Source organism: Mauremys mutica, chromosome 1 (assembly GCF_020497125.1).
Source record: "Mauremys mutica isolate MM-2020 ecotype Southern chromosome 1, ASM2049712v1, whole genome shotgun sequence".
NCBI classification, from domain to species: Eukaryota; Metazoa; Chordata; order Testudines; family Geoemydidae; genus Mauremys; species Mauremys mutica.
In genome coordinates this window covers 29,485,410-29,601,034 of record NC_059072.1, presented here as the reverse complement: position 1 = coordinate 29,601,034, position 115,625 = coordinate 29,485,410, and the positions used below count along the sequence as shown (strand labels likewise).

The 115,625-nt window shown below is 43.7% G+C and overlaps 3 protein-coding genes across 12 annotated transcripts; all 3 read right to left on the bottom strand.

The window, feature by feature from the left end:
- Positions 1 to 4,051: 4,051 nt before the first annotated feature.
- On the bottom strand, positions 4,052 to 18,423 carry CBLL1 (Cbl proto-oncogene like 1). Of its 9 annotated transcripts, XM_044990490.1 has the most exons (7): positions 17,714 to 17,728; positions 12,081 to 13,217; positions 11,730 to 11,897; positions 11,228 to 11,328; positions 10,854 to 10,937; positions 8,715 to 8,788; positions 4,054 to 7,332 (listed from the first exon to the last, which is right to left on the bottom strand). In XM_044990490.1, exons 3-7 carry the CDS (start codon positions 11,767 to 11,769, stop codon positions 6,291 to 6,293), a joined length of 1,341 nt encoding a protein of 446 aa, XP_044846425.1. In that variant the 5' UTR covers positions 11,770 to 11,897; positions 12,081 to 13,217; positions 17,714 to 17,728; the 3' UTR covers positions 4,054 to 6,290. The 9 variants fall into 9 exon arrangements, with proteins under 9 accessions (XP_044846398.1, XP_044846385.1, XP_044846393.1 ...); XM_044990463.1 differs by lacking the exon at positions 12,081 to 13,217 and having other exon boundaries at positions 4,052 to 7,332; positions 17,714 to 17,954; XM_044990458.1 differs by lacking the exons at positions 12,081 to 13,217; positions 17,714 to 17,728 and adding an exon at positions 18,276 to 18,423 and having other exon boundaries at positions 4,053 to 7,332; positions 11,228 to 11,325.
- Positions 18,424 to 26,630: 8,207 nt separating this feature from the next.
- Positions 26,631 to 59,932, bottom strand: LOC123377385 (pendrin-like). The gene is made up of 21 exons (XM_045030238.1): positions 59,891 to 59,932; positions 59,041 to 59,203; positions 55,610 to 55,749; positions 53,106 to 53,216; positions 52,465 to 52,649; positions 51,122 to 51,286; positions 47,711 to 47,863; positions 47,527 to 47,609; positions 46,823 to 46,970; positions 44,181 to 44,294; positions 43,455 to 43,532; positions 43,128 to 43,223; positions 41,386 to 41,492; positions 40,136 to 40,205; positions 39,680 to 39,772; positions 39,468 to 39,563; positions 33,369 to 33,599; positions 31,714 to 31,768; positions 31,226 to 31,371; positions 29,803 to 29,886; positions 26,631 to 28,666 (listed from the first exon to the last, which is right to left on the bottom strand). Exons 2-21 carry the CDS (start codon positions 59,193 to 59,195, stop codon positions 28,643 to 28,645), a joined length of 2,334 nt encoding a protein of 777 aa, XP_044886173.1. The 5' UTR covers positions 59,196 to 59,203; positions 59,891 to 59,932; the 3' UTR covers positions 26,631 to 28,642.
- A 3,025-nt stretch (positions 59,933 to 62,957) lies between these two features.
- On the bottom strand, positions 62,958 to 115,045 carry LOC123377407 (B-cell receptor-associated protein 29-like). Of its 2 annotated transcripts, none has more exons than XM_045030298.1 (8): positions 114,924 to 115,045; positions 114,137 to 114,244; positions 98,874 to 98,974; positions 96,005 to 96,155; positions 88,349 to 88,484; positions 80,494 to 80,605; positions 70,003 to 70,103; positions 62,958 to 64,004 (listed from the first exon to the last, which is right to left on the bottom strand). In XM_045030298.1, exons 2-8 carry the CDS (start codon positions 114,226 to 114,228, stop codon positions 63,966 to 63,968), a joined length of 732 nt encoding a protein of 243 aa, XP_044886233.1. In that variant the 5' UTR covers positions 114,229 to 114,244; positions 114,924 to 115,045; the 3' UTR covers positions 62,958 to 63,965. The 2 variants fall into 2 exon arrangements, with proteins under 2 accessions (XP_044886233.1, XP_044886224.1); XM_045030289.1 differs by having other exon boundaries at positions 114,872 to 115,023.
- Positions 115,046 to 115,625: the final 580 nt, after the last annotated feature.

Below are 115,625 nucleotides of genomic sequence, written 5' to 3'. Positions count from 1 at the left end.
AGAACAGAACTGCACTTTAAATTGAAAAAATTAATTATGCAACATGTTGCTGATGATGATTATTTTGAGTTATTACACTAGTGCTTAGAGGCCTCCACCAAGATCAGGCCTGCTTTGCAGTTGCCACTGTACACACACATAGTAACAGATCCTTGCCCAAAGAGTTTGCAATCTAAGGCTCTGATTCAGAAAAGCATCCCTATTCAGGAAAACACTTAAGCACAAATAACTTTAAGAATATGCTTAAGTGCTTTTCTGAATTTCAGCCTAAACAGACCAAGGAATTATTATCCCCATTTAACAGATAGAGAGCTGAGTCATGGAGAGATTAAGCGACTTGCCCAAGGTCACTCTAGAAGATCACAATGGTCCCTTCTGGCTTTGTAATCAATAGTATAACTAAAGGTCACACAATAAGTTAGTGGCAGAGCCAGGAATTGAGCCCAGATCTTTAGAGTCTCACTCCAGCCATTAACCACAAGACCACTCAACCCTTAAAGCCATCTTGACTGATCTTACATCCCAAAGAGTGACATGCAGTAATGTGGTGTGAAAGTGACATGCCAAAGAATATTTTTAGATTGTAGTCTTCTGGTGAAGGACTGCCTGATACTGAGATTGACAGAGTGAGACAGGTACCCAGAAGTCACCTACTACAGGGCAGGCCCAACAAGGAAAATAACAGCACACCACTGGCCATCATGTACAGCCTCCAGTTAAAACCTCTCCAGCACATCATCAACGATCTACAACCAATCCCTATAACAAATGCCGTTGCCTACTCTGTCCCCATATCTACTCTAGCGACACCATCAGATGACCCAACCACATCAGCCACACCATCAGGGACTCATTCACCTGCACATTTACTAATGTGATATATGCCATCATGTACCAACAATGCCCCTCTGCCATGTACATTGGCCAAACCGGACAGTCTCTCTGCAAAAGAATAAATGGACAAGTCAGACATCAGGAATGGTAACATACAAAAGCCAGTAGGAGAACACTTCAATCTCCCTGGACAGTCTATAACAAACTTAAAAGTAGCCACCCTTCAACAAAAAAATTGGTCTGTTTTTGAAAAGAGAAACTGCAGAACTCAAATTCATTTGCAAATTTAACACCATTAATTTGGGCTTGAATAGGGACTACAAAAGCAACTTTCCTTCTCTTGGTATTGACACCTCCTCCTCAATTATTGGGAGTGGACCACATCCAACCTGATTGAATTGGCCCTGTCAACACTGGTTCTCCACTTGTAAGGTAGCTCCCTTCTCTTCATGTGTCAGTATAATAATGCCTGCATCTGTAATTTTTACTCCATAATCTGAAAAATTGGGGTTTTTACCCTCGAAAGCTTATACCCAAATAAATTTGTTAGTCTTTAAGGTGCCACCTGACTCCTCGTTGTTTTTGCTGATACTGAGAGTATGAAAGTGCTTAGCAAAACTGGGCTCCAATCCATGTTGATGCTATTAGCATAAAACCAAACAAATAAAACTACATTCAAAATGGAATTAATACCCATGAGTTTTGGGGAGGTAGTAAGAGACAATTCACAATTTCCAAAGCTGTGTTTTTGGTGACTAGCTTATTATTTTAAGAATAAAATTGGAGCACTAAGCCCCAAGATTTTCATTTATTGTTCCCATAATAATCAAAGCTAATGCATTATTTCAACCCCAATTTTGCTATAAACAAAATAGCCTAAAAGCACAAAATGTATATAATTTACCTGCAAAATCAGTTGTCAGTGTAACATTACTAGACAGATGATTAATATCAACTGAGCAAGAATTGTTTTAACCCCTAGAATAACTAAATCTGCCAAAATGGAAACGCAATTCATATAACTCTTTAATTTCCTAATCTGACAGAGAGCAAATAAAAATGAACACAAGTCTTGCACAGTACATTGTACATGGTATTACATTGTCAGGAAAAATGCATTTAGAAACTTGGAAGTTCAAATCATATTTCCCATGCATTAGATACTCATTTGAAATTATACTCTATTGCTCTTCTTCTGATGGGACATTGTACCTATTCTGCCACCAAGATGTGTCCAAACTGAAAAAGACAGCTAAACAACTTACTTGAGAATTAGCACAAAACCAGACACAATCCATGAATTTAGAATTTACCCATGGATATAAGTAAATATAGAAAGTTAACTGGATACAAATGTTGCTGAATTTGCGCTTTGGAAGGACCGGATGTATGCACCAGAGAACAGAAACACAGTTTCCCATATTGCTACATTTGTAAATAATCAAGTAATGCAAAACAATCACTAGTACTTCCTCTTCAGCATTTGTCAGAATGAACTCGTCACCCCTAAAAGCAATATAATGAAAGATGCAGAAATACTGTGTATTGGATTGGTCTCTGCCATAGTTCAAAAAATTTCCTGAGTCAGTTATAACAGTGGCAATCTTTTTTTTTTTTAAAAGAAAACAAACTTTATAACATACATGCACAGAGTGAGCTTTAGAGCATACACCCCAACTAAGAGAGAACTCACTCATACATTCAGCCTGACTCTGTGCTATTGCCACCAATTCTTCAGGCAAATAGAACACACAATTATAAGAAGGGGTTAAGATTTTCAAAGCTGACTAAAGGAAGTGGGTCCATATTCCTCAGACAGTTTTCAAAATATCATCCCAAGCCTTTTACCAATTAAAAGGATTTATCTGAGCCATTTAACAGTTTGGAAGTCTCAGTCTAAATGATTGACACACTAGCACTTCTATTTGTCTACATGTAATTATAGAATCTCAGAATGGCTAATAAATGTATAATATAGTCAAAGAGTTTTGTTGAAAACATGAAAGCTATTTTTGAATGGCAGCAACATATTGTGAATGAATGGAGCACATACGATCTTATGGGCCATTTGTTATTCAGAATCAATCTAAACCATTAATCACCTCGATAATGGTATCTTTACAAGGAAACAGTACTTATTTTATTCAAGCCAAGAATCTCAAGAATTCACAGGGTAAGAAGCACTTGTCACTATGACTTTGACTGTGAAGTGTACCATGTACACAAGTTTTTATTGACAACTGGCACTTCTGAGTTTAGTATTGGAAGCAACAGTTTTTCTGAAAAGTTCCTTTGAGTAACCCTGGGCTCCCACCACTGCAATTAAATTGCAAATCTGTTTCTTCTGGAAACATGTAAAAATGATGGTCTCAATTCTTCTCTGTTATATTGGTGTACTCATGATTTACAGGGGCGTAAATACATGAGCAGATTTTCACCAAGCACTCACTTGAGGAACACACAAGGGGTGTTGTGTAAGAATGATTTCTGCTTACGTAAGGGCCATTTTACTGAAAAATGCAACCTCCAGCATAAAGACCTAGATTCCACTTCCATTAGTCAATGGAAAGACTCCTTGATGTAACCCTAAGCTCTGAAATGCCAATTTTCTTGACTTTTAAAAGGAAGTACATTTCATATTTTATTCAAGTGATGTGCTTGTGAGCTGCCCTTAAATATTCACTAAAACAGCCTGACCACTGCAATAGCAAACAAGAGGATTTTACCAGTGATTTAAAGGAAAATCCGTCAGTATGGTACGAATCCATGGTCTTAAGGTTAAAGCGTCTGTGACCCAAATCTTCTAATCTACTTCAACGAGCACTGAAAAGGGCCCCAAAATAAATGCAATCTAGACCATTCCTAAAACTAGGCCCATAATGGAAATATCAGCAAATTTTTCATATCACAAAGAATGCAGATGGCTGCTGAACATTTGTGAAGCCACTAAATTACGAGTTTGCCACAATTTCAATAGACAGCACATTACCTATGTTTAGTCTGTCAAAGAGAAGCAAGTTCTGAGTAAAACTGGGCTCTCTACTGAATACAAACCTTTTTTAATAGTAACGTACTCATTAGATTTGTTATCCTTATGCATCTAGAATTATAAACATGTCAGTCTATATATAATGAAGCCTGCACTTAGAACCACATAAGCCAATAAAAATATTAAATAGTTGTCTAGTATAGGCTGGTCTTTAATAAGAGGCCAAATAAAATTCCTTAAGAAACCTTAGAAAGACGAGTGCTCCCCTAAGACAGGGGAATTACCGTTGGATAGGTTCCTCTGTGTATATAATAAAATCTGCTTGAAGATATTAGCTTGTGAGTGATTTGATAGTGAACAAAATATTCTGTAACACAAAAGGGGGTACCTTTAAATTACCTTACATATTTATTAACCACGAAACAAAACACCCCTTATTGAGTCATTCTTCCCTCTCTCCCCTCACACTCAAATGGTAAAGTTTCAACTAACCCTATATTATAATAACTTGCATCTTTCTTCCTAGGATGTCAAAGCATTTAACAATGGTGGGTATTGTTCCTATTTTGCAGATAGGGAAACTGAGGCAAAGAAGCCTGATTTTTTTGAAGTTAGTCACATTACAACTGCATAGGCAACTGGACAATTAGACACATAATAGCTATTTGTGCAAAATAAGTATTTGATTTTCACACACATTTATGGAGTTTGCATGCACCTAAACTCAAAAATCAGGTCCTAAGTGATTTGCCCAACATCACCCAGCAAATCAATGGCAGATTCAGGAACAGAACACAAACCTAACGGAACACAAACCTCGCCCTGACTGTCAGACACTCATTTTATATGCAAAATTATAAAGTTTGGAATGTTCTGCCATCAGATGCTCTGACAGGCGCAATGCTAACAACTCATATTAGGTGAGAGGCAAAAACAGAACTTACGGAAGTAAATAAAATAAGCCTTTGAGAAAATTCCAGTAAACAGATGGTTTCCTACATTGTTTTAGAGGCACAACGTGAGACTAGATACCTAGTCAAAAATAGATTGTTACCTCTAAACTCCCTTAATTTTTAAAAGTTTTTTTTTAAAATGTTTATTTTTCAACACTAATGTGGCTGCAATGTAAAAAGTAAGCACTCTGCTTGGACAATGAGAGCAGTGTAAACAGTTTCATTCTCTGGCTCTCCTGCACTAACACAACTAGTGTTAAATAGGATATTTATTTCTTACGCCTGTTTCCAAAGGATTAAAAATAAAAAAAAAGTTTTACAAAACCTAAATTTTGGGCCTAAAGGGACCTGACAGTGTGTCAAATCTATTTAAGACCATGGTTAAAACATATTATTAAATCCTGTAAACCATTAGGCACTTCATCAAATCTGGCAATAAAATTTGACATGATTTATACATATGTATTTTTAATCTGCATAAGAGATGTTAGATCCCTAACTCCAGGTTATCAAAGTGGAATACTTTCCTACTCTACATTACCCTTTATATAGAAAAAGAAAAAAACAAGTGCCAAAAAATCAGATTCCTTCATATCATGTGGTGAGTCAGTAAATGGCACCTTTTATGTGAAACCATCCATTGAGTAAATGCACAAGACATGAATTCAGCACCAGTAGGGAGTGTATGAGATCTCAAGTTAACCAGAATTTTCCACAAGAAGGGAGCTAAGATTTTAAAATGTTAAGACAACACGGCTTCATGTCATCACCAAAACTGTGTCTTTCATGTACCATTCACTCTGTGCTCCCAAAGTTGCCTCAAAATTTAAAAATTTGTATGAAATACAAGATTCTGCACTTCAGATTTACAGCCCCTTAAACTTGGATCATCAGACTTTACTACAAACAATGTTACTGCAAAAGGTAAACTTGAATGTCTCTTACACCGCACATTTTATTATGATGCCAGATGGGAAAGTATTAGTGTCAAAACATGAAATGTTTTTTCAGTAATTGTGTCTGTGCTCAAATTCACATAAAAACCCAGCATTTTTACAACCATATTTAAATTTAATTATTGTACACAGGTTAACAAAAAAGTATCACAAGTAAAACTAAACATTGGACTTAACAAAAACAATAGAGTGGTACAACGGGTGTTCAATTTTTCAGGAAATAATATTACAAATGACCATCTCTGAGAGTTTAACCTCACTAGGGACACAAAGTCTGTTAAAAATGTAGCTGTTATCTACTGAGCCACTTATCTTAGCACTACAGTATATCTGAAGTCGGAGTCCTAAGGTCAAGGTATTAAAAAAAAAAAGTCAAGAGTCAAGTCCCCAGAGTGTGTTAGTCACAACCATTGTATTTCTTTGAAGGGGGGGGGGGGGGAGAAGAGGAGAAAGAGAGGGGGGAAAAAAAAAAAGAGACCCCCAAAACAGATTCATTAAAAGGCTGCTGTATATAGTTTATCCTTCCCATAGCATACTCAGTTCAAATTACTGTTAATATCATTGGTAGTATGGTCTATATCTGGTTTGATCTGGGTGATGTGGTCCAGGAAGTGGGGCTTGAGAAGGTGGGCCTTGCATTCTTGGGGGTGGAGGAGGCCCTCTTGGAGCTGGCCACATCCCTGGACTCATTCCCCCAGGCTGTGTAAAAGGAGGGCTGAGAGTTCCTTGATCTTCACTGAACTGCGGCAAAGAGTTAGGATTATAGTGATGGGGAGGAGGTGCATTTACATTTACTGGTGGGCCACCATGTTGAGGAGGGGGAGGTCCTGGAGGAGGGTGATTCATATATGGTGGCATTTGGGCAATTATGTGTCCAGGGGGAGGGGTTATTGGTGGTGGAGCAGAGGTCATCGGTGGTGGTGGAGCTTGGCTATAAACCATATGAGGAGTACCTGCTCCCTGGGGAGGATGTTGCATTGGATGGCTTATTGGTGGTGGTGGTGGCGGGGGTGGTGCATAATGTTGCTGTGGAGGCATAATATGATGAGGATGGGATACCACTGGTTGACCCTGATATTCAGGATGATGATGAGCAGGTGCTGGGGCTGGTGGAGGTGGTTCTCGAGCACCTGAATTTGAATCATCCTGAATAGGGACAGTTATTAAATTGCTGTGTTTTCTTGTGGAAATACGAAACGTATCCTGACTGACCGAGCGTGGTGGTGGTGGAGCCATTGACATCTCTGCTGGAGGTGCACGAATGTCCTCGTGCGGTTGGTTGTAATGCTCGTGTTGCACATGCTGTAAAGGAGGTGGTGGCATCATGAGGTGCTGCTTTGGTGGAATATGGCTCATATGATGCTTATCAGGTGGCATTATGAAACGCTCAGGAATTTCAGCAGGAGGCGGGGCAATAGGAGGATGAACAGGTTCAAGTGGAGGACGGGTAACAGGTTTTCCAGCTCTCATATGACGATGGTTGATGTGAGCCTGTAAGTCTCTCTGAGACAAATATGTTCTCTTGCACCCTTGAACAATGCTACACATGAAGAGAGACCCTCGCACACATTGCTCAATTCGCTGCACAGGATCATTACAGCTAAATTAGAAAAAAAGATTGGTTTATTATCATCACCAACAGCTCTGAATCTAGAAATATTTACACTAAACGATCATTCCACAATTCTACACATTAGAAATGGCATTTCTTAGTGCCAACGCAACATGAAAGGCTTGTATTTCCTTAATTCAAATTAAATTACAATATTTCAAAATTAGACATTCTCCTATAGAAGCACAGTTACAAAGTACATCAACATTTCCCGAGGAGAAGTTTAGAAATTACATCCCATAATCTGTATCATAATCGAAGATGTGTCAAACAGCACAAAAGAGAAGGGGTTCTTGAGATTAGGAACATAATTAGGGTACACAATTAGTAAGTGGAGTCTTAATTACTAGTGAACTGTCATTTGCTTTATTGCAGGTAATAAGGGGAAGATTGAACACATATGTCAACTACTTATTTAAAATATCTTCTATTTACCATTTAAATTAGAGCTGTCAATTAATCAGTTAATTTACACAATTAACAAAAAAAATTGCAATTAATTGCAGTTTTAACTGCACTGTTAAACAATAGAATACCAATTGAAAGTTATCAAATATTTTTCTACATTTTCAAATATATTGATTTCAATTAAAACAGTATACAAAATTGACAGTGCTCACTTTATATTATTTTTATTGCCATTTTTACAGTGCTAATATTTGTAAACAAAAGAAATGGTATTTTTCAATTCACCTTATACAAGTGCTGTAGTGCAACTTACAAATGTTGATTTTTTTTTTTTTGTTACATAACTGCACTCAAAACCAAAACAATGTAAAACTTTAGAGCCTACAAGAAGTAGGACTGAGTGGACTTGTAGTTTTACATTTTTTTTTTAAATGCAGGGTTTTTTGTATATAATTCTACATTTGTAAGTTCAACTTTCATGATAAAGAGACTGCACTACAGTACTTGTATTAGGTGAATGAAAAATACAATTTCTTTTGTTTCTTTTTTACAGTGCTAATATTTGTAATAAAAAATAATATAAAATTAGCATTGTACACTTTGTATTCTGTGTTGTAATTGAAATCAGTATTTTGTGTTTTCTACATTTTCAAATATTTAAATAAATGGTATTCTATTTTTTTTTAATTGTAAGATTAATGACGACTATTATTTTTTTTAACTGCTTGACAGCCCTAATTTAAACATCAACAGTTAAATTGAATCTCTCAGTATCTGGATGACAATGTAGTGTCAAACTACAACCCCTCTAGTGCAGCAAAAGCATTCTCTGCTTCTTCCTATTGAGCTGTTTTTCCACCAACAAAAATTATGTACATTAACTAAGACATATGTGAGAATAAGCAGTTTAAATTATTCCAGTATATTCTCCCTTTTTAATAAACAATCACTAGTGAACTTACCCTGGGCACATCTTGTCACCCTTCTTCTCATGTAATATAGCACAGTCATAGCAGAAAACATGCTTGCAAGGTATCTAGAGACATACAAACAATCGCTTCATTAAACCATTATGTGTAAACCAGTATGTCATTTATAGAATGTATTTTTATGTATTTTTAAATAAGTTTTGATACATTCCTCCCTCATGAACATGCTTTCTCATTCTGTATCTTCCTGAAAATAAAATTTGTACATTTAAGTTGTCTGTGAAATGCATGCTGGGAAATGGACAAGATACAGCTACATGTAACAAAATATGCAGTACCTTTGATGGGACGCTTTCAAAAATAGCTTGAAAAAGTTTTGCCTGTATGTTTTGCATTTTAGTTTTTAATGGTAAATTCCATTAAAAACTAAAATGCAAAACATACAGGCAAAACTTTAAATAAAAGAATGCACATGCACCACAAGCTCTTCCTATAGCAGCGAGGCAAGGCCCTTTATGGAAACTACAGCCATATATTTCAGCTGTCCCTGCTACTGGGACTTAGTAACACCAGTACTTCATGCTTTAGCAACTGGCATTCTAGGCTTCCCCTCGCTAATCAGTCCTTTTAGCAGGACTCAGTGCACTGCTTCTGCCAATCTCCCATGTAACTGTGCACACATTAACTTGGATGGAGCTTGCACTTCTCCAAATCAAGTTGAAAATTTCCATCCTGGCAGTTGGAATAGTTCAAGTTCTGTGACAGGTCAGCGAAGGCACAACTGAACAGGACACAGTGGCTTTAACAGCTAGTGCCCAAGGTCCATGTCTCGCTAACTGGTACAGTTCTCCAAATAGACTGGTATTCACCCATGTTTTAAAATAAAGAAGAGACTACACAGCAGAGTTTGATTCACAAGGCAGCCTGTAAAGTTCTTAACTGGCAGATCTGAGCCTTGGCATTAAAACTGTGACTTCATCTGGACTACAACTATAAATGACTCAAGGAATCAAGTTACCACATTGTTCTTCCCAAGCTAGTAAAAACATGGTTCAAAGATGTAGCGTAGGTGTGTTTTTAATTGTTCCCACAGTCAAATTAAAATCTGGACAATCCAATTACATTACAGAGACATAGTTAGGGCTAGTCTGCACAACTTTTAAATGGTCAAAGGCCAAAGTGGTGTAACAATTCCTCCTGACTTGGTCATAACCATAGTATTGGCAAGACCTAATGAATCAAACTACATTCCTGAAATGCTTTTCAACACGCCACAGATGCTACAAGAAGCAGGTGAGTAAGAGGAAAGATTACAACTTAATGCAACACAAATGATTCACTGTCTATAAAATTTAAAAAATAAAATTTAAAAAATGCACCCATGAGCATCTTAATAATAAAGGTTGGTTGTCCTGTATTAGAACGATAAAGGTTAGTGACTCAAAATGCAATGCTAATTTTTAAAAAATTAAGCCACTAAGTCAGATCCCTCAGCATCTATTAACCTGTAGCCAATATTTTAAATTTTATTCTTTGCATTCTGTTATTTCACTGTTTTAAAGGGGCATAGAAATTATTAATGTCTAGTATTTACTAACTCAGTTAAAGTCTTCAAGTAAGATACAATGCTTAGCTTAAAAAAAGAAGTTGCTTTAAAGCTAAATGGGCCTATTCTGCTTCCACTGAAGTCAATAGGTATTTTTAAATTGACTACAATGGCAGCAGGATCAAGCACCATGTCAGCCACTTTTCCAAAGCTATTCTATCCCTTAATTAAGCAAGGAGACATCAGCAGAAGATATCTGCAACAAGAACAGTTGGGAGTTCTTGTACAAATTGAGGCCTTGGTTTTATACTGAGATGCACTGGGATATACCCTTTTGCTCATGCAGAGCCCCCTTGAAGTCAATGAGCTCTGCATGGGACAGATATACATCGGTGTGCATCTCAATGCAGGATCAGGGCCTAACTTTATAATAATTCTACTTTGTGGGAAGCTGACACTCCTATTTAAAAAAAAAAAAGTTAAGTAGCTGTCATGCATGATGTTACACTTTCACCAGCTAACTACCCATGTGCAAATGGGAGCACTGAGAACTTGTCCAAAAACAGGTATAGACTTCATGTTAGTTCACAGTAGGGTAGCTCTTCCATCAGTACAGCTCTACTCACCATACGCCCATACAATTTGATAGGCAATCCACACTTGTCACAGAAATGGACTGGGGTATCATCCTTTTCTCCGAGCAAGTTTATCTGTCAAAATAGCATTCATTAGGGCTCTCTATTTCATTAGGTTATTACCAATATGCTTGAAAGTTCACAAATATTTAATAAGGAAAAGAGAACTACATACAATCTGAGAAACACAGCACAGAATATATTTTCAGGAAGTCAAAAAGCAGTGGTAGTGCTTATTTTTTATTGGATTTCTCTAAAGATAAGTAGGGTGCTCTGCGCTCTAAGAATAGTAAGAATTAGCTGACACCCTATGATTTCAAATGTAATGTATAGTATCATCAGAACTATTGCATTCATGAGTGTACCTTAAAGTCCCAAAATATGTGTCCAGGGAATCTTCTTGGATTCCCAAACATGTCAGCTCCTTTGCACTCATACCGCTCCTCTTCATTATAATCAAATTCTTCTGGGAGAAATGGGAGGGGAGAAAGAAAAAACAAAACACACTTCTAGTACATATCATAATTTTTCTAATTGACCCAAGTTGCTATTAAAAACACATGTAATTCTACATTACAATCATCAAGAAATGCTACAGCATTTCCAATGTCTGCAGCCTGGCTTAAATCCATTCGGCAAGGAAACGTAACAGAAATAGTGCTATGCTCTGAAGACAGAGACCATTTATTTTTTTATACTGCAGCAGCACCTAGAGGCCTCTATCAGGTATTCTTCTAAGTTTGGACAGCATCTAACATGCTAGTTCTACAATACTGAATAACCCCCCACTCCCGAGCACTACTGCAGTATAAATAATAATAAATAACCCTTTCCTTCTATGGCATTAAACTATTTAAATTAGTTTACCTTCATCACCAGCCTGTGCCTTTGAAGGCATCCTGTTCATAATTCTTGGAGCACGTGGTGCAGGTTTGGTTTTGTTGGGCTGTTTGGAGATGAGCTTTATAGGGATTCGTCTGCGAACATCAAGACCACCCAATGATCCAGAACTATTAGTGCCTTGCAAATCATTGTCTATACAAGAGAAAAATATGTTTACTGTCATTTTCCACTTATTTTATACATTAGTTTCTGAAAGGGTTAGATATTAGCAGAGACATTTTAAGGAAAACACTGATTTTATTAAAGCTAGTTTCAGACTTCATTTACTCTACCAGAATTTACTTGTTTGAAAAAAAATCTTAATCTACTGCTCACATGGTGCCTTCAAACTGTCAGGTCATGCCAACAGTATTGGTCATAAATGCAATTATGCAGTAATATGACATTTATAATGAAGTCAATTTAGGAGTGAATCAGTCTCTCTCTCTCAAACTGTAACTTCTTTGTGGCAGAGACTGTCTTTTTATTGTGTGTTTGTACAGCATCTTGCACAGTAGTACCCTAATTCACAATTAGGGCTCCTTGGAATAACCACTGTACAACTAATGAACAACAAGGATCTTCCCTCAGGAATGGTTTGGTATATGCTGTTTGCAAGGGAAATCAAAAGACAAACATTCTGTTTATGATCTTGGGCAAGATAATAGAACAGCTGAGATGGGGCTCGATTAATAAAGAATTAAAGAAGGGTACTATTATTAACGCAAATCAACCACCATTTACAGAAAACAGACCTTATCAAACTAACTTGGTATCTTTTATTTATGAGATTACAAATTTGGTTAATAAAGGTAATGGTGTTGATGCAATATACTTAGACTTCTGTAAAGCGTTTCACTTGGTATCGCATGATATTTTGATTAAAATCTAGACCAATATAAAATTAACATGGTACATATTAAATGGATTAAAACTGATAGGCCTCAAAATGTAACTGTAAATGGGGAACTCGCCATTGAGCACGTGTGTTTCTAGTAGGGTCCCACAGAGACTGGCTCTTGGCCCTATAATATTTAACATTTTTATCAATGACCTGAAAGAAAATAAAATCATCACTGATAAAGTTTGCAGATGACACAAAAATTGGGGGAACGGTAAATAATAAAGAGGGTAGGTCACTGATTCAGAGCAATGTGGATCGCTTGGTAAGGTGGGCACAAGCAAGCAATATGTGTTTTAATACGGCTAAAGGTAAATGTATACACCTAGGAACAAAAAAAATGTAGGTCATACTTACAGAATGGGGAACTCTATCCTGGGAAGTAGTGACTGAAAAAGATTTGGAGGTTATAGTGGATAATCAGCTGAATGTGAACTCCCAATGTGATGCTGTGGCCAAAAGAACTAATGTGATCCTGGGATGCATAAACAGGGGAAATCTTGAGTAGGAGGCTGTTTTACCTCACTGTACTTGGTGCTGGTTAAACTGCTCCTGGAATACTGTGTCCATTTCTGGTGCCCACAATTCAAGAAGGATGTTGATAAATTGGAGAGGGTTTCAGGGAAGAGGCATGAGAACGATTACAGGATTAGAAAAAATGCCTTATAGTGACAGACACAAAGAGCTCATCTATTTAGTATAACAAAGAGAGAGTTAAGGGGTGACAATTACAGTATCTACATAGAAAAAATATTTAATAAGGGGCTCTTCATTCTAGCAGGAATGGTATAATACGATCCAATAGGTAGAAGATGAAGCTAGACCAGTGGTCACCGACTGGTCAATCCTAGAAGATCTCTGGTGGTGCAGCGGGGCTGCTGCTAAGACAGGCTCCGTGCCTGCCCCGGCCCCACACCACTCCCAGAAGTGGCCAGTGTGGTTCTGGGGGGAAGGGTCACCCTCCACACGCTGCTCCTGCCTGCAAGCACCGCTCCTGCAGCTCCCATTAGCCAGGAACAGGGACCTGTAGCTAATGGGTGCTGCAGGGGCAGTGCTTGCAGAGAGGGGCAGCGCATTGAGCCATGTGGCATCCCCCTCTCCCAGGGACTGCAGGGGCACGTTGGCCCCTTCCGGGAGCAGCGTGGGGCCGAGGCATGCACGGAGCCTGTCTTAGCATGACTAGCTACCTGGTGAGAGGCTGCACCTCAACCCCCAGCCCTGAGCCACCACCCTGAACTCCTTCCTGCACCCCGAACCCAAGCCCTGAGCACCCTCCCAGAGCCAGCACCCTTTACCCCCTCCTCCACCCCAACACTCTTCCCCAGCTCGGAGCCCACTCCTGCACCCAAACTCACTCTCAGAGCCCACACGCCGCACTCCTTCCTACACCCCAACCTCCTGCCCCAGGCTCAGCCCAGAGCCCCCACCCACACTGCAAACTCCTCAGCCCCAGCTTAGAGCCTGCATCCCCTCCCAAACCCCTACCCCAGCCTGGTGACAGTGAGTGAGGGTGGGGGAGAGAGTGAGTGTGGCAGGGCCTTGGGGGAAGGGGCCAGCAGATCCTAGGTTGCCCTTAAATTCAAAAAAAGTGATCTTGGGCATAAAAAGGTTGGAGACCACCGAGCTAGACAAATCCAGACTGGAAATAAGGTATACATTTTTTGAGTGAGGGTAATTAACCATGGGAATAATTCACTACAGTCATGGTGTATTCTCCATCAGACAATTTCTAAATGAAGATGGGATGTTTTACTAAAAGATATGATCTGAGAATTATTTGGGGGAAGTTCTATGGCCTGTGTTATAAATGAGGTCAGACTTGAGGACCAGAGTGATCCTTTTTGGCCTTGGAATCTATAACATCTTATTTAACACATCACTGGAACAGCAGTGACCAAATATAGCAAACAGAACTACCAAGGCTTTACCAGCACATCTGATAACATATATATGTAAAATTAAAAATTAAAGGCTAATCCTCCTACACACATAGGAACGACCATACTGGGTCAGACCAAAGGCCGATCTAGCCCAGTATCTTGTCTTCCGATAGTGGCCAATGCCAGGTTCCCCAGAGGGAATGAACAGAACACGTAATCATCCAGTTTTCCATCCCCTGTTGCCCATTCCCATCTTCTGGCAAACAGAGGCTAGGGACACCATCCCTACCCATCCTGGCTAATAGCCACTAATAGACCTATCCTCCATGAACTTATCTAGTTCTTTTTTGAACCCTGTTATACTCTTGGCCTTCACACACACACAGCTCTTAAGAGCTGTTTTAAACCTTAAATCTCTGGTTCAAGGGAGGCAAGAAACACCTTGACACATGCCAATTCCCAAAACAATGGGCAACGACAATGTGTAGGCAATAAACAGGGTCCTCATTACATGAAAATATTATGCATCTGTATTGCTGTAGCACCTACAAACCCTAGTGATGGATCTGAACCCCACTGTGCTAGGTGCTGTACAAACACAGAAAGACAGTCCCTGCCCCCCAGCAGTTATACTTAAGTATTCTACTTAGATTGTAAAGACAAGAGAAAAATATGGAGGAGTACAAAGTAGTAACGAGAGACACAGAGGCAGTTTGGACTAGTGCATCACATAGGCAATATAATCAAGCTTGTGGATGTTCCTCATATTAGGAAATCGTGAATCCTTTTATAACAAAGCATATGATGCTGCTCATATGCATTCCTGGGCAGCCAACTTAAAGGAGCACTGCAATTTCAGTGCAGAGGTCAACAGGGGGAGCAATTCTGAGTTGCATGCTGAGGCACTGCAAAAAAGCTGATAGTCCCTATCTGCAGAAAACTGATGTGTCTGCACACATGGAATATAGAGATTAGATATACATTTTAGGCCATCCAGTCCATCTCATTGCTAGTGCAGATACATAGAAGAAAAAGTTGCATTCTGGTATTTCAAGATCAAAACCTTCTGAGAAAAGTAACAAAGATGATTATGGGGCTTAATTTGGCATTGAGTAATTGAATGAGGTATTATTTTTCGAGAGAAGAATAAAAGAATCAAGTATGTATCAGTATGGCTAAACAGGAGAAAAAGTAAGAACTGTTTAGAATGGTAGAGAATGTATTTATAATCAAGAGTAATGGGATGATACTGCAAGTTAAGTCCCCTCCATCTGAAAACCTAGCTAGTGTATGAAATACAGTATTCCAGATAAAAAGAGCATATGTACCTCCTCTCTGTACTTGCACGTGCTTTTACACGGGAAACTCTTCTGGGCAAAATAACTCTTCTGATTATTTACTGGGCAATTTACCCCAGATGCACTAACTGTGCTAACTACACAGATAATATTGCAAAGAAAAAAAGAACTGTAGATCAAATATTAGAAAAACTTCCTAACAGGGAGATTACTGGGGCTGTAACCTTTTCCCAAACACTTGGAGGATTTAAAACTAGTCCGGATAAAACACTGAAAAAGTTACAGAAAGGAAAAAACCTATAGTGACTTCCAGGAAGTAGACCAGGGGTCGGCAACCTTTCAGCAGTGGTGTGCCGAGTCTTCATTTATTCACTCTAATTTAAGGTTTTGCGTGCCAGTAATACATTTTAACGTTTTTAGGTCTCTTTCTATACATCTATAATATATAACTAAACTATTGTTATATGTAAAGTAAATAAGGTTTTTAAAATGTTTAAGAAGCTTCATTTAAAATTAAATTAAAATGCAGAGCCCCCTGGACTGGTGGCCAGGACCCAGGCAGTGTGAGTGCCATTGAAAATCAGCTCACGTGCCACCTTTGGCATACATGCCATAGGTTGCCTACCCCTGAAGTAGACTGACAGATCTAATATGTCTTTTCTAGCTGTTAAATTCTATGGGCCACGTTTGTCTGGTGTAATTCCACTGACTTCTGAAGTAAGTGGAGTCACACCACAAATTAACACATCTCTATGAATCTCTGAGTCTCTTGTCACAGTTCTGACCCAAATAAAAACTACCAGAGCCCATTCAAATTCATGTAAGAGGAATCTTATGCTTATGAGTTTTTATAAATTTCAATTTTCAGTTGTGTTCCAACACATTTTAATTAACTGTCAGTTAGCAAACAACTGTAGCTTCTTATTTAGTCACTTGTTTCTGTACATGATGAATAAGGCTGCAAATCTTTCAGGGAGATCACAGATTCCGTGACTTTCCAGGACTTCCGCACCAGCAGCGGCTGACCCGCACCAGCCTCTACTGCAGCAGCCCTAGGCAATTGATCCCAGGTGCTGCGCAAAAGCAGCAGTCACGGAGGGGTGGCAGTGGAGCCACGGGCTATCCTGTGGCCTGTAGGGGCAGGGCCATAGGCCATCCCATAACAGCGGGCTGCCTGGCCCCCCACTTTTACTCAGGAGCGGCAGCGGGGCCCCAGGTCACCTGCCCTCTTTAGGAGCATCAGCAGGGCTCTGGGTTGCCACCCACCCCCAGATGCACCGCCCCTCCACTCCAGCAGGTTAGAGTCAATTAGCGGTATTTTTAGTAAAAGTTACTGACAGGTCACTTGCCATGACTTTTTGGTTATTGCCTGTGACCTGTCCATGACTTTTACTAAAAATACCCGTGATTAAATCTTAGCCTTAGTGATGAACTCTAGGCTACATTCAAAGTAATCTCCAAACCCAAGCTATATATACACAGCAGTTACAAAAGGTGTGCATCCAAGGAGGATTTGCAGCAACCAGGTAAAGAACAGTGTTCAATTCAGGTATTTCTATGCCAGAAACTTTGAGAACATCAACATAGCATGCTGCAAGCAGAATAAGAAAATAAAGTTTTAACCAATGCCACTATGATAAATCTCAAATTTTAGAAAAATCTTGATATTTTACTACTCAGGCAAAACCTTGATTTTTAAATGCTCCTCTCAGGCCCACACATCCAGGAAAATGCATGGAATATGCCGCCAAAGAAGCAGCATAGTACACTAAATATTTGAACCTGCAACCTTTATATTAGTCTGCAATCCCTACTGACTTGCCTGCTTCTTAGACCAATGGATGAGAACCATTTACAAGAAGTGCAGGGCGTTATACATACAGTACATACTCATAGCATGGCAGATACAGCCAGGTGTTTCCCATCCTCTGCTAACGACACACCAAGAGCCAGAGGCCCTTGCTAAGTTAGTACAAGGTGGACCGATCCTTCAGCCCGGAATGAAGGACCTCGGCCACTGCTCTGGCAGTGACGTCTGGGCGAGTTCTGCTGCGGGACCCCCCGCCCCCACCCCAGCGCATGGCTACGCGGGCGGCGGAGGGGGCCGCACAAACCACACGGCACCTAGTCTCAGCCTACGGCTGCTCCCACGTCACTGCCCCCCCGGGCGGACAGTCACAGCGGCCTTGGGATCGGCGCCTGCTCCGCGGCGGGGCCCGGTGAGACTAGGGCCCGCTGTCGGGGTGGGGGTTGGGGGGCGCGAGGGCTGCGAGGCCCGGCCGAGTCCCCTCCACCCCACACTGCGGGCCGGCGGCGCTGGGGTCCAGGCCGCGCCCCGGGCCCTCTCCCCATGGGGGTCGCCCCGTGGCCGGCTCCCCCGGCCGCACCGCGCAGGGCCCCGGGGCGGGCCCGCCCGGGTGTAAATGCGGCTCCCTCCCTCTCCCCTCCTCACCATTGTGGTCCATGATTCGGCGCGGGGCACTGTGGGAGCGGAAGCCACCGCGCCGGAAGGGCGGGGCCGGAAGCACCCGGACAACGGAAGCGGAAGCTGAGCTGTCAAGGGGGGAGGGGTCTGGTTAGAGGAGAACCCAACTGAGCCGCGCGTGCCCGGGCAAAACGAATAGATCCCGTGCAAGCTACAGCTCCCAGTGTGCACTGCGGCCGGCCCGGGGACTGTAGTTACCAGCATGCTTTGCGGGCGCCACCGGCCCATGTTGGGAGATTTACTCTGCATTGAAGGCCTGTCTTGGCCCGTGGCATGCCGGGAGTTGGAGTCCCACCGTGAATTGCTCTCCGCTGCGGCCGGCGGTGCAGGAGGCGCTCCGGCGGGGCCGCGCGCGGGGCGGGGCCGCGCTGCTGTGGGAGCCCGCGGCGCGTCCCAGAAGGGCCCCGCCCGGCCGGGTGCGAGCCCTTCGGGCTCCCTCCAGTGGCTCTTTCGGGCTTTTGTCCGCAGCTGCGTGATCTAGACGCGGACTCTGGGCTCTGAGTGAGTGAGGAGAGTCTCCCCGTATCGCGCGGCTCCGGCAGCTGGTGCATGATGGAAAACACCCCAGGTTGCAGGCCTGGCAGGCAGTGAGTGAGCAACATGCCCCCAAGGCTCACAGGCAGCGCTTCCCCAGGCTCCAACTCTGCGGTCTGAACCAAGCCCAGCCGGAGGGGTCCTGTAGCCCTTCTCTGACCTCACGGGGGTTTGTCAGGATCTTTCTGGTGCGCACACACACAACGGTATTGCCTTTGCAGGAGTCACCTAAGGGAATGCAGCAAAGAGTCCTGTGGCACCTTATAGACTAACAGACGTTTTACAGCATGAGCTTTCGTGGGTGAATACCCACTTCTTCAGACGTTTTACAGCATGAGCTTTCGTGGGTGAATACCCACTTCTTCAGATGCTTGCATCTGAAGAAGTGGGTATTCACCCACGAAAGCTCATGCTGTAAGAACATAAGAACATAAGAAAGGCCATACCGGGTCAGACCAAAGGTCCATCTAGCCCAGTATCTGTCTACCGACAGTGGCCAATGCCAGGTGCCCCAGAGAGAGTGAACCTAACAGGCAATGATCAAGTGATCTCTCTCCTGCCATCCATCTCCATCCTCTGACGAACAGAGGCTAGGGACACCATTCCTTACCCATCCTGGCTAATAGCCATTTATGGACTTAGCCACCATGAATTTATCCAGTCCCCTTTTAAACATTGTTATAGTCCTAGCCTTCACAACCTCCTCAGGTAAGGAGTTCCACAAGTTGACTGTGCGCTGCGTGAAGAAGAACTTCCTTTTATTTGTTTTAAACCTGCTGCCTATTAATTTCATTTGGTGACCCCTAGTTCTTATATTATGTGAATAAGTAAATAACTTTTCCTTATCCACTTTCTCAACATCACTCATGATTTTATATACCTCTATCATGTCCCCCCTTAGTCTTCTCTTTTCCAAACTGAAGAGTCCTAGCCTCTTTAATCTTTCCTCATATGGGACCTTCTCTAAACCCCTAATCATTTTAGTTGCTCTTTTCTGAACCTTTTCTAGTGCTAGAATATCTTTTTTGAGGTGAGGAGACCACATCTGTACACAGTATTCGAGATGTGGGCGTACCATGGATTTATATAAGGGCAATAATATATTCTCAGTCTTATTCTCTATCCCCTTTTTAATGATTCCTAACATCCTGTTTGCTTTTTTGACCGCCTCTGCACACTGCGTGGACATCTTCAGAGAACTATCCACGATAACTCCAAGATCTTTTTCCTGACTCGTTGTAGCTAAATTAGCCCCCATCATGTTGTATGTATAGTTGGGGTTATTTTTTCCAATGTGCATTACTTTACATTTATCCACATTAAATTTCATTTGCCATTTTGTTGCCCAATCACTTAGTTTTGTGAGATCTTTTTGAAGTTCTTCACAATCTGCTTTGGTCTTAACTATCTTGAGCAGTTTAGTATCATCTGCAAACTTTGCCACCTCACTGTTTACCCCTTTCTCCAGATCATTTATGAATAAATTGAATAGGATTGGTCCTAGGACTGACCCTTGGGGAACACCACTAGTTACCCCTCTCCATTCTGAGAATTTACCATTAATTCCTACCCTTTGTTCCCTGTCCTTTAACCAGTTCTCAATCCATGAAAGGACCTTTCCTTTTATCCCATGACAGCTTAATTTACGTAAGAGCCTTTGGTGAGGGACCTTGTCAAAGGCTTTCTGGAAATCTAAGTACACTATGTCCACCGGATCCCCCTTGTCCACATGTTTGTTGACCCCTTCAAAGAACTCTAATAGATTAGTAAGACACGATTTCCCTTTACAGAAACCATGTTGACTATTGCTCAAGAGTTTATGTTTTTCTATGTGTCTGACAATTTTATTCTTTACTATTGTTTCAACTAATTTGCCCGGTACCGACGTTAGACTTACCGGTCTGTAATTGCCGGGATCACCCCTAGAGCCCTTTTTAAATATTGGCGTTACATTAGCTAACTTCCAGTCATTGGGTACCGAAGCCGATTTAAAGGACAGGTTACAAACCTTAGTTAATAGTTCCGCAACTTCACATTTGAGTTCTTTCAGAACTCTTGGGTGAATGCCATCTGGTCCCGGTGACTTGTTAATGTTGAGTTTATCAATTAATTCCAAAACCTCCTCTACTGATACTTCAATCTGTGACAGTTCCTCAGATTTGTCACCTACAAAACGTCTGTTAGTCTATGTTAGTAAAACGTCTGTTAGTCTATAAGGTGCCACAGGACTCTTTGCTGCTTCTATAGAACCAGACTAACACGGCTACCCCTCTGATACTTGACCTAAGGGAATGTCACCAGCTACCTTAGGTATGTACAAAAAGAACAGGAGTACGTGTGGCACCTTAGACACTAACAAATTTATTTCAGCATAAGCTTTCGTGGGCTACAGCTCACTTCTTCGGATGCATAGAATGGAACACACAGACAGAAGATATTTATACATACAGAGAATATGAAAAGGTGGAAGTAGCCATGCCAACTGTAAGAGGCTAATCAATTGAGATGAGCTATCATCAGCAGAGAAAAAAAGGAGAACTTTACATGGACGGTTTGTTTACCTGCAGTTTCCGCAGGTTGGGCCAATCGCAACTCCCACTGGCTGCGGTTCGCTGTTCCAGGCCAATGGGGTCTGCGGGAAGCGGCACAGATCGGCAGAACCTGCAGATGCTGCAGGTAAACAAACTGTCCCAGCCTGCCAGCGGATTTCCCTGATGGGCCACGGGCCAAAGGTTGCTGATCCCTGCTCTAGAAACTCTTGCATCCGAAGAAGTGGGTATTCACCCACGAAAACTCATGCTGCAAAACGTCTGTTAGTCTATAAGGTGCCACAGGATTCTTTGCTGCTTCTAGAAACTCTTGTAATTTTTCTCTGACCCTAACTTATATTTGCAATGTCTGATTTTGAATTTCTATACAGTAGGATACAGTCATTTGTCCAGGCTTTAGCCTTATGGGTAGTAGGCAGGATGTGGAGCTTTCAAAAGGCCTCTGCAGACATAACAGGAGCAATGAGTTCTTACAAGTGCAGGGGAGGACAAAGAAGGGAGCACTTATTTCTCTCTCAAGCGCCATGGGAACCATGGGCGGCAGGTGAACTGTGGGCTCAGGGAGGCTAGCCCCTGGCCCGGTCCTTCTGCCTGAGAGCCTGCCCCCCGTTCCTCTGCCAGAGCCCCGAGGATCCCCTCCCCCCACAGCTGCCCAAGCACTCCCAGCTCCAGGCGGGTGGCACAGCACCCAGCACTGGTTGGACAAGCAGTGCAAGCACTGGCTTCAGCCGCCTGGAGTCCCACATTGAAGGCCAGCCCCCCACTAGCCCCAGCCACGGGGAAAGAGCCACAGGGCCTGGCAGGAAGCAAGCAGGAGGAGGTCTGGGGGTCGGTGGGGCCATGCTGTTTGGGGAGGCTCAGCCTTCCCTGGCCTTTGATACCCACTGCCGATGATGGGACTCTTGCCTGCAGCCAGGCCTTGGAGGAGTTTCAGTGTGTGGAGACATTTCCTGCACAAGATTGTTGAGAAATCACCTTAGGGTCTACGGATGGTGCTAAAGAGAGTGGCCACAACTGCAGAGCCACGAATCCACAGCAGCTGTTCTGCAGCTTTTAGGGGGCTCGTGGCTGATGCTGTTTCCAGTCATCTGCTCATGAGCGGCCTGTGTCTATCTAGGGGGCAACTAACAGTAGGGGAAACTGTTAGCTTCTCATATCAGTGTCTTGTAAATTCAACTAAGGTCAAAATAGTAACAATTCCCACTAAATTCAATTCAGTGGGAGTCTTTCCAGTGACTGTTGCCCAATCCGATCGCCATTGAAGACCCTGCAATGAGGGAAGCTGGTATGAAAGTGATAACATTTCTGAGAACACTAAAAAGGTAAAATATGGGGGAAAATAAGAACCCTATTTCCACATTGTGCATTTACTTCTTCCAGACAACATATGACAAGAAGTAACAAAAGAGCAATACTGAGAAAAATAAATGCAACACTAAGGGGTGTTTTTCAGTATGCACAATGTTTATTCCTGAGGTCACTGACAACATTCCTGTAAAATACAGTACCTTTTCTAGATGGTAAAAAGATTAATAAAATATCTCTCTCTTTCAAGGTAAACCTTTGACATACAGAGATCTAACAGTATTAATAGTCACAAAATGCTTAGAAAAATACCATTCCTGTATTATGCTTGAAAAACAAGTATATCCAGCGGTGCTTCTGAGGGGTTTATGCATGAGTGCAAAGTTCTGCAGTGTTTTAGCTCTATTGTAAAGTACATTACTTTAGTATCCTTCATATAAAAATAAGTACGTCTCCCTTGCATCCCACCCCACCCCCATTGAACAGAGATATTTGAAATTTTCTTCATGATGTCTATTGTTGTTGTTCTTAGAGCTTGGATGGGTGTATTAAATTAAGAATGTAATGGAAACCCATGAGAACAGTCTTATCTGAACAACTGTAAATATACTCAAAAAGAACATGAGTACTTGTGGCACCTTAGAGACTAACAAATTTATTTCAGCATGAGCTTTCATGAGCTACAGCTCACTTCTTTGGATGCACAGAATGGAACACACAGACAGGAGATATTTATACATACAGAGAACATGAAAAGGTGGAAGTATGCATACCAACAGGAAGAGTCTAATCAATTGAGATGAGCTATCATCAGCAGGAGAAAAAAAACTTTTGAAGTGATAATTAAGATGACCCATAGAAGGTGTGAGGAGAACTTAACATAGGGAAATAGATTCAATTAGTGTAATGACCCAACCATTCCCAGTCTCTGTTTAAGCCTGAGTTAATTTTATCTAATTTGCATATTAATTCGAGTTCAGCAGTCTCTCTTTGGAGTCTGTTTTTGAAGGTTTTTTTGTTGCAAAATTGCCACCTTCAAGTCTGTCACTGAGTGGTTAGAGAGGTTGAAGTGTTCTCCCACTAGTTTTTGAATGTTATGATTCCTGATGTCAGATTTGTGTCCATTTATTCTTTTGCGTAGAGACTGTCCGGTTTGGCCAATGTACATGACAGAGGGGCATTTGCAACAAAAAAAACTTCAAAAACAGACTCCAAAGAGAGACTGCTGAACTCGAATTAATATGCAAATTAGATACAATTAACTCAGGCTTAAACAAAGACTGGGAATGGTTGGGTCATAACATAGGGAAATAGATTCAATTAGTGTAAAGTTCTCCTCACACCTTCTATGGGTCATCTTAATTATCACTTCAAAAGTTTTTTTTCCTCCTGCTGATGATAGCTCATCTCAATTGATTAGACTCTTCCTGTTGGTATGCATACTTCCACCTTTTCATGTTCTCTGTATGTATAAATATCTCCTGTCTGTGTGTTCCATTCTATGCATCTAAAGAAGTGAGCTGTAGCTCATGAAAGCTCATGCTGAAATAAATTTGTTAGTCTCTAAGGTGCCACAAGTACTCCTGTTCTTTTTGCGGATACAGACTAACACGGCTGCCACTCTGAAACCTGTAAATATACTGTACCAGTAAACTCAAAACACATACAAACATGACTCAGATAAGTGTATATGCAGCCCATGAGTGTGAATAATTGTCCTATACCCCCATTCTGCATTAATTCATCCTGGATAAAAAAAAAATATATATTTAAAAGGAAAACGTATTTTTAAATATCCTTGTATTTTATTATTACTCTTCTTAAATGCTCAGGCAGCAAAAGTGCAAGACAGAGCCAAACCAAAATACCGGATCCAAAGCCATTTACATTTGAGGAAAGTTTGGATCAGGATTCAAACTTCAGAGTGACGGCCCATCTCTAGCAAGACAAAAATGTTCTGCCAGTACTACTCTATTATTTCGTGATATTCCTTACTACATGTTCCTCAGAAAAATAAAAGCCCAAATGGTTTCTAACAATTTAAGTTAATCAAAATATTCAATATTTTGTAAGTGTTTACAGTTTCTTTTATATAAAAGGTATATAAAATGGACAACAGTTGATGAGAAGTAATGTTTCTGAGGGAAATTGGCCTGATCCTTCATTGTTGCACACACACGACTTCCACTGACATCAGTGGCAGTTTATTTGAAACTCAATTCTGCCACCATTTTCAGATCAACATACATAAGAATAGCAGAGGCAAGCTCTTAGCAAGTTTGTGAATGTGGAGATCAGTCCTGCAAGGTGCAGAGCACTCTAGCCTGACCCAATGAAGCACTAAGCACTTGAATAGTCCCTGTCATACCCATAAAGGGAAGGGTAACAACCCTCCTGTATACAATATTATAAAATCCCTCCCGGCCAGAGGCACCAAAATTCTTTTACCTGGAAAGGGTTAAGAAGCTCGTAACCTGGCTGACACCTGCCCCAAAGGACCAATAAGGAGACAAGATACTTTCAAATCTTGGAGGAGGAGTGGGGTTGGAAGGCTTTTGTTTGTGCTCTTTGTTTGTGTGGTGTTCGCTCTTGGGACTTGTAGAAGGGCTCGGCCAAGGCTCGTCCCTCTGCGGCGCGGTGGGGGATTCCACCACCTCACGATAGTTCACTATGGGCCCCTGCCCTGGGTCAGGGCTGGCCAGTAAACAGTCAGGAGCTCGGGCCCTTAGGCAGGGCCTGAGCCAATAGTTCAGGATGAGCCCAGGCCCTGAGTCAGGGCAGGGCAGCAAACACACAGGAGCTCAGGCCCTTAGGCAGGGGCTGAGCCAATAGTTCAGGATGAGCCCAGGCCCTGAGTCAGGGCAGGGCAGCAAACACACAGTCAGGAGCTCAGGCTTCTGAGCATCTGGTGTGAGGGGGAGACGGCCACCTGTGAGGGGGGACGCAGGAGATGCGCTGCTGTGTCAGTGGGGATCCTGACCGCAACACACTGACATGGGTTCTGGCTGGGCTGCAGGCAGACCAGGGTCAAGTGCCCCCGGACTCCCCCTCGTAGGGTACCTGGGTTAGGGCAGTGTTCTCTGTGGTTTCCAGCACCATCAGTTCCTCTGGGTAGTGGGCAAGGGGTTGGCTCAGCTGCTCCTCAGGGTAGGTGGCCAGGGGTAGGCTGGGCTGCTCCTCAGGGTAGGTGGCCAGGGGTAGGCTGGGCTGGCCTGGCCAGTCCTCGTGTTGGCCACAGCCTGCCAGTGTGTCCCAACCCGCAGGCATTTGGCCTCTCCTGCAGCTGGCTTTCAAATGAGCTCTGCAGTTGCTCTTTTCTACTTCCTGTCCTGTGCCCTACCCTCTGGGGGGCGGGTGCAGGACACGCTGGCTGCACCCAAGTTGGAGCTAGGGAGGCTCATCCCTCCGCGGGGCGGTGGAGGATCCCACCACCTTGGTACAGGACTAAGAGGGACCAGACATCAATCCATGTTCTCCAAATCTTTCTGAACAAGTCTCTCATAATTCAAACTTGTAAGTAACAGCCAGACAAGGCATATTAGGTTATCTTTGTTTTCTCAACTTGTGAATTTTACCTTTGCTAGAGGGGAGGTATCCCTGTTTTGTTGTAATTTTGAAACTAAGGTTAGAGGGGGTTCCTCTGGGCTCTTTGAATCTGATTACCCTGTAAAGTTATTTTCCATCCTGATTTTACAGAGATGATTTTTCCATTTTCTTTGTAATAAAATCCTTCTTTTAAGAACCAGACTGATTTTTCCATTGTCCAAAGACCCAGGGGTTTGGGTCTTTGATCACTTTGTAACCAATTGGTTAGGATCTTATTTTCAAGCCTCCCCAGGAAAGGGGGTGTAAGGGTTTGGGGGGATATTTTGGGGGAAGAGGAACTCCAAGTGCTCCTTTCCCTGTTTGTTGTTAAATCACTTGGTGTTGGCAGCATACCAGGTTTTAACCTAAGCTGATAAAAATAAGTTTAGGGGGCTTTCATGCGGGTCCCCACATCTGTACCCTAGAGTTCAGAATGGGGAAGGACCCCTGACAGTCCCATTGATTCTACTCATGCTTAAATTTAAGTATGTGCTTGTGTTTTGCTGGATTGGATGAGAATGCTCAACACCTTGCAGGATTGAGCCCTTTGTGCTTTTGAAAGTAGTAGCCTATTTGACTGTCCTCAAAACCCCTTGTTTATCCATAGGCTAAGTACAGCATCACACTGTTATGCCAGTGTTTCAGCTCTGCCAGAAAAAGGACCATCTCTGGGTAAAGGCCCAATCCAGCTCTCGGTGAAGTTACTGGGGGGTTTATCAGCTGACTTTAATGGAGGTTCAGCAAGGTTCTCAGAGAGATAATCTGTGCTACTTAGTGCTTGGCTTCCCAGCTGAGACTGCCAATTAATGCCAGTTGTGATGGTGGTAATTTTCTGTGTGCAATGTGTGAGTGGTTGGTCCCAGTGGAAATTTTGTGTGATGCTTTAATTACAAATTTTATTTCACTGTAATTTTAATATGTGAAGATATCAAAATGATCACAAAGTTTAGACCATAAATGTGATGTAATCTAGAAACTTATGTATTGTAAGGACTACGTATGGTTTTTATGGCATGTTTTTTCAACATTATATATTGGTAGATGCCACAAGGAATTTCAGTTTTAAAAACGAATTTATTTACAATTTAATTTAATATTTAATGTAACAATTTGCGTAATTTTTCATCTAAACATATAATCATTACATGGGAACAATCATTTCTTACAGAGCCAATATAAAGCCTTAAAAACAGAAGTTAAAAGTGTTTTCTTGTAATCCTAAATTTTGTGTAAATTATTGCACTAGGGGATTGTAAACTTTTAAAAGTCCACATTTTTTAGAAGAATAGAAGCAGTTTGTAGAGTATTACAAGAATGAAACAGTTTATGCAGATAATTCTTCATTAAACCAATGATACTGTTATATCCCATTTCAAAAACCAAACTAGATATTAAGTCAGATCTTTACTCCAGGTTTATAGCAGCCTGTTCCACAAATTCCATTAATTTCAATGGGACTATTTGTAGAGTAAGGTACTGTGCAATCTAGATATGTTTAATTTCAGTAATGATTATTAACCAGGAGTGCATGAGTTACTAACAATAGCACTAATGAACCAAGACTCTTAAGTAATAGCCCTCTTATTGAGCCTTATACATATATATGGTTAACATTTTATAGCAATATAGTAAAGTTTTGAGTGAATAAATTTTACCTGTACTCCATTTCTGTTACATAAGGGATTTTTTATATTGAGACTGTAATACTGCAACAAACGCAGGAATTATTTTGAAGGACTAATAGATAAATTTTAAAGACGTGTGTTGTTGAATGCAGCAGTGTTAACGTCTTGCGAAACTAATTACATGGGATTGCAGATCCTTTTGCAGGTCAGGGCCTAGGGCTGCTACTGCCTATTGCTTCCCTTTTGTGAGGAATTTATTATTTGTATTACAGTAGCACCTTGAGGCCTCCCATCACGGTTGGAGCTCCATTGTGCTAGGCACAATACAAATACATAAGAGACAGTTCCAAGAAGAGCTTACAATCTCCTCAATCCCTGGGGCTGAGTTACCATGAAGAAGCTATTTTTTCCTATATGCATTGATATACCTGTGGGTTATATACACAGCCCGACAAACCCTAAAACTAGTTGCAATTTCTGTAATGGTTCTGATGATCTGCCTCCCATATCTTGCCAACACTGATTCTGTGAACACATTTTTCTGATCAGACTTGACTGTTTCAAGGATTACATGTCAATAGACAAAATTTGGAGATTTACAGAGATCTGCAGAGTTCAGACAAAGAAATTAGTGTTTTCTTTAAGTGCAAAGACAAGTCCCAGTGCAGAAAATGCTTATATAGTATTGGTGCCTGAATATTGCCATGGAGTCCAAGATATCTGTAATAGTTTTCCTTCATGAAGCAAGTCTGCGCATGGCCTAATGAAATAAGTTTTAAAAGATGGGGGATGGTGAGAGGGAAATGGGTGATTAGTTCTGTGTACACACCATATTAAAAAAAAAAACTTTTGCACATATATTACTATACAACCAAGAGGTTCAGTGCTGGCTGACTGAGTCCAGGGCTGGCTCCAGGCACCAGTTAAGGAAGCAGGTGCTTGGGACGGCCAATAGAAAAGGGCGGCACTCTGTTTCTGATTGGGGCAGCACGTCTAGGTCTTCGGCGGCGGGTCCCTTAGTCCTTCTCCTCCTCTTTGAGCTGCCGCTGAAGTACCGCCGAAGAGGAAGAGAGAGAGTGAAGGACCCGCCACCAAATTGCCGCAGAAGACTGAAGCAGGCCGATTCAGCTGCCGCCGAAGTGCTGCCAATCGGCTTTTATTTTTTATTTTTTTTCCCCCCTGCCGCTTGGGGCAGCAAAAAAGCTGGAGCCAGCCCTGACTGAGTCTGCCAGGAAATAATTTTTAAAAAGGCTGTAACCTGAAGCCATCTCTCTGGTTGGCAGCTTCATCTCAGTAGTCAATCAGGGAGATGACCTACACCCAGTAAACACTGGTTGTCAAGTAGCAGGTTGAACCCTCACAAAACAGTCAATCTGGAGTCAGGCTGTTTCTTCTTCAGTCCCTGAGTAATTTCCCCATTTCAGTAACTTTAAAATGTTAGGGGTAAATTATGGCTTTTAGAACTGGCTGGAGCCTGATGGATGGGGAGAGCAGTTTCAGGTGAAAGCATTAAGCCTTTGTAGGGTAGAAGCCGGCATAAAACCTTGTGGGTGCTGGAGGTGGAGAAGCATGAATACATGTGGCACCTGCTTCACCTTAAAAAAGGATTCATTGTGAATTCCCTCACTAGCATTGACTGCTAGGTGAATAGGGAGGGCTGACTCTGGGCATCCCACAACCCATTCTTTGGGTGTGTCACAGTCAATATTTTCCCTGGATCAGCCAGTCAGCTGCCAGAGTCTGTAGAGCCCACAAGGCTATGGTGTTTTGTTTTTATTTATTTTATTTTCTCTTGGTTGGCCCCATATATCAGCACCACTCATACTGCTACAGTTAAGATAAATATGCATACATCATGGACACATGTTTTATTTAATTAAAAGGATAGCTCCATACCTCCTCCTGAACATCAAGTTCATCATCAAGCTTGCCTGTTTCTGAGAAATCTATTGGTTCCTTAGATTCCTGCATCAGTGAAATCTTAACAGAAAAGGTTAAGAAGTATTGTGAACAAAATGAATGTTGCAACCGTACCAATAAAGTTATGTTGCCATGAAAAGCCTTGGTGTTACTGCCTCTGCTTATAAAAACCTGCTGCTTACTCGTAATTAACAAAATTATTCCTTTAGCTGTTGGGGTAGATACTTGTGCTTTTGATGCTGAAGGCCATGGTTATAATCCTGGTGATGACTCAGTGTCTGTGTATATGCAGCCATAGGTTAGTTAAAATGGTATGCAACCTTTTTTAAATACATAAATACTGCAGAGTAACTCCTCCAGAGTCTGATATGACAAGCAAAAATGACCAAAAATTTATGGCCCCATACTGCTGTATTTGTGAGGACAGTCACAAAATTTGAAGGCCCCTGGTGGAGTGTATGGCCTTAATCAAGGCTGCATATTTAAGATGGGTATATGCAGAGCCAGTGGTCGGCATAAGCAGACTAAACAATTGCTTGGGGCGCTGAGCAGTTCAAAGGGGTCCCCCCTATTATTAGTGTGTTGTAGGGGGCCCAAAAATATTCCTGTTTAGAGCCCCCAGTGGGCTAGCACTGGCACTGGATGGAGGCAGAGTTAGAACTTTAGGGCCTCTTTGTAATGTATGGAGGATTTGAATCAATCTGTTCAGTGTTCTAAAGTTTCTCAGGAATTGCAGGGAGCACTGGTTCACTACATGTTTGTGTTGTTGCAGAGGCGATGTGGGGGGTGGGGCATGGGCATGTGGGGTCAGATACCCCTCTGCCCCCGGATTTGTTGCTTGGTTGGACTGAGCATGTTCACATGGACTGAGCATGCTCAGTAATGATGCTGAAGCCAGTTGCCCTCGCTCTGCATGCACACACACACCGGTAGGCATGGGTATCTCTGGCTGTGCCTAGCACAATGGGACCTCAACCTGCACTACTGCAATTAGGGTGACCAGACAGCAAATGTGAAAAATCGGGACAGGAGGTGGGGGGTAATAGGAGCCTATATATGAAAAAGACCCCAAAATCAGGACTGTCCCTATAAAATCGGGACATCTGGTCACCCTAACTGCAATATAAATGATACATAGTAATTAGTTGTTCCAGAGTAGCAACCGTTCTTTTTATAGTAATTAATAATCCTCTAAACAGTTAGAAAAGATCTGCAGGCCATCTAAATATACAACACAAGCTGTCTGGTTTATAAGCACCTTGTATGAAAATCTTTTGCTTTTTTTAAAACAACTCTTCATGTAGTTCCTAAAGCTTTTTCCCTTTACCACAAACTGTGAAAACTATTTACAGCTAGTGTATGATGCAGTGCAGAAAAATAAATGATATATGGGCCTCACCTTTTCAAAAATAGGATCCTGGATGTCTCTGTGCATCATTTCATGCTGTATGTAAAGCACAGCATCATGGACAGTCAGGAAGAACATGTCTTTTCTGATGTTATCGTCAAAGAAGCCACATTGTTCCAGCTTTGTTATAATGTTGTCTGAACAAAAAACAAAGTTATAAAAGAGTGATAAATTTGAACATAATTAAAAAAATAAGGGTCAAAATAGAGATTAACAATTATCAACAATAAAATGTATAGACCTATAATTCTATCAGAGTGAGTTCTCTCTAAGTTAAATTCAATTCTCCCCAAGATTTCTTTGTACCCTGCAGAAACAGTCAGACACAGTTTAACTATTTATTTGTTTAAAAGAGCAGTTCAGTTCACTTTTAACTATATTTACTGAAAAAGTACTTCCACAGACACAATCCACAGATCCTTTATTACTTTTATTCTATCTTTCATGCTGTGCATTAGCTATAATACATATATGTTTACCTTGATGTGATGCGATGTATACAGTCACATCAATTCTCTCGAACTCTTTAACTATCTGGAAAAAAAGGGGTAGTTTGCAAAAAACATTTTCTTATACACACACATTTAAGAAACACTATTTGTATTCACAAAGATTAGTTACATTTTTCATTTTCCTTTGAGTATTTGCACCACAATCCCGAATCATGTGTTCTTTTATTCATAAGAATATAGGAATTGCCAGACCCAAAGTCCATCTACTCCAGTATGCTGTTTCTGTCAGTGGCCAGACTTTGATTATTAAAGGCAAAGCTGACAGTGCCATCTATGATTATGGTTGCATGACACTATGGACATGCTCTGAGAATGAACTGGGGTTGTGCAGTACAGAAGGTTGTCTGTGGAAGTGGTTCTCAACCAGAGGTCTGGAGCCCCCTAGGGTGTCATGAGCAGGCTTCAGGGAGGCCACCAAACAGGGTCGCATTAGAATTGCTGGGGCCCAGAGTGGAAAGCAGAAGCCCCACTGCATGGATCTGAAGCCTGGAGCCCTGAGTCCTGTCATCTGGGGTTGAAGTTGAAACCTGAGCAATGTAGCTTTGTGGGGGGGGCCCCCTTTGGTGTGGGCCCCAGGCAATTGCCCTGTTTGCTACCCCCTAATGCCAGCCCTGGCTTTTATATGCAGAAAAAACAGTTGTGGCACACATGGAGTTTTTATAGCATATTAAGGGGGGGCCTCGGAAAGAAAAAGGTGGAGAACCTATGGTCTGTGGGACCCCTGCCTCATTTGTTGAAGAAGTTGGAAGATGCATAGTGAGTAAGGCAGAGGATTACAGGAACAGAAAAGAATATTTTGCAGGTAGTTACTAACTGTTTGTTCCTCATTTTCTGGATGTCCAACTTAATAACCTGGAATCTGAATTGCAGAAGTGCTGACCACTCAGGAACTGCAGTTGAAGTCAATGCTTTGAACATACCAAGTGCTATATAATGCTAAATTTTCTGAAAAATCAGGTCTTTTGTGTCACATATTGGGCACCCACAATTAGTGGATACTTTTCATTTTAATCTCTCTGTGCCTCAGCTCCCCATCTGTAAAATGGGGATAATACCCCTCACCTTGCAGGGGTGTTGTTAACATACATTGATTAATATTAGTGTAGTCAGATACTATAGTGCTGAGTGCTAAAGAAAAGTCCATGAGGAAGTTAATAGTTTTCTCCTCATGGCAGGGTCTGATGTGTGTGTGGTAAATAAGGCATGGGGCCACACATTGAGCAATGAGAATAAAACAAAATATTGAATAGCTTCTCTTTAAGTGAGCGCTGGCCATCCTGTGCACTGACTGAAGCAGGGGTCCCATGGAAAAAATATACGATCATGTAAATTAAAGATAGTAGCAATGCATAGGCACAAGGAGGCCAAATTAAGGTTGCACAGGCATCCTAATTCTGGCATTTTCTAATGCTTAAGTGCTTGTCTTTACAACCTTAATAATGTTTTTATTATAGTTTTTTTTATCTAATTTATAAATAGACCAAAATCTACCTGTTACAGAAATATGAAAGATGTGTCACAAAGCAACATACACTGAGAAACTCAAAATGAATTTCAGCTAAACTGTCCCTAACTAACATACCAATGACTAATATTGCACAGAAAAAAAAAAAAAGACTTACCAGTCTCATTGTCCTCACGGCTACAACATCCAAGAATGATACACCTCCAAAGTCAAAAATTAAACTGTGGATAGGCACTCTGGGGACATTCACTTTGACTGAGAGTTCTGAATTCCAGTCCACTTGGATCTCTACTTCTTTGGTTGGAATTTTAAGATCTTCAGGATCATCGAGATCTTCATCAGACTCAAAAGCTTCATTGGTAGTCCCAGAATCACTGATGATGCCATTCTAATCAGAACAGATAATATAAGAAATACATCATTTAATCAGGGACAAAGATTTTGGAATTTTTCCATATTAGCTTATTTAAGTAATAATGGCGGAAGCATTTTTATCCTCATTTCTTCACATATGACTGATCCTGCACTAAATGACTTAAATGGAAACAATATTGAGCCAATAATTAGCACTTCTCCCTGCATTCAGTGTATTTTCTTTCCTGTTTTTTTTTGTTGTTCATTAAGGGAGGAGAGCCATATGGGAAAACCATTGTCCAGAAAACAACTAACAAGCTTCCACTTGAGAACCTCACCCTATAGAATCTTTAGGGTTGATGTTTTTATTTTTGAATTATATGTATTACATTTGTTGCAATAACAAATCAAGGGTCAAGAGTTGTTGTCACTTAACTGAATATTTCATCATATAAATTTGAAAGAAAACAAAAATCTAGCATCCTGCAGTATAATATCTGGCAAAAAAAGACACTTATTCCCAACCTTCAACTGTGGGGACTTCAGTAGGACATCTACATTCCACATTTGGACACTCATATAAGCACTTAGTATAAATGGCCATTTTACAACTAGCACGATAAATGGTGCCCCATTTAAGCAGCTGTGGAATGCCCTGTTGGCAGGAAAACCTATGAAATTCTTCTGCATATAGGAGGCAAGATATAAGGAGCCTGTGTAAGGGATTTGAACTCTCTGTGCACCAGAATGTAGCTCTGAAGGGACTGCCAGTCTATAACTTCGTAAAACAGATGTAGGGATGAGGAGGAGTAAAGCAAGGACCAGGTAATCCACTGCATCCAGATCCACTGGACTTTCTCTCCCCTCCCCAACATACTGTGGGCACAGCTGCCAATGGTCACTCCAACCTCAACCCCAAGGCTACAGTAGCAGCCATGGAGGAGTTCTACTGCTGCCTGCATGCTGGAGGGAAAGGATTTCTTTTCCCCAGGCCCTGAAAATGCTCTAGGGTAGAGTTCACTAGATGGGTCAAGTTCTGAAGATGAGGTTCAAACTGACACCTCATATTTGCAATTTGATTATCCTCTTCAGGTGCCCATGTTTGAACATATTGCCCTTTATCAGGAGAATTGTCCAGTTAGTTAAACATGTTATCAGCAGTTAATGGCTCCCCTCCCTAACGAGTACTGACCAGATGCATTTTGACTCTGAAGCAGCCACAATGTTCTATAAAGCTTCCATGTTGCAGTGGTTTATGATGGAGCATTGATCTTTACTGCACCTTGATATACCTCAAAGCATTTAGATTCAGCACTGGATGGTTACAGCTCTCTGTGGGCCAAGATGACTTCCTCTCCTTAGTGATCGTAGGTGTACGGCCACTTACCAGACTTGACACTATATGTACATTGCCCTTTCTGTGTAATCCTGGGTGTCTCACAGTCACATCCCAGTGCCAGGGACTTCCCCTTCCCAGCATATCACCAAAAAGAGAGGTGAGTGATCAATACAGTCATATCACCGTGAATGATATGAGAGTGCACTGTGCTACACAACTGTGCACCTTGGGCTTCTCAGTGATCACCTGAGGCTGGTGAATGGATACATAGTCACAGGCCCTTTCCTACATCCACCTATATTTCACCCAAACATAGAGATTTCCAACTCTGTGGCATGTGGTGCCTGGTACACGGCTCAGATAGTTTTTCTGAATGTGGAAGTGTCTGGGCAACATCGGCTGGAAAAAGAATCTCCACTCTCCATTTCAGTACGTGTCACAAAATAAACAATTACATCAAAACAAAGGGTCTTGCTTCCTGCCACTTGCATTATAATAACATAAGCATGGCCATGCTGGATCAGACCAACAGTTCATCCAGCCCAGTATCCTGTCTTCCAACAGTGGCCAATGCCAGGTGCTTCAGAGGGAATGAACAGAACAGGCAATCATCAAGCGATCCATCCCCTCTCGTCCACACCCAGCTTCTGACAAACAGAGGCTAGGGACACTTCAGAGCAAGGTTTTGCATCCCTGCCCATGTGGGCTAATAACCATTGATGGACCTATCCTCCATGAACGTATCTAGTTCTTTTTTTAATCCTGCTATAAGTCTTGGCCTTCACAAACATCCTCTGGCAAAGAGTTCCATGGGTTGACTGTGCGTTGTGTGAAGAAATACTTCTTTTTCTTTCTTTTAAACCTGCTGCCTATTAATTTCATTTCCTGACCGCTAGTTCTCGTGTTATAAGAAGGAGTAAATAACACTTCCTTATCTACTTTCTCCATACCAGTCATGATTTCTGTCCTCTATCATATCCTCCCTTAGTTGTCTCTTTTCGAGGGTGAAAAGTCCCACTCTTAGTCATCTCCTCTCGTATGTAAGTTGTTCCATACCCCTAATCAGTTTTGTTGCTCTTTTCCATACCTTTTCTAATTCCAATATACCATTTTTGAGATGGGGCAACCAGATCTACATATAGTATTCAAGATGTGGGCATACCATGGATTTATATAGAGGCAATATGATATTTTCTGTTTTATCATCTATTCGTTTCCTATTGATTCCCACCATTCTGCAGAATTATTTTGTTTTGGACTGCTATTACGGCCAGAAGGGAGGGAGAGCTGCCTCCCTTTGACTCACAGCCAGAGGGCTGCACCCCATGCTCCGAATCAGCAATACAGCAATGCCTACAGCCAGAGAAGGATGTCTGGACAAGAGAGGTGCCCACCCTTACCCCAAGGGTGCATCTTAGAAGTACAATCTATGACATGGTGGAGAATGTGGGCATTCGCTTCCTAAATCTGACACAAGGGTAAATTGGGGAAGATTGAAAGCCCATGCATGTTAGCTTTTATGACTGCCACTGCACATTGAGTCAATGTTTTCATAAAACTATCCACAATGACTCCAAGATCTGTTTCTTGAGTGGTAACAGCTAATTTAGACCCCATCGTTCGATATGTATAGTTGGGATTATGTTTTCCAATGTGCATTACTTTGCATTTATCAACATTGAATTTCATCTGCCATTTTGTTGCCCAGTCACCCAGTTTTGTGAGATCCCTTTGTAACTCTTTACAGTCCACTTTGGACTTAACTATCTTGAGTACCGTATTTATCGGCGTATAACACGCACAGGCGTATAACACGCACCTTCATTTTAAGGGGGAAATTTCAGGAAAAAAACTTAAATTTCAAATAAAGGACTTTGAAGCAAAATAAGGGTAGCTCAGAACTTGTTTTATTAATATTATTACTACTTATAAGGTAAATAAGGTTCGCGGGGAGGGGGGCTCGGGCCGGGCCGCTCGGGAGGGGGACGGGGGCTCGGGCCGGGTCGGGCCACGCCGCTCGGGAGGGGGGCAGGGGCTAGGGCCGCTCGGGGGGGGGGACGGGGACGGGGTCTCGGGCCGCGCGGGTGGGGGTCGGGGACTAAGGCCGCTCGGGGGCTCGGGCCGGGCCGCGCCGCTCGGGAGGGGGGCAGGGGCTAGGGCCGCTCGGGGGGGGGGGACGGGGACGGGGTCTCGGGCCGCTCGGGCGGGGGGCGGGGGCTCGGGCCGGGTCGGGCCACGCCGCTCGGGGGGGGGGGGGGGGACGGGGACGGGGTCTCGGGCCGCTCGGGAGGGGGGCGGGGGCTCGGGCCGGGGCGGGCCGCGCCGCTCGGGAGTGGGGGGGGGGACGGGGGTCTCGGGCCGCTCGGGAGGGGGGCGGGGGCTCGGGCCGGGTCGGGCCACGCCGCTCGGGAGGGGGGGGGGGGGGACGGGGTCTCGGGCCGCTCGGGAGGGGGGCGGGGGCTCGGGCCGGGCCGCGCCGCTCGGGAGGGGGGGGGGGACGGGATCTCGGGCCGCTCGGGAGGGGGGCGGGGGCTCGGGCCGGGCCGCGCCGCTCGGGAGGGGGGCAGGGGCTAGGGCCGCTCGGGGGGGGGGGACGGGACGGGGACGGGGTCTCTGGCCGCTCGGGAGGGGGGCGGGGGCTCGGGCCGGGTCGGGCCACGCCGCTCGGGAGGGGGGCAGGGGCTAGGGCGCCGCTCCGCGCCGCTGGGGGGGGGGGGGGGCTTTTCTTTTCTGCCGGGGGAAGTGCTGAAAGAAAGGAACTGGACCCACCAGAAAGGAAGTGCTGTGGGTCCAGTACCATTACCATATCTTTGGCTCAGTGGCATGGTGAACTAGTGAGAAGGGAAAGAACAATGCTTCATGCCACAGATGCAAAGTAAAACCTGATTCTTCCCGCCTTTGCCTGTGGGCCCAGTTACTCCTTGGTGACTTGTCCTGGACCTGGACTTCCTCTTAACCCATCCAGTTACAGATCCCAGAACCAAGTAATTGGTTGCACTGGTCACCTCTGCTGGGCCAGTTGAGCTCCTGCTGTAAACCATCAAAAGGATTCTCAATTGCTTGCTGCTAACTCGAGAGGAACTGCCATTTAATGGATATCATTACAGGAATACCGTATATATCGGCGTATAACACGCACACATCATTTGCCCCCTATTTTCAGGGGAAAAAAGTGCGTGTTATACGCCGATAAATACGGTAGTTTTGTATCATCTGCAAATTTTATCACCTCACTGTTTACCCCTTTTTCCAGATCATTTATGAATTTGTTGAATAGGACTCGTCCCAGTATAGACCCCTGGGGGATACTACTTATCTCTTGCCATTCTGAAAACTGACCATTTATTCCTACCCTTTATTTCCTATCGTTTAACCAGTTATTGATCCATGAGAGGATCTTCCCTCTTATCCCAGGACAGCTTACCTTGCTTAAGAGCCTTTCATAAGGGACCTTTTCAAAGGTTTTCTGAAAATCTAAGTACACTATATCCACTGGATACCCTTTGTCCACATGATTGTTGACCTCCTCAAAGAATTCTAATAGATTGGCGAGGCATGATTTCCCTTTACAAAAACCATGTTGACTCTTCCCCAACAAATTCTGTTCATTTGACAATTTTGTTCTTTACTATAGTTTCAACCAGTTTACCTTGTACTGAAGTCAGGCTAACCAGCCTGTAATTGCCAGGATCACCTCTGAAGCCCTTTTTAAAAATTAATGTCACATTAGCTATCCTCCAGTCATTTGGTACAGAAGCTGATTTAAATGATAGGTTACAAACTACAATTAGTAATTTTGCAATTTCACATTTGAGTTCCTTCAGCACTTTTGGGTGAATACCATCTGGTCCTGGTGACTTATTACTGTTTAGTTTATCAATTTGTTCTAAAACCTCCTCTAATGACACCTCAATCTGGGACAGTTCCTCAGATTTGTCACCTAAAAAGAATGGCTCGGGTTTGGGAATCTCCCTCACATCCTCAGCTATGAAGACTGATGCAAAGAATTCATTTAGTTTCTCCACAATGGCCTTATCTTCCTTCAGTGCTCCTTTTGCATCTCGATCATCCAGTGGCCCCACTGGTTGTTTAGCAGGCTTCTTTCTTCTGATGTACTTAAAAAAAATTGCTGTAACTTTTTGAGTCTTTTTTTGACCTTCCTAATTATATTTTTACGCTACAGAGAGTCCATTAAGAAATATACCCATCTAGCCTCCTTGAACATCTAACACAGCCTAGTCTGCTGTCTTTTGGGTGAATGCTGCCACCTTTTGGGAACACAGCTAAACATGCTCTTTGCTACACCACATAGATTACCACTAAGTGTAGTTGCCTCCAGTGGCCTGATGCATGGTTTTCACCCCTAGCTTCCCAAGTCCCATGTAGGGTCCATACTTCCTATAACAATGATCTGTCAAAACTCTCTCTTCTTTATTTAAAAAATAAAATACATGGAAGCTTACATCATATCAATGTGAACCAAAACAAAGCCAGCTTGCCTCATATAGAGCTATTAGCCATGACAGTACCCTTTAACAAAGAGCAGAAAAAAATGAACTTTACCTTATTTGCTTTTAATTTTCCCTTCTTGATCAGTTTCTGTATCATCCTCAGTGCTCTGAGCCTCTTGTTATGCACACGAATTGCATCAAATCCCACCTATAGAAACCAGGACCAAGTTATCAAAATGATTTTTGTTTTATCTAGGCAAACAGCTGTAGAAATTCCAAAGCCAATTAAATAGCAAACCTTCAAAATCATCACAGACTACTTACGGTGGATTTCAGGCTGCTTTTCAATCCATCTATATTAGCATAAAAAATAGGACTGGAAAATCTGAGAATCTTCACTCCTTCTGGTTCAACAACCTGTTGTCAAAATAATTTCAAGGTCAAGCATGGATATTACATTTACCTAATTAGCAGCAGCACACAGATTTAGCCTAATAGAGCATCAGTTTGATTACTTGCCAAGAATCCAAGCTGGCACCTAATTTATATTAAAAGGAGCTGATTGCTAGCTACCTTCACTTTTAATATAAAGGTTTAGCTCCCAGAAACTATTGCTCCCAGCATGCAATGTGGTCTGACCACTTGGCTCCAGATGGACATTTTTACACTGAGATCCATTATCTTCAGGAGCTGTGCTCCATAGAGCTGCAAGGTAGAACTCCATACCTCACTTTAGCTTGCAGGCTGCCATTAGGAAAATAACCAGTCAGAAACACTTACAGTTTTGTAGTCCTTGATATTCTTGTAGAGGTCTGTGCCAGGAACGTTCCCAAGACCACCCCACGAGGGACTAACAGAAACAAAAAGAAAACATGGTGTAAAGTTAACATTCAGTTGAGGAACGTATAACATGGGATGACTTGTTACATGTAACCTTGTACAGAATAGTGAGAATCAGCAAACGGAATAGCCCCAGCAGGAGGCTGCGCAGGGGATTCCCTTGGATATAGCAGGCCCTTGCTTGGATGTGATGCACTTTGGTCTATGGCGGCTCAAGCATACTGACTGCACCACTTTTAAGCACTTCCTGACAGCAAAGCTATGGACTGGCTTTGATGTCAGCTTTGCTTTCTGGATTCCAGGAGGAAGGAAAGGTGTTATCTTCTATATTCAGCAAGAAAGAGTTATGAGGTGGCTGAGCAGTAGAGCAACATCCTGTGAAGTCACCCATCACCTTCATTCAGTCTCACTTATTCTTCCACATGTTTGCTCTCATCCATGCTAGGCAGTGCGGGGAACACCAGAGCCATAGTCAACAGCTAAAATGTGAACCTTGGAATGGAATCTTAAAGCAGCAATAAAGTGTGGGTGGGGTGAAGGTGGAGGAATGGTCACACAGCACACATATAGGGTGACCAGATGTCCCGATTTTATACGGATAGTCCTGATTTTTGGGTCTTTTTCTTACATAGGCTCCTATTACCCCCCACCCCCTGTCCCGATTTTTCACATTTGCTGTCTGGTCACCCTACAACATATGACTGCACATGTCTTCTACTCTACAGGAACCTTATAATGACATCCAGAATAAGTAGCTGCTGAGAATGTTACTTGCCAAAATGTTATCTGTCTCAACATGTGTCTTCCCCCTCCCCCCGGTGGTTCTGTTCTATACTGAGTGAAAAGTAATTGATAAAGTATGGCTACTCGAATATCTTCTTATACTTTATTTTGAATGCTTCCATCCCTTTTAAGATCTCTCATGGGTACCTAAATGACAGGTGGCCAGGTAAAAAATAGAGTAGATCAATCACAAAAATAATGCATGCATCCTTTACATCAATGTGACTACAACACAGTACATTCTGGCTTTGGAATCTATGAACACTCTTTCAGAAACAGAAGGGTAGATTTTCTTTCACTTCAAAATCATGGTCAGTATGACTGATTTTCAGACATAAATTCTCTCCTTTTCCCTAAATTCCCTTACCTATAGCACTGACTGGTTTTTCTGTTTCTGTGTTACTTACAACTGAACTCTCACCACAACTGTCAGTAATCCGAACACAAGGCCAGCAAGTAATCCCAAATCAAGTCCCAGAATGATGGATGCCACACATGTGAAAATCCAGATCATCTAGAGAGGAAAGAACAAACACAGTGTCTCTGAATTAAAAAAGAAAATAGCTTCTGCTCACAGCAGAAAATCACTACACCAAATAATAATAGCAACAAAAGAATTTAAGCTTTAACATGGTCAAAATACCCAAACTATGTGCTGACTTCTATATTAAACTCTTCCTTTATTTCCAAGCCAGTTTTGCCCATCTTTGTTTTGTTTATTATTCATATTTGTTTTTTAGGCAATAAATTATCAAGCTATTCTAAGGTAACGAAGTCTAGCAGGGACTCAGTTATCCCTTGTACAGTTAAAGAGGATACAATTTTTCATTGTCTTTACTTCTCTCAAGCAGCAGCTACTTTTGTTATTTTCACTCCAGGAATTTGAAGCAATGTATTTCCCCAAGAACCTTATTTATTGTAGGATGACAGTCTGCCCTCAGATATGTAGTGGCAAAGGAAGGCTTCCACTTATTTCTGGGAGAAGGATCTGTACCACAAATGGGTAGTATTTCAAATAAACCGGGTGGGGAAGGTGGGGGGACACACATTTTGAAGTCTGTGCTGCCTACTTGGGCTAATTCCTGAACTCCTTACTGAGTCATAGCTCAGAAACTCCCATTGGGCCCAACCCTGTGAGGTGCTGAGCACCATCTGCTCCCATTGAAGTCAATGAGACTTTTGCCCAAGAAAAGGACTGAGTAAAAATTGAGTAAGGACTTTGGGATTTGGGTGGGAAGCCTGAGGGCCTTCAATCCATAAAGCACCAAAGAAAAATAAGGAACTTGGGAGAAGCATAGGCATTCATGAGAAAATATTTGCATATCAGGGATTATGTGGAGATGATACTTTCCATGCAATACTTGATTCCCAGAAGCATGCTACACAGAAACTCCAATAAGAGATATGAGGGTGCCTTGGGATGAGATTAGAGGGGTCTGAGGGCACAGTCTAGATGTAATTGTGCATACATCCCTTGACACAGCAAGGGCCCCTATGCACACATTCCGGCACAGATTATTACTGCTCCAAGTAAGAAAAAAACATTTATTTGGTGAGGACTGTGATGATATTGGTCCAGGCATGGTCCACACTAATGTTGTTGTTGCAGGCTATATGGGAACATTTGGGGACTGGTTATGCATTGGTTCAGAATTTGAATATAAGGGGCCAGATTCTCTTATTCAGCCAAACTGTGCTCAGCAAAAGACCAGAATGGGGAGGTAAAAGTGACTTCAGGCTGTCTTTACATTAATCTGCAGCTCAGCTGATTGAACTAGAAGGCAACTCTAAACTTTGCTGGTTGTTAACAGCAAGGGATGGCACCTGATCAAGCCCCCTTTCCTCTAGACACACCCCTTCCGATGGGAGACTAGGAATGAATGTGATATAGAAGCTGCCACAGGTGCCTCCTACACAGGGGGAGATTTTCACTAGCTGGATCTGCTGGCTTTAGGGGAGTTTTGTGTTGGCAGACTAACACAAAACTGCATTAATGGACCAGATAATCTGTCTTAAAGTCTTTTGGTGTTAACAATACAAAATTATGTTTCTGTTAACAAAGTGTGGAAGTTATGAGTAAATTGGGTGGGGTTAAAACACAAAAAGAGAAATAGAACCAAAACATTTAGGAAAAAAGTAAATGACTTACAGCATCCGCCTTATTCTGCCTCCACAAACGAGGAACATCAAACACCTGCATGAACATCCCTTTCAAGTTGGCAATGACAACAGCTGCCAATACAGACTGCCAAGAGAGATTGTGAAAACTGGGTTATTCAGAAGAGAGAACACACTGTATGTTTTTGGGCCAGTTTTCTGGTTATTAAGTAAATTAAAATTGTACACTATGAGGCAGATAGTCTTCTGGTATAAATCAGCACAGTTCCAAATGGAGCTGCTACTCCAATTTACATCAGCTGAGCATATGGCCTAAATGGTGAAGGGGTAAGAGTGCTAGACAGGAGAAGCATCATACCTTCTGTACGGGCTCTAGCAGTTTCCCCAGACCCACAATGGCAATCAGTACAATCCCTGCTGAGATTATGCTGGCAACCTGCAAAGACAATAGTAGCGTTGATATGAAACAAGTATTTTTAGACTCTCTGCTATGTTTTCAAACTCACTACGAATAATGCATATGTTGGTATATTTTATATTTCTTTGTAAACAAGGAGACCTTGTTTACAAAGACTTAAACATTTATTATCTTTAAGTATACACAGCCAAATCCAGGAACAATTCAACTATATAAGGTGATTAAGTCTCATCAGTCCATGTAAATCATCACAAATTAGTACCTTGGGAAAGGGTGACTTTGTGTAAGGGAAGAGGAGAAATCCACACCAGCTCCATATTCTACCTGCTACTTATCCTCTGAATGGCCCTACTATTAAATAAATAGTGTACAGTTGTTATTATGTAACGTATAACCCACACTAGGAAAGTCTTTGTGTCCCTCTAGTGGCTGGTCCACATAAGAAGTTTGTGAGCGTCACAGGCTCCATTTGCATTATGCTGGCCTTTAGCTTTAGCAGTGGTGTTTCATGCATTTACCACTACATGACCTAGGTTCAAATCCCACTGTGAGCCCAACCAGCATCATACATACAAACATATTGGAGTTAACCGTCTGTGAAGTCTTTGCCCTATGCAATATTAAACTGAAATATCTTTAAAATTAATAGTAAAATAAACCCATTACCTGGGTTTTCCCACCAGTGCTTTCCTGGACAGCAGTACGTGACAGAGCAGTGGTAGCAACAAAACAAGAGAAAGTTCCTGCAAACACATTGCTGATCCCATAGGCAATAAATTCCTAGAAGAAGATTAGATGATGATGTAAATGTAGATTTTTTAAGATGTCATTTACATGCATAGGTGCTGAAACTAGGGGTGCTGGGGCAGCAGCACCGCCCGGTTTGAAAAGGTTTCCATCTTATACAGTAACTCCTCACTTAACATTGTAGTTATGTTCCTGAAAAATGTGACTTTAAGTGAAACTATGCTAAGCAGATCCAATTTCCCCATAAGATTTAATGTAAATGAGCGGGGTTTGGTTCCAGGGAAATTTTTTCACCAGACAAAATACTATATATATATATATATATATATATATATATATATATATATACATACACACACACACACACAGAGTATAAATTTTAAACAAACAATTTAATACTGGTACACAGCGATGATGATTGTGAAGCTTGGTTGAGGTGGTGGAGTCAGAGGGTGGGATATTTCCCAGGGAATGCATTAGTGCTAAATGATGAACTAGCATTTGGCTGAGCCCTCAAGGGTTAACTGGTTGTTAATGTAGCCTCACTCTACAAGGCAGCAGGCATGGAGAGAGGGGAGAGAGCATAGCAGACACAGACACACACCGTGTGTCTGAGAGCGAGAGATGCACATTTCCCCTTTAAGTAGCTGACCCCAGTCTTAAGTATCGGCAATTGCTAGCCTGCTGGGCAGCTGCAGCACAGGGAACTTAGGGGAGCGAGGAGCTGACAGGGGGGCTGCCGGTCCACTCTGATTACAAGCCCCCACCAGCTAGCTCCAACGGGCTGCTCTTCCTGCAAGCAGTGGACAAAGCAGGCGGCTGCCAAATGACTTAGAAAGGAGCATTATACAACTTTAAATGAGCATGTTCCCTAATTGATCAGCAAGGTAACAAGGAAACAATGTTAACCGGGAGTACTTTAAGTGAGGAGTTACTGTACAGGCTTTAGAGTTTGGTTCAATGGTTCTAAGCACCCCGACTATAAAAACTGTTCCAGCCCCCTGATTGCACAGCAAAGATAACATTTCCTTATGGGAGCCTGTAAAGTGAGAAGTACAGTAGGCTTACACAAAATACTGGATTCATTACAACAGCTGCTGTTAAGTATTTCAGAGCTGATCTGCACACAGTTTTTTTTACTGATTTAACTACATCATCTTAGAAACCAATATAGTTAAATTGGTGAAATCCCCCAGTGTGGACACAGTTGTACCAGAATAAAGATGCCTGTGTTGGTATAGCTTAATTCCATAAATTTACCAAAATAAGCTATCTAAATATAAGCATTTTTATACCAGTAAAACAGCATCATACTGGGGGGGTTCAATATATCAGTTTCTAAACCAATATAGTTACATTAGTACAAAAACTGTTTAGATGAGCCCTTAGTTTATGTAAAAGGTTTTACTACCAGGGTAGGATCTTGAAGCCAGATCCTTAAACAGAACAGACTTAGATGATCCACACAGATTTCAACACAACTTTGCTCTATTTTTCACTCATCTAGTTTAAGTAGACTAGTAATCAAGCTTTCTTTCTAGGACTTTTTGTTGTTGAATGTTTGCTAGGCATAGTATTAGTACTAGAAGGAACATAATTTTGTTTGATTACCAATCATTCAGCTACTGTAATCACTACATAATATCTTCTGGAACAGGGCAGTGCAGGTAGAATGTTGAAAACAGTACATGCAGCTGTACTACCCACTTAGCCTTATTAAACTGCAAGTGAAGACATGTTAGGCAACCTTAATTTAAAGTGTTTCCCAATGTTAACACTGTGTATTATAGTTTGATGATACACAATGGCCAACATAGAGGAGTTTAGAATTGGCTATAGTTAAAGCAATACAACCCCAACGCCTCAGTATGGATGCAGTGATAGTGGTATAAAGGTTCCAACACTGGCACAGCTTACACCCATACATTTACAGGAGTAAGCTGTACAGACATACACACATTAATATCAGTATAACTGTGTCTACACTAAGGGGATGTGCCAATTTAATAATATAGGCATAAAATCATACTCCCAATTGAAAGAGTTAAACTGGTACAAAAACTAACTGTAGGTCAGGCCTAACTTATGCTGACTGGAGTGGTCTTCCAGGTACTGGTTCACCAGCCCAGCATTGCCCCTCCCTACCACCAGCCACCTCAGAACACTCTCTATGCAGAGAAGTGGAAGCAGGCCACATAAAGTCAATTATTCCAGGTTTACATCACCACAGAATTCCCCTACATAATGGTTATACCCCATTGCCTCTTGAGAGCATCTTTCAGTGCCTTGATGTCACTGGAACAACACAGGAGATTAACTAGGACTGAGGCTCTGGTTCAGTATCCTGGGTAGCTCACACCAGTCTCATCTCTATGTATCACTGACTGTATCACAGGACCATATCTTATCTGCTTTTTCAAATAGTTTAATTAATTTCACATATGAGTGTTTCACTTGTGTCTGATAAATCTGTATAATTTCTTTTCCAGTTTGAACATATAAGCATCCTTCATGCCCAAATTACATTTAATTTGTTTTTAAATTAATTGGGTTTCATATACCTGATTTCCATCAATAGGATAGTCATGTTTCGTTGCATAGATTTTTGCCACAGACACAGCGATAGCATAAGCAACCACAGCAATGGAAAATGCGGCTGCTATCATTTCTGAAAACATACTGACAGCTGGAGGCTCAGGAGGCAAAAACCTAATATTTAAGAAAATATATTTACATTATCAATTTTAATCATATTCTGTGTTTACTAGATTTGTCAAGAAGCTTCAAGGCAGCAGGACATACATACTACTGATAACGTGAACAATAATATTTCAAATTAACAAAAAGATGGGAACACTTGCAGACCATACAACAAGATTACCTTGTTCAATATGGCCAAATCCTGGTCCTATTGACAGGGCCGGCCTTAGGGAAAATGGCATGCTGGATGAACTTATATTTTGGTGCCATTTTCCCTTAGGCATGGGGGTTGGTCAGATGGTGGGGCAGCTCCGCATACAGTGACCTCTCCCCCATGACAGAGGAGCTAGGGGGGCAGGAAGCAGGGGACAGAGGTGCAGAGCTTCCTGCAGCTGCGGGAGGTTCCCAGAGATGGGCCTGACCTGGCTCAGAGAGGCCTGTGCAGAGGAAGAGGAAGTCTCGTCCCTCCACAGCCTGGCCGGGACTAGCAACAAGTATTCTTTTACTAGTCTCATTAATAGCCATTTAAAATATTAGCTGTGTCTCAGAAAATAAGTGCACTCACCCTCTAGGAATGGTTTTAACAATGTCTGCATTGTACTTTTTTTCCAGGTCAGCAGCATATGAGATCCCTGTGGCTACTATTATCTGGAAACAAATAAAACAATGGTTTTAATACTGAAACATTGCTCTGATTTTCCTGCAATCAGCCCAGTCTGCTGTGTTTCTTATTAGGGTACTTTGCTTACCACAATTACTTCTATAGGAATAGGAACAGGGATCTTGTGTTTGAATCGATTGTTTATTTCTTTAACTACCATACAAATAAAAATGGTGAGTAGCCCAGCAATGAGATCTGCAATGTTGGTGGTACCAATTCTTTGAAATATTTCAATGAGGGTCTGAAAAAAAAATAAAAGAAAATTCAAAATACTTGAAGCCACTTACATAGAATGATAAAATAGCCCATACAGAGAAGCAGACACAAAATCTCAGAGAAGGACAGGGACTACCTGTCCCATATGCTCATTTTTACTGGCCTGAGGAATTTGATTATGAATGTGAGTTTCTTTTGTGCACTATCAAACTCTCTGTGAATCAGAGGGTTGATCTCATGGTGAATTTAACTGAAGGAGCACAACTATGAGAATGACTGATCTCTTATTTATCAGATGCTTTTTAACTTCTGTATAATTAATACTACGTAACAAGGGTTAAATCCTGCCTGTGTTTTGTTGAAGCACAGGGCAAGAAAGAGGACATATGGAGCCTCTTCCTCCTTGCCCATATAGGAGGCAAGATCCTTCCGTGGTGCTCAAGAAGGAGCTAGCAGATGCATGGCTAAAACACTGGCTCACTCACCATGTGCCCAAGGAGTATGGTATCTAGTGTGTGGATTAAATATTTGCTCAGCCTCCCTGACTCCATTGTCCATAGCCAGAGAGTATGGTTCTGTCATCATGGATCCTGCTCTGGGGAAAACCAAGGTCACCTCACTTCATGGTGCCCAAGCTCTCCACTGGAAGTCAGCCCTGGCCAGGAGGATTCCTACAGCACGTGTGTAATGGGCAGGATCTCTCTCCATCCATGCAGCACTAGGCAAAGGAGGATGTGACCTTATTGTTTTACTGCACACAGCAATTTGTGTAGCTGATTTTAAAAAAAATTTAAACTGCTGACAAAATGGTAAAAATAATATGCGTTCAATACTAAGTGTATGGAGGCTGATCCAGAGAGAGGACTACTAATTATTCTCACCCTTTTTACTAATTCCATCCCAACACCCATGTGAAGGAGGTGAGCACATATTATTACTATTCCTACTTTACACGTGGGGAAACACTGACACACCAATGTTAAAATACTTGCTCAAGACCACACAAGTCACTATCAGAGGTGGGATTAGAACTCATTCATTCCTGTGCTCTGCACACAGTGGCTTTGCTTGACCCACTTGTTACACTACAAGGACACTGAGTTTTAACCAAGACCAGCAGCTCTTCATTTTTAGGCTCACCAGAGTTGGGAGCACCATCTAATTCCTTTTCAAAATATATCTTTCCTAGTTGCCCTTCCCTTTGCCTATCATAAAAGACACAGATGGAAAAACCTGAGAGATCATCTGGTACATCTCCATGACAGTACAGCATTGCTCCCTGTAGTGCACGGGCAGCCAAAACTCACCTTCCAAGCCGCATACAACAATCTTCAGAAGTTCAAGAGGTGGGGCGCTCCTGCCAAGGCTTGGGGCTTCAACTCTGTATGGAGGAGGAGCTTGGGGCTTGAGCCCCATGGCAGGTGCCTGCCTGGGCTCAGGGCTTCATCCCTGCTCCTGCTGAAGCCCTGAGCCACAGCAGGCATGTCCTGTGGTGCTGGAGCCCCGAGACCCCTCCTCCCCGTAGGGCAGAAGCCAGAGGTGATGTGGGAGGGGAGCACATGGGGGTCACGTGGCCCCCAGATTTTTGACAGGATTTGCTGGCCCCACTCAATCACATGGTGACATCAAGCCCCCTCCCTGCACAGCAGCTACTGGAGCCAGCAGTCTGGGAACTGCAGCCATGGGAAGAGGCAGTGGCAAACAGCTGGGAGCTGCAGGGAGAGCCATTGCTTTTGCTGCTGCCTCTCCCCACAGAGCTAACAGCTGGGAGTTGCAGGGAGGGGCCACTGAGGGCTGGGGAGGGCATGCCTGGGAGGCATGACTCAAGCTGTTGGAGGGGATGAACCTTTAAATTGTGCCCCCCCAAGCAGGCACCAGTTGGCCTCTGGCAGAAGCACCTAGCCCCACCACCCCACCACAGGGCAGAAGCCCCAAGCTTCCCTCTCCCCAGTCTGGTAGATGCAGAATGGAGGGATGAGGGGGATCTGCAAGCCGCACTTTAACTGTAAAGGAGACGCATGCAGTTCACGAGCCACAGTTTGGCCACCCCTGCTATAGCGCATTACTTAGTGCTTTGTCCAATCTTACTTTCAGTGTCCCAAGATACTAGAGCTTCCATTAGTTCCTAGGAAGATTATTCCACAGCTTAAAACATCTCATTGTCAGGAAGATTTTCCAAATAATCTGCCTGATTTTCTCTTTTTCTCAATTTCACTATTACTCCTAATCCATATGCCAATTTATTCCACTCCATACATTAATAGACTGGACATTCCATAAACATTGCAAAGAACTGAATACACTTCTGCCTGAACTGGCCTTCATTTCTACCAATGTCAGGAGAGTAGTATTTTAAATAAAGTCTGATTCTTTTTGGCCAAAGCCTGTCCCCCTTTGAAGACTTGTTAGCATATAGCCAGTCTAAAGCCCTTTGAGCTCAGCCCTGCTGCTGCTGAAGTCAATGAAAATACTCATTAGCTTCAGTGGGAAAAGCTGTAGGTTCTATAATATGGGACAATCCAGGAAATCAATATTACTACAATGCAGTCAAGATAATTCTTCATTTGATCATTTTCTCCAAGATCTACCCAACAGATCTGATAGGAAGATTTAATTTATAATTTCTCTAGCATTTCTGTACAGCTAAACGTTTAAGTCCCTAATCAATTATTTTAATTTTTCTGCTGCATCCTCCATAACTGGGTGATATCCTTGTAAAAATAATACAAGAATTGTGTACAATATCTCAAATGTGTTGTAGTAATTCCCTAACCTCATAGGACTGTACCCTTTATAGCACATGGCCACACAGACATCAGTGTCATTAACAAGGACAGAACGCAGGACCTTTTCCTCCAGAAAGACAGGTCTCTTCCACTTAAATTAAAAAAGAATCACATCAATCATCCTATATTTTGTCAGCCTCTATTGTATTAATCTCGCTCCACTATTGTATTCAAATGTTATCATCTCACTGACCTGTTCCTTCTCCCAGGACATTGAAAGTGAATTAAACTGACCTCATAACGGTCTTGTGACATCCTATAACCAGAGGAAAGGAAAAGGAGCCTTCCTCAAATGCAAATTCATGTCAATTAAACCCAAACACCTATTGATCTATTGACCTTAACAGGACCAGGATCAAGTCCTTGAAGAAAACCCTGTATTCCCTCAATCTATTAGGTATATCACCTCTGCAGGAAATAAAGGCAGAAGATGGAAGAGAGACCGCTATGGAGAAATTGTGGCATAAAACAAAAGCAAATCAGCAGGGCATACTTACATATATTATGGAAAGGATCCCATTATAATTTTTGGTTGAAACATTTAAGACTATTTTCAGTTGTGCAACAAAACCTTGAAAAGCAGCTGCAGTTGTGAATCCTCCAACCAGGGGATCTGCAAGGTACCTCACAATGAAACCGATCTGAAGGACTCCAAATACAAGCTGGAAAAATCACCAGGGAATAACAGTTTGCTAAACAGTTAAAAGGTGCAACAACGATGTTACAAAATGCTCAGGATTCAGTCCCATACAGCATGCTGGCTGAGAACAGGTCAAATGGCAACAGATTGGGCCAGATTGTGATATCCTTACTCACACTGACTAGCACCTTATACCATAAATAGTCCCACTGAAGTAAATCAGGTTATCTGTGGAGTAAAGCACTACTCAGTGTGAGTAGTGGTATCACACGTAACTTGGCCCTGTGTGAATCTGAAAAGTCTGAAACTACTTTATTAAGCAAAACTTGAAGGGCCTCATAGTGTAGCCACTGTGAGTGCTGCTGATTTCATTGGGAGTACTGTGTACAGAGCAGCTGCAGAATCTGCTCCCAAGTTCTTCAATAGAAAAGTGGACAAAAGAACAACTTTGGTATATCGCTACCTGTCATGGGACAGCAGGATTGATATGGTGCCTTGGACTCTTTCCTTTGCATGACAATTGTTGTGGATTTCTTCTCTATCCACGATGTCCATCTGTGTCCTGTGTAGCTCAAATTCTCACCCACTTTTACCTTATCTGGTGTCTACTTCTGCATTTTCTATGTTAGACATGCCTTTTTCTTTTTGTATTGACCAGGACTCATTGGACCATCTTCCCTCACACCAACCAGCATACCTTCCAGGGAGACAAAGGAAGAACTGCAGAGCTGTGTAGAGGGGTAGGCCCGCCTTCCTGATGATCCAAGATCTATGCTGTTGGAACTTGGTTTCCCTACAGCTGTCTCAGGCTTTTGGTAGTCTCTCAGCGCTATGCTTCTGTCTCCTCCACTCCCAGCCGTGCTGTCACAAACCTTTTCCCATGAAGTGCTGGAACTAGGAGTTCTAGGGGTACTGCCACCCACCCTGGTTTGAAGTGGTTTCCATCATATACAGGGTTTACAATTTGGTTCAATGGGTCTCAGCACCCTCACTATAAAAATTGTTTCAGAACTCCTGCCATGAAGGGGGAAATTTATTGAGTTCTCTGTCATTTGAAAGCTGTGTAAATTTCAGGGTGACTTTCCCCCCTCCTGTGTGTTTTACCATGGGAAGGGAGCCCTAATAAGCTATTTCAAGCTGCATTTTTGCCAATTATTTAATAAAGTAAAAGCAACTGAATCTTTGAGGCAGTTCTATTACCTGTATAATTCCAACCAGAAATGTGAGGGTACTGGCAATCACTACTCTCTGTGCATCTCTGGATACAGTGTCTATCAGCGTTTTGTTAAGCCCTGTAGCATTACTGCTCATTATGTGGAACTTGGCACCTGATGACATGCTCAGCACAACAGATCCCACCATCAAACTGACCACAGGGAAAGGTCCTGTAATGATGAACAGTATAAAGCATGACTTTACATACATCACAAAATCAAAGTGTTTGCAAGATAAAATAAGCAATTCTACATTAGCAAACTAGTTAAAATGTTTTTATGATGACAAAATGCCTGTTTATTAAATAAGCTAGAATGAACTTCTCTGTGCCTCCATGGTTTTCATTCTGCATGATGTCCAGCAGAACACAGGACTGATGAACTTCAGCACAAATATAAGCAGTAAAGCTGTGCATGGGAACAAGTAAAGTTAAGCATTATGCATAGCCCTCTGTACTGAGCCAAAATATGTTTTAAGCCCCACAAACCTGCCATCATTAAAGGTCAATACAGTGAATATTGTTAACAAAATGACTGCCTCACACTGAATATTAATACTCATGCCAAACATAAACATTGTGAAAAAATGATAATTGACTGAAACTGAAATTAAACGTATGCAATTACCAACTGAGAGGTGCCTTGATGTTCCCAAGAAGAAATATGTCAGGAGGGGAAAAAATGCAGAGTAGAGACCATATCCAAGAGGAACTGCAACCAGTAAAGCAAATGCCAAACCTGTAATCATATATAATCATAGTTTTAGTTACAAATCTCACAACAGACTAATCTCTGGTCAAGTAATGGGCCAAATTTTCAGGAAGGCAGCTTCCTTTCAGCCAGGCACAATTTGAAAATACATTTTGCATCTGTAATTCACTTGTGGGCACAAATCTGAGTGTTTGTGCCTCAGCATATTTGAGAGTGCCAACCAGGTAATTACAGGTGTAAGTATTAAGTGTTACACCAGCCATTTGTGTTTTCACAAAACACAGGAACAAATGTTAAGGGCTCTGCAAGGTTCAGGCAGGGGAACTTTGCTGTGAAAGCAAATGATCTACCTTTCCATGGGTAAGTTTGTGCCAAAAAAGTCTCAATTATGGCTGGAATTTTCAAACATGGATGTCCATTTATTCATCACCTCTGAAAATCAGGCCATTTTTATTTAGGTATCTAAATATGGCACCCAAATTTGAAAATTTTGCTCCTTACCAATAAAATAACCAATTAGTAACAAAGGCTATGATGGGGCCCTGCAGAGCAGAAAAGCAGCTTTGCAAGATGTTTTCCCCTGTATAGCCATGTTGCCTTCCGCAGCATATCTGTTTGGCCTATCAGCTACATTGATAAAGTGTCAGGAGAGATAAGGGGATCTGGAGAAGTGTCATATCCCTTCCCACCCCTAGAACTGTGGAGCATCTCCAGTAAATTGTGCAGAAATTTAATGCTGTTTCAGGCAGCACTAACTGCCACTATGGAGTCTGTGACTCCCCTCTCAGAGGTATCACAAAGGGCTACCAGGACTTCAGGATAAATAATAAACTGGTGGGAAGGCTGAAGAGCAGCACACATGAAGAGTCATGGGATCTGTCTGGTTTGGGGACCAAGGCACTTGAGGCTCCCTGGCATCTGCTTAATTTTTTTGGATCAGTTTTTTTGTTCCAGCTCCTAGCTACTATGAACCCAACCATCTTGGGCCGGGGATTATATGCAGGGTATGTAGTTCTAAACAAGCCACAGAAATTTTGTATTAATTTATCTCTGTGCACATTTGTGCCAGAAGGAAGCATGTGAGTCCAAAAATGTATTTAAACAGTATATTTTAAAATAAATTGTATTGCTGGATTCTAACTTTAAGAAGTCTGTGTGTGTGTGTGTGTGTGTGAGAGAGAGAGAGAGAGAGAGAGAGAATGTTCTTGTGGTTAAAGCACTGCCACTGCTTGGCCTGGTTATCAGAAGATTTTCCCAGCTCTGCCATATGCTTCCTGTGTGACCTTAGGCAAGTCATCTCATATTTATCTGGGTCTCAGTTCTAGCTGATTCTACTTCCTTTCTTCCAACCTTTGTCCAGCCTGATATCGTATTTAAATGGCAAGCTTTTGGGGGCAGGGAGTGCTTCTGACTATCTTTATATAATGTCTGCCACGATCAGACCCTAATCTTGTTTGGGGCCATTAGGTGCAGCTGTAAACACAGATACTCGACCCACTGAGTGGCAGAAGGGGGCAACAGAGCTGTGGAGGCAGCTGACTTTATCGTTTGCACAGGATGGGGATGATTTGCTTGCAGGTCTAGATAAAGGGACAATCTTGCCCAAAAGAATTACTATACCGGAACAGACCAGTAGCCCTTCTAGTCCTGTCTTTGAAAGTGGCCAGTATCAGAAGGTCCAGGGACGAGAATGGGACTCTTACTTACCTCCTTCTGGAGCTCTTCACAACTGTCTAGTCATGATTAAGCTAACTAATGCTTAGTCATCTGTATGTATAGGTCACCACCTCTCTGTTTATCTACTTTCTCTATCATTAATAAAGGTATTAAACAAAGCTAGCTGAACATTGCAAATTATGTTCTGTGAATATCCATTCCAATTTTTAAATTTGGTCAGGTTCATGTCCCTTTTGTTTTTGTTTACTACAAACATTTGAGCAATCAAACTTTACTGGCACTAATGTTAACAGAAAGTTGTATTCATGAGTTTACATTTGGATAGACAAATGTTTGGGGTGCTCAGTCAATTGGGGAACAGAAATAATACTAAGTGACTTATCTGACCAATCACAAATAACTGAGTAACACTATTCAATTTTTAAATTTTCACCTTATGTCCATAGAGTTAAAAAAAATAAAAAAGATACTGGGCAAATATATTTGAATAACAACTTCAAGGAAATTGCAGTCTGCTAGCCACTATTGCATAAACAGAAAAAGGAGGCTAAATTAAGGAAACAAATAATTTATTGTGAAATATTAATTCATATACAATATAAAATAGCATTAGTCCTCATGGATTTTTAATCATGGTTAACACTGAAGCACTCATTAGAAAGTGTAAGACATAGTTATGGGAATGTCAATATAGTTGCATCCAGTTTCTCCTTAATAACAGATAAAATCTGCCTGGTCCTTACCTTGTAAAGTAGCTACAAGCCCCGTACTGACACCGGAGATTATATCACTAACTAGCCATTCCTTTACTCTGTACTTAGGTAGCCATTCCAGGATAGGGAGAAAGGACTTGGTTATCTGAAAGGCCTTTTTTCTTGAACAGCTGTCAAAAAAAAAAAAACCCCAACAATCTCCAGATAATTAAATTGTCAACCTATCCCTGTGAAATCATAATTGGAAAGTGGAAAAAAATCCTACCAAGAGATCTCAGTAGGTGAAATTTAGCCAAAAGAACATTGGTAATATTTTGTAGAAATTGTCTGACTGTTGTTTACTATTTCCTGATTTTATAGTGCCAGATTGTGCTCTTAAGTTAAGAGTTACCCCAGGTTTGGTCCATAATGCTTGGTATTTATTACTGAAAATGGTGACAGTCACCAGCAAGTTTCACCCATCATAGCATTTCAAACATTTCATTTGCAAAACCAATCGTTGGTATTTGGTGACACATAGTAACCAGAGTGGACTTTCTCAACAGAGATTTTGTATTAATGGGTGAGTTACCACAGCATTTAGTTTTTTGTTCATGTTTCTAAAAATAAAAAATGATCTACTTTGGAAATAATTTTGAATTGGTCACTGTTCCAAACAAAATATTGGATTATTTTCAGAGGGTCGGAGTCTGTCACTCTTATTCACACTGGCTAGCACCTTCTGTGTGTAATCCCATTGATATCAAAATATTATCTGAGGAGTAAAATACTACTCACCACGAGTAAAGGTGTCCCTACAGTCCCCTGAATGTTAAAAGAACGGAGGATTATCAATATTTACATTATTTTAGGCTATTTTCTTATTACATAGTTAGTTACAGGCAGAGCAATATGTGTTTTTGGCAGTAATGTTGGTTTTGATAAAAAAGTTTTTCTATAGGATCGAAAGTTGCTTCTTTAGTTGGGTCCAGTTTATTCTGATCCCTGATATGATTGTTTGTGTGTAAAACAACTAGTCTCGCAAGAAAAAGGATTCAATCTGCCTCGGACTATAAAATGCAAGCAATTTGTAATTGCAACATTTTATATATACCGCCAAGATTACTTCCAGGAACAAAGAATAATGGTTGAGCAACTCTATACATTCAAAGGAACTCCAGAGGCTAGACGCGGCACGTGCTAAATGTATCTTCTAATAAGGAAAGTGTTGGGTCAAATTCGACTCCGTTCAATTTAGACTCTGCACCCATCCCCGTGGTATCTGAGCGCCTCTGCTGACTTCGACAGAGTCTCTCTGGATTTACACAGAGCGGAATCTGGGGCAGGGCCGGCTCCAGACCCCAGCGCACCAAGCAGGTGCGTGGGGCGGCATTTGGCTCCAGCTGACCTTCCGCATTCATGCCTGCGGGAGGTCCACCGGAGCCCCGAGACGAGCGGACCTACCGCAGACATGACTGCGGAGGGTCCCCTCTTCCCACGGCTCCGCTCGAGCTCCCGCAAGCATGACTGCGGCGGGTGCGCTGGTCCCGCGGCTCGGACGGAGCTCCCGCAGGCATGCCTGTGGAAGGTCACCCGGAGCCATTTCTGCCCTGGCCGCTGGACCGGGGAAGGGCGACGCGAGCGGCGCAGCGCACCGCCCTCCTTCGGGCGGCGGATTTTCTAGAGCCGCCCCTGATCTGGCAGTTTAACAAGACAGAAACCACCTAAATGTTACTTGCGTGGTTTATGTCAAATAAAATCAGGATTTCAACTGGGCACAAAAACAAGGGAAGGAGAAGAAGGAATCAATATAGCAGCGACGGGGAGAGAGCCAAGCATCTGTGGAAACTCTCCCTGTTGTTCTGGTCAGAGCGGATCTCCCAGCCCGGCGACTGGCGAATGCCGAGCGAAGTGCGCAGCAGGGACAGGCTGGAGTCTGTTGCAGGGCCGCCCAGAGGATTCCGGGGACCCGGGGTCTTCGGCGGCGGGGGGCCCTTCCGTTCCGGGACCCGCCGCCAAAGTGCCCCGAAGACCCGCGGCGGGGACCCCCCCCGCCGCCGAATTACCGCCGAAGACCGGGCTGCACGTCGGCGCGGCTCCCGCTTCGGCGGTAATTTGCCACTGGGGGGTACTTCCGCTCCGGGGCAGAAGGACCCCCTGCCGGCGAAGACCGGGAGCGAAGAAGCTCCTGCGCCCTCTTGCCCCGCCCCCTCTGGGCGGCCCTGACCCTATCCAGCCCCCCCATTCCCTGCCCCCTGACCGCTTCCCCAACCTCTGCACCCTCCCTGTGCCCTGACTGTCCCCAGGACCAGGGGCGGCTCTACAAATTTGGCCACCCCAAGCAGTCATGCCCGGGAGGCGCCCCCGAGCAGCGGGAGCAGCGGACCTCCCGCGGGCATGACTGCGGAGGGTCCGCTGGTCGCTCGGCTGGACCTCCCGCAGCTGCGGGCGGTTCGCTGGTCCGGCGGCTCCGGTTGAGCTGCCGCAGGCATGCCTGCGGGAGGTCCAGCCGAGCCGCGGGACCAGCGAACCGTCCGCAGTCATGCCTGTGGCAGGTCTGCTGCTCCCGGGGCTCCGGTGGACCTCCCGCAGGCATGACTGCGGCAGGTCCGCCGGCCCAGCCTGCCGCCCCCCCCGGGAAAGGGCCGCCCCAGGCGGGTGCTTGCCCCGCTGGGCTCTGGAGCCGGCCCTGCCCAGGACTCCCTGCCCCTTAGCCAACCCCCCTGGCCCCAGCCTCTTACCCCCGGCTCCCTCCTCACCCGGAGCCTCAGCGCCTCGCCCGACAGCCGCAGTGTGTCTCCGGCGGGACCTGAGCTTCGTCCCGCTCAGAGCCGCATGGAGAGGGGGCGGGGCTGCGAGCTCCACGCCGAGCGGAGGCAGCTGAGCTCAGCCCGGAGCTCCCAGCCCCGCCCCCTGACCACGCGGCTCTGAGCGGGGCGGGGCTGAGGGGCCCCGGCGGAGACACGCTGCGGCGCTGTCTGAGGACAGCGCTTGATGTGTCAGGGCTCCAGGAGAGGGGCGGAGGCAGGAGCCTCAGCTGCTCTCTTGGGGGCCCCTGCGGAGCCCAGGGCAAATTGCCCCCTTTGCCCCCCCGGGCGGCCCTGGTCTGTTGTGCCCGGGCTGGCGCTTCCCACACGCCGGGAGCTCAGAGCTTCTCCAGGAGGGCGCTAGCGATGTCAGTCTCCCAGGGCGGCCCTGGATCTCTGCCCCCAGCCCGGGGGACGCGACCCGCGCAAGGCGCTGGGGCTACCCGGGAGTAGCCGAGTCTTTCCCTCCTTTCCCTCTGCTCCTCCGCGACCGGACCGTCCCTCGGCTCCGGGGGCCCCCGCGGCCCTTAGCGCTGCCCAGACACCGCCCGGGCCCCCAGGCAGGTGACCCCGCGCTCGCGGCCCCGGGCTCCCCAAAGTCTCGGCGGGACTCCCTGCCCGGGCTGCGTCCCCTCCCCGCTCCCCGGCTCCCCCGGCCGGCGGCCCTGCTCGCACCTGCAGGCTCCCTGGACTCGCTCGCGCAGGGTCGACGGCAGACGCGCTCTCTTCTCGTTCTCCTCCTGGAAGGCCGTCTCGCTGTATATGGGCCGGGACACCACATAGCGGCCGAGGTCCGGCCTGGGCCCGGCCTGCCGGCCGCCTGCTGCCATGGCCCTGCCTGCGCGGGGGAGAGAGAGCGGGGCACCATCAGCGCCGCCCGCAGCCACCCCGGGGACCCACCCACCTGCCGGGCTTCGCGCAGCCCGTCACCCACCCAGCCCGGCCCCAGAGCGCCCCCCCGAGCCCAGCCTGCGCCCAACGCGCCCAGCGCCCCCCCGAGCCCAGCCTGCGCCCAGTGATCCCAGCGCCCGCCCGAGCCCAGCCTGCGCCCAACGCGCCCAGCGCCCGCCCGAGCCCAGCCTGCGCCCAGCGCCCGCCCGAGCCCAGCCTGCGCCCAGCGAGCGCAGCCTGCGCCCAACGCGCCCAGCAAGCGCAGCCCAGCAAGCGCTCGGCGCCCAGCGGCCGCGCACTGCAAAGAGCTCGGCCTGCACCCAGTGACGAGCCCCCTGCATCGCTAGGGAGCCCTCCCTGCGAACCCAGCCTATGACCCGGGAGCCCAGCACGGAGCTCCCAGGCCGCCCCCAGGAGCGCACCGTGAGCCCAGACAGCGAGTCACCCCGCACCCCACAAGCCCCGCCGCCCGTAGAGCCCCTGCCCAGCCCAGCGCTGTCCAGGTCCTGAAATCACCGGCCGCCGGAACCGCAGAGCCCCGGGCCAGGATCCCCCCGTCTTGCCGCTGGAGCTCGGGCTCCCAGCTCACTGAGCCCGGTGTCCCTGGGCGGAGGGCAGCCGCTGCGGGCCGTACCTGCGCTGGCTCCTAAGCCCCCGCACTGGGCAGGGCAGGCGGCCCAGCCGCAGCATTTATAGGGCCAGCAGCCGCCGGACTCTGTATTTATGGGGAAACAGAGACACCCGGCTCCAGCAGGAGCAAGGAGCCGCCTGCCCTCCCCCTCCCTCTCCCCCCTCCGCAAGCCCCGGCCCCTGCTGCCTCCACTGGCGCCCTCCCACTCCAGGGCACTCCAGGGCACTCGGGATGGAGGAGGCCTCAAGGACAAGCTGCTCACAGTAGGGAGCTCCCTGTCCCTGCTCTCCCGCCTGCACTGCCAGCAGCCCGCCCAGGACACCCCACGGGCAGCGCAGGGGGAGGCTGAGGGCATCGGGTTATTAGTGTTAAGGAATTAGCTGGGAAATGGGGTTATTCTCATTCCAGAAACCTAGACCTAGATGGAGGGAGCTACCTGCCCGCCGCACCCGCTGTCTCCCCGTCCACACAGCCAGGGGGTGGCAGCTACTCCAGGGCCTGCCTCCAGCAAGCAATTCCCTCCGCCGCTTGGACACGTCCCCACTGTGTCCTTGTTTGCTCCTCGCCTGCACTCACCAGCCCTCGGTGGGCGGTGTAGGGGCTCCCGACCTGCTCGTTAGAGAGTCGCACATGCTGCAGATACACAGTGGGCTGAACACTGCTCAGTGGCTGCCAAAGGCGGGAACGGCTCGGTTGGCTCCCTGTCGTTCATCTTAAAAAACAACCCCTAGTCTATGTCCCCAGCTGTGGAGCTCCCGCCAAGTCCAATGTTCAAGGCGTTGAGAATCTAACCGGTGCTGCCCACATACCAGCTCCGTCAGGGAACTCGAGGTCAGCAAGCAGTGGGTGTATCGGCCCGGGCCTGTTAGCACATACACTGGTGTCAGCGGCACGCGCGACCTGCCATAGAAGCCACATCCACAGGAAGGAGCAGTGACTATAAATATAGTACCAGTGCCCAGCTCCAAGCACTTGTGGAGACAGAGCCCTGCTGCGGAGGGAGGAGGTGCATGACATGAACGGTGGCTCTATAGCCTACGCGAGAGGGCTTATGCCAGCGGAGGCTGGGCCTGTATAGTCATAGTATTTAAGGCTAGAAGGGACCTCCAGATCAGCTGATCTGACCTGCTGTATGTCACAGGCCACCACCAACACCCCGTAGCCTAGTCCTGTGGCGGGGAGGGAGGTAATGATGAGTTCATTTGCAGTCCACACAACACTTTGGAAAAGGTGGGGCTTGTGCTCCTCCCATGCTCCCATCCGCACTCCTATCCCTGGACGCCTTCGCCATGGTGCTGAGAATTGCCAGCCATACCAGCAGCTCCCTCATCTGCAGTCTGAGGCCCCGATCCAGCAAAGATTTTAAGCACATGAGTAAGGCAGTCAGCTTCCAAAGCGTGTATCACAGATCACTACGGACAATAACCACACACAACAATCTGGGTAACAGTCAATGCGAAATAACTAAGGAGTCCTTTCCCTGGACACTTGAAGTAGAAGTACTTAACTTTTTAAGGGGATGTGGTCTGATGAATTTGATACAGCCTCCAGAATGGAATAGTGGACCATGAAATACAGAATTGCAGCTTAACATTATTTACTAAAAGGATATAGGGACACCACGTGTGGTCAAAGACTTTCTAAGTAGACTTAGAATCCACTCAGGATAAAAAATGAAGTAGAACGAAAATAGATTTAAAGGTTCACTTCAGTAAGCTACCGTAGTCAAACGTTTTAGGTGATAGAATGAGGGCAATGCAGATAAAGTGATCACATAAAGTGTATTGGACCCCACATGAAGTACTGTATTAAATGGCGGTTATAGTAATAACGCGGAGTCCAGTGGCACCTTTTTTACCCACGAAAGCTTATGCCCAAATAAATCTGTTCCTCATTAAGGTGCCACCAGACTCCTTGTTTTTGTGGATACAGACTAGCACAGCTACCCCTCTGGTAATAGTAATAGGAACAACACAGATTTCCTTAGTTTATACCATCCTATATAAACTAAATGTTTGGCAATGTATGTTGTATAGTATACGATTTCATTCAAATACCCACAAAACTGAGAGCTCTTTTGATATCTGCATAACTGGGATTTCAGCAGAGGATAGTAACAAAGCCACAGATTTAGTTAAGGATGTCCTGTAACACTGGAAGGAGTTTGGAGAAGAATTGGTATGACTCACCTCAGCTAACATAAGTAAAGTTCCCCAACACTTTCATAAGCACCTGTTTTCAGTTCCAAATATTTTTGCCAAAATATTTAAAGATTTTAAATCTGGGTCTCTGCCTTAGGCTGGTTTTTAATTTCAGCTGTTTTTGTTCAGTTGTTTCTGAAAATGTGAGTAGGGAAAAACAGGTACTGTACACTGGCAATGGTAAATTCTGGCATTTTCAAACTGTTGGGTACTTGATTTTATACTTTTAAGGTTCTTTGAAATGTAGGTGTCTGTATGTTAATATTAAGGTTGTGTCCAGGGCATATTTACTGTACAGACAAACTGATAACATAAAAGCATTTAGTTGGAGCCATAAAAGTTTTAGGCTCTAATCCTAAAAGTTGAGCTGCATGGATTGACCTTTGTAGCTGCACAGAGCCCCAATTCCTTCCAGATCAGCTTGCAAGATTGGGGCCTTACTTTCTATCAGAAAACACTCAACAAACAAAGATATACCAAACAAAGATGTATTACCAGCTCTTCATTTTTTGCCTGAATTTCAAAAAGTGTTTTAAAATTTCTATATAGAAAAAAATTCCTCCTCCCCAGCATATGCCACTAACCTCCCTGCTAGGCTGAATAACTTTGCTGAGCACATACTTCCTTATATGGCATGTTGTGTTCAGATGGTCTGTTCTGAACTTTTCCATTAACATTAATTTTTTAACCCTCTGGTCTGTATTAATTTAAAAACACTTAGCATCAAACATACATATTTATTGGACAAGGTAAGTGAAATAGTAATGTTATGAAAATGTTTTGTTCTTCATATGGATAATTATAAACTGATTTTAAGGGAGACAGTTTATCAAATAAAAATGGACATTTTCCACAAACACACAAACTCATAAGCTTAAACAACCCCTTTAATATAACCATCACATCCAACTTCTAAGTACAAAATTTGCATCACTAATGCAAAAATTACTCAGAATGTAGCTGTCAGATGCAAAAAACAGATAATGTAAAAACAATGTATATTTATTTTGAGGTATTGTATAATTACTCCTTAAACCATGAATTGCTTTTCATCAGTATAAGTAAATTATACATGAACATTCAACAAATTTTACACTTTGCAAAGCAAAAAAGCTCAGTGGCACACACACAAAGTAAACAATAGATTTAAATCCTTGTACAAGTGAATCAGGGAATAATAAAACCCCGACCAATACTATTTTTTATGACAAAAATTTGTGAAGTACTCCAAAAGAATAACCCAAAGGCACGCAAAATGGATAATTGTGAAACACACCCATCTGTGTGGCACAATGAGAAAAAACAAACTAGTGTAAAGTGGATTTAGAAATCTACCTTTTGTATTTTTACTGATTGTCAATCAAATCCTTCTACACAAGTAGAATGGAAAATGAAAAATATTTAGTCTTATTTAACCCATAAGTAATCAAATTTCATAGGACTCTTGATAGTCACTGGCAAAAAGGGGTTAAACCATGTTTTCATGGTTTGGTGTGATTTACAAAACCACTCAAATGTTACAAACAATTGGTGTTATTGTGCATGATCTTACACCATTTTTGAGAGCAAAAGGATAGAGATCATCTGAGTTGTTAGTGCAGATGGAAAATTTCCATTTATATGCTTACATTTTTCCTCACAAGAACTGAAATACAAATTTCAAGGCATATCCCATATATCACTTAGTAGTCTCATTGCAACACAGAATATATTTGGCAACCAAGAGCTATAAGTAGAATCTGAGTAGTGAACTGCAGTTCATTTGATTTTCTTAAGAAAAATCAAACCTTGTGCCATCTACTTCAGGAGGCTAAAGAGAAGAACAAGAGATTTCACACTGATGCAGTTATATCTAAGTAACCTTTCCTGAATTGCTTCTACTGGTCTTTCTTGTCCTCCTCTTCATCTAGGAGGTCCTGCAAAAAAAAAAAAAAAAAAAAAGAAAGAGAGACAGACAAGTCAGAAAGAAGCAAATGAACAAACTTTGCATTTGGCAAGATTAGAAACTGATGTCTCAGGATGAATATCCTAATCTTAAATCCTGAAAGGGCAAGAGATACTGGGCTCTCTCTGTAACCACACAAGTTCAGAATGCATCAGAAACACTATAGTTCCACTGCATGAGGAGAATCAAGAAGATGAAAAATGGCAGTTGGACTTCACATCCCAGAGCGAAGATCCATGGAGTTCTCTCCACAAGGACTTCAGGAAGGGTTGCGGGTGGCCAAGCTGGCTGGGAGATATTATAGCCAGTACACTGTGCAGATCTACTAGCTACACCCACATGCCCCCAAAGGGCCAGTAGGTTGCAGCTATTACTATAGTTCAGGGGTGGCCAAACTTACTGACCCTCCAAGCCAGATATGACAAATCTTCAGAAGTTTGAGAGCCGGGGTGTGCCTGATGGGGCTTAGGGATTCAACCCTGCTCCTGCCAAAGCCCTGAGCCCTGGCAGGCGCACCCCACGAGGCTGAAACCCCGAGAACCCCTCCCTGATGTGCAGAAGCAGCCCCGAGCCCCACTACCCTGTTGCAGGGCAGAAGTCCCGAGCATCCCCCTACCCCCAGTCTGGTAGGCGGAGGATGGGGGGCTCTGTGAGCTGCACTTTAACTGTAAAAGAGCCGCATGTGGCACACAAGCTGCAGTTTGGCCACCCCTCTACAGCTCATAAGCTGCAGTATGGACGCAGCTATGTAGGTGGTTGGGGTCTGGCTTCTGGGTTGAGGGAAAAAGTCTGTCTTCCTCAACACTCATGTCGATTTCCTATATAAAAGAAAGGGCTTGCCTTCACTACCGGGGAAATTGATGCTGCTGCAATCGATGCAGTGGGTGTCAGTTTAGCAGGTCTAGTGAAGACCTGCTAAATCGATGGCTGAGTGCTCTCTGGTCGACCCCTCCGAGAAGAGTAAAGTAAGTCGATTGGAGAACGTCTCCCATCAATTCGGCGCAGTGAAGACACCGGGGTAAGTCAGCCTAAGCTATGTCAACTCCAACTACATTATTTGCGTACATGGAGTAGTGTAACTTAGGTCGACTTACCCTGGTAGTAAAGACAAGCCCATAGGGATTTTAGCTTAAGTGCACCAATTGTCTAAAGTGACAAAAAATACCCAAACTACACACGGAGTTCCATATTCTCTGCATTTTGAGAAATAAAGTTTGTTCATTTTGCAAATCAAAAGTTTATAACATTTAACAAAGGCAAAACAAAACCCCACAACAGATTGTAATCTCCTCCTGAACGCCATCTGTATTCTTTCTGGAGGCTACATCACCACCTATAATGAACATTCTACAATTAGAACGTGGCAGGCAATTTTGTTGATGTAGGAGTCAATAGAATTGTGCTCTCCCCCATAGCACTGCTGGAGCCTAGTTCCAGTGGCATATACAAATTGCTTAAGACACACAGACATTGTAGAACCAATACAATTAACAGAAACAAAATGACGTTTTCCCAAGTAAACATACATGATGGACCAACAGGGCGCTAATGTGGGTGGTGACATTTTACAGAGTTACTTCTCTAACTGAAGCTGCACTTTAGGATAGTGGCAGAATTCTCTCAGCTTCTCAGAACTTGAGTTTGATTTTTTTAGGTCAAGGCTGAGTGTTGGCAGGGGTTAACGTGTGTTAGCAATGTCTGTGAAACTGTATGTGACCATATCTTTCTCTCATTGAATATGTGTTAATGTAGAAATAATAAGGTATTACTTGTCCTGAGCTGGGAGGAAGAAAAGAGGCAAATATGCTCAAAGCTTGGTTGAAGGTGAGGGGAGAGGGGAAAAGCAATTTTGTACACAAAAAACTAAGTTAAAGTAACAATAAGGTTGTAAAGTCAAACACTCAAGAAGTTAGGAATTCAGAATTCCCGTGCAATCTTAATTTGGCTCCTTTGTGTGCACGCACATTATGACAAGGTGTTTACTTACATGATCACATATACTATTTGTTCCAAAGAGCCCCTGTGCCCCCTGTGCTCAGGATGGACAGTCAATGTGCACCTGTTCAGTATTTTGCTTTTATTCTCATTCAATGTGTTCTTTTAACAGTTGTGTTTGTGCGTGCAATTTCTTTTTTAAAAAAAGACAACCAAACCCAAATTCCATCATGTGGCATCATATTGACACCCACATGGTTCCAACCCTGATGATGAACCTTTTGATCCATCACACACATCTCTGTCACTTGAGCTAATGGAGTAACTCATAGAAGTAGTAGGATGTCATCCTCAATGTGGATCGGCATGGGTGTGGGGGAATGAGACACACACTTAGCCAAGGGGGTTCACAGATATTGCTGATGGCAGAGGAATGGTGAGACTCAGGAATCTTGGTTTCCATTCTTGGTTTTGGAAGAGACTATACTGTAAGGAGCATTAAGACCTTTCTGCCTGTTCTCTCCTGCCCCCTTCCCCAAACTTGACTCCTTCAGCCTCATCCTCTTCAACATGTCACAATCCTGTCTCTTCCCCACCCCTGGGCTCCTTGTCCCAGTCCAACTCTCCACTTTTCAGGCTTCTCATCCCAGTCTCCCCCCGTTATCTCCCCATCCAAATCCTAGGGCAGGTCTACACTACAGGGCTAAATTGACCCAAGCTATGCAACTCCAGCTATGTGAATAATGTAGCCGGAGTCGACGTACCTTAGGTCGACTTATTGCAGTGTCTACACCGTGCGGGGTTGACAGGAGAAACTTTCCCGTCGACTTGCTTTATGCTTCTTGTTCCAGTGGAGTACTGGAGTCGATGGGAGAGTGATCGGTGGGCAATTTAGCGGGTCTTCACTAGACCTGCTAAATTGACCCCTGGTGGATCGATCGCTGTGCATCGATCCCCTGGTAAGTGGGGACAAGCCCCCAGGTTCCTCTCCTCACTCACTGTCTTATTGCCCAAGCAGTCTCCCCAGCTCCCAGTCATTTTCTCTCCCCCCACCCTCAGTTCTGTCAGACACCTTGCACCACTCTACTCCTTTCCCTCCCTCCTCCACTCCTTTTTGCTGCTCTTGTCCTCTCTGTATTTAAGTCAGGTGGCTTCCTCTTCTCCCTGTGCAGCAGCAAAACTGTGTTTCTGGGCCTGCGTGCCATTGACGGCACAGGAGAAGCTAGCTCCCGGTATTCAGTTCTAGTGCCCAGCCTGAGGCAGCAGGGAGCTGCAATTACAGAGAAAATCCAGCTTCCACCGTAAAGCTGGGCTGGAATATGTTCAGTCACTCGGGGGGGGGGGGGGGTTGCATATGCATAGTCTAGTCAGTACAGGTGCTCTGAGGGGCTGCAGCATGCTCAGGGAAGACAGAATCTTCAGATGTTTTAGCTGTCAAGTGAATATTTTTTAAAGGTTTGTAATTTAGTCAAATTTGCACCAATTTTTCTTAACAGCACAGGTACATTCCTGACACAAAGGCTATCAGCTGCCGAATTTCCAGTTACTGCTCCAAAGCACAGGGGCAACTAGAGCCTCTCAAAGAAAAGCTCACCAGAATTTTAATACCGTAAAACAATGTATTTTCCACAACTTTGTTCTTGGAAACAGCTGAATCATTTTGGCTGAAAAACTTGCGAAATTTTTTTATCCTGAGGCAGACACCTGGAATGGAAAATTTCATCCCATACAATTAAAGTTTGACAACTTTTAATCAACTGAAAACAGGGTCCTACATGGAAAGGGTCTGGCAATCTTAACAGGCAGTGCTACCAGCCCCACTATGTTTTTATAGTATTTCAATGCCTCTGAACCCCTAAGCCCAATAAAAATCCATAAAATGATTTTTAAAAGTGTTATTCAGCTTTTGCCAGTTAGGCTGCCTGTTAACATCTTATAATAATAATAGGAGATATACCAATCTCCTAGAACTGGAAGGGACCTTGAAAAGTCATTGAGTCCAGCCCCCTGCCTTCACTAGCAGAACCAATTTTTGTCCCAGATCCCTAAGTGACCCCCTCAAGGATTGAACTCACAACCCTGGGTTTAGCAGGCCAATCCTCAAACCACTGAGCTATCCCTCCCCCCGACATCACTCAGTTTGAACACTGTGTTTACACTGACCTGTTTGTAGTCTCTTGCTTCCTGGTTCTTGAGCATTAACAATGCTGCAGCATTTCGATTGCAAACATCATAGAGGAATATTTAAAACCATAAAACAAAAAGCAACCCCAAACCCTCTGCCTCATTGTAATTTCCATTACCTTCTTGAAGCTCTCAGGCTCAATCCTTCAGTGAAGGACTTCACATAAATCCTCAACTCAACCCCCAAGCTACAGTACATCAGCTTAGAAATCTGATGATGCCACCTTTTCTTTTCTTATCTCAGAAAAATACTACCCAGCTTTGCCATAAGATTGCTGCAAGAAGGTAGAATTCTACTAGGTATTTTTTATTACCTTAAGAACATAAGAACCCAGGTCAGACCAAAGATCCATCCAACCCAACATCCTGTCTACCGACAGTGGCCAATGCCAGGTGCCCCAGAGGGAGTGAACCTAACAGGTACACGTCTACCATGATAGAACGCGATCCGATATAACACAAATTCGGATATAACACGGTAAAGGAGCGGGGAGCCCCGGGCCCTTTAAAGCGCCACCTGAGCCCTGCTGCTTTACTGCGTTATATCCAAATTCATGTGGAGCCCCAGGCCCTTTAAATCCCCACCCAAGCCCTGCTGCCAGAGCTCCGGCGGTGATTTAAAGGGACCGGGGCTCCCCGAAGCAGCTGGAGCACCGGGCCCTTTAAATCACCGCTGGGCAAGGCCGGTGCAAGGATGTTTCGTGCCCTAGACAAAAAAACTTTCACCTTGCGCCCTCCCTCCCCCACGCCCCCGCCCTGAGGCGCCCCCCTTGCAGTAGCTCCCTAAGCTGATTGGCTTGGGAGGCGGGAGAAGTGAAGCAGCTGCTTCACCTGCTCCACCTCCTCCCCGAGCACACCATGGCCACTTTACTTCTCCCACCTCCCAGGCTTGCAGCGCCAATCAGCATAGGCACCGCAAGCCTGGAAGGTGGGAGAAGTGAAGCGGCCACGGCGTGCTCAGGGAGGAGGTGGGGCAGGGGTGAGCTGGGGCAGAGAGTTCCCCTGCGTGCCGCCCCCCCCACCCCGCCACTTGCTGCAGGCAGCCCTCCCCGCGCTCTCCTGCCCCAGCTCCCGCCGCTTAAATGCCTGTGGCAACCAGGGCAGCCGAAGATCCGGCCGCCCCGGTTGCTGCCGAAGAAAATGGTGCCCCCCAAATCCTAGTGCCCTAGGCAACCGCCTAGGTTGCTTAAATGGTTGCACCGGCTCTGCCGCTGGGGAAGCCGGTCCAGTCCGGACCGAACCCAATATAACGCGGTCTCACTTATAAGGTGGTGAGATTTTTGGCTCCCGAGGACCGCGTTATATCGGGGTAGAGGTGTAATGATCAAGTGATCTCTCTCCTGCCATCCTTCTCCACCCCCTGACAAACAAAGGCTAGGGACACCAATCCTTACCCATCCTGGCTAATAGCCATTAATGGAGTTAACCTCCATGAATTTATCTAGTTCTCTTTTAAACCCTGTTATAGTCCTAGCCTTCACAACCTCCCCAGGCAAGGAGTTCCACAAATTGACTGTGCACTGTGTGAAGAAGATCTTCCTTTTATTTGTTTCAAACCTGCTGCCCATTAATTTCATTTGGTGGCCCCTAGTTCTTATATTATGGGAACAAGTAAATAACTTTTCCTTATTCACTTTCTCCACACCACTCATGATTTTATATACATCATATCCCCCCTTAGTCTCCTCTTTTCCAAGCTGAAAAGTCCTTCAGGGAGTAATTTCCATTGTAACATATACTGAAGGGTTTGATAAATTATCTTGCTCTTGGAAAAGAAACATCCAACATGTGTAATTTTGTTAGTACAATTTCAGAACATTCTGCTCATACAGTGAACCACAACCACCTACCTGCAGCTGTTCATGTTCTTTCATAAGGCGATCATATTCTCTTTTAAGGCCTTCAGATTGCTTTTTAACTGCAGTCACTTCATTTGTTGCTTTGGAAAGGGCTATAAGATATAGAAGTGAATTTATCAAAACACTTTAGTCACTGCATTTTGATATGAAGAAACATCTATGCAATAATACTACAGCTGTCCAAAGGGTAAATTTTCAATTCTATCTTTAACAGTACGTGCACCAGAAATATACGTTCCAATGTGCAGGTGAACCAATCTGATATATGCCATCATGTGGCAGCAATGTCCCTCTGCCATGTACATTGGCCAAACCGGACAGTCTCTATGTAAAAGAATAAATGGACACAAATCAGACGTCAAGGATTATAACATTCAAAAACCAGTTGGAGAACACCTCAATCTCCCTGGTCACTTGATTACAGACCTAAAAGTCGCAATATTACAACAACAAAACTTCAAAAACAGACTCCAATGAGAGACTGCTGAATTGGAATTAATTTGCAAAATGGACACCATTAAATTAGGCTTGAATAAAGCCTGGGAGTGGATGGGTCATTACACAAAGTAAAACTATTTCCCCATGTTTATTTCCCTCCCACACACACACACACTGTTCCTCACAACTTCTTGTCAACTGCTACAAATGGACTATTTTGATTATCACCACAAAAAGTTTCTCTCTCCTCTGCTGGTAATAGCTCACCTTAACTGATCACTCTCGTTAGAGTGTGTATGGTTCTCTGTGTATTTATATATATAATGCATGTATCCGATGAAGTGGGCTGTAGCCCACAAAAGCTCATGCTCAAATAAATTTGTTAGTCTCTAAGGTGCCACAAGTACTCCTGTTCTTTTTGCGGATACAGACTAACACAGCTGCTACTCTGAAACCTGCCATAAAGGATAAAGGCACTTAGAATCTATGCATCTATAAGGCCAGAAGAGACCATAATGATCATCTAGTCTGACTTCCTGTCTAAACACAGGCCATAGAACTTCCCCCAAATAATTCCTAGAGCATATTTTTTAGAAAAACATCCAATCTTGATTTAAAAATGGCCAGCATATGCCACACGACACTTGGTAAATTCTTCCAGTAGTTAATTACTCTTACCATTAAAAATATAAGCCTTATTTCCTGTCTGAATCTGTCCAGATGCAACTTCCAGCCACTGGATTATTTTATATCTTTCTCTGCTTGATTGAAGAAACCACGATTAAATATTTGTTCTCCACATATGTATTTGTAGAGTGTAATCAAGTTACACCTTAACCTTCTCTTTGTCAAGCTAAACAGATGCAGCTCCTTCACACTATCACTATAAGGCAGCTTTTCTAATCCGTTATCATTCTTGTGGCTCTTCTCTGAACCTACTCCAATTAATCAATATATTTCTTGAATTGTGGGCAGGAGAACTGGACACAGTATTCCAGCAAGGTTGCACCAGTGCCAAATTCAGACGTAAAATAACCTCTCTATTCCTACTGAAGATTCTCCTGTTTATACATCCCAAGATCACATTAGCTCTTTCGGCCACAGCATCACACTGGGAGTTCATATTCACCTGATTATCCACTACAACCTTTTTCAGAATCACTGATTCCTACGATAGATTTCCCCATCCTGCAAGTATGGTCTTCATTCTTTATTAACAGATGCATACATTTAAGCTGTATTAAAACAGTTTGCTTGTGCCCAGTATACCAAGTGATCCAGATTGCTTTGTATCAGTGACTTGTCCTCTCCATTATTTAAAACTCCCTTGACTTTGGTATAATCTGCAAACTCTATCAGTGATGATTTTATGTTTTCTTCCAGGTCATTGATAAATATGTTAAACAGAAGAAAGAACTGACCTTTATGGAAGCAAATCTGCTCAATGATGAGTCCCTGTTTACTGGTCTCAAAATGTAACTATCATCCAGTTTTCAATCTATTTAATGTGTGCTAATTTTATATCATTTGAGTTTTTTAATCAAAATGGTATGCAGTACCAAGTCAAATCCCTTACAGAAGGGTAAGTATCAACACTATTACCTTTATCAACCAAACTTAATATCTGTTTTTGATGTGGTTACAAGTTAGTTTGACAAGATCTATTTTCCATAAACCATGTTGATTTGCATTAATTACATTACCTTCCTTTAGCTCTTTATTAATTGAGTCCTGTACCAGCTGCTCCATTATCTTGACTGGGATTGACAGGTCTATAATTACCTAGATCATCCTGTTCACCTTTTTAAAAAATTGGCAAACTAGCTGTCTTCCAGTCTTCTGGAACTTCCCCAGTGCTCCAAGACTTATTGAAAATCAACATTAACAGTCCAGAGAGCTCCGCAGCCAGTTATTTAAAACTCTTGAATGCAAGTCACCTGGACCTGCTGATTTTAAAGTATCTGACTTTAGCAGCTTCTGTTTAACATCCTCCAGAGATATTAGTGAAATGGAAAGTGTGTTATCACCATATAATGAGACTGTATCATCTGTTTTACCCCAAATACACAGAAATATTTACTGAAGACCTCTACATTTTCTGCATTCTTTCTGATAATTCTGCCATTGCCATTTAGTAATGGACCAATACCATTGTCAGGATTGTTTTTGTTCCTAATATATTTATAAAATTCCTTACTGTCCTTATGAACTTATGAAAATATTTATGTTTGACTGGTGACCAATCATATGCTTTGAAAAGTGTAAATTTAAGAACATGTTCAGCACCTCCCACTCTCATTGAAGTCTTTGTACCCAACTCCCAGCCTTAAAAACTCAAACTGGGCAAGAGTAGGATGCTCTTGCCTGGGCCACAGAAGAGGAGTGGAATTGTTCTAAGAGGGCTTCTCCACCCTAATAACTGGAAAAGCTGCAATGTTCCTACCACATACTCCTCTCTGCAGAAGTGGCGGACCAGATCATCACAGCAACTCTTAGGCCTTTCCCCTGCTCAAACTATTAATCCTCTACTGGGGAAATGGTTTTGCTACCAGATAAGTTTTAATTATTGCATGAATTATCAGTGTTGGTTGCAAGGTAATTTCTTTTTAAAATGGCTAATACTTTGCTCTTGCATAGTTTGAAAGATTATGTGAAGGGCCACTTTCTTTAGAGAATCTCAAAGTGTATTTGCAAAACATTTTCCAGGCAAAGAAAATAAGGCACAAACAGGCTAAGTGATTTGTCCGAGATAACAGCAAGCCAGTTGTAAAGCTGGGAGTAATACTCAGATCTCCTGACTCTCAGTACTGTGCTCTAATCAGAAACACATCCTTCAGAAACGTTAATTCTTCATTAAAAACTAATTCACTTGGCTCCTCTCCTCACAGCATTTTCACTGTTTTTACATTGAGTGAGCAATTCCAAGCAATTGGATAAAATGTTTATCAAATTCAAATTAAGTTTGTCCCTTGCAGAGGGACTTCATAACATCTTAACATGCTGCTTAAGTAGATTGGCAGGCCCTGCAAAAGCCCTCCTCACCAGGGTTAATGATATCCCTTTGAAAAAATATAACCAGAAATATTCAGCTATGACATGTACTGCATTGCATGGGATGCCTCTTAATAAAGTAAGTCTAGAGCTGATGTGGGCAAACTATGGCCCGCGGGACCATCCTGCCCGGCCCTTGAGCTCCTGGCCAGGGAGGTTAGCCTCAGGCCCCTCCTCTGTTGTCCCCCTCTTCCCCACAGTGACGCTGCCACGCGGGAAGCACTCTGGGCAGCGCGGCTGCGTGCTCCTACAGGGCCATGTGGCAGCGTGTCTGGCTCTGGCCAGGCGGCGCGGCTGCCAGACATGCTGCTCTGAGCAGCATGGTAAGGGGGCAGGGAGCGGGGGGGGGGGGGGAAGAGGGATAAGGAGCAAGGGGTCCCGGGGGACAGTCAAGGGACAGGGAGCAGGGGTGATTGGATGGGGTGGCGGTTCGGGGGGGGCAGTCAGGGGATGGGGTGGGGGCTGGATAAGTGTGGGAGTCCTGGAGGGCCTGTCAGGGGTTGGATAGGAGGCGGGGCAGTCAGGCAGCAGGGGTGAGGGTTGGATGGGGGAGGTTGGATATGGGGCTGGGAGGGGTCCCAGGAGGGGGTGGTCAGGAGACAAGGAGCAGGGGGGGTTGGATGGGTCAGGAGTTCTGAGGGGGGCAGTCAGGGGGTGGGAAGTGAGAGGGGTCAGACAAGGGGTGGGGGCCAGGCTGTTTAGGGAGGCACAGCCTTCCCTACCCGGCCCTCCATACAGTTTTGCAACCCCGATGTGGCCCTCGGGCCAAAAACTCTGCCCACCCCAGTCTAGAGGTTAAAGCAAAAGGATGGGAGCATGGTAGGCTTGTCTTGTATATCTAGCTCTGCCAATAACTCAACATGTGACTTGACCTGGTCACTTAACCTTCTTGTATCTCAATTTCCCCATTTGTAGATGGAAAATGATGTTTACTCACTTTTGTAAAATGTTTTGAGATCCTGTGAAGGTTTTCATGTAAAGGGCATTTTCACACATCCCTTCAGCCTGGTTCTCCCACACCCAGATATGACCCGTGCCTGCCGACAGCGGGGGTGGGAAGGTACAGAGGGCAGCCAGCTTCAGCAGTATTACTGAGCGTGCTTAGTACAAGCCAAACAGCACATCTGGGGGACATCGTCTCTGCCCCCGCCTCTTTAAAACAAAAACCTACATAATGCCCAAACTGAACTCTCACTGGTAGTGATAAAATTTATCAAATGCTTTCATGTGTCCCTGTTTTTTGTTCAGACCTTTCAAATCTTGAACAATCTTGCATCAATTTATTTTAAATTAAAAAATGAATGAATTATTGTAATATTATAGGTCTTGAAATGGTGTGTGTTTTTTAAAACTAGATTGGCCAAAACCATCCCTTACCTCCCCCCATAAAACCTAGAGAACTAGCAACACAATGTTCTTGTTACACTTATTTTGTACACAAACCAAATCTGTTTAAAGGGTCCATGATCCTGTTTCAGCAGCATCTTTTTCCTCCCCCTTCCCACCCCATTATCAGCCTCTGAGAACTATTTTGAATACTTTTTAGTTCTGCGTGTGTGTGTGTGTGTGCGCACGCGCGCGCGTAAATATAATGTGTTCAGAAGCACCTGAGGGTATGTCTACTGTGAAAGTACAGTATCAGAGGGGTAGCCGTGTTAGGCTATGGCTACACTTGCACTTCAAAGCGCTGCCGCGGCAGCGCTTTGAAGCGCTAAGTGTAGTCAAAGCGCCAGCGCTGGGAGAGCTCTCTCCCAGCGCTGTCCGTACTCCACCTCCCTGTGGGGAATAACGTACAGCGCTGGGAGCCGCGCTCCCAGCGCTGGGGCTTTGACCACACTGGCGCTTTGCAGCGCCGCAATTTGCAGCGCTGGAGAGGGTGTGTTTTCACACCCTGCTGCAGCGCTGCAAATTTGCAACTGTAGCCATGGCCTGAGTCTGGTTCTGTAAAAGCAGCAAAGAATCCTCTGGCACCTTATAGACTAACAGACGTTTTGCAGCATGAGCTTTCGTGGGTGAATACCCACTTCGTCAGATGCATCCGACGAAGTGGGTATTCACCCACGAAAGCTCATGCTGCAAAACGTCTGTTAGTCTATAAGGTGCCAGAGGATTCTTTGCTGTGAAAGTAGAATTAATTAGATTGTAAAAGTAGAATGAATTAAAGAAATGCTGTATCTTCCTTTAAGCAGGAATGAGGAATGTTGAAATAAAGTTGTCAGGAAGAGAAACATTAAGGTATGGAACAATGGGTCCACTTAAGCTAATGTGGGACATTAGCAGGAGATTGGTAAGAGTTAATAAGGAAATAAGATGTGTGTCTAGCCCCAGGTAAACTTATCAGTTCTGTTCCCTTTGTTATCTTGTTAAGTTCGTGCCCTTTTTATCTGTATAAATAAAGTAACTTAAGCCTTGCATGGCACTCACACATTATCTGGGTGTATTAGCAGAATGCGTTGCTAATAAAACAGAGTGGTCTGACAAATTGTGAGTCCTGAATCTAACTTTGACACTACACTGCAGCCAGGAGCTGATATTCCCAATGTGGGCAGACAGACTTGTGCTAACTCACCTTGAGCTAGTGTGTTAAAAATGTCTGTGTGAAGACTGCAATACTGGAGGCAGCTTGGGCTAGCTGTCTGAACTTGGACCCAGGGGGTCAGGCTGGCTTGGACTCAGGCTGCCAGCCCAAGTCTCAGCCAGTGCCACAACGTCCCCACTGGTACTTTTAGCACACTAGCTTGAACTTAGTTAGCACGAGTCCCAGCTGCAGTGGAAACATACCCTAAATCTCATTTTCAAAAGCGACTTAAGCTTCGAAGCACCAAATGCACTTTTGAAAATTTTACTCATCATTTAGTTCAAAATTACCACCCCACAAACACACACTTTAAACATTTTGCAAAACATGAATGCCACATTAAACAAAAAAGACAGTCATGTTACCCCTTTTGCTTATTGTGGTTGGAAGGTTGGCAGGGAAAAAAAGGGAGACATGTCAGTGGGGTTCTGTGTCCACTTATTTTGGATTTCTTATTCTGTGTAGTGGAACAGCTTTGATATGGATGGAGTCTGGTATGGAAGAAGGGTCATTTAATGAAAATATATAGGAATGGAAGAGCAAAAGGGTTGTCATGCTCTCAGATACAGGCAGAATGTTTGGTGCAAATCATATGGAGTGGAGCATTATCATGAGATCTCCACATGCTACTGAGGAATTTGGCACAGATCTGTTCTGCTGCAATGCTTAATTAATACTTGTCAATCTGTATAACTTTTTGTTATGTGTAAATAAAGCTGTAGCTTTTACTAGATGTTAGTGCAGTGCCTGCAGAAGGCAAGGTGAGTTGAGGACGAAAAGGAGCGGGTCAATTCTGCTGTACGTCCCTCAGAAAAGGTCCCATGGTCATGAACAAAAACTTCACATTTCAATAGTTCCCTAAAGTACAGGATCCATAAGTGAGAAAGGATAGATAAGACAAATGCCTGGTTAATATATAGACAAGGTGGATGAGGTTAATACCGGTATATAGTCATTTAAATGTATTTTTCTAATCCATTTTCTAATCCATCCACGAAAAGGATAGCTGAGAAAAGGAAAGTCCTGCAAATTAAACTCAGACCAGTTTATTTCACTGCAGGTTTTTAGACAATTTATGGCACTAGCAAAGTAGTGTATTATGTTGTTTCAGTATGTAGGGCTATTATGTTTACTCTTGATTGAAATTTAGGAAACTAAAACACATCGAAGAAACTTCACATTTTCAGAAATAGCCTCGAGAAGTTCCCCTGCAAATTTGTATGTACAAGTTTTCCATAAGTAAACTTGTCTACATGCAAAAGGTAATCAGTACAGTGCTAGCAGATAGGTTGAGAGCCTTTGAGAATTTAGATAAAATTTTCCTGTTATAAGCAATTTTAGTCTTGAAATGTACCTGTGTGCAAAAGGAGAAATATTTTCTTATTTCTGGATTCATTTTTTGGGCTTTATACAGAAAATCATACCAGAAGACAGTCAGTCACTCATGACCATCAGGTCTACATCACCACTACTAAATCCTGCTAGCACTCAGTCATTTTCAGATAGTAGTGAAACAGTCTTCATAATATGTATGTGCATCTATAAACTGCCATCTCAGAATTTCTCTCTAAGGACATGTAATTACATGTCCAGGTATGCTAAAAATGGACTTACGCTCTGAAAGTGCTAGCTAACCCACTGCTGGGTGCCTGTAAAGCCCTCAGTATGTGGGTCTGCAATAAAGAAAAATAAAAGCCCCCATTTCCTTCACTTCCATAGCATTGCTAAAAAAGAGGCCTAAATGGGGATGGGAAAACCAGAACAAAACATAACAAAAAAAACCTGTCTGAAATCTTTGTCACCTCCTCTACTACTTTTTCTCAGATTTAGGTAAACCCCTTATCTACAATTCTGGCCTTGTTTTCTCTAGGAAAAATGGTGTGTTCTAAACTCACACACCAGTTTGTCGTTTTCATATGATTAAGAGACTGCTCCTCAGAGGGCCTCTGGCAGGGAAAAGGGTAAAGGAGACCCCCTCCTTTCAAAATAATGGATTTTTGCTGTATTAATGCATCAAGCCCAATTAAAAACAGCTGTTCTGCAGTTTTAATTTGTCTTCAGCTTTAGAACTGACAACTATGATTCATTAAATGTTTGGAGTTGTTATTCTTGCAGTTTAGTAGCAAAGGCACACTACTCTAGCCAGGGCACTGACCACTCTGATCTCATAAGTACTGCTACCTTATGGTGACAGCATTCTGTATATCGTCAAGGAAAAATATTTTTAGACTAGATTGTGTCTATTTGATCTTTACAAGGTCACAAGTGATGTTATCTAAAACATTAATTTCAGATGGGTGAGAGTGTTCATAAATGTCACACACCTTGAAAGATCAAAAGAGGACATCTTCAAACAGGTAAAATCTGCTTTTATCTCAGTGTCAATTAACCAAGAAAGCAGTTCTGACAGCCTAAACCTTAAAAACGATAGCTGATAACATATGGTGTCATGCTACAAAGCACATCATCCCCCCCCCTTTTTAAAAAAATAAAAAAGAGAAGAAATGCAAAATGTCTCTACAGTTTAAAAAAAAAAAGAAGAAAAAAAAGAAAGAAAAGAAAAATACACACACAGTCAGAATTCCGGGAAGGGCTTACCTTGTATCTGTGGTTTAAAAACTACACTGTACCGAATAAACTTTTCATATACCATCCCTTTTTTGGTATGAAGAGGAAGATTATACATAGGCTTGGAAGGATTAGATTTGTATCAGTAAATATAAAGTTAATGTCAATTTCACTGGTCACACACAAACTAATGAAAAATGTTTCCATTGATGCTAATCAAAATGTATAGATAGGCAAAGTAAGAAAAATGCTGCTTAAAAAATTAAGGATATTTTCTTTGTATATTTTGACATCTGATGTTGACAATTTGTGTTTTAAAGTTTTATAACTTTAACTATTTTAATCTTGTAGTGAGGCAGTGTGGTTCCTGCCGCCCTGGAGAGAGTCCTGCCCAACACCAGCATGGGTGGAGCCAGGGAGCTCTGAGCCTGCCCCCCAGAGGGTCAGGCATGGCACTGGAAGTATAAAGGCCCGACCCCAGAGCTCACTGAGACGGCAGCCGCTGGGGAGGCCAGACGCCTCCGGCCTAGCTTGCGATTGGGAAACCCCAGTGGCCTGCAGTAAACCCAAGGACTGGCCCAACCTGCCCCGTGCCAGCTACCCAGAGGAGTTGCAGGCCTGCTCCGTGCCAGCTACCTGGAGGAGTTGCCAGGCCTGCCCTGTGCCAGCTATCCCGAGGAACCCATGGTGCTGGACCCCCCTGAGGACACCACCCTGACCCAGGTACCTCAAGAGGGGGAGTCTGGAAGTAGCCCAGGGGCAGCCAACCCTAGTCTGGCTGCAGCACTGCCAGAACCCATGTCAGTGTGTTGCGGCCAGGATCCCTACTGACTCAGGAGCGGGTCTTCTGCCGCTGCTAGGGCCCCAGGCTGGGACACAGTGGAGTGGGAGGACTTGCGTCTCCCCTGCCACCCAGCTCTCGTGTGGCAGTCTCTTCCTCTCCCAGGCCCTTTGGAGCCAAGGGCATGGGCTGACTGTTATATACTGTTGTTGCTCAGCCCCAGCCTGAGGGCCTGAGCACTTCACTCACTATTGCCCCGCCTTGACCTAGGGCCTGGGCTTGCTGTGTTTAGTTCTGCCCTCACAAAGGCTGCAGAGGAAGACTCCCGCGGCCAAACTAATTCCCCACAAGACATCTTCCCAAATTTAGTGAGGTGGTGTGGTTCCTCACCGCCCCAGAGAGAGACGAGGCCCAGCTAACCTCTCTACAAATCTCAACTTCTGTCATTACTGTCTAACCCTTCCATAATTTCCTAAAAGTGAAAGTTTAAATCCATAACAGAAAAATGCTTTAAAATTATCAATATTATCCACCAAAATTTTAAAAAAGTAAAGATCGCAATTCTGCCAAGCCTAGTTATATATTACAAGACATGAAAGGTTATCTTGGTACCTGTAAATTGCATTCTTATACAGTATAACACTTTGATATCAAGACCTACCCCACTGAATTAAAACAGCTAAAGGTTATAATTCTAATGCCTTAGTTACATTATAATTGTTTACAACATACAACTTTGCATAACATGTTTACTGTAAGAGAAAGTGACACTGACTGTACCTGAAATACTGGGCCAAAAGCACCTGCTTACAAAGGTCTCAAACTCCATTTAAGTAAGTGGAGTTCACCTGACCTACACCAGGGATTATTTGATCAAGTGAGCTAAAATCTTTTATTTTTATTTTTTTTAAGGAAATAAAAATCAAAATTACTTGAATACATAAATATGATGAATCTGATATTTTTGTTAGGAGATTTCTTAGACTATTGAATTTAAGGACCAAGCTTTGAGGCATAGAAAGCCAAGTCATTCTCATTAAAAAGAACAATTAAAAAAACAGGTTACCATTTGAAGTTTTCTTTAATTCCGCTTTCAGTTTTTCAGTTTCTTTCCTCAGTTTTTTATTGTCTTCTTCTAGGGCCTGTTCATTTTCACACTTCCCTTTTTCATTCAACGCCTAGCCAAAATTAATAATGATAATAATAACAAAAAATTGTGAGTATAGTTAGTATTAGTTTAAATTACTGCTAGATATTAATACAAATGACCAAACAACATTGGCCCTCATCCTACAATGTGCTGGATGTCTTCAATTCCCACTGATGTCAAAAAGAAGCTATAAAAGATTAGCACCTCTGGAAAAACAAAACAAAACAAAACAGATGCATCCATAAATATAGTCATAACATTTAAGGTTGAAAGGGACCATTTGGATTGTCTGTTATAACCTCCTGCATAACATAGGCCAAAGAAATTCACCCAATAATTTCGGCATCAAACCCACAATGTGTCTAAACTATAGCATCTCTTTGAAAATAAAAGATCCAGTCTTGATTTAAAGACTGCAGGTGATAGCTTACCAAGAGATGTGGTAGATTCTCTGCTCCAATGGTTAGCTACCTTCACTGTTAAATTGTGCCTTATTTCTACTCTGAATTTGTCCAGGGGTAGCTTCCAAACATTGGATCTCATTATTCCTTTTTCTGACAGATAAAATAATAATCTATTATCAGAAAATCGCTTCTCCTTGTAATACTTGTAGTTTGTGATCAAGTCATCACTTAATCTTTTATATTAATAAGATGTTTAGGTACTTAAATACATCTTATTTCCAGAAATGCTAAGCACCTGGAAGTCCCCACAAAAGCTGTAGTAGGCACTAAATAAAAGTTATGTACCTACTGTACTTGCTATTATGAATCTTTATATTTCAAGCAATTTTATAAAGAGTTGTGCCTTAATTATAAAATGATAAAATATCCAGGATTAGTCACTGTTTCTTGTGACTTTTTCCTCATTTCTCCTACAACTTCCTCTCCCATGCGTCTACTCCTCCCTCCCCAGTATTCTCCCTTCAAAGAAATTCAATCCTCCGCTCAATTGACCTCCCACATCAAGCACATGAACGTGAACTGTCTCATTTAAGGAGAGCAAGGGAAGAGGCAAGCTTTTAGGTGAAGAAAAGGAGCAACACATTTTCTTGTGCAGAGCGACAGAGGGTGGAGGAGATAGGATACTGGACATTCAAAGGTAAAGAGGTAGATACCAGAGTCAGCTACATGGGAAAAAGAGCTGAACTCATGAGATCAAATGAGATTGCTCAGAGTATTCAGGAGAAAGAGCAAAAGGTCCCTGGATTTTTATCAAGGGCATCATCCAAGACGGGTGAAAGAGGAACTACCAAATAAAATGTTGAAGGAGTAGTCAGTAATGTAAGAGATGGTGTGTTTGATTATGGATTTATTACCTCTAACCTGGGTCCCTTATACTCCAACACACAATTTCAGAGCAAGTGTCCTTCAGTTCTATGGCAGAGTTCTGTAGGTTAATTTATTTTTTCATCATTTATTGCTGAGTCCTCTCTGAAGGCATAATTTATGGAAACCTGGGGTAAAGGGGAAGGTTACTCCCAATATGGTTGGGTGTTTAAGGTTTCTGTAGGGACAGTACCCAGCTGAGATAGATAAATACCGAGTACCCAGCTGAGTGAATAAAGCTCCATCCTTCTCTGGTTGACAGTGGGACCCTGGGAGGTCAGAGCTGGGCTGTAGAGGGAACACTGTGTCCCAGAGAAACTGTACTAGTGAGCTGGGGCACTGGCATACCTCTGTTTCTCCTCGGCTGTGAAGTGTGTCCATATGCAGAGAGTCTGACCAATACATACACATGCTTCCAGGGCTGGACAAAATAGTAGGCAACTATAGGCCCATACCTATAGACCCAGCTCCTGAAAGCATTTGGCTAGATAAGAATCTCAACTTTTAGTAAAAAAGGGGTTTTTTTAGCCCTCATGGTTGTAGAGGTAACCCAAATCTGTAGACAAACACCAGCTCTGAGTGTAGAATTGCCCATTTTTTCCTCAATAGAGTGTTAATTCAACCCCCCACCACCACTACCCCGCCAATCCCTGCAAGCTACCTCAGCAGAGGATTGTGTGTGTCACAGGCGGGGAAGACAGCAGCAGGCCTGGCCCAATGAAGCAGATACACCCTGGCTGCTAACGTAAGTACTTGGGCCACCCTTTCTTTTCTGGGGTAAGAGAGTGATCCCAAATGCTGCAGCTGCTATTTTCCAGAAGAGGGGGGGCCCTGATGCCATTCCTGCCAGGCTAAGAAAGGGACTCCATGATGCTCTGTGAGAGAAGTGGACTTTATTCCACCACCACTTCAAGTGGGGGGTGGGGCTTTCGTGCAAGGGCAGAGCCATTGGGAACCTCCTGTCATTGTGTGCCTAGGGACCCAGACTATCTTAAACCAGTCCACTACACTTTGCATCCCAAGCGGGATGGAGCTCTGCCTGACACCCACCAGCATGGCCCTTGGCTGCCACAGTTCTCCCCTCAGGGGACACACCTCCAGAGATATGCAAGGAAGGTCCTGATGAGCCAGGAGAGCTACTCTGCTTTCTGACTCTGTTATTTGCAAGAGGGGAGAATGTGCTGCTTATGTAACACAGTCCCCTTTGTAGTGAAAGCAGCACAGAAAGAGGAAGAGGAAACTGCAGCCACAACACAGCAGGACAGAAAATACAAGATGTCAGGCATCTGGCTAGAGCAAAATGGCAGATTTCCCAGCCAAAACAGGGGATTCTATGGTAGTTTGGCAAAATGCCAAATTCCATGAACACAGAATCATAGACTACACAAAGATTTGCCTACAATCCACTCTATTGATCTTATTTCCTTACAAGACACCTACCCAAATTACCAATAAATTTTGTGTATCCTTTCTAGTACATATTGATCTTAAAGTTTGTTCACATATGTAAGAGTTATCAAAAACAGTTATGGTTCCTGGCTCCACAAGCTGTTACCGCCTACTTACACTGAAGGTAACTCTATTTTGATAATGTGTTTTATTGACCAGAATCTCAGTTGTGAAACAAAACTGCCAAAATTTGTATTTTTGACTTCTTGCTTAACTTTTTCCTACAGAGATCCAACTAGTTAGTGCCAGGCAAAATTCCTTATATTACACAACACCGATGAAATACATTAATTTTCCTTCCTTAACAATACCATGTATTGAACCAGCCAAAGGATTACTTCAAATGGCAAATTTTAAACCTTTTGTTTCTACTTTTCCTAAAGCAATATATTTTTTGAAAAGTTAAATTGTAAGTGCATAAACAAATTAGCTAATACCCAAGTAACAGCCATAATGAAAGTAGCTAGCATGCCAATAGCCAACATAATACTAGATGTTTGTGTAAGTGATTATATGACATGGTGGATTAAAAAAATTAAGAAAAAAGAAAAATCAGTTTTAGTTTAAATTGGATTTTTATTTAAATTGAAAACAGGTCTCTTTTTAAAAAATAAACATAGTTAGATTATTAATTTCAAATTCAATTGTATGTGAAGGCCTAAACTTCTTATAATGAATTAAAATAATTTAGATTAAATACTAAAAAATAAAATTAAGCAATTTGTATTTGCTGCCAAGCTTTAAAGAAAGTCAAACCACTGAACTGGTGAAAGTCACTGGCTAAGCAACTTGGAACCACAGTTTGCTGATGCACTAAGTCAGCTTTTGGTAGCAGTGGCCTCTTCTGCAAGTGCAGAGAGAGGATTTTCCTCATTTCAGTTTATTCAACTAGTTCAGTTCAATGACTAATTCATTCAGAGTTAGGAAACCAACTGGGAGCTAAAAAAGCATGAAACTTCTTTCCCCTTCCAATCTATGAATGAAAACTAAGCGTGACAGGATGAGATGTACAAGTTCTAAAACTCTGAAAGACATGGTGAACAGAATTAATCAGTTCAATTTACTAACTACAGATATTAGTTTGAAAGGCCAACCATGTTTTGATACATAAAAAATAGCGCATCCAGCATATTTAAGGTAGATTTAATAAAATAATTAAAGGCCGTTTTTGTGCATTTTAATCAATTTTGAACTTCCATCCAAATAGAGCTCAACACAAATCACAAATAAAAATTCATCTAGTAAAAAATAAACGCATAAATCAAGAATCTGAATAAGTTAAGCTATATAATTGCTTAAATAAATATGTATTGTTAGCAAAAAGAAACATCAAATTTAGTGTAAAGGCTATCTTTAGTTGTACATCAACATGTTTTAATGGTTACCAACCAATGAGAATCAACTTTTTGTTAGGAAAATAACTAAAAAGTATGATTAAAACGAGCAAAGCACGATTAAAATTGATTATTTAAATAATTATTAAAATCGGTGATTTAAATACTTTGATTTAAATCAATTCATGCTATTACATGAGCCTCATTCAAGCAAAGTATTGGGCAACCTTGGAAGTCGTTAAGGCCACTGCAGAGAAACTAAATTAATCCTTTGCATTGGTCTTCACAGCTGAGGAGGTGAGGGAGATTCCAAAACATGAGCTGTTCTTTTTAGGTGACAAGCCTGAGGAACTGCCCCAGATTGAGGTGTCATTAGAGGACATTTTGAAACAAACTGATAAACTAAACAGTAATAAGTCACCAGGACTGGATGGTATTTACCCAAGAGTTCTGAAGGAACTCAAATGTGAAATTGCAGAACTATTAACTGTGGATGTAACCTAATCACTCCAGACACGATCCCGGCAATTACAGGCCGGTAAGCTTGACTTCAGTACCAGGCAAACTGGTTGAAACTATAGTAAAGAACAAAATTGTCAGACATATAGATGAACAGAATTTGTTGGGGAAAAGTCTACCTGGTTTTTGTAAAGGGAAATCATGCCTCGCCAATCTACTAGAATTCTTTGAGGGGGTCAACAACCATGTGGACAAGGGGGATCCAGTGAATATAGTGTATTTAGATTTTCAGAAAGCCTTTGACAAGGTCCCTCACCAAAGGCTCTTCAGCAAAGTAAGCTATCATGGGATAATAAGAGGGAAGGTCCTCTCATGGATTGGTAACTGGTTAAAAGATGGGAAACAAAGGGTAAGAATAAATGGTCAGTTTTCAGAATGGAGAGCAGTAAGCAGTGGAGTCCCCCAGGGGTTTGTACTGGAACCAGTCCTATTCAACATATTCATAAATGATCTGGAAAAAGGGATAAACAGTGAGGTGATAAAATTTGGAGACGACACAAAACTACTCAAGATAGTTAAGTCCAAAGCAGACTGCGAAGAGTGACAAAAGGATCTCACAATACTGGGTAACTGGGCAACAAATTGGCAAATGAAATTCAATGTTGATAACTGCAAAGTAATGCACATTGGAAAACATAATCCCAACTATACATATAAAATGATGGGGTCTAAATTAGCTGTTACCACTCAAGAGAGATCTTGGAGTCATTGTGGATAGTTTTCTAAAAACGTCCACTCAATATGCAGCAGTAGTCAAAAAAGTTAAACACAATGTTGGGAATCATTAAGAAAGGAATAGATAATAAAACAGAAAATATCATATTGCCTCTATATAAATCCATGATACGTCCACATCTTGAATACGGCATGGAGATGTGGTCACCTCATCTCAAAAAAAAAAAAAAAAAAAAAAAAGATATATTGGAATTGGAAAAGGTTCAGAAAAGGGCATCAAAAATTATTGGGGGTATGGAATGGCTACCATATAAGGAGAGATTAAGAAGACTCGGACTTTTCAGCTTGGAAAAGAGATGACTAAGGGGGGATATGACAGAGGTCTATAAAATCATGACTAGTGTGGAGAAAGTAAATAAGGAAGTGTTATTTACTCCTTCTCATAACACAGGAACTAGGGGTCACCAAATGAAATTAATAGGCAGCAGATTTAAAACAAACAAAAGGAAATATTTTTTCACACAACGCAGTCAACCTATGGAACTCCTTACCAGAGGATATTGTGAAGGTCAAGACTAGAACAGGGTTTTAAAACGTACTAGATAAGTTCATGGAGGATAGTCCATCAACGGCTATTAGCCAGGATGGGCAGGGATGGCGTCCCTAGTCTCTGTTTGCCAGAATCTGGAAATGGGCGACAGAGGATGGATCATTTGATGATTATCTGTTCTGTTCATTCCATCTGGGGCACCTGGCACTGGCCACTGCTGAAAGACAGGATACTGCGCTAGATGGATCTTTGGTCTGACCCAGTATAGCTGTTCTTATCAGTGAACAACAGCTTTCAAGAAGAGTGCTATATAAATGTGTGTTTCAAAAATCCTGTGCAGAAAGACATACAAACTAGAGAGATCAATCACATCAGCCACTACTAAAATACAACCACCTCTGGGGTGATATATACATTTGATGTAACACCACAATGCATAGTAGTTTAAAAAAAAAAAAAATCAGTAAAAAACCCATACAAATTCAGTCAAATTCAACTGCGGAAGAAATTTAAGTAGAGAGAATGTAATTGTATACACTGTAATTTGGCCAGATTAAGAGTAGAGGTTCTGCTACCAGTAAAAGGTCCAAATACTCCTTTCATGATCACAAGTGGTCAGGACCTCAGTTCTCTATTTTTGTGAAGCATGGCACTTCCATCAACATAATAGTCCCTCTACCTCTAGCTCAATACTGACAGGAAATAATGCCATCTACTGAATCACCTACACCATTTCCTATAGCCTTTCATTGTTCCTTGGAGGCCTTCCATGCATTTCAATTCTGTTGAACTTATGATATCCTATAGTATCACAGTAATTAGATTTTTTAAAAATTAAAATCATAGAGGATGAAACTTATAGTTCCTGCATATCCCCCCTTGCACATTGTTCTAGAACAGTGGTGCGCAAACTCTTACAGTTGTACCCCACCTTAACAGTAAGGGAATCCGTCCATGCCCCCTTCCATTACAGCACAGCTAAGGCTTCCTCAGCAGCAGAACTTGGGCTGAAGGCAGAGTTGGGGGCAGAATTGGAGCTGGGGTAGGAGCTGGGGCTTGAGATGGAGCTATCCTGGGGACAGAGAGGGAATGAGGGCAAAGATGGTCTAGGGGCGGAACTGCGCTTGATGGCAGAGTGGGGCTTAAAGCATGGTGATTCCTCCCTGGTATGTGTGGGGGCTGGCCCAGGCCCCACTGTGTGCCCCCACCCCCACCCCAAACATTCATCTGTGTCCTCCTTGAGGGGCATGCCCCACAATTTGGGGACCACTGTTCTAGAAGCATGAGGAGGTAATCACAGTGGGTCAAACTGCTGCCATAAACTGAGTGGAAATCTTGAAACCTATGCAGCTCACCCCCTCCTGCTGGTATCAAGGTTGGAAGAGCTGGTACTGCAAGGGAGTATGGAGCACTTTCCCTTCCCAGACATTTCACTAACAGCCAGAGGAGGGGCAAACATGCTCTGAACCCCTACACAAGCCTGTGGAGACTAAGGAGAGAGCACTTACCCAGACAACACATCACTGACCGAGATGGAAAGTTTTTGAGACAAAGAACCCTTGTTAACATTTTGGCATCATATCACAGAGCCACACAAATGATGGGCAGATAGTGGGCTGAACTATGCAGAAGAATGGTTTTCATGTTAGGTCAACCCACCCAAAAAGCAGCTCCACAACTGAGAGGAGCCCTAAGAGGCTATTTAACTGCAGTGTAAACTTTACGGCTTGGGCTGGAGTCTGGGCTTTAGGACTGTAACCCCTTGGGCTGAGCCCCACGAGCATGAGTCAGTTGGCATGGGCCAGCCATGGGTGTCTAATTGCAGTGTGGACATACCCAATGGGTCTTACAGCTCAGACAGTTTTTGCTGTAAGTATTTCCTTTTTAAAAGATAATTAAAAAGGCAATTAAGATACCTGTTGCAACTTTTCATTCTCCTCCATGTATTTTCTGGCAGCTTCATTAGTATTTGCTACTTGAATTTCCATAGCTACCTGAATTCCCATCTCTTTTGCCAACTGAGTAATAAGGGTGACAGTACGTCTCAGTACACTGAGGAAGAAAGTGAGAATTTAAGCATTATTACTTCTTCTAATAGGATTCTTTGCTTTCTGTTAAGATTTATTTTAGATGTAAAGGTGAACAAAATACTTCTATAAATAAATTTAAGAGACTGTTTAGGATTTTAAATTAATAGGACACATGCATAAGCTTAATGTTGACAAATAGTTAAAATTAGAACTTGAAAAGTGAAAAACCTTTCAGGACCTGAATTCCAGTTCTGAGTGTCACCTGTTCCAAAGGATAACATTACACATATTTAAAAAGTGGGGCAGGGACCTCCATTGCTTACAAGGTTGAAGGTGCTTGTGCTGTTATTTAATGTCATAGGAGAAACACAGAACCATGAACTCAAGATTCAGGTGCTAAGATATTATGGTAATAAACATGGTATAAGAATCTTTGTAGGAGGCAAGGGTAAAAAGCACTTTTCAATTTCATTTTAAAATGTATTTGTAATTTTTGCATATTACTTCCTATGCATTCTATTGATGATTTTGGATCTAAAACATTTGTTTTGTATTAACACTAATAATAAAATACCAAAACACACATACACAAAAGTGTGACACAGTCTGAGAGTTTTTCATTTTATAGTGATTACTACTCCCAAGATATCCAAATATGACAGCTCCCCATAATTCTGACCAGGAACACACACCAATTTCACCTCCCTACCAATGTTCAAGAGAACACTTGAGTCCAAGTGATATAATTCAGGTTCTCAAAGATCTTCTTTATTCTGAACATACACAAACTTCCACTTCATTTTGATGCATCTTTCCCTTCTTACATTACCAAAGCCTTTTGGCAATACCTTACTGGTTCAGTTAAAGCCCAAGGCAGCAGTGAGCGAAAATTATTTTTGTAAGATGGCTGCCTGGATTTACAAATCCAAGTAGCTGCTTCATCCTTGTTCTGGGAAGAAGCATTAACAGACCTGTTAACCTTTTAGGCCTGGTCTACACTGCACAGTTAGGTCAACTGAAGGCAGCTTACGTCGATCTAATGAAGTTTGTGTCTACGCTACCACATCCATTCTGCTGATGTAACTCGCCTACTACATTGAACTTAACTACTCCATCTCCGCAGGAGGCGTAGTGCTTAAATCAATGTTGTTAGATCGACGAAGAGGCAGAGTAGACAGTGCCCTGCTTACGTCCACTTTATTGGCCTCCAGGAGGTATCCCACAATACTCCACTGTGACTGCTCTGGTGAACATTTTCAACTTTGTTGCTCAACAGCCAGGTACACAGGAAACAGCACCTCTCCTGTTAAAGCACCAAGAACTTTTGAATTCCCATTTCCTGTCTGTCCAGCGTGGAGAGCTCACCAGCTAAGTGGATCACGGCGATTCAATGTCCCAAACGTGCTCCAACCTGGAGTACACAGGAAGTGATGAATCTTATTGGTCTGTGTGAAGAGGAGTCTGTACAAGCACAGCTCTGATCCAGCCGTAGAAATGTAGACACCTACGAAAAGATTGCATGTGGCATAGGGGACAAGGGCTACACTAGGGCCATGCAGAAGTGCTGTATGAAAATTAAAGAGATTCAGCAGGTGTACCAGAAGAAAAGAGACAAACAGTCATTCTGGTTTTGCAGCACAGACATGCCGCTTCTACAACAAGCTACATGCGATTCCCAGCAACAACCCCACAACCCCAAAGAGCAGTGTGGATACCCCTGAGGAGTCAGACTCCCGGGCCACCACAGGCTACACTGAGGAGGTCTTGGACTAGGATAAGGAAAAGGAGAATGGGAGACAAGTGAGTCGGGGATCCATTCTCCCGGAGAGCCAAGAGCTGTTTGAAACCCAAGAACAATCCAGCCAGTCACAGAACAGCATCGTGGCCAAGTTTGATGCCCGGGAAAGCATCTCTGGTGAGTATGCAACTCCAACTAATATTTTGGGGTCACATGTTCTTATACTCTATGTATAATATTTTTTGTTTTTTGTTTTAAATTATGAGGTACAGTGGCTATCTGCTTCCCAGTGGCTGCACCAGCTAGGCAGAGGGCGCCCCATGGAAAAAGCTGTTTATGTGCAGAGGGATGGCCTGGGAATCCTCCATAGAGATCTCCAGGAAAGTTTCATGGAGGTACTCTGCAATCTGTTGCAGGTTTCTGGGGAGGGCTGCCTTATTTCTTCCACCACAGTAGGACAGTTTCCCACTGCACTCCAATATTAAATCTGCTGGCATCATTGCAGCATCTGTTCCCTTGCCACCTCTACTACCCTTAGTAGGGTGATATCAGCTAAGGTCACCTAGGGAGACGGTGGCAGTTTTCATTTCAATTGCTCAGACTGCGAATAACAGAGAACGTGATTCCCCCATTATGCCTTTTTCTAGGAGGTGCTGGGAGGGGTCGCTGCTTTTGCTCCGTGGGAGGAGAGAGCAGCAAATGCAACGGCTCTCCCTGCAGTTCCCCGCTGTTTGCTGCTGCTTCACCCCACAGATGCAGCTCCCCATTTGCCAGCTCCGGCAGCTGCAATGCAGAGAGGGAGCCTGGTGGCACCACGTGACCAAGCGGGTCCAGCCTGCCCTGGCAAAAATCTGGGGGGGGAAGTGGGGAAGGAGCCTGACTCCATGTGCCCCTCTCCATGCATTGCCTCTGGCTTCTGCCGAATAGGGTTTTCATCCCCACAGTAGGTGTCTGCTGGGGCTTAGGGCTTCAGCCCCGAGGGGCATGTCTGCCAGGGCTCAGGGCTTCAGCAGGAGTGGGGAGAAAAGTACCCCTTTCTGTTTATGTACTCTTTGGCAAGATGGTCTGGTACCAAGATAGATGGCACGCATATCCCTATATGCTGAGGCAAAACCATCCAATATGTCCTGCATATTGCCAAGGGACTCTACTCTTAGCAAAAAATGCAATTAAGGGCGCTGCATATTTGGATCACAACAGTTCCCACCATGGATTTACCAATTCAAAATTGATTCCCCACTGACCGGTAGAAGTCTGGCATTGCAAGCTTCCATGCAGCGATCGCCACTTGTTGTTTCACTGTCAGAGCACATCTCATTTTAGTGTTGCTGTGCTGCAGGGCTATGGACAGCTCCGCACACAGCTCCTGTATGCGCAAGGCCGCTTTCCAAAGCTCTGCAGCCACAGATAGTCATCCCATAACAAAGCGATCCCACCAGTCAGTGCTTGTTTCTTGGTCAGAAACGACGCTCCATTGTGTTCAGCTGCTGTTCGACTGCCAGCAGCAATCGGGAATTGTTTCATTCTGTGGCTTCCAGCATGGCTGCTTGAAGGACATTGCTGTGTTCCATGCGGCAGCTCCTCTCCCAGCTCTGGAAATACTGGAGGATAAGGCGTGTGGTGTTTGTAATGCTCACAACAGTCACAGCTGAATGCGATCCATGCTTCTCAGGAGATGGCGCACATGCAGCTATGCCAGTATTTTTAAAAAAGGCATGAAATATTATCAGTTTCAGTTGAGATGTGGGGAATGGGGATGCACCATGGGACCTTGAAGCCAGCGTCCCAGTCCCCCTATGAAAATGTTTTGGTCTCATGAGGCACTGAAAGCCCTTCCCAAAAACCCATGGTGAGTTGCACTGTGGGAAAGCTACCCATGGTACAATAACTCCTCACTTAACGTAGTTGTGTTACTGAAAAATGCGACTTTAAGCAAAATTAAGCCAATCCAATTTCCCCATAAGAATTAATGTAAATGAAGGGATTAGGTTCCAGGGAAATTTTTTTCACCAGACAAAAGACTGTGTGTGTGTGTGTGTGTGTGCGCGCGTGCGCTCTTTTGTCTGGTGAAAAAAATTTCCCTGGAACCTAACCCCTTAGGCCTGGTCTACACTGGGGGGGGATGGGGGGGGCGAACTAAGGTACGCAACTTCAGCTACGCAAATAGCGTAGCTGAAGTCGAACTACCTTAGTTCGAGTTACTTACCCGTCCTCACGGCGCGGGATCGACGTCCACGGCTCCCCCATCGACTCCGCCACCGCCGTTCGCGGTGGTGGAGTTCCGGAGTCGACAGGAGCGCGTTCGGAGTTTGATATATCGCGTCTCATCTAGACGCGATATATCAAACTCCGAGAATTCGATTGCTACCCGCCGATCCGGCGGGTAGTGAAGACGTACCCTTATTTACATTTTTTTTTAAATATATATATTTCACACACACAAAGTTTTAAACAAAATTTAATACTGGTACACAGTGATGATGATTGTGAAGCTTGGTTTAGGTGGAGGAGTCAGAGGGTGGGATATTTCCCTTACGGCTAAATGATGGACTAGCAATTGGCTGAGCCCTCAAGAGTTAACTCTCTCACTCTACAAGGCAGCAGGAATGGAGGGAGATATGTGCATTTCCCTTTTAAGTACACTGCCTTGTTAATTAGATCAGCTTGCTGAGATCGCAGCTGCTGCAAGCTCCCTCTGTCCTGAGCCCTGGTGCGTCCCTCCTGCTCTATGGAAAATGGGGTAAGTGGGGTGCAGGAGCAGGGGGGAGGACACCCTGACATTAGTCCCCCTCTTCTTCCCTCCCCCCTAAACGGCAAGGAGTCATCTCAGGGAGCAGCTCCAAGGCAGAGGGCAGAAGCAGCACATGGCAATGCGGGGAGAGACAGCTGCAACTGCTAGCCCACTGGGCAGCTGCTGCACAGGGAACTTTGGGGAGCGGGGAGCTGATAGGGGGGCTGCTGGTCCACCCTGGTTCCAAGCCCCCACCAGCTAGCTGCAACAGGCTGCTCTTCCTGCAAGCAGTAGACAAAGCAGGCGGCTGTCAAATGACCTTAGAAGGGAGCATTACACAATTTTAAACGAGCATGTTCCCTAACTGATCAGTAACGTAACATTAACTGGGACAACTTTAAGTGAAGAGATACTGTATACTGCTATCAGCATCAATGCAAGCGCTGCTAGTGAGGACACGCTCCACCTAGTATGGTGTGGATATGCACTTCCGACTTAATGACTGTGGCAGCTGGATGTCAACTTAAAGTTAGTAGCGTAGACATGCACTTACCATGCAGTAGAGTTCATCTTTTCCCACTCTCTCACATTCTTTGAGATGGACAGGTTTAGTTGAACGAGTCTGTTGTATCACAGGCTCACTTTTTTACTATATATCATATTCACACTCAGGTGGCAGAGATAAGATTGTATTCTGTCATGTTTATTACTCTGTATATAAAAATGAGCTAATAGGCCCCCAGATCATGAAACAGGCACCTACAGAGCTTTATGAGCTGAAATAAATTAATGTAAAAGACAAAGTTGGGCCCAAAAAGATGACGTTGAGCCCCTTCTTGATAGTCTTAGTACAGAGGCCAAGGACTGAATCATGGACAATTAACCATCCTTTCATCCTTAAATGTGGTCCCCTCCAGGGCAGGGTAGAAGCAAGACGGGGTAATGAGATTGTGCTATTGTGACTTGTGTTATTTCTGTTCTACAGGTTAAAATAAAGTGTTTTCAATTAAAAGAAAATATTTCAGTCTATAGGGCTATCAATCTAGCAACAATTGTGGAAGCTTTCATAACCACCTTGGGGGAGGTTCTCTCTGAGGTACTGGTCTTTTTTTACCAGGACCTTTTCAGGACCTGGAAGCTCTGCAAAGTTCATTGTGGCAGCTGTGGAGAGGGGGGGGAGGCAAGCTCTTCCTCAAGCCCCTGCTGCACAACTCTCATCTTCATGCATAGGTGAATATGGCTTCTCCTGGCACACTGGAGGATTGGCTTAACTAATGTCATCAGAATCTGAGACTTCCTGGACTGTGGGACTGGTGGATCCAACGGCACTTACCCAATGCATGGGGCTATCCACCTCGTGTGTCCCCCAGATGCTTCAGGAGGTGAAGGCTGCTTTGCTCCCTGCCTCTCTTGCTTATCTCAAATGGGTGCTGTGAGAAGGTTCTCCGTGCCCATCGCTAACCCAGGACTGTTCAGACCTCAAAAATTGGGCCTCTCCCTTGCCTCCATGACCCACTTGAGTAGGTTGAAAGATATCCAGGCAATCCACCTCTGAACAGTGCCTCGAGAACAGCTTATGCTCCACACCATCCACTTCCTCTCTATCATGTTTCACCCCGATACAAAGTGGTCAGACCTTTTACCCCCTGCAGAGGGTGAGGTTCCCAGTGCAGCAGCTTTTATTCCACCTTGGTTCCATGGTCCACTGAGGACATAATCTGGGGGCTACTCAATGGAGCAGTGAGCACAGGCACTCTGCTGTCACAGTTCACGGAACCCAATATTTGTCCCCAGCAAGACCCTAGAGCATGTCTACTTCCGCAGCACCAGGTTGCAGCCTCTTTTCTGGCTCCTCCACAACCTCCTGCTGAGATTCTGGCTGCACCTTTCTTCACATCTTTTCCTTTAACAATTCCCAGTCTATGACCCGATGATGTAACAGGACCTTTTAGTCAACCTCCTACTGGCACTGGCCAAGAGACATACATCAGTCCAGGAAGAAGCAGCTTGACAAAGAGGTTCTCTGTAACTGTGATGCCTACTTTTGGTACCTATTTGTCTCAGGTATTTGGGCAGAGTTCCTCTTGGTGGCATATGCCAACTCCTTTGACTGCTTTATTGAGTAATGGGCACTGACTAGGGTTCACTACTCAATGTCCCCATCTGTTGCCTTTGTTTTAAACCAAGGACACGCACTCCTGTTCTTTTCATTATTTGTCCCATGGAACTAGTTGATCCTTCATCCTATGGCCCCCTCCATTGATTGAGTGGGTGGGTATTTAATTCTAGGTAGGCTCTGCCCATCTTTCCTTAACATAAATGGACTGGCTACTATTGTTAACAAACATTCACTTAGAAATTTACACTGATCTGTGTTATTAGTTGCATAACCACTTAAACTGGCTGAAAAGGATATAGTGGTTAGCCATCTTTCAAAAAGTGCTCAATAGCCAAGCATATGCCTCGGAGGCTGGGAATATTGCTCTTAAGGATCCACGCTCTTGCTAAGCCTCAGTGAAACAGTCCAGTTAGACTTGAGAACCTAGGTTCTCGATACCAACATGCTGGCTACTAGGATTATTTTAATGGTGCTGTAACTTATTTACTGCAAATCTGCAGTTAAAAAAATACTCATAACTGACAAATTCCAAGAAGGAAATCAACAATTATAGAAGTCAGAGATGAAAAAACTAGATTATCTAGTCCCATCTCACTGCAAGTCCAAGTTTGTTCCCTAAAATACATTTTCTATTATCCTATATTGTATAGAGTTAAAGTCTCAAGATTGGGCTCCTACAACTTCCCCATGGAAACACCTGTTGCCAAATAACTTCCCGACTGAGATGTTTCTCCTAACAGTCACACCAAATTTTCCTTTTCTAGTTATATCTGTGTATATTACATTCAGCAATTCCTTTTCACCTTTAGCATTTATACTATCTTAGCCAAGCTATCCATATTTAGCTCTTTCAATCTTTTCTTATAAATCTGTCCATCCAGCTTTCTGATCTTCTTGTTATTGCCTGTATGAGAGACACTGTCCACGAATTGGAATAGCAAATTTTACACTTACAGCCAGAGAAACAGGGAGAATCCTGAGATGTAAAGGTTTCTTTGTGACCTAAAAAGTTTCATCTGGATATGATCATAGGCATTGGGGTTGATATTTGCAGCCTTTTCAGTCCCGTGTGCAGTTGAGTATTTCTTCACTTCTCTAATAGCATCTGAAAACAAAAACAAAAATTGTTTTGTCTTGTTTTTTAATGTGCATGTGTGGCATAGTGTATTAGGCTACTATATAAGACTGAGAACACTAGAAATATATGCAGTCTCCTCAGTCAACAGAAGCGGCAAATCCCTGTAGTGGCAGTATCAACTTCAACGGCCCTTGAAATGTGCCTGACCCATCTGAAGGAATCATTCAGATTCCTTCAGGAGTGAAGGAGTGATTAGGTAGTTCAGTCACCATGCTATATCACTGTCCTCCATCTAAATACAATAGTGACAGCTATGATGGTGTCTTTTGACATATGTACCTACCGATTAGGAACTGGATCAAGGCAAAAAATCATTCTACAAACACTATCAGAGACCCATCAGATGGTAATGACTTTTGACACCTTCAACTCGACCAGATTCCAGTTGCTTAGCTAGCAGTGAGAAGACCAAAAATAGATCTCCCTCCCATTCCCTAAGGATTTCTCTTGCTAAGTAGGTGTTGCATATATGGTTCAAAGTAAGATTTGATCAGACAGAAGCAATGTTTATATTTCCTTTACACTGTAACTATGAAAAAAGTATTTACTGGAATCCAATCAAACATAATGAAGTTTATTCACATTCACTAATGTATAAAAAAAATCCTTTCAGATGAGTTGTGCTATTGTAAATAGTGTCTAAATACAGTATGGGAGAAGTACATTTTGCCATCTTTCCCTACAAAAAAACTTTTTCCTAAGTGGCCAACAGCCTTGGCTGCAATCAGCAGCATCTGAAACTAAGAGCTGCTCTATACTAGACAATTAGATCGACCCAGCTCCGTCGCTCAGGAGTGTGAAAAATACACACCACTGAGTGATTTAGTTAAGCTGACCTAAATCCCCTTCTAGCCAGGGCTAGGTTGAGGAGGACTTCTTCCATTGACCTACCTACTGCCTCTAGGGGAGGTAGATTACTGATACCGATGGGAGAACCCCTCCCATCATCAGAGGTAGTGTCTACAGTAAATCATTGCAGCTGTGCCGATGTGGCATTTCAAGTGTACATAAGCATTAAGCCAGGTTGGGCTAAATTAATATTGGAATAGGAGACCTCCCAGGAGCACATAGATATTGTAGGGGATGATGTTCGCAATTCAGCAAGTCACATTCTTCCCTCCAATCCATTATTGAACCAGTTCCCCCAGCATCATGTTATGTGATGATTTGCTGCTGGATTTGCCATCTTTTGGAGACAAAACTTGGGGTCATCATAAAACCAACTTTTTGAAAGAGTAAGGTATTAATCCTAGTTTCCCAGATAGATTCCAAGCATCAAATTCTGGTTACCTAAAATATCACTTCAAGGTAAAGGTACCTTTCACTTCCTGTCCTAAACTCTGAAGTATCAACACTGTGTTATTAACCTGCTGCTGCTGCATTCCACCTTAGAGCAAAGCAACTGCATGTCACTACATACAAGGTTCCATTATAATAACCTTCTTTTTCTACATGCACATAACTTGTATGAAGTTCTGGAGTTAAACTTCATGCTGAATGTATTCAAACTGAAAAAAAATCAAACAAATTTCCATCCTTGCCATGGGAATGTTCAGGCCTTGCCTTAAGACAGCTGTATTATGGTTTCACAAGGATACTCCATATTTAATTTCAGCTCAAATCTGTCTTTCCTTAACAAAAAAGTTTGACCAAAATTCACTCACCATCTTTCCAGCTAGAGCTCAGGGAGGAAAATAAAAATCCACCACTTTTCTATTTTATTTTCTATTGTAGTGACATTCTCCATAATATCTAGCTAAGGTTTCTGGAAGTCTTCTAGAACGGGCACTTAAATATTTATATTTTAGATGTCTGTTCTTGCATTACTACAAGTTAGTTTATTAAAAAGAACATTTTCCAGTCTAGTTTGCTTTTTGATATTTATGAAGTTTACTTCTTTCATTCACCATAGACAGTAAATCTAGTCAATTTCACTTTGTTTAAAGTCATTTAGAATTACATTACATTTTTCATCTCAAAGCACTTTACTAACTTATTGCCTCTCCTTCTCATGCAAAAGAATCACTTCCATCACCAAAGACAGTACACAGTATGTTCATCAGCACACAGAAACCATGCACAGTAATTTGTGACAGAAGTAAAATGAATTTAGCCAGGCAGATGTTACCCAAGCTCAAATTTCACTAGACTCTGATGCTATTCAAAGATTCCAGTGTTCTTTTCCCCCCTCAAAACCAGCTGTGGCCAGCACCTCAGTTTTATGCCTTGTCTGAGAAAAAAACACCTCCAATAGAACACTGCCTTTTCTCCATCGTTCTGGGACATTATTTCAATGTCAACCCACAGAAAGAGTGCCACCTACTGAAGCATCTTCCTACCAGCACTTAAGTGTTCCTTGGAAATCTACCATCCAATTACTTACTTATCTTAATCATACTTGGCTTGTAATTTCTGATGGAATGGCACCAAGAAGTGGTCTGGCTGAAGTTTCATTTGTTCTCTTGCATCATCACAATACTGTATTATTGTGTATGTGTTACTAAGTCTGCACACAAAAGTTTAAATGCCTCCTCTCCAAAAAAGTGTTTGAACTGAAATGTAAAGAATATCAAAAATGTTTCTAGTCACGTTAAGTTTGTACTCTTCCTGTTTATCTATTGCCCCTGGACCCCGTGTACCCTTTAAACAATCTTCAACACACAAGAAGAAAGATTTACTACTTACCAAGAAACAAAACAATCAGTAGAACGATTATTGTTAGGAATGCCTTATTCCAATAATTTGCTATTTTATTCCATAGTGGAATCCTAAAGATCTTCTGCCATCTGTAAAATAACATTGAGTTAATCCCCCAAAAATTGAGCATTAGAAGATAACCACCTTACACAAGAGTTTGTCAATACTTTTAATTCACAATAACCAATCATCAAGAGCTAGTAACAACTCTGTCAACTGCAATATAATTTGATAGTGTTAAGCTAACTACAGTTTTGCCTACAACCCAGTTTAACTTCTCTTAAACCAAAATAGAAAATGTTGCAAACTGTGTTTATTCATATTGAAAAAAAATCCAACACAATACTAGCTATTTTCCAACTGTACATTCTTTTGCCTATAAACTTAGCTTTACTACTTGTATGCTCTACACCCATTACAGAATAGAGAACTTCAGGGGAAAATGCATAATCCATAGGTGCCATTAAATTTTTAGCTACCTGCAAATAGTCTTTTCAGGTGAGTTAGGAAAAAGCAACTCTGTAAATCATAAGATCTTCACATTAAAATGAAGTAAACTGACAAAAAATAGTGGCTGTAACTCACTATGCCAGAGTGATTGATTTCCAGAGGGCACATCTTTTAACAATGAAAAAAAAAAGCTCCCCACCTCATTGAGCAATTCCCTACTACACTGGGCACCACATTCTTCCTTAAAAATGAAGAGATGTATCCTACTCTTGGGTTTACATTTTAGGGGAGGGAGTTAACATCTCTGTCAAGAGTAAAGATATACACACTATGGAAGCCATTCTCTGGAAAACAGAAACAACCCTCTCCCGCTCTCCCCCCCCCCCCAAAACAAAACCACCAAACAACAACAACAAAAAACAGTGGTCTTGGATGATGAATGTCATTGCTTTGTTTTATTTAGTCATTCAGCATTAATGGATATTTCTGCAAAAACTTCAGATTTGCAAAACAAAAAGTACAACAGAAGAAGTCTGGAATGTTTAAATGAACTGCAAACCAGTAAGAGAGAAACTGGAAGACAGAAGACCTTATTTTCTGCTGGTGTAAACTGGCATAGCTCTGATTTCAAGGGAGCGATGTCAATTAACATAACTAGATTATTTGGCCCAAATCTACTAGTAGTTTATCATCTGGGGGGCGGGACGGCACACTCCAGCGGATCAAAGCAAGTTCAATATAACGCGGTTTCACCTATAACACGGTACGATTTTTTGGCTCCCGAGGACAACGTTATATCGGGGTAGAGGTGTATCATATAAATATAACAAATTTCCATTATATGCAGAAGATGCTCAGAAGTTGTGCTAATTTTAAAAAATTGATTTAAGGCAGATTTGTGGTTCCTAAAGGAAAATCATAGGATCATATGATTTGAGCAGGGGGTTGGACTAGATGACCTCCTGAGGTCCCTTCCAACCCTGATATTCTAGGATTTATTAGGCAGAAACTTCTTCTGTGCACAGGTCATTCCAGGCATTTGATTCCTCAAAAGCAGCTGGTACTAACCACTGGTGGGATAGGAATTGGACGAGATGGATCACTGATCTGATCCAATATGGCAATTCCTCTGTTATGGGTCCCTTGACAGTGTGGTTCCATCTGTCCAGATATTCGTATTTGGGTATTTTTAATATACTCACCAGACAGGAAGTTTTGCTTATTACACTGGTCTACAATTTTTGAGAAATCGTCTGCTTCAGAGATAAAATGTGCTATTTATTATGTATTTTGATGTGCTGAATTCAAATGTGACAATTAAAACAACTGATTGGCTACTGTTTCTAAGATATTTAAGTTTTTACATTTTATGTCTATGTATATTGTGTAGATAGTAGAGTTTTAATCATAAATTGTAAACCTAGGTCTTTTCATGTGTTTATGGTTGCTTTACATGATAATATTTCACCTATCCTGTTTATGTAACACTTTAAAAATCGGCAAAAGGGTTATATAAATAAAATTTATTATGAAACAAAAGGCAAAAAACTATTATGTACATAGTTTAGTCCTATTCAGTGTCTACTCGGCGCTTCTTGGCTTGTCTCTTGTATTCATTAAATGGAGCATCTCTTGTCACTGTCCAGCAATAGTCTGCAAGCATTGATGGGCTCCATTTGCCCTGATAGCGTTTCTCCGTTGTTGCAATGTCCTGGTGAAATCGCTCGCCGTGCTCGTCGCTCACTGCTCCGCAGTTCGGTGGAAAAAAATCTAGATGAGAGTGCAAAAAATGTATCTTTAGTGACATGTTGCAATCAAGGCTTTTGTATGCCTTGAGGAGGTTTTCCACCAACAACCTGTAGTTGTCTGCCTTGTTGTTTCCGAGAAAATTTATTGCCACTAACTGGAAGGCTTTCCATGCCGTCTTTTCCTTGCCACGCAGTGCATGGTCAAATGCATCATCTCGAAGAAGTTCACGAATCTGAGGACCAACAAAGACACCTTCCTTTATCTTAGCTTCACTTATTCTGGGAAATTTTCCACGGAGGTACTTGAAAGCTGCTTGTGTTTTGTCAATGGCCTTGACAAAGTTCTTCATCAGACCCAGCTTGATGTGTAAGGGTGGTAACAAAATCTTCCTCGATTCAACAAGTGGTGGATGCTGAACACTTTTCCTCCCAGGCTCCAATGACTGTCGGAGTGGCCAATCTTTCTTGATGTAGTGGGAATCTCTTGCATGACTATCCCGTTTGCAGAGAAAACAGCAGTACTTTGTGTATCCAGTCTGCAGACTAAGCAAGAGAGCAACAACCTTCAAATCGCCACAAAGCTGCCACTGATATTGGTCATAGTTTATGCATCTCAAAAGTTGTTTCATGTTGTCATAGGTTTCCTTCATATGGACTGCATGACCAACTGGAATTGATGGCAAAACATTGCCATTATGCAGTAAAACAGCTTTCAGACTCGTCTTCGATGAATCAATGAACAGTCTCCACTCATCTGGATCGTGAACGATGTTGAGGGCTGCCATCACACCATCGATGTTGCTGCAGGCTACAAGATCACCTTCCATGAAGAAGAATGGGACAAGATCCTTTTGACGGTCACGAAACATGGAAACCCTAACATCACCTGCCAGGAGATTCCACTGCTGTAGTCTGGAGCCCAACAGCTCTGCCTTACTCTTGGGTAGTTCCAAATCCCTGACAAGGTCATTCAGTTCACCTTGTGTTATGAGGTGTGGTTCAGAGGAGGAGGATGGGAGAAAATGTGGGTCCTGTGACATTGATGGTTCAGGACCAGAAGTTTCATCCTCTTCCTCGTCTGACTCACGTGAGAATGATTCTGGTGCATCAGGAACCGGCAGTCCTTCTCCGTGGGGTACTGGGCGTATAGCTGATGGAATGTTTGGATAATGCACAGTCCACTTTTTCTTCTTTAGAAGCAGCAAAGAATCCTGTGGCACCTTATATGCACTGCTTGTATCCGAAGAAGTGGGTATTCACCCACGAAAGCTCATGCTGCAAAACTTCTGTTAGTCTATAAGGTGCCACAGGATTCTTTGCTGCTTCTACAGAACCAGACTAACACGGCTACCCCTCTGATACTTTTTCTTCTTTGACACACCTTTCCCAACTGGAGGCACCATGCAGAAGTAACAATTGCTGGTATGATCTGTTGGCTCTCTCCAAATCATTGGCACTGCAAAAGGCATAGATTTCCTTTTCCTGTTCAACCACTGGCGAAGATTTGTTGCACAAGTGTTGCAGCATATGTGTGGGGTCCATCTCTTGTCCTGATCTCCAATTTTGCAGCCAAAATAAAGGTGATAGGCTTTCTTAACCATAGTGGTTATACTGCGCTTTTGTGATGCAAAAGTCACTTCACCACAAACATAGCAGAAGTTATCTGCACTGTTCACACAAGTACGAGGCATCTCTGCTCACTTTGGCTAAACAGAAATGTGTCCCTTTGCAAAATCAAACACTGACAAATAAGAGAGCACGACACTGTATGATTTCTAGAGCTGATATAGGGCAATTTGTTCAGCAGAGTGATGTAAGCTTCGTTATGATTGCATCATCCATGACTTCTAGGAATAACATGATGCAATTCATATCATGTATGACGCAATACCAGCTTCAGATTGCATCATTCATTGTTTTGCCTAAAAAGCAAGTACTGTCCAAACCCAGTCATAGATTTATTCATAGATCCAGTCAAAGATGTATTTTAGTCATTTCTGGTTTAAATTGAGATCCCTTCCCTTTATAACTCACTTATCCTCCGCCATTCCCAAGTCAAGGGTCGTATATACTGACCCAATAGCATATCTTGAAAACTAGAGCCAATCAACAATTTTAAGCATCATTTTCGTTCTCAGTGACCCAGAATTAGTAAAGTTTGACTACATTTATTTCAGAAGCATTTTGGCTGTAGAGCAGTGTTATCAGAATTTTAATATTTGTCCATTAACCCAAATAAGCACAGGCACACAGGAGCACTGCTTGAACAGACAAGTGAGGGCATATCTTCACTAGCAATGTTAAAACACTGAGCTCTCCCAGTGCTGTAAAAAAACAAAACAAAAAAAACCCACCTCCACGAGGGGAGTAGCTATCAGCATTGGGAGCACGGCTCCCAGCACTGGTGCACTGTCTACACTGGCACTTTACAGTGCTCAGCTCTGAGCAAAAAAAAGTTGCAGCGCTGTAAAGTGCCAGCATAGACAAGGCCTTGCTTTAACTGCTGTGACAGACTCAGCTCACAAGACCATCTAGAAGTGCTTCGCAGAGCACAACTTGAAAGCCATTGCCTTAAGGCAGGGGTCTCAAACTCAAATGACCCCAAGGGCCGCATGAGGACTAGTGCATTGGCCCGAGGGCCGCATCACTGACACGCCCCCTTGCTGCCCCTGGCCCCACTCCCAATCCACCCCTTCCATGAGGCCCCGCCCCTGCCCTGTCTCTTCTTCCCCGCTCCTCCCCCCTCCCTCCTGGAAAGTGCTAAGCGCCACCAACAGCTGTTTGGTGGCTTGGCGTCGGGGCACTTAGGCGGCGGGTCCCGGAACAGAAGGGGCCCCCCACCGCCGAAGACCGGGCTGCACGCCAAGGGGATCTAGTCACATAGGGTGTTGGGTTCTTAAAGATTGGCTTGTTTTAGCCTCGTTTTGAAATGGGATTAGCTTGATTTTTGGTTTATTGTGAACATCGGGGTGCTTATTTACCACTGAAAGTTGGCAACGGTGCTTTAAGGCAAGCGCAGTCACGTTCAGAGGCAGTAGACAGCAAGAGCAGCAGCCCTAGATCTTGTACTGTCTGCAACTCTTGTTGCAGCTGTAACCCTCTGCCACCCCTGCTGCGATCTGTCTGGTGTACACTGTAAGCGCCTCCGGGCTGTGGCTTGCCAACGGCATTTGTAACGTGACACGCACACCGGGCCTGCAGGAACAAACGCTGGGGGAATAGCGGCGGCGGAGGCCGAGGGTGGGGAGCCAGCAGGGCAGAGCATCCGCCCCACGAGCCTGCCCCCCCCATCTCACGCAGACTGAGGCCACTGGCTTGCGGGGTGGCCCCATTACCCTAGAGAAGCGCGGCTGCCCCTGCGGCTCCAGGAACGCGTGACTGAGGCGGGGATCAGCTCCCAGGCCCCACACCAAGGTCGGTGGGGCCCACAAGCCCGACTCGGCCGCTGCCCCAACAGCCAGGGAGACACTCCCGGAAAGCGGCCGCTGACAAGCCAGGCTCCAGCAGCGCAGCACAGTCCCCCTGCCGCTGGGCCCAGCTGCATTCCCCCTGCCAGCGTGACGGGCGCTGGCGTCCGGCTCCATCCTGAGTCCTGCTGTTCCCTCGGCTTTCCACCTCCCCCCGCCCCCAGCGGCTCGCTCACTTGGCGGGCTCGGAAGCCGCTGGCGGCTGCCGCGCTCAGATCGGATTCGGGCTGAGCCCCGCCTTCTCGCTATGATTGGTCGTGGCGCCAGAGGCTCTTCCCTTGGCCCCCGCCCCCCAGATCTCCTGGGTGACAGGGACGCTATTAGCCGGAGGGGCCGCGCTCCCCCCGCCCTCAGAGTGGCAGCGCATGCGCACATGAAATATTGACTCGGGAGGCCCAGGGGAGCTCCGCGGGCCGCAGGGAAGAGCTCCGCGGGCCGCATGTTTGAGACCCCTGCCTTAAGGTATTGTCACAAGTGCTAAATGTAGTCTTTGATCCAGCAACATTACTGTGAGTTTTCTTAACAAGATAATTAAACGCAATTTAAATCAAAAAAGGATTTTGTTCTTTCAAAATAACATTTTAAGAGACCTGAATGCTGTAAACCAACCTCAGAGCTAGCACAAAATAAATTGGATGCTAGAAGAGCCCAGTATATCCCATCATTCTTATGGCACAAATGAGCCAGAGTATATCATCAAGCATCATGTTTAACATTTGAATGAATACTGGGACCTAGTAGTATTGTGGGTTAATGAATTACTCATCAACTGCGAAGACAATTGAAATCCTAGTTACAGCACAAATGAAACTGGGTTTAATGTTTTCATTGTAATTCAGTGAATATCTGTATGCATCATAAAACCAGATATTCTTATTCAACCTGTAATGACACCCATACAGCAGCTTTCTTTCTACAGATTATCACTATAATTTAGTTTAACTTTCAGAATCTCTTTTGCAGTTATGCATAGCTTTCTTAAATTTATTTGGGCTGAAATTGTCCATTGGCTGCTATGTCTCAGACCTATTAGACTCTCGGGCAGGGGTGGAAGGAAAGAAGAAGTCCAGGGCTGGGGGTACATTCAGGCCACCATTTTAATGCATATGCCATAGGTTGTTAGGACATCCCTTTGGGATGAGGATGGGCCTCTCTCCCATCCCAGACATCCTTCACTGCCTGTAGATACTACTGTAATACCAGTTTGGAGTGTGCGGTGCAACCCTCTGGCTGTAAGTCTTAAGGAGGAAGCTCTCCCTCCCCCAGCTTCTCGGCATAACAGCAGTACAAAATGAAAGAGGTAAACAAAATAATCCTGCAAGTCACAAGATAGTCTGGGCTCACCTGACTGTTTTTTCAAAAGGCAAAAAGTCTCTGCAAAGGGGGCTGGGTTCCTAATCTCCTGAGTGCCTGAGGGGCCCAGGCTGAGCCTCCTGCGCTTTAAAAATAAAATAAAAATAAAAGCAAAGGTGGCCTTTCCATCCCTCCAGAGGGTCCAGGCAACAAGTATTTTAGCTGCTCTCTCCTGTAACAGGCCTAAACCTGAGGAGTCAACTGTAAAATGAACTCCTTTGAAAAATAGGGAGTGAAGAGGATTGGCTCTTGGAACAACTGTTTTTTCAGGGTGTTAAATGTCTTAACAGTTGTCCTTCTGGTGGACTCTCTTTGGACTACCACCTTTTATTAGGTCCAACAGAGGTGCCCCCGATAGTGGTAAAAGCCAGGGACAAATCACCCAGCTAGTTCAAGAAAGCATCTTACCTCTTTCTTTGTTTAGAGAATGGGACATGCTTACAATACCTGCACTATGATAATCAGTGACTCAGGTTGACTTCCTCCCTCATTATAACCCAAGTCACTAACTTCTTGACTGGCCAGATTGGCCGTGAGCCCTCCCCCCCTCAGCCAGCAACTGAAAAATAGTTCATACTTGCTGCACATGATAGTCTCAGTTGTCGCTATATGTATTGTCCAAATATGCAATGGCATACTGCTGATGAGGTCTGAGAACCTTGTCCATTAAATGTTGCGGCTGCTCCACGCAAGCCAAAAAGCACTGTCAGGAAGTGGAAGACCCTGAAGTGTATCAAGAAGGCAGTTTTTTCTTGTGATTCAGCAGCGAAGAGGATCTGTCTTTTGTAAAAGGTACTGTAGTGAGGTATTTGGGAGCTCTAAAATGTTGCAATAGCTCATCCACTTGTGGCACAGGGTATATTGTCTTGATACAGTGGTGTATTAGTCAATTCCATCTGGGTGCAGTGGAGAATACATTGCAGAAGGCCTCATCAAGATGTAAAACCTAGGCTCTTTGTTTAGGAGACTGGCACCCATCTGTACTTGTGCAGGCTCTTGGTGAATGGGTGCTTAAAACCCCACTTTGGGTTCTGGTAGGTGAGAAGCATTAAACATCCCTTCCCTGGTTTTCCAAGGCTTCCACAGGTTCACATGGGAAATACTGTTTTTATCCCTCCTGCCAGGCAGGCAGACTTTGTAGTCCACAAGGCCAACTGAAAAAACCACTTCAAAAGGCACTTGCCATCTGGCTAGCACTATGGATTCCATGCTAGGGAATAGCAAAAGTACTCATTACCCAGACTGGAAGGTCAGTAGGCATGCACCCTGGTTGTTTGTTCTTGCAAGCTCCCCTCTCCCTCCCGCAACACCCCCCTTCCCCCCGGACAGGTTTTCATAAGCAAAAACTCCCAGACTCAAGGGACTCCCTGACATGGAGAACATACTGGGCCATACTGGATATCATCTGGCCATGGTGATCCCAGCCCTCATATAGAAGGTCTAATATTCCTTGAGGCTGTCACCCGTATAAACAGATCAAAGGGAGAGAATGCAGTGGAACCTTGCGGTACCTCCCTTATGACAAACAAGAAGGGAGGAAGTAATTGGTCCCAATGCTTGGGATCAGAGGATAGAAATTGTTTTTTAGCATCACTTTAAGGGTTTTGTTGAATCGCTCAACTAATCCATCTGTTTGTGGATGGTAGATATAACTCTTTGGAGACTTGATCTTCAATAGGGAGCATAACTTCTGCATTAACTGGGATTTAAAGTTGGTCCCTTGATTGGTCAGGTTTTTTTGTTGTTGGGTTTTTTGGTGTTTTTTTTTGGAAGGGGGGGGAATCCTTGCTCAAAGTTCCATTGCAACTGCTGTTGCCTTTGTGTAGTGTAGTGGGGGGGATGGCAAGGATCACAAGCAAGTGTTCCTATCCCACCACACTTTTCTCTAGGAGGTCTACAATATCAGTCTTGATTTGCCTTAAGGGAGTTTTGATCAGGAGGAATGAGATCAAAGGGGCATTTGGGATGCTCTTTGGGGTAGTTAATTGGTACTATGGACAAGAGGACCAGTATTCTCTAAGCTGATGGTGGTCACTGGGCCAGCAGGAATGAGTCAATACAGAGACTGGGAGAAAACCTTGTCCAAAGTGCGCAGCAGATAGGATGTCATGAGCTAGCTATAGGAGTGCCCAGTTATATAACGGAGGTACCAATAACTAGGTCTTTACCTCCTCAGTCTGTTTATCGCATTCAACTTGCTAGAGGCATACTTCACAGATTATGAAATGGCACCACTGCCTCGGACATCAAAATTTCATCGTTCACTGCAGGAATTTGATCGTAAGCCCTACTCAGTGTAGGATTCCCCTCCCCACCTCTGTTCACAGACTAAATCTGCATCATGAGTCAGGACTTCCAATTCTGGCAACAGTCATCCACTGGCTACTGCCTGTCTGCATCCTGGATGGGCGTGCAGTGGGCTTTAAACTCCTCTCATAGAGATCCTCTGGTTCTCTTAACTCAGCTAATCCTACCAGTCCAGGACCAACCCAGGTGTTGAGACTGGGTCAGTGGTTGCAGTCTCTGGTTTTCCTAGCTTGTGGATAATTTCCCGAAAGTACCGCCAATCCCAGCCAGTGGTGACAGGGCAGAACAGCATTGAGGATATAGCCACTGGGAGGATATCCGTATGCCGACCATAGTCTTCTGGAGTAGGCCGTCACATCATAATTTATGCACTGAAGGAAAATGGCTGAGGTAAAACAGACCCCAGGTGAGACTAAGGGAATCTGTACCAAGGTCTGGCCACATCCTGAGTCCAACAGATCTTGCACTCTTGTCCTCCTGATCCATTATTTTTGTGAGTCCTTACTTCTATGCTATTCTCTGCTGTCCATACCTCGGCATACTCTTACTCCATAAGGGGGCATTCTCTTGGGTTCCTAGCTGCCCACACAAGAAACAAGTTGGCGTGACCAAGGTCAACCCTGCCTTCCCCAGTGTGACTCATGAGGGGGTAGGACTGACCTAGGCAAGCAGGCTTTAAAAGCCAGAAGCAGTGACCAGGGGAGCGAAGCGGACAGGGGGCTGCAGACAGGGAGCTGCAGACAGGGGAGTTTGAGAGGGAGATTGACAGAGTGAGGCCTACGATGGTTAAGAAGACCTGCAACACCTGTGCCAGCACTGCCTCTGTCTCCTCCACCTGTGCCTGTAGCCAGACAGAGCGCCTGAGCATGGATGCTTCTACCCAGATTCTGGTGTGGTTTGCAGGGACTATGACTTGCAATTCCCACTTTGATACCCGGGCTAAGGGAACCATCCAATGTGAAAGGTGCCTGCTGGTGGTATCTCTCAGGCAGCAGGTGGGAGAGCTACAGGAAGTGGTGGCTAGGTTGAAAAGCATCCGAATCCACGAGACATTCCTCAACAGTGTCCATGTGCATACAGCTGAGGTAGCTGTCCCACTATACAGGACTGCTGACACACTACTGGTGGAGAAGGAAATGGCTCAGGGTGGACACTGGCAGCTGGTTACTCCTGGCAGCAGGCAGTGCTCCACACCTGCTCCAAACCCTCCCGCCATGGTAATAGGAAACCATTATGCTCTTCTTGATACAGGAGAGAAGGAATCACCCCCTAGAGCAGAGAAGAAGCCTCATACCCCTAAGGCTGGGAGGTCTGCTGCCACCACTGCGAATAGGAAACAATTCTCGAGAGGTATGCTGCCTGCCAGGGGTCCATATCCAAGACCTTACGGAGGCATTGTCGAGGATTATCCAGCCCTCTGACTACTACCCCATGCTACTCATCCATGTGGGCACAAATGATACTGCGAGGTGTGACATTGAGTGGATCAAGAGTGACTACAGGGCTCTGGAAGTACGGGTGAAGGAGTTTGGAGCACAGGGGGTATTCTCTTCCATCCTTCCTGTCAAATGTAGGGGCCCAGGCAGAAACAGGAGGTGGAGGTGAATGCCTGGCTGCGAAGATGGTGTCGCCAGGAGGGCTTTGGCTTCTTCGACCACGGGATGCTATTACAGGAAGGACTGCTAGGCAGAGATGGCGTTCACCTTTCGAGGAGAGGAAAGACCCTATTTGGACACAAACTGGCTAACCTAGTGAGGAGGGCTTTAAACTAGGTTCTACAGGAACAGGTGAGCAAAGCCCACAGGTAAGTGGAGAACATGGAGACCTGGGAGATGGGTCAGAAATAGGAGGGAGCATGGGCTATAATGGCGGAGAGAAAGGAGGGTCAGGGCAAAACTGGGAGGCAAGATCAAATCAGTATCTTAGATGCCTATATACAAATGCGAGAAGTATGGGTAATAAGCATGAAGAACTGAAAGTGCTAATAAATAAATACAACTATGACATTGTTGGCATCACCGAAACTTGGTGGGATAATACACGTTTGGAATGTTGGTATGGATGGGTACAGCTTGCTCAGGAAGGACAGACAGGGGAAAAGGGAGGAGGTGTTGCCTTATACATTAAAAAATGTGCACACTTGGACTGAGGTGGAGATGGACATAGGAGACGGAAGTGTTGAGCGTCTCTGGGTTAGGCTAAAAGGAGTAAAAAACAAGGGTGATGTCATGCTAGGAGTCTACTACAGGTCACCTAAACAGGTGGAAAAGGTGGATGAGGCTTTTTTTAAATCAACTAACAAAATCATCCAAAGCCCAAGATTTGGTGGTGGTGATGGGGGACTTCAACTATCCAGATATATGTTGGGAAAACAACACAGCAGGGCACAGACTATCCAATAAGTTCTTGGACTGCATTGCAGACAACTTTTTATTTCAGAAGGTTGAAAAAGCTACCAAGGGGGAAGCTGTTCTAGATTTGATTTTAACAAAGAGGGAGGAACTCATTGAGAATTTGAAAGTGGAAGACAGCTTGGGTGAAAGTGATCATGAAATCATAGAGTTCACAATTCTAAGGAAGGGTAGAAGGGAGTACAGCAAAATAGAGACAATGGATTTCAGGAAGGCGGATTTTGGTAAGCTCAGAGAGCTGATAGGTAAGGTCCCATGGGAATCAAGACTGAGGGGAAAAACAACTGAGGAGAGTTGGCAGTTTTTCAAAGGGACGCTATTAAGGGCCCAAAAGCAGGCTATTCCACTCGGTAGGAAAGATAGAAAATGTGGCAAAAGACCACCTTGGCTTAACCATGAGATCTTGCATGATCTAAAAAATAAAAAGGAGTCATATAAAAAATGGAAACTAGGACAAATTGCAAAGGATGAATATAGGCAAACAACACATGAATGCAAGGGCAAGATTAGAAAAGCAAAGGCACAAAATGAGCTCAAACTAGCTACAGGAATAAAGGGAAACAAGACGACTTTTTATCAATACATTAGAAGCAAGAGGAAGACCAATGACAGGGTAGGCCCACTGCTCAGTGAGGAGGGAGAAACAGTAACAGGAAACTTGGAAATGGCAGAGATGCTTAATGACTTCTTTGTTTCGGTCTTCACCGAGAACTCTGAAGGAATGCCTAACACAGTGAATGCTAATGGGAAGGGGGTAGGTTTAGAAGATAAAATAAAAAGAGAACATGTTAAAAATCTCTTAGAAAAGTTAGATGCCTGCAAGTCACCAGGCCCTGATGAAATGCATCCTAGACTACTCAAGGAGCTAACAGAGGAGGTAGCTGAGCCTCTAGCTATTAACTTTGGAAAATCATGGGAGACAGGAGAGATTCCAGAAGACTGGAAAAGGGCAAATATAATGCCCACCTACAAAAAGAGAAATAAAAACAACCCAGGAAACTACAGACCAGTTAGTTTAACTTCTATGTCAGGGAAGATAATGGAAGATAATCCATTTGATATTTGATATTGTCTCGCATGATATTCTTATCAATAAACTAGGCAAATACAATTTAGATGGGGCTACTATAAGGTGGGTGCATAACTGGCTGGATAACTTTACTCAGAGAGTAGTTATTAATGGTTCCCAATCCTGCTGGAAAGGTATAACAAGTGGAGTTCCACAGGGGTCTGTTTTGGGACCGGCTCTGTTCAATATCTTCATCAACGATTTAAAATATTGCCATAGAAAGTACGCTTATTAAGTTTGCAGATTATACCAAACTGGGAGGGATTGCAACTGCTTTGGAGGATAGGGTCATAATTCAAAATGATCTGGACAAATTGGAGAAATGGTCTGAGGTAAACAGGATGAAGTTTAACAAAGACAAATGCAAAGTGCTCCACTTAGGAAGGAATAATCAATTTCACACATACAGAATGGGAAGAGACTGTCTAGGAAGGAGTACGGCAGAAAGGGATCTAGGGGTTATAGTGGACCACAAGTCCACTATATGAGTCAACAAGTCCACCATATGAGTCAACAGTGTGATGCTCTGGCAAAAACAGCAAACGTGAATTCTGGGATGCATTAACAGGTGTGTTGTGAGCAAGACATGAGAAGTCATTCTTCCGCTCTACTCTGCGCTGGTTAGACCTCAACTGGAATATTGTGTCCAGTTCTGGGCACCGCATTTCAAGAAAGATGTGGAGAAATTGGAGAGGGTCCAGAGAAGAGCAACAAGAATGATTAAAGATCTAGAGAACATGACCTATGAAGGAAGGCTGAAAGAATTGGGTTTGTTTAGTTTGGCAAAGAGAAGACTGAGAGGGGACATGATAGCAGTTTTCAGGTATCTAAAAGGGTGTCATAAGGAGGAGGGAGAAAATTTGTTCATCTTAGCCTGTAAGGATAGAACAAGAAGCAATGGGCTTAAACTGCAGCAAGGGAGGTTTAGGTTGAACATTAGGAAAAAGTTTCTAACCATCAGGGTGGTTAAACACTGGAATAAATTGCCTAGGGAGGTTGTGGAATCTCCATCTCTGGAGATATTTAAGAGTAGGTTAGATAAATGTCTATCAGGAATGGTCTAGACAGTATTTGGTCCTGCCATGAAGGCAGGGGACTGGACTCAATGACCTCTCGAGGTCCCTTCCAGTCCTAGAGTCTATAAGTGCAAACTTCAGAAAGTGGTTGAGTTTTGACTCTACATAGTGTGTTGAATTCATTTTAAGAATAGGACAGGAAAAGTTATGCTCCTGCTCAGGTTACTATAAGAAGGCCACAGATTAATTAGTGGGAAAAGTTACCTTCTTCATTCTGACGATGTGAGCTGGTGTCTAAGGCCGCAGAAAAGAAAACACATTTCATAGATTATGTTATAATCTGAGGCAATAGTAAAATTTCTACAAAATGTTAAGGTTTAATCCTCTAGCAACATTTTTGGAGCTAATAGGGCTCTCCCACACAGGGGAAAAAAATAAATTTACATGATCAAAGGTAAGCAGCAGTATGAGAGAAAGTTGTTTTAAGAAAATTAGGTAAGGAAGGCAGTACTTTGCATAAAGAGAGGGTAGCTGGTTTAATTCCCTTTCAGCTTCTCCCCCTTACTAAAGGTTGGGGAAATTAGTTTTAAAACACTTGTATATTGGCGTGTTTCTGGGACTAACAACGACTTCTTTGGTTCTCATATAAGCTTATAGGTGCCTCTCTTACTGCTCTGTATGGAATTTAACATCAAGCAGGAGAATTCTTTACTTTTGGAAGAATCTTCACAAATTGCACCTAGTCAACACTGAAAAGTGGGAGTGCTTTATATTTCTTTTCATTCCCAATGCCTGGTGCAAGGTAGCACTAAGGAAAATAGCTACTGATTCACCTCTGATAATTCAGATTCCTCTGAAAAGAGGCTGCTGCCTATTTATCCACTAATAACTTAGTATGAAAAGAAGCCATACATTCTCCTCTAAACTGACCATTCAGAAAATAAAATTAAATGGACTAACTTTCCTCTTATTGAAACAGAGAGTGAGAGAGGAGGGCACACTGGAATTATGACTATAAATAAATAATTAGCAGCAACTGGGGCAGGAAAAATGATTCTGGCCATGATTTTCAAAAATAGGTGCCTAAAGTTAAGCTCCTTGGTGTGAGTTTAGGCACCTAAATAAGTGGCCTGATGTTCAAGAGTGTTAAGCATAGGGTGACCAGACAGCAAGTGTGAAAAATCAGGACGGGGGTGCGGGGGTAATAGGTATCTATAAAAGAAAATGAACCAAATATCGGGACTGTCCCTATAAAATAGGGACATCTGGTAACCCTAGTTAAGCACCAAGTAGCTCCTATTGAATTCAGTTCTCAACCAGCCCCAAATGTGGTAGCAAAAATATACCTGAATCAAATTAGGTGTGTTAACAACAGCAATATGTAAAAGATGTCTTAAGACAAGGCCATTTAGTGTTCAGTGTATCCCTACCTTAGTGGAGAAATAAACGGTACACAGAGCAGTAAAATCACTCCTATTTCAGCATACAGAAAGGTTGCAACTGCTGTCCACTGAAAAGTCATCTTCTCCCTGGATGGCCTGCAGGGGAGGACAGAGCAGTCACTGCAAGTTGGCTCTGAGGCACGCAGGATAAATCCGGCAGTGAGCAGAGCTCAGGCTGAGCCAAGCTTCTCCATTTCAAATTAAATCGGATGTTTAAGGCCCAAACGCTCCCTTATCCCCGGGAGGGGCCTCAAGTTGGGTGACTGGGTAAAGGGCGGGGATTTTAAGTAATTTAGTCGAGAGGGCGCGCAAGCCTCCCCACCCCCTCCCCGAATGAAGCGCTCGGGCGGCCTCGCGGCTGCACTAACAGCCTCCCCTCCCCCCGGGCCCGGGCCCTGTATTGCGGGCAGCGCTACGAGGGGGAATAACGCCCGGGCCCTGCTGGCGGCTCCCTCCTCTCGGGCGTCGGCTGAGACTCTCCCCCGCCCTCCGTTCCCAAGACAACGCTACCGCACGGGGATCCCCCACCCCTTCCCCGGCGCGGAGGCCAAAGCCTCTGCCAAGCGCCAGGAAACGCCGCCGCCGCTGAGCGGCCCGGGCAAGCTCTGGAGCATGGAGCTCGGCTCAGCCGGGGGGAGCGGGGCCTGCCCAGGCTGCTGGGATGTGCGGCCGAGGCAGGGCGGGGGGCGGCACGGAGCGAGGAGGCGTCAGGCTCGCACTGACCCACACGGAACGAAATCCTCCCTCCCGCCTCGGGGCAGCCGCGGAAACCTGCCTCCAGCCCCGGAGCGCGAGGCCGGCCGGGCCTGGCTGAGGCGGGGAAAAGGAGGCGGACCGACAAGCGACGCCTTGTCCTCCGCGCCCGCTGACTGACGCCTGAGGCAGGCAGCCGGGCTCGGTCACAGCCTCCCCGCCCAATGTGAGGCTGGGGCGGGACTGCGGCGGGCGGCCCCCCGGGGCTGAGGGAGTCCGGGGCAGGGCTGCATAAGGGGAGGTGCCGCCTTCTCCCCCTTGAGAGGGGCCGGGAGCACAACCGTGTTCTGCTACACACACACACCCCGGTTCATCCCCTCCCCCCCGCCGAGACTGGCCCTCTTTACCTTCTACCTTCCCAAGCCCCTGGGGGCTCTGCCCTCCTGCAACTTCTGCCTTTTCTGCCCCCTCCAGACCCCTGTTGTCGCCGGCCAGTGACAGCAGCAGTCGCTGGGTCTGGCAAAAGGGGCCACTGCTGCTGCTACATGCCCAAGACAGGATCCCGTCCCACCTTCACCTCTATTGTTACCAACCCTCCAGGACTGGCCTGGAGTCTTCCAGACTCGCTCTCAAGCTCCTGGTGACTATTTAAAGCAATCCAGAAGATTAGAATAGGCTATTTGAAGAAAATGTTATTCTATCATGGGGGGAGGGGATCTTCGGGAATAGCTTCAGTCAGAGTTGGCAACCCTGTTTAATTCTGGCTCTTCCAAAACTGGCTCCT

What these genes read in the sequence shown, in the direction of transcription:
- CBLL1 (XM_044990448.1), bottom strand. Translation starts at nt 11,928, where the DNA reads ATGACAGTAAACATATTTTTCTCTTGTATAGACAATGATTTGCAAGGC. An exon ending in ACATATTTTGGGACTTTAAG is followed by an intron (nt 10,938 to 11,227) that starts GTACACTCATGA and finishes CTATTTTGACAG; the next exon opens with ATAAACTTGCTCGGAGAAAA. An exon ending in GGTGACAAGATGTGCCCAGG is followed by an intron (nt 7,333 to 8,714) that starts GTAAGTTCACTA and finishes TTTCTAATTTAG; the next exon opens with CTGTAATGATCCTGTGCAGC.
- LOC123377385 (XM_045030238.1), bottom strand. Translation starts at nt 59,195, where the DNA reads ATGGCAGCAGGCGGCCGGCAGGCCGGGCCCAGGCCGGACCTCGGCCGC. An exon ending in GCACTGGTGGGAAAACCCAG is followed by an intron (nt 43,533 to 44,180) that starts GTAATGGGTTTA and finishes TTGTCTTTGCAG; the next exon opens with GTTGCCAGCATAATCTCAGC. An exon ending in CCGTGAGGACAATGAGACTG is followed by an intron (nt 31,769 to 33,368) that starts GTAAGTCTTTTT and finishes CTTTTTTTCCAG; the next exon opens with ATAGTTAAAGAGTTCGAGAG.
- LOC123377407 (XM_045030298.1), bottom strand. Translation starts at nt 114,228, where the DNA reads ATGACTTTTCAGTGGACAGCAGTTGCAACCTTTCTGTATGCTGAAATA. An exon ending in TTCTCCCTGTTTCTCTGGCT is followed by an intron (nt 88,485 to 96,004) that starts GTAAGTGTAAAA and finishes TTTCTTCCTCAG; the next exon opens with TGTACTGAGACGTACTGTCA. An exon ending in AGAATGAAAAGTTGCAACAG is followed by an intron (nt 80,606 to 88,348) that starts GTATCTTAATTG and finishes AATTTTGGCTAG; the next exon opens with GCGTTGAATGAAAAAGGGAA.